Genomic DNA, 143,041 nt, shown 5'->3' on the forward strand with positions numbered 1-143,041 from the left:
CCCAGGCAGCTCTGGGTGGTGTCAGGAAGCCACTCTGCTGGCCAGGTGCCTATCTTCAACCCTACTCATCCATGGGACGCTGGAGTGGACAGGCCTCGAGGAGGGACTGAAAACGTCCCCAACTGACCACAGGGAAGGGTTTCTGATCTGAGCTACTGTACCACAGGGTCCTCGGTGGCCGGTGAAGGTGGCCACCCATCGGCTGACCCTGCCAAGCCACACAGAGCCATCTGTGTATGCTTCAAATGACCGTCTGGGCAGCGAGAACTCCTTTATGGAAGGCACCTTTACAGATCAGGAGGGAAAAGTAACAAAGATGAGAGGGAAAAAAGGACTTTTCAACTCAAGAAAAGACAGCCTCACACATAAGAAAATGCACATGAAACTGAAATAGCATGTTCAGCTCAAAGATGGGCTGGTGAAGAAGTATGAGCATAGAGAAAGGGAGAAGTAACCTGTCCTGCATTGTTGGTGGGAGGAGGCAACTTGAAAATGACAAAATTAAAAATGCCCACGTCCTTGGATGGAGAAGTCCACTTCTGCGACTTTGCTCCACTGATGTAGGCGCACATGTGCCCTGAGGCTGGTGAGCAGCAGCAAAACGTCAGAGGCGACCTCAGCGTCACCAGTAAGGCCCTGGTCACTGGGGCTGGCACACTGTGTACTGGGTGCTCAGCAGCTGTTTCAGAACTACAGGGCGGTTCCCTAGATGCTGCTCTGCAGGGGCCTTGAGAGGTTCTGTTAGAGAAAAAGGTCTGGAGCAAGAGCAAAGTGGAGGCCACATTCCCAGTTACATTAACAACAACAACAAAATACAGTGGGTGAGGAGAGGGGGAGGGGGGCACGGCTTGCACATGCGTGCTTGATGTCAGAGGGACCCAGATACCCAGGGCTTCACCTTGAGAGGATGGGTCAGAAGCGGCGGGAACTTCATCTTCCATTCTATTCCCTTGTGTTGTTTGAAGTACAGTCTAGGTTCATGTAGTCTCTCTTTAGTAAAAATTAAAATGGGGTCTCCAGCTCAGATTTCTCCTCATAGTGTAAGGGGCAGGTTAATTTTTTTAGCAGGGGATGGGATGTGGTCTCTGTCCTTCACTGCCTGGGTGGCTGCCACCCCTGTCCTTATCACAACTGACAAGACATCCTACTTCTCGCCAAACCTAAAATGGACACTTTTACGCCTTAACGTTTCTGGAACTGGGACGTTCCTTACGATCAGTAGCGTCTTGCCCTTGTGATTGGCAGCATTTTTTTTCTTGGTAGTACATAAAATAATGGTGCATCTCACAGCGGACGGCATCTCAGACTCAATGAAATGTGGGTCTGTTTCCCGGGGATCCGGCGGCAGCCCAGTGTTACTTGGCACCTTCCACCTGGGCCACAGGTAGTGCTGCCCACGCTCTGGGGACCCACTGCACGTCCCTGGGCAAAGCTTCCAGGACTGCAGGCCTCCCAGAGGTCAAAGGCCACCAAGATGACAACCCTGGGAGGACAAGATACAGCTGGTGATGGAGCCTTATGTTTGGAGGCCTCAGCTGTGACCTGCAAGCTGCGATGTACTGTTCTACATGGGAATGGAAAAAGTGTATCAGTTTGACACACTAATGTTGGGAGACTTCACATAAAAATCTGTATCAGAAAGATTACACCTAAAATTAATATATTAATAATACTGTAAGTCAACTATACTCCAATTAAAAAAAAAAAAGATCCGGCATTCACTCAGCCCACATCCCCAGCACCGAGGAGCACCTTCATCAGACATGTGCCGGAACCCCAAAGATATGGACAGTGCCTTCCTGTTCACGGTGCCAGGCAGCAGCAGCGAGGCTGGCACTAAGTGCAAAGACGTCCCCTCTTCCAAGGCCACCTGCAGCCAACGTGCCAACAGCTCTAAAACACAGCAGCCAACTTTATGTAATCGCCATGAGAAAGCCTTTGAGGTACGCCCAGGTGTCACCCCTATAGCTCAGAGCCATGTGCTGCCCACAGAGCCCACCCCAGTATCTCATTTCTCACGTGGAAAGAAGAGATGCTTTCACATGCTGCCCTTCCTTAGAATGTTCTCCTCTGCTGAAGTCCTTGACACCATGTCCCAAGTCCTTCACGGGGTTCTGTGGATCAGGCAAAGGCAAGGAAAGGGAACGTGACTGAGTGTCCACTTGCCATGGGGGGGAAGGGCAAGAGGACAGGCAGGGACTGGCTGGTAGCCAGACAGAGGAGCAGACACTCCGCAGGGCCCATGCCGTTGACTCAACACAATCCACGTTGCTACATCACAACCGGAGGCAGCGGTGGCACCTCCACTCGAAGGGCCTAAGAACTTTCTCAGCAGAGAAGCAGCTCAAGGGCACTGCCCTCACCACAAGGTCGTGGTCAGAGGTCACGTGGCAGTGGAGACCCCTTGCTGGTTTGCTGTAGGTCAATCAGAAGGGGTGTGCTTCCCCCCAGCATTGTCAGGTCACTGTGAAGACCTCTCCGCTCCGTGCAGTTCTGCACAGTGAAAAGGAACAGTGGAAGTATTTTCTCTCAAGAGCAAAGACCTGGCAGGAGCTGGGGATCGGAGGCCACCTGGCGAAAGAAGTGCTCTCTCTGCACCTCAGACGAGCGCTTCTTCTCTGTCCTAAGTTTAGGCTATAAACTTAAGACCACCTGTGAACGCACCAGCAAAGATAAGGAGCAAATCACACGACATATGTGTGGGACATAACCACACACCAAAGGTTCAAACGGTTGTCACAGAAGGTTCTGGTTGAGTTCCTGAAGCTCTAGGCCCAGTTCCCTGTAGCCCGCTAAGAGGGTAACAGGTGCAGAGTCTCGGATTTCAGATGGGACTTGTTTCCTCTCTGGAAGTCACTGCACAGAAGAGTTGCCGCCCTGACTCTGCTTTGGGGCTTTCCAGTAGAACTTTGAAATAATTCTAGAATCTCCCGTCTTCTTTCTCCCTTGAGAGAACTGACTGAGGGTGAAGAGCCCACAAATGTCTCCGGCCCGATCCCCTTTCAGGGGAGCCTGAAAGGCAGCGACTCGCTCCAGAGGACAGATTCGTAAGGACCATGTGGCAGAAATTCTGGCAGCACCTTCTGGAGGGTGGCGTGTTAGGAACAACCCGATGCCCTCCATGAAGTCAGGTCCGGCCCCAACGGCCACAAGGGATGACCCGGCTCCTGGCACAGGACACCAAGGTGGTGCCTACTGGTGGCTGGGACCACAGCAGAAGTGCAAATCCTAAGTAAAAACAGCTGCGACATGTTCCCACTCCTCACACAGGAGAGGGTAGACAGACTGTCAATCAGATCAAAACTCTTGTTTCAAACACTAGAAACACATGGGAAAATTCTATTTTCTTTTCCAACCAGAAGACAACTACCTCCAGCCAATAAGTAGGTACTAGTGGAGACTTAGCAGCTAGGGTCCCACAAAGCTACTTATAATTTTTTAAAAATTAATTAATTAATTTACTTATTTTTGGCTGTGTTGGGTCTTCATTTCCATGCAAGGGCTTTCTCTAGTTGCGGCGAGTGGGGGTCACTCTTCATCGCGGTGCGCAGGCCTCTCACTGTCGCGGCCTCTCTTGTTGCGGAGCACAAACTCCAGACGTGCAGGCTCAGTAGTTGTGGCTCACGGGCCTAGTTGCTCCGCGGCATGTGGGATCTTCCCAGACCAGGGCTCGAACCCGTGTCCCCTGCATTGGCAGGGAGATTCTCAACCACTGCGCCACCAGGGAAGCCCCCAACAAAGCTAATTAAATCAAAGGAAAGAGGGGAAACCATAACCCTTTTTTTCACTCAATCTTTTATGGCAGGGGTTGGCAAACTATGGTCTATGGGCCAAATCTGGCCCACTGCCTGGTTTCGTACGGCCCCTCAAATGAAGAAAGATTTTTATAGATGAACATTTGCAATAGATTTGGTAATAAGGAATACTTTGAATCCCAATTAAATGTTATCCCCTAAAAAAAGCATTTCATTCTTCTTAGTATACTTGTAACATTATAAAAACTGTCCTCAATTATGATGTTTTGAATTTCATCCAAAAAATTGTGGAAATTTGTTTTCTCTCTTGTTACATAAATACTCACGTAATTTCTTTGATTTTGCCTCTTGGACAATAAAGCCTAACTATTTGGGAATTCCCTGGCGGTCCAGTGGTTAGGACTCCGCGCTCTCACTGTCGAGGGCCTGGGTTCAATCCCTGGTCGGGGAACTAAGATCCCACAAGCCGTGCGGCACGGCCAAAGAAAGAAATAAAGATAAAAAGCCTAAATATTTACTGACTTGGGCCCATCATAGGAAACGTTTGCCGACCCCTGCTTTAGGAGGTCAAATTGAATCCCAAAGACATTAAATTCTATTACTGAATAAATTATATGCCAAGAGGAAGAAGAGCACAGCTTCTTAAATATTAACGCACACTTTTTATTATATTAAAATCAGGCAATGGTCTGACAATAAAAAGTCTAGCTATGGAATACTGTTATGTTAAACTTTACTTACAGGATGTTAAATCCTTAGAGCTAAGGTTTTCCCCAGAAAAAGATGAATGGAAACATCAATTGCTTTTCAGACTTGATAGCTGCTGCTTCAAAAGGTGGCTTTACACAAACACTAAGTTAAAAAAAAAAAAAAAAACCTTAGAACACAATGAATTGCTTTTATTTCGGTATGCGTCCAACATCTCAGCATTTAGTGGTCCTGAACAGAAAAGTGGAAAAACGCAGCCATTGGCCAGGAATTCCGGGGATCTGCCGTGCACACCGAGTTCTTTCTTATCCCTGCTGAGGACCGAGAGAAGCAGCAGCACCGAAACCAAAGTGTGCACTGAGTTCATGGTTCTTTTTGTTCCAGTTGTCAGATTCCAAACTAGACTCAAATGGATTGCAAGGATGACCAAATGAGAGCCCTGTTTAAAACTTCTTCAATTTTTAAAAGCTAAAGCAATTACAGGAAAAGAAAATTCATTCAGAGGGATCGTGTGTGCTTACAAGTGTCTTCTGTGGCCTTTCTCCAAGTTTAACCACCAAGGACTTTGAGAGCTGGCAGGTCTGTGACCCTGGTGACTGTTCTGTTCACCTTATCAAAACCTGAGCTAAGTAAACGTATCAGCTGATGATGACAGCAGAGGGTGGCAGGGCTGAGAACCCAATATTCATTCCCCAGGCTGGTGGAGAGTAAGTAAGTGTGGTTCCAAAACTAAATGAGGGAGGTCAGATATGCTTTCCAACCTTACCTGATGGCTTCTGGCCAAAGCAAGGAAGTGTCATGGAAAGTGTTGGGTGGTGATGGTGCAAAAAGGGACTTGAGGAGGAGGAAGGACAAAGCAGCACCCCTCGATTAAGGTGGAGGGAGAAGATATGGGGAAAGCCCTGAATTCCTCACCAAAGGCCAATTTCAGAGGGGAGCCGAGGGGGTTACAATCTATGCTTCGGCCAAGGGTGGTAATGGAGAGTGGGAAGAGGATGGTGGCTTGGAAGGGGGTCAGCATTTAAGACTTAAAGAAAGAAACCAGGGGTGCAGACGAAGCATCCCCCACACCCAGCAGGAGTCCCACAGGCTGTGACCTGAAACCCTTACATCTACTCTAAGAAGCCACCCCAAGCTGGAGGGCTGTTGCAGGGAGGGAGGAGGCAGGGGGAGGGGAAGGGGAGAAGGCAGAGACCCCAGGCCATGTAATCAGCAGCAAGGTGATTGCGTGGTGTGTCTTTTCACAGTTGAGTTAGATGTGCCCCACCGGTTATGATGGGAATCAATTTAAATATACTTTCTTGATCCCAGAAGTTCAACTATGTGGACAGTGGTTACACTTGACAGGATGATTTGTTATAGCACAACTTATATATTTCAAATGGACAAAAAATTAGTATCATTTACAGTATCTTAAGATAAACTGCCTTTGAATGGGAGCTTCCTTTCCAGTACTTTGAGGTCTACAAGACGTATCTAGAAAATTTACTACTGTGGAAAATGAAGACTGCTTAAATCGAATGGGGGGTAGGGGAGGGCCTGTGGTTTTTCTTTTTGATTAATTGCTGTAACACTGTCCTTCAGGAGGCTGAGGGAGTTTCATATTTTCTTTAGACATCATTAGGCGCCGAAGCTCTTGCAGGACAACTTTGATGCTATATGAATTCTGCCATTTTGCTAGCACTGATATGGCTCTTGGGTCCACCTACAGAAAGGCAAACAAAGAACAAAGTACTGTCAGGCTCTCAAACAAAAGAAAAGTTGTATGCTGGAGCTAAGCTACAGCAGAAACGTGAGTAAAATGCATTTTTCAAGTTGAACATGCTGGTCACACAGTGGTATCTGACATGCAGAATACCCACAGGATTCCCTCTCTCCAGTTAGTCTGTTTTTCCCTTTTTGTGTCCCAAACCCTCACTGTGTGGGAGAAGGAAATTATGAATAAGTAAAGCCACCTTTAGAGAAATGGCACTCACACTTGGTGAGACTCAACCCAACTGGCTCTGAAACAACGACCTGAGCTGCCCCTGGGCTGGCTGCTGCTACCGCTCAGGGCCTGTCCTCTCTCAACGTTACGCCCGGGTCGTGGACGATGAAGAGGTACAGGGCAGTAGGGAGAGCACAAGCAACGGGTGGCGAGGACCCAGGCTCTGATGACAAGGGCCTTCCTCAGAGTCATACCCTCTCAAGTTAGTGTAGCATTCCCCAAGAAATTTCCCAGAGTGTGAGTTGAGTCCTGGGTTCAGGACTTCAGGTGGAACTCAAAGACAACACTAAACACTGAACACAGTAACAAGGCTCATCTCTTTTCAATTTTCTTACAAGTCTTCTGAATACCTCAAAACAGAAGGCTTACTAGCTCATGCAATGCTAATATGCAGCACCCTTTAATACTTGCTGATCTCCCCTCTGAACAAGAGAGCAGGCCTCAGAGGCTCAAAAACCTTTGGCAAGCAACATACGGAGGAAGAATTTACCAACTTTGCTTTGTTTTTGTAATATTTATCATTGCTGTTACTGCCTTCTTATGACAAATGAGACTGGTTTCCATTTATGGCAATGCAAATGGTGGTAAAAATAAGTTAAAAAAGCAAGACCATTAGAGGAAAAAAATAGTATGTCGTCCCCAAATAAGGCTAATGAGGTAAAAGTGTGACCTTGGGCAAGATCTTTCACCTCGGTTTCCTCACCTCTCTACCTCTTGGGTGTATATCAGGAGGACTGAATGAGCTCTTATCTCAAAGTGACCGGCATAGTGCTGAGAAATACAGGCCAGAGTAAATGCCACGTAAGTTGTAGTTAAACACAATTGGGAAACAGGCCCTCACCCCAAATCTGCACATGTTCATACTGCAATATATTTTATCATCAAATAACCAATTAACATATGGACTCCGGCCCAAAGTGCCCCTGATAATATTAAAGTACAAAGCATTTTTCAGAGAACCCCAGAGAACAAGTAGGGGCAGGAAAAACAACTTACCACTCCATTAGAACTATTAACTCCATTCATATTAATTTTTGTTACAAATCTTACAAAGGGGGGTGCTTCTGGGTATTTAGGTCCACATTCTATTTTAAGGCTGTATATTCGGTTTTCATAAATTGTCTGGAAAAAAAAAGGGTACAGCCATGTCAGGCAATTACAAAGAATTCAAAAAGGTAGAACTTCTGAAACCTCATTTATTCCTGACTGCAGAACTGGTGCATCTGCTTCCATTACACAAAGTCTACTTGTTATTTGATAAGTTAGCAGTAATTAGTCCTTACACTGGTGTATATGAATCCTGGCCTGGGGGGGAATATAAAGAAGGTGGAACATTTAAGCTAGTTATCACTGAAGTTTCATGCTAGTATTATTAAGCCCAATCAGATGGACTTGTTTTTATGTGAATTTTTCTACGCTCTGGGAAATGGTGTGTAAGAGGCATTCTTCATTCTGGGAAGGCACACCAGATGTCTACTCATGCGGGGATCATCAGCCAGTGCATTAAATACCACCATGTACAAAGCACAGAACAGGTAACTCTTGAGAGAACTTCAAAACGAAGCACAAGTTGGGGGTGGGGGAGAGACAGGAGAGTCACTTCCCACTTCGTCACCACTTTGGGGCTGTGCTCTGTGAAAGGGATCTCAGCTGTAGGTGCGATCATCTCTCCCTGCTGTTTTTACGATAACCTGAGAGATTACTGGCATTTAGTATGTGAGGTGGGGAGCCAAGGATGCCAGACCTGCACCGGAAAAAAACAGTCCTTCTCCAAATGCCAACTGTGCCTCTGTTGAGAAACACTGGAAAGGTCCGATCCCCTAAAGCCAATGAACTTTTCTCTTTAACTTCCACCCAGTGAACAGCAGAACGTGCTGATTTTCCCAGGCTGTTCCTTCTGCCTAGAGTGCCGTGCCCCCACCTGAACTACTTCACAACCTTCAAGACCCAGTTCAAACATCATATGAAACAGAAGGCTACTTCACAAGTTTTCTGTCTTATATGAAGTTGCATTATCATCATTTGCATGTCTGAAGACCACAACAGGGGGTGACAGCTCCCCAACAGACTGGCCCCCTTGAGGGCAAGGACCACCCTTCTCTGGGTTCCCCTCTCAGGCACCAGTGCCCCTTCCTCACTGCATGCTGCATGAGAAGTTGCTCCTCTGTAAACAGTGACATCTAGCGGTCTTTGGGGGGAATAAATTAAAGAAGATGTGATTTAAATGCTTGAAAACATTATGTCTAAATAGTGGCCCGTCCCTAATTTAAAAACTGGGACATATATTAATATTTTAAAATTCAGAAGGCAGTCTTAATATACGCATAGAAACTTTTCACATCCACTTAACAGGGACCCCAGCCTATAACAAAATCAAAAATCAATTCTGGATTTCCACCCACCCTCAAGATGCCCCCCTCTCTTCTTCCCTCATAAGTAGCAGCACCATCCAGCAGTTAAAGCAAAAACCTAGCAGCCAGCCACGACTTCCCTCTTCCTCACCCCTTACCTCTCAATCGTCAAAAGGTCTCAGCTTCTACCTCCAGAAGAGATCCCACACCCACCCACTTTCCTCCACCACCGCACCTCATCTGAATCACCCCAAGTCTCTGCCTTCTCCCTCGCTCCCCTAGCATCTGCTCCCCACACAGCAGCCTGACTGACCTTTCAAAACCAGAAACCGTTCCTGTGGCTTAACCCCTCCAATGGTTTCCTGGTGACCTAAGAAAGGAAGCCCCAGTTCCTGGATCGGACCCTGTGCACCCCTGCCTTTCTCTCCGTTTATTCTTCTCCCTCCTCATCCAGCCCCAGGTCCTCTCTCCTCGGGGCCCTAATACCAGCTGCCCCACCGCACACTGCAGCTCACTCCTCTCAGCGTCCTCCTGAGCCCTCGTCTGAAGACTGACTCCTAGTCCTGTGTCTGACACCCCTCACTAAACTCATAACAAGGAGGGCAGGGGCCTCAACTGAACTGATATTCAGCTGTTTGTTGAATGAATGAATGTTGCTCTTTACGCTTTTATAAAAGGAACACCTTGTTGCAATTAAGGAGTTTCCTCAGAGAAACAAAAACTCACTCAGTAAACATAACAAGCAGGAAGCGGAGTGGCACGGTTTCTGTACAGATTTATGGAAAATATGGTAAAAGGTCCAGCCTCAGCGCCTAACACAGTCTCACACTCAATAAATATCTGTTGACTGCATGGATCCCAAATTCATCTCTGGGTGTGTCCTGCATTCCTGCTCACTGGCTTTGTCACACAATTCAAAGACAATTTCTTACATAAAAAACTCCCTGGGGGCTCACAGTAATTACCAAAATCACAAAGTCTGTTAAAATATTTGACACTACATTTTGGAGGCTCTGATGCGCCGATTTATTCACCTGCCAGCATGGTTTTTGGCTTATCAGTGTTGATAAGAGGTCACTGATCACTCTATTAACAACAGCATCAAAACGGTTAAGAAGGTAAGCAGTTTAGTAATAGGACTCTGATCATTACATAGATTAAATCTTAACGTTACTCTTGACACTATGAAAGTCTAATATAAGAACATGCATGCTATGACTAACTTAGAACAAGAGGAATATTGAATTTCTCACCACTTATGTTCAACTGGCAATTTCATTGGAACACAGTGAAAAGTGCCTCAAGCCAAGTGAGCAGAGACACTGAAGGGTCACTAAACAGCCCAAAGCAAAACCGTTATAGAAAATGAGGTTCTGGTTTTCTTCTCTTTTGTTTACGAGGGCTCCAAGGACCTGCTAAAAAGGTTTCATTGAAGAAAGGAAATGTGCCTGAAGGAGAATTGCTAGAACATTCTGTCTCCGTGAGGAACACTGCTCTCTTTAAGATTCAATATTTGATCATGGAACAACTTTGCTGTCATGGCTTGAGCTTCATGGGGCAACTTGGCAGTGCCTATCAACATGTTGAAACAGGAGTGCTCAGACCAGCAAGACCATTTCTAGGAATTTCCTACAGACGGACTCGTACAAAAAGGTGAAGCACTGTTTAGTTATTTTTGATACTGCAGACAATCTAAATGTCCACCTGCAAGAGACTGACTAAACAAATAAGGCATACTCCTGTAACTGCATACTCTGTAGCCTTTTCAAAGGCTGAGGCCCAGACACACACACACACACACACACACACACACACGCATGCACGCACGCACGCACACACCCCTGCAAAGGATGCCAAGACATAGCTCTTGGTATAGCCAGCAAGTTGCAGATTATGTACAACCTATAGAAGCAGACAGACACCTCCCACCAACTCTGGATATATTTATGTGTACATAGGCTGTTTCATCCATTGATCACTACATGCCCAGAGCCTAGAGATCACAACCTTTTCTTGGGCCTAAAATATATATGTGAGATAATCCTAGCCTGATCATGAGGAAAACATCAGACCAATTCAAACAGGGAGACAGTCTACAAAATATTTGACCAGTACTCCTCCAGACTGTCAAGGACAACAAAACCAAGAAAACCCTGAAACTGTTACAGGCACAAGGAGCCTAGGACATGACAACAAAACATAATGTGGTATATTGGATAGGATTCTAGAACAGAAAACAGACATAAGGTAAAAGCTAAGGACACCTGAATAAATTATGGACTTCAGTTAATAATGCATCAATATTGGTTCATTGGTTGTAACAAATGTACTGTACTAATATGTTAACAATAAGGGAAACTGGGGTAGGGTGGTGTATACCAGAACTTTCTTTCTATGCCACCTTTGCAACTTTTCTGTAAATCTGAAAGTATTATAAAATACAATGAATGTTTGCTTATTTATCTATTTATATTGCAGTATAGCTGACTGACAATATTAGTTTCAGGTGTACAACACAGTGACTCAATATTTTTATAGATTATACTCCATTTAAAGTTATTATAAAATATTGGGTACATTCTCTGTACATACAATACACCCTTGTAGCTTTACTTATTTTATACACAGTAGTTTGTATCTCTTAATCCCCTACCCCTATTTTGCCCATCCTCCCTTCTCTCTCCCTACTGGTAACCACTAGTTTGTTCTCTGTATCTGTGAGTCTGTTTTGGTTTTGTTATATTCATTTGTTTATTTTTTAGATTCCACATAAAAGTGTTACCATACAGTATTTGTCTTTCTCTGTCTAACTTATTTCACTAAGCATAACCCCCTCCAGGTCCATCCATGTAGTTTCAAACGGCAAAATTTCATTCTTTTAAAATGTATTTCTAAGATGTATGAGATATGAGAAAAGGAAAAAGGTATTGGCTGCAAAAATATGCAAAGCACAAAATCTAAATTAATATATAAAAGAAAGATGACACTAGGTGAACTAGTCAACCACTACTCAGTACAAATCTGATAGTTACACAAAAAGTATGTTTAATGTGCAATGTGGGCATATGCTATGCTAGAATAAAGGATGGGCCCTCTAAAAAAGGGAGACCAGGTAGAGACTGAGAAGATCTCAACAACTTAGGACATGGACAGGTAGTAAATGTACAGGAAGAGGTGTGAGAGGAGATGCATCGAACTACTGTTCACAGTTAATCTGGGGAGGAAAGTGGGGATTTGAAAGTTCGGGAAAAGCTGGGGAAAAAAGACACCACGCTAGGATTTTTTAACAGAGTATTTAATATAGGGAATCGGTTAAACAGGTATCAGTGGACTGAAAAAAGCTTTAGAAGAGGAGCCTGAACTAACACAGAGGTAGTAACCGCAGGGAGCAGGTATCACCTCTGGGTTAGCTAAGGCTTATTATTCCCTTTGTTCCCCCTTAAGGCTGGGGGTGCAAAGGAACAAAGCTGGAGTTGATCAGATCTAGAGGCTCAGAGGAAGAGGGCTCCAGAGTTGAACCCAGATCTCTAAGGAGGGGGTGCTGCGAGGCTGATGCTGGGGGTACCCCCAAAAGCTGGAGGCTGGAACCCACTGCTGATGCCAGGATGAAGGGCAATTACCAGAGTGGCACAGACAGAACAAGAGGCAAACAGGAAGGAAAAAGTCTCTTCTCTCCGCCTTACAGGCTCTCTCCTGTGTCCTGATTGGTGGAGCCTAACGGGAAGCCAGCTGACAAAGGAAAAATGTAGTTTGCAGAGTGCCAGCCCCAGGATCCAAAGCAGAGCAGGGGAAGGTGGGCTTGGAGCTTACTAACCAGCACCTGCACACACCCCTCTGAACAGTGACAAGACACAATTTTCCTCTGTACAAAAACTCTCTTCCCATCAGTCAGGGTATCCTTCTGAGTGAGCCATAGGTCCCTCTGAAGGCAATATTAATTATTCATTTCTCTAATTCAATCATAGTGCCACCTGAATATTCTACAGCCTAAAGACTAAACTGCTGAGTTGACCACACAATCCTAATAGAAAATAAAAAGGTGAAAGGAGGCATTTGCTTCTTCCCATTTGCTTTCTGTTCCCACCAATGTGAGTCTGGCACGAGGCCCTCATCCTGGCAGCAAGAGCTGTCTCTGGTCTCCAGCTTCTGGCCTTTCAGTGCTCCTCCAAGCAGCTCTCCTGGGCCCCACAGGAACTAACAGCAGAGGGTATCTGTCCTCCAAGTGTTAGGTTTCCAGGGCCCCAGCCTCTCCTGACCCATCCCCCCAGACCCAGGCGGTGTTGATTGCTTTGTGTTATCTTTGTGTTCCACCAGCGTGCTTTTTTGGCCTTTTTCAGTCCAACACCTATTTGATCAACTTCCTATATTAAATTCTCTCTGTTGAAATACCTAGTATGGTTTCTCTGCCTGACTGACATAAAGAATTAAAGGGAACAAAGTGAATTGCTTACTCTGTACTGTTTGAAAAACTTCACCAGAATATATTCATTTATCAGACATGTAACTTAAAGCTTTTAAAAAAGAGACGGATCAATATGCACTGATATGGAAAGATGTCCACCATCTGCTAAGGGGGAAAAAAAAATAAAGCTGCAAAACATTAAGCATAGCAAGGTCTCATTTTTATTAAAAAGGATATGTACTTGTTTGTGTACCCACAGCAAATGCCAGTAGAAACACACCACACACCAAATGATCAGTTTTTATTCTGTGGGGAGTATAATGAAATGGGGAAAGGATCACTTTCCTTTTACTTCACACACTCCTGGAATTCTGTTCGTCCTTAAGCATGCATACAACACTTTTAGATAAGTATGTGTATAAATACACACCTACACTCTAACCCACACATAAAAACACTATCTTGGAGAACCCCAGAGGTATTAACAGTGCTTCTCAACCAGGGTAATTTCTGTCCCTGTCCCACTCCTGAAGTGGTGGGAGTCAGGCAACACCTGGAGACACTTATGACTGTCACCACAGGGTTGGGGAGGTGCTTCTGGCATCTAGTGAGGAGACACCAGGGATGCTGCTGAACATCCTCTAATGCAAAGGACAGCTCCAAAACAAAGAATGACCCAGCCCAATATGCCAATAGTGCCAAGGCTGAGAAACTTTGCTCTATAACCTGGCTAGTGTTACCACCTCACGGTCAGAGTAGAAAGACTCCACGTCTAATGCTGTGGACAGTCACATGTTTGCCAGAATTTTGCAAGAGGCACTTGGATGGGAAGCTTTACTTTTAGGTTTGGAGGACTTGCTTTCAAAAAAAAAAAAAAAAAAGATATATATATATATTTTTTCAAATAGCTAACACACACATATGATTAAAGCATAAAGAGTACAAAAATACAGTGAAAAATAAGCCTCCTTTCCACCCTGACCCCAGCCAGCAATCCCTTTTGAAGGTAACTACTGTCATCAGCTTCTTTTATGTTTTCCAAAAGTATTCGAAGCACAAGTATATGTCTGGCCTCTTCCTCTTCCCTCACCCACCCCCACCCCAAGTGACAGCACAGCCTGTATACTGCTTTGTACCTTTTTTCACTTAAATATCATGGAGATCCTCCATTTCAGCACATATAAATCTCTCTCATTCTTTTGAAAAGCTAAACAGTATATAATATGGTCCACTGAAAGATACTGAGGTGCTTTCCAATATTTTGCTACTATTGAAAACACTGCATGAAATAATTTTGTACATACAGGCTTTTGGGCAATACATTCAAGAAAAGCTGAGTAAATTCCTAGCAGAACTGCTGGATCATATGGTATATGCCTTTTAAATACTGGTGGAGGATTTTAGGTAATACAATAACAAAAATACAACAGGGACGTGAGTTACTCAGAGCTCTATTTAGATGCTTTAATAATTAGCTTGATATTCCAGATGCACAGCATATACCCTGTATGTTAATCATAAAACAGATTGGTCACAGGAAGCACCTAGAAGCAGGTAGCTCCTTTTATGACTTTGCTTTTAACCTTGGGGAGCCAGGCCAATAGAAACTATAGGGGTAAAAAGACACAATAACAAGTATTGGTGAGGGAGCAGAGAAACTGATACCCTCACGCATTGCTGGTGGGAATGTAAAGTGGTGCAGTGCAGCCACTTTGGAAAACAGTTTGCCAGTTGTTTAAAATGTTAAACAGAGTTATCATATGATCCAACAATTCCACTCCTATGTATATACTTAAGAGAACTGAAAACATCTGTCCACATAAAAACCTGTACACAAATGTTCATAGCAGTATTATTCATAATATGCAAGAAGTGGAAAAAATCCAAATGTCCATCAATTAATTAATGGATAAACAAAATATGGTATATCCATACAAAAGAATATTATTCAGCCATAAAAAGGAATGAACTACTGATAAGTGCTATAACATGAACGAATCCTGAAAACATTATGCTAAGTAAAAGCCAGTCACAAAAGACCACATATTAATTCCAATTACATGAAATGTCCAGAACAGGCAAATGCATAGATACAGAAAGTAAACAGTGATTGTCAAGGGTGAGGAGTGAGCGGGTGGAAGGCAGAATGGGAGTGACTGCCAAAGGGTATGGGGTTTCTTTCTTGGGTAATGAAAATGCTCTGAAATTAGTGACAGTTGCACAATTCTGAATATAATAAAAACCACTGAACTGTATACTTTAAAAGTATATTCTATGGTTAAGTGAATTCTATGGTTTGTGAATTATGTCTCAATTAAAAAAAAAAAAGGATGTAAAGGACATATGGAAAGTATCTTGCATACTGTAGCTACTCATTAAAAGTTAGCCCCCTTTGGAAAGAGGTAAACTGAAACTCGGTAACCTAAGATGTTTTAGGTGGAACAGCATATTTTCAACAGAACTTAGTGTTCATTTTATTTATTCATTTGTTTGTTTAAGTATATAATTCAGTGGTATTTAGTGTATTCACAATGTTGTACGCTGGTTCATTCTTAGTTTGTTAGAACCTAAAAATCAGTCTGTTAACAAATCTGTTGAACATCTACCCCATTCTGAGTCATTTCTAGGTGCTCTGGAGAGTAAAGAGAAGGGAAGAATAGTTCTCATCTTCAAAAAACCTAAACCATTCTTAGGAAGATAAGAATGCAGTGAAGGAAGCCATCACTATACAGTGGACTTTCAGAGACAGCAAGAAATGATCTTTATGAAGAAACAAGCCTTCTAGATCAAGGTTTTTCCCAGTATTTAATAGATTCAGAAAACCCCGATTTTCCTAGATTAGAAAAAGATCAAGAAATGAGTAAAAACAGATTGAATATTTTTTTAAACCCCCCAAACAAAACTACAGGGTCACAAAAATGATTCAAAAAGTAACATTAAATATCAAAGCCAGTCATTCATCATGAGTGTTTATGACAGTCTAAGAGTCCTAACACTGAGCGAGCACCACACTCTTCCTTTTTTCAGACAGGGCCACATCCCATGTGTCTTTCTATCTCCCAGAGGCTGGTGCACGAGGTGAAAAGAATGACCGAACATCATCACCCTTAAGCACAAGCAGACACAGGAAAGGGCCTGCTACACTCAGGCAGAATCTCCTACCGCTTGTCTGAAACAAGTGTCACATTATTGGAATCTATTTCTTCACTCCTACATCAAATTGCTACTTAACACTAGATAATTCTATAGTGGGAACAGATGAAAACTCAAAATATAAATAGGAAGGAGACAATATAGCACAGTGGTTAGGAGCACAGGCTCTGGAGTGAGACGAGGTTTGGGAATTATCGGCTATGTGACTTTGTACGAGTACCCTGACTTTTCCAAGTCGGCTTCCTCATCTGTAAGATGGAACGCAGCTACGCAACAGGAGCACCTTACAACAGGCTCTTGTGAGAATTAAAGGGCATTTCTGGGGGGTTTACTATGTGCCACAAAAAAAGGTTAGCGGGCATTATAAGACTGGGAATGCTCGAAAATCACAGAGCTCTAAAAGAGGGGTCCTGTTCCCCATCCCCACTGTCTTTGTCTTCTTCGCAAAGGTCTCTGGGCCCAACAGAGCCTGGAACAGACCAGAGCAGACCAGGCAGGCAATAACCCTTTGTTGAATGGCCCAATGAATTAGGATACAGACGCATGGCAGGACTGGGAAACAATGAATAAAAACCACAACCATAAAGGTTTTCCGAAGTTCAGTTGGACACTGTCTTCAGGAATGCTGGCTGTACCTGGAGCCTTGTTATTTGATAAGCCCAGGAGTTTGTTCTAAACTACGTGAGGGTACAATTACCTCTAACCTCACTGTCTACATTGTCATGTAAATTCACACTATGAGACTAAACAGGTTTTTGCTTACCATTTAGAGGGATTAAACAGCATCAGAGGAGGTTCAAATATATAAACTGAAACTGGTCAAAAAAGAATAGCCACATTTCAGAAAATATACCATTGGTGAGCTTTTTCCATGATAAGGCTAATATTTTTTAAAAGGAGGCACAGTGAATTTAAGACATTGACATTTATAGCGGTAGCTCGACGCTTACTCTTGGAGGCCCAATTATCATCCCTGTCCATCTTGTAAGTGTCATGTCTTCGTCATCTTCTAGACCCCAGCTAACTGTGCCATCTCCTACTCCTTTCTGGCCTTCTTCGAGTTCTTCCAACAGTCGGAAATTGCGAGGGACTTTTACTCCTAAAATAAATGGAAAGAAATTCAAGATACTAGCAACTCCAGGGGAACTTGTAAGCCTAGAGCTAGCTGCTCATTATCACTAGGTTAGAATAAAGATGCTTATGTGCTAAAAACTTCTGTAAGTTGTCGTACCTCAAGCTTGCTGCTTACGAAGCTATCTGTATTGACCAGCACAACCAGAAGGAAGGGGCACGTGGTTTGTTACAGGTGAAGTGTCGACTACACCAGGGCTGGATGACCAAACCTAGAAAGACACCCCACCCCCATCCCTGGAGCTTTGACGAACTTCATAAAGGGTTTACAAGCCGAAATGTTGATTAATTTGGGCCCAATAGTTTGAGATGAAAACTAAAGTGCTAACAAAAGTGCCTTGGAAGAAAAGAGGCTATTTCTTTTGTTTTGTTCTTATTCTACATTTCTGAGTCTAAGGGCATGCTCATTTGTTGGTACGACTCTCAAACTACCTTAGGAGGAACAGACGCCCTGGCCCTATCATGTAACAACAGTGTCCTCTTGATCAACTCAGAGTCAACAGAAGGCAGCAAGGATGAAAAATTGCAAATATTTAAGTCATAGTTTCTCTCTTGTGAAAAAGCTAAGAGGGCAGCCATTTCTCTGCTTTACCTGTTTCCAAAAATCCCAAAGCCTGGAAAGTAGCTCATGGAAGCAAACACACGAACACATCTCACAGGTTCATGCCACTGCACCCAAGTTCAGGCTGAGGCTTGCACCGCTTCTGGGTGTCTTCCAGAACAGAGTCTAGGTACTGGGCCCAGATGGGGATGTTATTCTCCCAACCAGTCCTGCCTACCTCTCCCCGCACTCACCTCTTCCCCTGGCATTTAGACTATTCCTCAGGAAAAAACTCAGGATCCAGGCAAGTTACAAGCTTTCTTTACCGAGCCTCCAACTGGCCAGACTCTCAGAGCCAAGCAGCACTTAACATAGGATTATGAAGAAAGACCCACTGGAGGGACTCAAGACTGTGGGAGGTGTTCGCTGTATATCTCAGTATTTCCCAAAGTGTGGAACACATGTTACTATTAATTCAACTGGAATAAATACCTGAGGAAATCAGGCACTTTTCTAGGCACCAAGAAATAAGCTGTGAACAAAACAAAAATGCCTGCCCTCATGGAGCTTACATTCTAGAAGGAAACAAATACAAATTATGCAAGTTATGTAGTATGACAGATGGTGGTGTTCTGGAGCAGAGAGTACTGGTTGGGGGAGTTACAATTTTAAATAGGGAACATTACTTATTGGCAGCTGAGGGGAGAGTCTTCCAGTCAGAGGAAAGAGCAGGTGCAAAGGTCCTGAAGTACGACCTTGCCCAGAGTGTCAAAGAACAGCAAAGATGCCAAGTGAGCTAAAACCAAGTCAGTGAGATGGAAGTAGGAAATTAGGGACTCCAACTGTTAAAAAGCCACTGGAGTTTTGAATAGAGGAATGACAGGATTTTGACTTGTTTTTAACAGGATCCCTCTGGCTGCTGTATGAAGAGTACAGTGAAGGGAGCTAGGGCAGAAACAGCTAGAAGGCTATTGCAATAATCCCAGCAAAAGATCACAGGTGTTAACAGTGAAGGAACAGGGTGATAGCAGTGAAGGTGGTGAGAAGTAGCACAGTTTTAGATATTTCAGGGGTGTGAGCTGGTAAGATTTGCTGTCAGATTGCCCATGAAGTGTGACAGAAAGAGAAGTCAACTATTGCTCCCAGGCTTTTTTTCAGGTGGTACATAAGTGAACACTTCATTTTACAGTCATGTATTTATTAGGGCAAGTAATGTTAAACTAATTTCCCCTTTATGATTATGTTAAAATTTTCCTTCTAAAATAAACATAAGCAAAAGAGTCAGTCGACTGAAGAAAAATATTAAATAGCACAGATGGTACTTGAAAGGAAACAGGAAAAATCTGAAAGCATTCTTGAATGGTCCGTTTGGAAAACACTGGCATTTTTTATCCACAGAAGAGCCAACTGGATTATTCACTTACACTGGATTAAGTCTCCTCCAGCAAACGCGAAACTGAAGGCTGTTTGTGACATTATAAGCAAAAAACCAGACAATTCAATGCCTTTTGTTTAGAAAGAGTTAAATCTTTAATAATCCTAATTTGGCTTAGGAGAAAAAAAATCACTGTGCATTACTACTGCTGTTACTATTGGTTACTTTATAAGCCTGCACTAATAAAAATGAATATCCAAATAGCACAGAATTGTACTGATAGGAAGACTGATAGATATCTGACGTACTTGTTCACAGGTGGTGTAATGGGCTGAACTGTGTCTCCTCAAGTTCATATGTTGAAGACCTAAGTCCCAGCATCTCAGAATGTGACTATATTCGGAAACAGAGCCTTTAAAGAGGTGATTAAGTTAAAATGAGGCCATTAGGGTGGGCCCTAATCCAATATGACTGGTGTCCTTACTGGAAGAGGAAACTTAGATGCACAAGGAAACAACAGGTATGCACATCTGTATGGAGTAAAGACCATGTGAGGACCCAGTGAGAAGGCAACCACCTGCAAGCCAAAAGAAATCAAACCTGCTGATACCCTGATCTTGGACTTCTAGCCTCCAGAATGCTGAATGTCCATTGTTTAAGCTATCCAGTCTGTGGTATTCTGTTATGGCAGCCCTAGTAAACTAATATAGATGTTAAGTGACATCTTAAGAAACCTGGATAGATTATCTCTAGGTGCAACCTGGTTATCTCTAGGTGCAAGGATTATGGGTGGTTCCAACCCCCCCTTTCCATATTTTCTGATTTTTTTAAAAAACCACGATTGTGACTTACTTCACTCTGTATAACAGACTCTAGGTCCATCCACCTCACTACAAATAACTCAACTTCATTTCTTTTTATGGCTGAGTAATATTCCATTGTATACATGTGCCACATCTTTATCCATTCATCTGTTGATGGACACTTCGGTTGCTTCCATGTCCTGGCTATTTATAGAGCTGCAATGAACATCGTGGTACATGACTCTGTTTGAATTATGGTTTTCTCTGACTATATGCCCAGTAGTGGAATTGCTGGGTGGTATGGTAGTTTTTTTAGTTTTTTAAAGAACCTCCATACTGTTCTCCATAGTGGCTGTATCAATTTACATTCCCACCAACAGTGCAGGAGGGTTCCCTTATCTCCACACCCTCTCCAGCATTTATTGTTTGTAGATTTTTTGATGATGGCCTTTCTGACCAGTGTGAGATAATAGCTCATTGTAGTTTTGATTTGCATTTCTCTAATGATTAGTGATGTTGAGCATTTTTTCATGTGTTTGTTGGCAGTCTGTATATCTTCTTTGGATAAATGTCTATTTAGGTCTTCTGCCCATTTTTGGATTGGGTTGTTAGAGTCTGTCATACAGAGTGAAGTTAAGTCAGAAAGAGAAAAACAAATACCGTATGCCAACACATATATATGGAATCTAAGGGGAAAAAAAAAAGGTCATGAAGAACCTAGGGGCAAGACGGGAATAAAGAGCAGACCTACTAGAGAATGGACTTGAGGATATGCGGAGGGGGAGGGGGAAGGGTAAGCTGGGACAAAGTGAGAGAGTGGCATGGACATATATACACTACCAAATGTAAAACAGATAGCTAGTGGGAAGCAGCAGCATAGCACAGGGAGATCAGCTCTCGGTGCTTTGTGACCACCTGGAGGGGTGGGATAGGGAGGGTGGGAGGGAGGGAGACCCAAGAGGGAAGAGATATGGGGATATATGTATAACTGATTCACTTTGTTATAAAGCAGAAACTAACACACCATTGTAAAGCAATTATACTCCAATAAAGATGTTAAAAAAAACCAAACAACCATGATTGTGTCATTTGATCAACACAACACTTAGGAACCATGTCAACCAAACTGCACTTGCTATTCGCTTTGCCCGGAACACTCTTCCCCAGATAAGTTACATCAGTCATGCTTCCTCACCTTCTCTAGGGCTTCAGTTATGTGACACCTGATTGAAATAAGGATCAAGGATTCTCTGAGAGTGGGAATCTCACTTCATAGTATTCCCTAAGTGACTAACTTTAAGTGGTCTGTGTTCTTTAGTGTTACCAAAACTTGTTCAAGTCAAATGATCAACAGCGAAGTACAATAGCTCCCATGGCTAAGCCCTTCACTTTTTTTTTTTAAGAAGATGTTGGGGGTAGGAGTTTATTAATTAATTTATTTTTGTTGTGTTGGGTCTTCGTTTCTGTGCGAGGGCTTTCTCTAGTTGTGGCAAGCGGGGGCCACTCTTCATCGCGGTGTGCGGGCCTCTCACTGTCGCGGCCTCTCTTTTTGCGGAGCGCAGGCTCAGTAGTTGTGGCTCACGGGCCTAGTTGCTCCGCGGCATGTGGGATTCTCCCAGACCAGGACTCGAACCAGTGCCCCCTGCATTAGCAGGCAGAGTCTCAACCACTGCGCCACCAGGGAAGCCCAGCCCTTCACTGCTTTTTTTTTTTGCGGTACGCGGGCCTCTCACTGCTGTGGCCTCTCCCGTTGCGGAGCACAGGCTCCGGACGCGCAGGCTCAGCGGCCATGGCCCACGGGCCCAGCCGCTCCGTGGCACGTGGGATCCTCCCGGACCGGGGCATGAACCTGTGTCCCCCGCATCGGCAGGTGGACTCTCAACCACTGCGCCACCAGGGAAGCCCTGTGTCAGATCTTTAAATCAGGTTGGATTAATTATTTCAGGTGTAACTGTTCCTCTTGTAAACTTTAGCAAAGAACATCCTTATAGGTGGAAATGTTCCCTCTTCATCTAACAACCAGGTCTGATTAGGAAATCTTTTTTTTTTAATTTAATTTTTTGGCCACACTTCGTGGCAAGTGGGATCATAGTTTCCCGACCAGGCAACGAACCCGCGCCCCCTGCACTGGAAGCAGAGTCTTAACTGCTGGACCACCAGGGAAGTCCCCCTTAATCCAAATATCACAAGCTCATTGCTATTAGTTTCAAAACAGGTAGTGAATTCAACATATCTTTCTGACGCTTGATTTTTTTACTTCTGAAGTAGGGGAAAATATTATATTAGTAATGAATCTTGCACTTCCAACAGGTATTTCCATTGGATTAGAGACATTTAATTACTTAAAAACAAAGCATGCAGAGCTCATATACACAACTGCACAACAACAAATGAGTCACTTAAACTTATTTTAGGTTAGTATTTGGAACAGTAAATGAGCACCACAGAGGACAAAGTCAGCTTTTCATTGTTACTTCTGTACTGACATTACAGGATGATTCAATTTGATTCAATTATAAAACAGGCATCAAAACAGCTTAATAAATGAAAAACTCTGGATTGGCCAGCATCTATTACGCAGTCTAGAAATATTCCAAGCAGGAGTTGGAATATACATATGAATATCAGAATAATTGTACTATATACTGATTATGATAAGCATTTATTCCATTTGAATAGCAGTTCTCAGCTTTTTTGGTCTCAAGACCCTTTTACACTCTTAAAAATTATTGAAGACTTCAAAGAGCCTTTGTTTATGTGGGTTATAGCTATTGATATTGACCAAATTAGAAAATTAAAACTGAGAAATTATAAAAATACTTAATTCATTTACAACTAACCACAATCAACCATTATGTGCTAAGATAAATAACATATAACTATATTTTCCAAAGAACAGAATTAAACTAGTGAGAAGAGTGGTATGGCTTTGCAGATTTCTTTAATGTCTGGCTCAAAACAACAGGAAGTGTTAAGAACTGAGGTGAGCTGGAGAATACACATCCTCTCTAAAGGGGACAGTCACGCCTTTGCCCTGGCCAAATGTCTATGGGTCAGATTCTGCTTATGGGACACCACTCTGCAACATCCGAGGTCACCTAATTGTTCTCAAAAATCCCTTTAAGCCCTAATATCCTAGGTTTAGCTCAGAGGATATTTTAAACCCTCTGAGGGTAAGGGTAAGTAAAGGTTGCTAAACGTTGTAATCTGGCATTGGGCAGTTAAGTACTCAGTTAACCTTTATTTAGCAAAATCTCGAAGAATTTAAGTCCACAAAGTGGATAGCTTTTATTTTTTTCATTTTATTTTTAAAAATTATTTATTTGTTTATTTATTATTATTTTTGGCTTCATTGGGTCTTTGTTGCTGCACGCGGGCTTTCTCTAGTTGCGGTGAGCGGGGGCTACTCTTCGTTGCGGTGCGCGAGTTTCTCATTGCGGTGGCTTCTCTTGTTGCGGAGCACAGGCTCTAGGCACACAGGCTTCAGTAGTTGCAGCACACAGGTTCAGTAGTTGTGGCGCACGGGCTTAGTTGCTCCATGGCATGTGGGATCTTCCTGGACCAGGGATCGAACCCATGTCCCCTGCACTGGCAGGCAGCTTCTTAACCACTGCGCCACCAGGGAAGTCCCTGGATAGCTTTTAAAGAGGACTGTTACTTTTTTAATTCATTTTTCCTAAGCCATAAACTTTTATTTTCACTCAAAAATTGATTAAAAGTGAAGTCTGGGGAATAACTACAGCTAGCAGAAATCAGGAACTGCAAAAATTTACAAATTATGCAGTGATTCATTTAGCTTTTTTTGATATTTAAATAGAAGTGGTTGATTAGCACCTGGTTAGCTGGTATACTGAACTCTATCTAGTAAGGAACCATCTGGTTAGCTGGTATACTGAACTCTATCTAGTAAGGAACCATCTAGGGTTCACCATGTTTAATGTGTGTAAAACTGAGCTCATTCCACCTTTACAAGCAAAATCCACACATTTCAGGACTGCAATTTTTTAAAATGTTAGCTACGCTTGTTACCTGTTTGTCAAAATTTCCCTACCTATAAATTTGTTAGTAATATATATGTACACACACTTTCTTTCAGTACAATAATTATCAAACACTTATCCAACACCATGCTAGACCTTATTGGGGCTATGAAAGAAATAAAAACAGGAGCTTCCCAATCAGAGTATAAAGTCTCACTATGGAAACAAGATACACATACAAAGTTCAAGAAAACAAAACAGTATTAGAACGTATGAGAGAAATATAATCATAGGGCAACGTTTCTTAATCTTTGAGGGGGTCATAGACCCCTCTGAATGTGATGAAAGCTAAAGAGGTGGGGCCATGTTACTAAGAGGACTTTATCCTGAGGGTAATTAGTGGGGAGCTGCAAAAGGCTCTGAGCAGGGCAAGAGATAAGGCAAATCTCCCAGGTAATGTTCAGGATGGGCTGAAGGATTAGAGGCCAGGTTAGAGATGTGTTACTACTAACATCTCAGGATACAAAGCCAGAAGCATTTGCTTAGAGCAAATACTTGTGACAACGGAACAAGTTATCGAACTTCTTATAAGCTGAGGTAGGTGGGATGTTAAAGAGATTTAAGGCAGCACATATTAATTTGCATGACTGTTGTGATAGTTCCCATTTTTATAAAAAAAACATTAAAACAACTGGCCTTTACATGGTAGTCTGTAGATAAATATTCGTTGAAAAATAAAAAAACTGAGCAAAGTATAAAAAGGTATGTACACTCCATTTTATAAAAGATAAACACAAAGTCAACCCATGCTTCCCCGTATGTGTATACTCACATAAACGATCTTTAGATGCCACGGAAGTAGAATCACAAATGTAAGGATACCTGGTTGACCTATTTTTATTATTTTTTTTTAAGATTTTTTTTTTTTGATGTGGACCATTCTAAAAGTCTTTATTGAATTTGTTACTATACTGCTTCTGTTTTTTTTGGCCGCAAGCCATGTGGGATCTTAGCTCCCCAACCAGGGACCGAACCCGCACTCTCTGCACTGGAAGGTGAAGTCTTAACCACTGGACCGCCAAGGAAGTCCCGACTACTCTATTTTAAAAAGGTTGGTCAGAGGAATGGCGAAGTTACCTCCCACAAATAAGAGTCAGAATATAATTTAGAGAAAATTCTATAATCTCTCAGCAGAGGGTTAAGACCAGGAACCTAGGCTCAAATCCATGCTCTGCAACTTTCCAGCAATCTAGCTGGGTGACTACACCAAGTTATCCTTGACCCTCAGCGTAACAGGGATCCCGATACTCTTTGCCTCTACAAGTGGTGAGGAAGAACCAATGAGGTAAAACCTATAAAAGCACTTTGTGTAATACCTGGGACAGAGATTGAATCACCTTCATCGGCACTGTGCTATCCATCGTAGTATAAAATACAAAAACCCTCACTTGATCCCATATCCCCTTCTAGCTACCAACTCATTTCTTCGTTCATTTTTAGCAAAAAATCTCAAAAGGGCTGTCTAGACCCCTTGTTTGCAATTCTTCACTCTACTTGCACCTACTCCAATAAGGCTTTTCTAGCTAGTCACTCACCCAAACTGCTCTTGTCAGGGGCACCAAGCAGCACCCTCTAGCCAAATCCTGTGGTCAATTCTCAGCCCCTACCTCAAGTTCCTGGAGCTCTCAGCAGCACCCATAACTCCCTCCTGTAACTCTCTTCCCTTAGCCTCAGGCTCTCTTCCTACCTCACTAGTTGATTGGCCTCACCTCCTTGACTGCAAACACTGGCTGCCAGGCCTCAGGGCACAGCCCACTGACCGCTGCTTTCCTGCCCCCTCCCCAAGTGATTTTACCCAGACCAAGGAAGCTTAATAACTCTCCAGTTTATATTTCCAACTAACTGCCTTCTACACATCTCCGTTTATATGCCTCACAGGCCTCTCCAACTTAAAACAATTCCAAACAAAACTCCCTTGCACTCCTCAAAAAACAAAAAGTACCCACTCTTCGATCTCAGTATATAGCACAAACAGATTTCTCTGGCTAGAAATCTTGGAGTTATGATAAGAGATCTTTCTCTTATATCCCATACCTAACCCATTTCCAAATATATCCCAAATACAATCATCTTCACCATTCCCACTGCAACCACTGTTAAGTTAGATCCCATCACTCCCCTTCTCAAAGCCCTCCACTGGCTTTCCCTTACAACTAGCATCCAAACTCCTTACCTCACCTACAGAGCCCTACCTGTTTCTCCAACATCATTTCCTGCCACCCTTTCCCTTGCTCCTCACCCTCCTTCAGCCATACCATCCTTTTTGAAGTTCCTGAAGAGGCAACCTGACTTTGCTTTTGCACCTGATGTTGCCTCACCCCAGAATTCTCTGTCCCCGAGCTGGGAATGGCTGGCTGGCTGGCTGGCTCCCTTATTCTTCATCTAAGCTCCAACTTCCCATTCCCTTATCTTGCTTTATTTTTCTTCACAGCATCATTACCACTTGACATTTTAAGTGTATTCTCTTCCACTTCATTAGTTGTTTACTGTCTGTCTCTCCCATGTGAACATAAACTCCCTGAGAATAAAACTTCATCTGTTTTGTTCACTGCTGAATTTCCAATACGTCAAAGAGTGCTTTGCCAAAGCATGTACTCAAACGCTTGCTGAATAAATGAATGGTGGCCGGGTGTTAGCTAGGGATGTTATTTCAGAATGAATAATGCTCAACGTCACAAAATTCTAACTCTGGTTTATTTCTGGAAATACAGCAGGGAAACATTCATAGCACTATTAAAAGGGAGTCTAATATTAAAAAGATTATCAAAGGGGCTTAGTATGGATTTCAAATAGCCCAAGAAAAGTTATACATTAAATTTTAAATATGATGATCTTAAGAAGAAACACAAATCTTCAACTCGGAGCTGGGCAGTCTGTGGAGGTCCTCTAAGAGCCCCCTTACCCCCAACCCCATGCTCCTTTACCTTCACACAATGTCTGTGCTGTACCTTTTCTTTTTCTTTAAATTTCATTTTCTTTCTTTTTTTGTTGTCTGACTCACTCTTGGAGCTTCTCAAGTTAGAGTTGTGACTCATTCAATCCTACCTCCCCAGAATCTGGTATGCTACCTGGCATGTAATGGTACTCAATAAATGTTTCCTGATTGAAGAAAAGGCAGTACCTCTTCCTTTCCTACTGTAACCTCTCATATGGTCTACTGTGGCCAAAATACTGGACACTGATACCATATAACTGAGATACCTTAACAAAGATAAGGTTCTTTGTTTTGAGATAATTAAAATTTGATAAGTAGTTTTATTTTTTAATGAAGTGTGATCAAGACTTTTAGAGAAACTTTTTTTTTAATGAGGGAAAACTGGTTTTTTTCCCCCCACCACACAAGTCAAGGATTCTTCATTACAAATTGAACTTTGTTTCATAAAATATATATGAAAGCATGTTACTGATATTTCAAACCATTTAGAAACTGCATACAAAGTTAATACATCAATATTTTCTACAAAGCAAGAGCATTTAACACCAAATGGCCTAACTCCAATATTTTCTACAAAGCAAGAACATTTGACTCCAAATAACCCTTGTTCTAGAACCTCAGGGGCTACCCCAGGGACATAAATCCAAATATTGGTGGAGTTCAGAGCTCCTGCAGACCTTGTGAGTGTATCAGTCACAGGGAGGACTTCATTCCATCCCAAGTGGAGAGAATAAGCTCAAAATCATGACACGTTAAACAAAAGACTTCAGTGAATATATTAAAAATTAAATCCAGATATGTCAAAAACCAGAAGCATAACAGATCAGAAAAACGCAGTGATATCCTAACATATTTTCTTCCTATGGCACTTGAAGCCATTGAATCAAGCTAAATTTTAAGGTTCCTAAAACTTGTGTGTTAATCTGACACCTAAAAGGCAGCTGAAGGAACAGCTTCAAGAGGCAATAGAGGATGTAAAAATGGACTCTTGTTAATCTTAATAAACTATAACTATTAAAAGGTTAGCTATGAAAATGTTAAGATAACTCTACCAAGGTGCTAAAATAACGCAGTAACCCAAGATTTTTAAAAAGAAAACATTTGTTCCTGTTACTTCAGAATTCTTCTCTCCAGAAGGATTTTTCCTGGATTTGTGTCAGTATCAAAAGTCAGCCAGTTTTTCTCCTGGCTAAATATAAACTGAAAAGTCAGCAGCTGCAGGATATTACAAAGAAAATATGACAACCAGGTTAAAAAAGTATGAATATTTGATAGGGTTTTACACCATGTCCTAGTAAAACATTTAATGCAGTAATTTGAAACACAGCAACATATTAGAATATTTGTGGTACAAAAAGGATTTTGAAGCCCTTTAAAACATCCTTTTGGGAAAAGCACTGCCACAAAGCAGCAGCTATTACAGCATGCCAATCTTGGAAAACCCTGGCCTGGCCTGGGTCTTGATTTAAAATGGCAGAGCCTCACAGGTTTCTCCGGGAAAGAAAGCTGCTAGTTGAAACTGGTCTGGTTGCCCATTCAGGGAAGACAGTGAACTGAGCTAGGAGTCTGGTGCTGCTACCATTCTGAAAATAAGGAGGCCTGGAAGGTGATGCACCTGGATTAAACGTTCTCGAAAAGTGGGCATAAAGTCAGGGGCAGGTAACTTTTGTTTCTGAGCAACTGGCAAGTGCAGTGCAGTCTGGGTGCCTGGTTAGGGCCTGTCCAGAGGAGCATATTTCTGCTCTCCTTCTACACAACAATGATTCTCCAAGTATGGTCCCCAGACCTGCAGCCTACACATCACCTGGGAACCCGCTAGAAATGTAAATTCTCAGGCCACACACCAGAACACTACACTACATTACACCACAGAACTATCGAATCTGAAACTGAGGGTGGAGCCCAGCAATCTAACAAGCCCCCCAGGTGATACTAATATATACTAGTTTGAGAATCACTGATCTGGGGGAAGAAACAGCGGCAATCTATCATTCTTTACAGTCTAGACAATGTGACAACAAACAGCTGGTGACAAGATGCAAGACCCTGTGTTTCTCTGCTGCTAGGGTGACCAAGGCCAAAGATCAAATTTTCTCTGAAAGGGGTGGAGACAAAGAATAAGGTGTGGTAAGTGCCTCAGGACAGTCAGGGAAGGAGAGAAAGAGTTAATTGTATGCTGAAGTCCGTCTATAAATGCCAACTTATCAGGACAAGAGCTTTCCTTTTTGAAAAGCTGAACAGGCACTTTTGCTTCTGCCCTATCAGATACAATGTTTCTCCAAATATGTAAATTTATATATTTGGCTACATCAAGATGAGACCCTGGATTAATTCACTGCAACATTCAATATTTATTGAGCACCTACTCTATGTCAGGGACTATGTGGGTGCTAGGGACATAGCAGAGAACAAGGATTATTCCTGCCCTACTGCAAAGGCACAGAAATGTGGAAAAACAAACAAGAAACCTTCAGATAAGGTTATGCACTTTAGAACAGAACAGAGATGTGATAATGAGTGAGAAGACTATGTTGAAAGGGGTGGGCAGGGATGGACTTTCTGGAGAGCTGAGACCTGAAGAAGGAGAAGCAGGCAGTCACAGGCAGGCAGAGCATTCCTAAAAGGGGAAGAGCAAGGGCACAGGTGTGCACATCACGCGAGCTCAGGGGTAGGCAAGGCCAAGGCCATGGAAGCCCTTGTGGGCCATGGAAAAGAGATGGATTTTATTCTAAGTGCAGCAGGAAGGGCTTTCTGCAGAGAGTGGCAGTTTCTGTTTTCTTGTCTGTAGAAAACCATTCTGCCTCCTCTACAGAGAATGGATTAGAAAAGGGCAAGACTGGAAGCAGGAGGCTTTTGTAGTCTTTTAGGCAAGAGAAGGGTGGTACTGGTAGGACAAGAACGACAATAATGCCAATGGCGAGAAGGAGGATTTGCCATCTATTTTGGGGTTACACCTACTGAACTTGTATGGGGTGAACGTGACAATGAAGAAAGAATCATACTTGGTGTCATTACTATCCACCCATGAAAGAACTAATCCGCCAAGGCAGGAATGTCAACAGACCTGCCAATGGCTGAAGGAACTTGAGATGCCTAGCTGGAGAACAGGCAATGGGGGGCTGGAAAAATGCTAATATGGACAAGGGCATATGTCCTGGAGCAGAGCTGTCCCAGTTCTGTACCCTGGTTTGCAAGTCACTGGCTCTGAGCTTCAGGCAAATCATTTCTCCTCTCTGGGCCTCAGTTTCCTCACCTTCACAATAGATACCTGCTTTAAAGCGTTGCTGTCAGAAACGAGATGATGTATTTAATACAGTGTCTACCCATAGTTAGCCTTAGAAGTGCAGCTTAAAAAGAAGTCTGAAGGGCTTGCATGTCAATGAAGACAAGGACTGACTTTGTACATGACATGAGGGGGCCCTAAGCCCAACGAGTGTTGAGTTATTGAGTGTAAAGTATAAGCAAGAGCAAGAAGTGGCCTTCACTCTCATCAGACAGCACATTACCCAGAATGGGTAAAATGTGGCCAGGGATGCTGTAAAAAGAGTTCCTGCTACAGGTGGCAGACACTTCTCATTAAAGCCTGTTCTCTCATCAAGATTAAATACGCCAAGACTGAGGAAGAGCACATGCCTGAATCCATGCCTTTCCATTTCCTTCCTAAGGCACTGGAGCAGGTTGGGGAAGGAACTGGAGTCAAAACCCCCTGGGCTCTAATCTGAGTGTCACCACTCCTCAGGCAGCCGTCAGTCTCCTTCAGGAATATTGGGGGGCCAATACTTCCCCTGGTGAGCTCACTAGGTTGTGGAGAGTTGGATGAGATGACATAGCAGGTTAAGTCGAAGTACTAGGAAACCTCTAAACCACTTTACGTAATATAAAAGTAACAGTGTTAACATCTCTACTTCACCAAATGTGCTGCTCTATACTTCCCTGGGGCCTTTCAGAATTAAAGAGAGGATTCCTGGGACTTCCCTGGTGGCGCAGTGGTTAAGAATCCGCCTGCCAATGCAGGGGACACGGGTTCGATCCCTAGTCCGGGAAGATCCCACATGCTGCAGAGTAACTAAGCCTGTGAGCCACAACTACTGAGCCTGCGCTCTAGAGCCCGTGAGCTGCAACTACTGAGCCCGCATGCTGCAACCACTGAGCCCACATGCTGCAACTACTGAAGCCCGTGCGCCTAGAGCCCGTGCTCCGCAACGAGAGAAGCCACTGCAATGAGAAGCCCGAGCACTGCAACTAGAGAAAGCCCGTGCGCAGCAACAAAGACCCAATGCAGCCCAAAATAAATAAATAAAGGTGTCTACTCTTTAAAAAAAAAAAGAAAGAAAGAAAGGATTTCTGACTTTATATCCTCTATTCTACATTTATCAAACTACTGTAGAGCTACACTTCAGCTGAGAGAGAGGGAGGGAGGAAGAGAATATGGTGGGGGGAAGAGGGTGGTTTTAAAGTTATTGTGAAGGGAAAATCATGATCATCAAATTGACCCTGGCAATCCATAAGAGGAACAATAGATTGTAGTGGCCCAACAAAGCGTTTCCCCTCCATCACTAGAGCAGACTGCTGTTTCTTCAGCTGCGTACAACATGAAGAAGTTCTCATGAAAGCAGGGCCCATGTTGTACAAAAGGCACTTAGCTACAACTGGCACAAGAAGATGCTCACAGTGAGACACACGTGAACGAGACCAGCTAAGAGACTACCGGTTCTCATCTGCCAGCTCCAGCTCTTTCTAGGCAACTCCCTTGAATGGAATGGAAGACTACTAACCTCCACTGCCCATCTGGTTAAATGTTCATAAGAGAAGTGAGTGTATGCAGCCACTCCAACGTATGCAAATTTAAAATGTAAAGGGCTTACTTTGCTGGCACTCCATTTCTGGTTTACTGTCAGGGCAGCCTGTGGGATGCTGGGTGAGAGGAAAGATCTGGCAGCCAAGGGCTACTCTTTGAGGCCCTGCAATCCTGGCCAAGGCAGGAGGAAGTCACCTGTCACAACACAAGCATCCTGAGGATTCCAGTGGGTTTTCCACAGTTCCACCCCTCTAAGATCTATGAGGAGATCACACACTGCAGAAGCAAAGGAGGTGGGAAGCTGCTGTCACCAAGTGTTGAAAGCAGTGACCACAAAAAACTAAGTTCAGCCCTTACAGGAACTCAAAGGCTTCACAGCTGTTTCCTGGCAACCAGGGGCACAGATTAATCAAGAGGTTTGTTCTAAACCTAAGGAAGGCCTCAGGGCCCCTGACCACACCTGAAAGACTTCTCAGGGTTAGAAAGCAGAGAGGCCTGTACACTCATTTTAGTTTAACCCAAATATGATCTTTCTGCTCCCTCCCTTAGCACTCTGCACTCCTCTTACTGCCTGGGAGCAATGGTCAGATCTTGTCATTCCTCTCTTTTTAAGACTCTCATTCATTCATTCAACAAACATTTACTGAACGTTTACTTCAGACCAGGTACTTGTTCAATGGCTTTCTTCCACACTGAATAAAATCCAAACTCATCTCTCTCTCCAACTCATCTCTTTAACAAGCCTCCCTTGCACACGGAGGCCTTTAGCTTGTTCTTTCAACATGCCAAGCTCAGTCCTGCCACAGGGCCTTTCCACTCAGCCTCCCCGTCCCCTGCCTGTGACGCACACTGTTGGCTCCTTCCATCATTTGTCTCAGTTCAAATACCCCCCCTTGGAGGAGCCTTCCTTGACCACCTCTCCAGATACTACATCACACAATTTCCTTCATAGCGTTTACTGTTATCTGAAATCTTAATTATTTACTCCTTTAATGGGCTTCTGACTTGAATAGAAGCTCCTCAAGGACAGGGGCTATGTCCATCTTGTTCACTATTCACAATGGGACACAGCAAATTCTTAATAAATACCTGCTGAATAAACAGACAAAGGAGTTCTGGGAAGCCCCTTTTTTATTTATTTATTTATTTGCAGTACGCGGGCCTCTCACTGTTGTGGCGTCTCCCGTTGCGGAGCACAGGCTCCGGACGCGCAGGCCCAGTGGCCATGGCTCACGGGCCCAGCCGCTCCGCGGCATGTGGGATCTTCCCGGACCAGGGCACGAGCCCGTGTCCCCTGCATTGGTAGGTGGACTCTCAACCACTGCGCCACCAGGGAAGCCCCTGGGAAGCCCATTTTAAGGCACCTCAAAACCTCTTCCATGTTATCTAAACCATGCCAAGTGCTCTTGTATGCCACTAGACAGCAGCTGACGATGGTTTATCTGACCACCACAGCATTTATGAAGCACTCTTCAACTGGCAGGGCTTCAAGAAGTTAGAATTAAGGAGCTGTTAAACCGGATTACAGGTAGCCAATCTCAAGTGATTGCCAAGGGGCTGAGCTGCAAAGCCATCACAACGCTGGCTGCTGCAGGCACAGTGTACCCCCAGTTCAGAGCAACCTGGCAGGGGTGTTAGTCTCATGAGACGTTTCCCACAGCAGTCTGGCCTGACTCAGCCTCTCTCTTCTGAGAATGTCTGTAGCAGTCTCTTTGTAAATGAACTGACTCAGCACTGTTCCAACTGAAACCAAACCTAGGAAAAAGATGTGTGGTTTCCTCATCCTCCAGGAAGACCCCACTGCTTTAAGTGTAAAAGGCAGCTTGGGGTAGGTGACTTCAGTCAGATCCCCTACTTCCAATTCCTTCTATTCCCACTCTAACAATCAAACAAAGATGGCCCCTTGGGATACTAGAGGAGTAACATCCTGGAAAGACAGACTCCCCTCACCCTGCTCGCTTTGGGTCACCAACCCTCTCCTAACAGTGCTGCTGCGGCCTTAAACAGCTGGAGGATTTCAGTACCCAGGCAGGTGGGCCTGTTCATTTCCTCCATCAGCCGTCACCCACTGTCACCTCTTCTGGGAGGACTTCACTGGCCAATTTCACTGCCAGGCACCTCAGGGGACACCCTCCTCACCAAAAGGGGGACACTCTGTTACTCCCAAATTCTGCACTTCCAGAATCCGACTCTCTTGCCTCATCAGCCCCTCTGCGGGACCTTCCCCACGCAATCATCACCCTGCCTCTTCCAGAAGGCCACCTGAGTCCATCCCCTGATGCCCAGCTGTGAGTGTTAGCTCTGAAACAGACCCTTCAGGATTTGATCCTCTGGTGCATCTCAGGAACACTGAGCAGTGAATCCAGTCTCAAAATCAATGCTCCTTCCCTTTACCTACCAGGGCCTGGAAGAACTCCCCCTGGCCCACAGCGCAGCCCCCTCCTTCCCTCTTGTACCTCAGCTTTCTTCTCCAGTCACCCAAAACTTCCCATTTTATTTGTTCCTCTCCCCATAACCCATCCAGCCACTGGGGAACTGCTGAGCTGCACTCCCATATGTTACCAACACCCGAAAGAGTGGGAGAGAGACAGTCTCCATAAAACAGACACTCCTAGGGTACGCTTTCCTCACCCAACAAAGGAGATTTTTCTTCTCTAAAGAGAACATCTCTGAAACCTGACCTTTTCCCACTCTCACCCACTGCATGGGGCTCCCTTCCCCAGACAGACACCTCCAGGGCTCCCAACTCATCTGTTCTTCACCCAATATCGCAAGCTTCCACTAACCGCCCTGCTCGGAGCTTGCCTCCTAAAACCTAACATCTACCTCCAAAACTAGGGGCCTGGTAACGATGGGGTCATTTCACTTCCAGCTGCTCCAACCAAATCCCTCTGGAATCTGAAAAATCCCTTTCCTCTTCTCATGTATCCTATGGAGATGCCCTTCATCCCCCCCAAAGTAGCCACCCCAAGACTCCCCCTTTCTAATCAACATAAAAATTTCCTCAGCTAACCCAATCCCCCAAACGAACACTGGAGCCCTGCCCTTTACCAATGGGGGATCCTCTCAGTCACCCCTCAGGATGCTGTTTTCTTCCCTCATCCATCCTGAGGGGCTTCTCCGAAGTCCCCGCCAAAAGGACATCCCAAGGCTCCTCCCCCCACCCAGACACCCAGCACCCAAATAAAGAACTTCCATCCATTTTGGGGCGCCTCCTCGTTCTCAAGGGGACCCCTCGATCTCCCCTAAAGAGCCGCCAGCCCCGATCTCCTCGGCAGTGCCTCTGGGCTCGCCCGTCACCCGCTCTGGCCGCTCCGCTGCGCCGCGAGACCCGGCCCTTCCTCTCAGCAGGGCCCTCACGCCGCCCGGGGGAGCCTCTGGGCCTCGCCGCGCCGCCCACAGGCCCCACAGGCCCCTCAGGCCCCCGCCCGTGCTTCCGGCCACCGCCTGCTCCTCCTCCCCACTCAGGCCGCCTGGGTCGCCGCCACGGTGCCCAGGGGACAGAGGCATCGCAGAGGCCCTGGCCCCGCAGCAAGGGCCTTCGCGGGTCCCCGGCCCCCGGCCCGAGCCCATGCCCCCTCGGCCGGCCGGGTCCGGCGCCCCCGCTCACCCGAGCCCGTGGTGGCTGCCATCTTGCGTCGCTGTCGCTCAAAGGCCGGCCCCTTCTTCACCCCCCACCCGTTCTCCGGGCTCTTCTGCGCATGCGTGTGCGCACACGCAGACGCCTCCGCTGACGCCCGCTCCGCGGACTGCGCGACCAGTTGCCGGGAAGGTATTTTTTCCTGCCCTTTTAGAGAGAGGAAATGTTTGCGTGCGTGAGGGCCCAGCAACCTGCAAGGCCCTCCAGGCTCTGGTGCGAGGGAGGTATTGAGGTGCTTGGTGGGGAGGGCAAGGGGGATCAGACTTGGAAGGGTGTGACTGTGAAAGAAAAAGAAAAGAAAGCTTTTAAAAAGCGCCTATTGTCACAACCTATAATGGAATATAATCTGCAAAAAAACCCCCACCAAAACCCAAAAACCTGAATCACTATGCTGTACACCTGAAACTAACACAATATTGTAAGTCAACTATACTTCAATAAATATAAATAAATAAATAGATGCAAGTTTATAATATTTCTAAAAAGCACCTATTTTGGGCTTCCGTGGTGGCGCAGTGGTTGAGAATCCGCCTGCCGATGCAGGGGACACGGGTTCCTGCCCGGGTCCGGGAAGATCCCACATGCCGCGGAGCGGCTGGGCCCGTGAGCCATGGCCGCTGAGCCTGCGCGTCCGGAGCCTGTGCTCCGCAACAGGAGAGGCCACAATAGTAGGAGGCCCGCGTACTGCAAAAATAAATAAATAAAAAGAATAAAAAGCACCATTTTGCCTGGGGCATTTTCCTATCTAGTTGGATCCTCACAACAACATCTCTACCAGGTCGGGCTTAAAGTGAAACATGAAGGCGAGAGGGGTTAAGCCATTTATCTAAACTCAGCTGTAAAATGACTGAGTCAGAATTTGAACCCAAGCCAGATGTCTTGCTTCCAAGATCGATGCTCCCAGGCCAGAAGGGGCTTGTAGAAGGGCAGCTAAATGATTTGGGGCATTAAGGTGGCAGGGAAAGCATTCACTCATTCATTCATTCGTTCACTCTTTCACTCAATCCATTCATTCCATCGAACAAATATTTACTAAGCATCTACTATGTGCCAGATGCTGTCATAGGTGCTGGGGATGGATATACATCCCTGAAGAAGCAAGCTCCTGCTCTCATGGGCTTAGATTTTAGTCGGAGATAGGAAGCAAATAAACAAATAGGGAAAAACATAACTATAATAGGATAGAGAGTAAACCAGGGAAGTGGTCAGGGAGGGCCTCCTATGCAAGTCACATTTCAACAGAGACCTGAATGATGAGAAGGAGGTAGAGGGAATGGCATGTGCAAAGGCCCTGGAAACATATACTTGCAAATGTTAAATCCAAGAAGTGAGTCCTCTATGACAAATGGTCTGAGAAGCTCTTATATGGATATGGAAACAGGCTGAGAGAGGTGAAAGGATTGCCTCAAGGCAACACAGCTGAACACTGGCTGAGAAATGACCAGGACTTTCAATACAGAGGAACAAGGAAGCTGGAAGCCTTCACCCAGTGCATCCAATTCATCACCTTGTTCTGACAGAATGCCTCCTAAGCATCTCTCTACTCCATCCACTTGTCTCCCACTTGGATGATCCCAGCAGCCTCCATTCTTGCCCCCATGTTCCATTCACGTAAACCTTTCAGTAGCTCCCCATTCCCATGGGATAAAATACAGACTCTACAAATTGAGTGACCAAAGAATTATCATCCAACAATGACAATCAGCAGATTGAAAGGGGGCCTAGTATGACCTTACTGGGACAACAACCAGGAATCTCCAGGGCAAACCAGGATGGTTAACCACCCTACCCACAATGCCCTGCACCTAGGCCAGGACTAGGATGGAGTCAGTGAGGGGTCTAGGGCGCCAAATTTAAGGAGGCTTTCACTCTCCGATCCAGGCTCTGCACTTGCACCACCCTTCAAATGCGAGCCTCCCTAAAATCTGCACCCTGGGTGCCTCACTTTCCCCCTTCCCTGGCACTGCCTGCACCTCTGAGACTTGCTGGAGAGGTCAGAGGTCAGAGGTCAGACTTGCTGGAGAGGTCAGAGAGGTCTCCAGTTACACTGGCCCTTTTCAAGGCCTCTGGAACACATGTCCTCTCCCTCCTCACGGCCATTGCCTGTGCTGTTCCCAGTCATTGCCCGCTCAGGGAAACTTTCCTTGATTTCTTCCACCAGGTCAAATTCAGCCATAATTGATGCTCCAAGTGCCACGTGCATCTTCTTCCCAGCACTGGCCACATGGAATCATCTTGACATTATTCCGTGTATCACGTGATTCAAGTTTACCTTGAAGAGCACAGAAGATATTTGCCCTGGACTTTGGGTCACTGTAAAAAGTCATACAGCAAGTGGGAAGCATTTGGGCTCCTAAGGTGGACTCACCTCTGGCGTGAAATTTTCTGGGTTCGAGTCCTCCTTCAGCACTCACTTTGCTGTGTGACTTGAGGCAAGGGACTTGAGCCTCTCCTGGCATCAATTTCCCCTTCTGAAAAGGGGGATGACGGTATCAACCTCATAGGGTTGCTGTGGGGATAAAATGCGTTGATAAACGCTTTGGCACCGAGAGAGAAGGGGACACTAGAAGAGCTGACATTTACCAAGCTGTCATATCCACCTTTTAATCCTCACAACTCTGTGCCACAACTCCTAGGAATATCCCCAATTTAGAGGTGAGAAAACAGACTCAGAGATAACAGGTGGAGAAGTGACGATTAAAACACAAGCCTCTTATCCATGATGCTCATAAATGTTTACTTGCGTAGATTCCGTGGTTCCCGTGGGGAATTTCTGTCAAGCAAATTGACGATAAAGCGAATTTCTACACACAGCGCCTCGCAGGAAGACTAGATTAAGCACGGCAGCCCGAGGCATGCTGGTAATTATAGTCCAGCGGGGTCGCGGAGCCTGCTGGGAGTTGTAGTCCTCCCCGTACTAAAGCGCTCTCGGAGAGGCTCCGCCCCCTCCCCGGCGGTCGCCGCCAGTCCCCAGAGCGGGATTCTTCTGGCCCCTGCGCCCCATTCCCTCTCTGCCCTTGAGCTGGTAGCTTCAGCTGCTGCGGATGTGAGTCCTGTTTTATCGGATTCGTGGGAAGATTAAAATGGCTAATAGAACTAAAGAATTTAGAAAATGGCTTGACACAGAGCGAGTGCTAATATAAGTATTAGCTGCTGCCATTATTACTACAATATTATTATTATTATTTCCTCAATGACCCTTGCAAAGTAGCTGTTGTTATCTCCACATTTGTCAGATGTGGAAACTGAGACTCGGTGGAGTAAGATGGCCTTCCTAGGGTCACACAAGAAAGGAGTAAATTCAGGTTTGTAATCCAGTTCTTTTAAGTCTGGGGCACTTGATGTTTCCTGTGTGGTGAGGGAGCTGAAGACTGGAAAGTTTGAAGCAAAACGTAGGCGGGTTTGCATTTTTACAAAGTGCAGCCTGGCTGCCTCAAGGAAATTGAATTGGGCGGAGCAAGACTGGAGGTGAGGGGTCCAGAGAGGAGGTGTGTTGGACACTGCTGACTGCCAGTCCAGTCATGACCTTCCGTGCTCACAGAAGCCTGATTTTGCTTAGGAGGCTGAACGTCCAGGTGTGAATCCAAGCCAATCACAGGCACTGCCATTTCCTTTTGCCAGTGGTTGGTCCAGGGGTGTGCCTGTGATCTAGTTCTTTCTGGCCAGTGGAGTTGGGGAGGAGGTGTTTGGAAAGTTTCTCTCTTATGAAAATAGCTGGGGAGAAAGCCTTTTTTGTCCCCTTTCCTCCTTCCTATATATGAGGTTATGATGGTTGGAGCTGTGGCAATCATATAGATACCATGAGGCACAAGCCTGAGGCTGAAAAGCCAACACAACAAAGATGACAGCACAGAAAGATGGCAAGAGCTAGATAGGACCTGGATGATGTAGTTGAGCAGTTGAACAAATCCCAGGGCTGCCTACCTATAAGCTTCTTAAGACGTGATAATAAATGTCATTACTGCTTAAACTGCTCTTAAAAGTAAGTTGTTATCTACAGCCAAGGAAGCTGGCACAGTGTTCCAGGAAAGAGATATATGGACTTGGACTGTTCCACAGCATTCACTCAAGAACACTGTTCTCAACAAGGTGGGAAAACATCCGGGGAGTTCTGGAATCTCTGAGATGTGAAAGGCATGAATAGCTTGAAAAAGTATATTGAAAATGTAAAAAATGCAATATACTTTACAAGACCTACAATATCATTTTTTAGAGCAATACTTCTCAAACTCTAATGTGCAGGTAAATCACTAGCAGTTTTGTTTAAATGCAGATTCTGATTCTGTAGGGGTGAGGGGTGCTTGAGATCCTGCATTTCCCACAGCCTCCTAGGGGATGCCGATGCCGAGGCACAGACCACACTTTGAGTAGCGAGGTTGTGGATAACATTATAAAGTTTTATGTTTATATTTCCAATTCATAGTTAAGAAAAAACCCCAAATTCATGCTATAGTTTTTATAATACAAACTACAGAAAGTAAAGCTGAGGAACCGTTGACGGGAAGGGTCATGGGACCCAGAAGACAGAGAATCCCTGGGGAGGGGTCTGTGGTGGATGGGATGTGCGACACATTTGTTCGTGGCATTTCATGGCACATACATGGAGTTATGCCCCCCTGGGGTGTGTCTGAAGTATAGCATTAAGATATTTAATGTTCGATGTAGTTGCTAAAATACACAACCAAAAAGGGATAGGACTGGGTAGGTAGGGGGTAATGGTACAATTAATTTATTCCTATATTGGTGGACATCTGGGTCATTTCCATTGGCTTCTTCGTATACAATTTATTTCTATAATGTCTGAACTTTGTATCATCTGTTTTGTGGTCAATGAAAAAGGAGTAAAAACCAGGGGTCTGGGATGGGGGGAAAACCAAAAGGATGTTTCCTTAATTTATAAAGAGCCCTTGCAACTCATTAAGAAAAAGAGATCCCAAAGGAAAGATGATAATCATAGCAAACGTGTATGGAGCATTTAGTATGTTCCAGGAACATAGTGTTTTGCATATATTAATTCATTTAATCTTCACAATGACCCTATGAGTTAGGTTCCCATCTCACGGATGAGGGAACTGAGACACAGAAAGATTAAGTAACTTGCCCAAAGTCACATGCTTGTAAGTGGCAGAGCTGGGATTTGAACCCTAAACTCTTAACCATTACTGTCCTGCCTCCCCCCCAAAATCAGAAAAGAACATGTGCAGAGAAAGGAAATGTGATAAGATACCCAATCTCACTCAACATATTGTATTTCAGTGATTCTAAGATGCAAATTTTTATATTCAAACATCTCTGGAATCAGGATGGATGGTACAATCAATGATATCTTAGATTCAATGAAATACAGTAAGAGAAATGCAAATTAAAACCACCTATCAGATTGGCAAAGAACAAAACACTCGATAACACTCTTTGTTGGCAAGGGTGTGAGGCAACTGGCACTCTCAAAAGTTCTGAGAGTTTAAATGGGCATGGCCTTGGTGGAAGGCAATTTTGGCATGAGCTATCAAAATGCAGCACACAGACACCCCTGACCTAGCAATTCGATCCCCAGAAATTGACCCCTCAGGTCTACTGGCCCTTATGAGCAAAGACTTAAGTTCTCTGATGCACACAACAGCAGTTTGTATTACCCCAAAATTAAAATTATCTCAAAATTCAACGAGCGATGAGTTAAAAAAGAAATGTCCATCCTGAAGTTGGAATGTTATACAGCTGTATAAAGGAATAAGAAGCATTGATATATACTATCCCCAAAACATATTAAATGAAAAAAGGCAAGGTGCAGAACTGTGTATATAATATTCTACCTATTGTGTGAAAAGAGGGGGGACAGACATGACTCTGTGCCTGTGTAAGCGACTTGCAAGGGTCTTATCAAAATGATGGGCTCTGGGGAAGAGAAATGAGGGCTTGGGGGAACATGAATGGGGAGCACTCTAGACCTGGAGTTGGTAAATTTTTTTCTGTAAAGGGCCAGATAGTAAATATTTTAGGTTTTGTGGGTCGTTTGGTCTCTTGACTCTGCTGCTGTATTGAAAAAGCAGCCATAGACAATATGCAAATGAATGGCTGTGTGTAAGTAAAACTTTACGATTGACACTGAATTTGAATGTCGTGTGTTAGGAAATATTCTTTATTCCCCCCACTATTAAAAACAAAATGCTAATGGGGGACAGCAGAAAAACAGGTGGGACAGATCTGGTCTACTGGCCAGTCAGCTGACCCCTGTATTGTTTATTATTCCTTACCTTATGCATGCATTACCTATTACAAAATCATGTTTAAAAGGTTAGCTTGAAATTTTTAGATTTATCAGAAGGGGGTGGGGTTAATTTTGGGAGCAGGCGCCCTGCCCAGACCCCCTCTAAGGACAAGTCAGCAAAGGGGGGGCGATGCGTGACGTTTCCCAGTGGAGCTGGAAACCCATGTATTTGCTCTGCACTGCCACCTGCCCCACTCCACCACCAGATAGCAGCACAAATCCACCGAAAATCAGGCCGTCCCTGCACGAGCTGGTAAGTTACGGGCAGAAATTGGCCTATATACCTGTTCTATTTTGCCCACCGTATGTATAAAGAATGGAGTCAGCATTTAAAAAATACGGATTTTCTGGCTCCTCTTTACTCAACTGATAGGAGTAGCAGCTGCCCTCTGGGGCCTGATGTCTCCAGGGCATCTCAGTCCTCAGTGTTAGCTGCTGTTTCTCATCCTGATGTGTTGCTGCTTTCTCATAGGAGACACGTTTCTCACTGGCCACCTGCCTCCTCACCTCCCTCCCTCCACGGGGGCTCCGGGTGCGTGTGAAAGCTGCTAGAGCTCAGCGTTAGATCAGGGCTCAGATTCCAGCCCTGCTACCTACCATCTGTGTGACGTTTGGTATGTTATTTGACCTCTGTGCCTGTTCCCTCATTTGGAAAAAATGGGGCTAAGTGTACTCACCTCTCAGAGCTGCAGGGACTGCTTGAGGGGACCCACGCACGGAGCTCTCCGCATCTGGCCTGTAGTAAGTGTTCAGTAGGTGTTCGCATTTCCTGCTCCCCGGCCCTCAATAGGGACTTTTTGGAATCTTCCCATCTCACAAATGACCCCAACTTTCCCAGACCTGACCCAAAACATATGTCCCTCTGGTTTTGAAAAGTATTTCTCCAGTCCTTGGGATTCAGGAGCAGCAAGATGGTCTGAGTGTGAGGGCTGGCTCTGCCTCACTAGCTGTGTGGTCTTGGACAAGTCACTTCACCTCTCTGGACTCACGCTGTTTGTTCTTGCTGGCTTCTGGGGGAACTAAAACATTGGTAGGGCCTAGAAGTATACCCCCAGCAGAGCCTGGGAATAGGAAAGCAACCCCTGCAGCCCCAAGGCTGCTTACCTGGTGCTGATTTTGGCTGTCTGCCCCACCCACTGCACCTTAAGTTTTCTTTTGGGAACCATCCCTCCCTCCTCTCATCCTGTGACTTGGGAAGTGTTGATCCCACTTCTGCAACTCCAGGTGGATATTTCAGCCCTGGCCAATCAGAACACTTCACTACCACCACAAAGAGTTGGTTCAGGGACAGGCACCTGACCCAATCCAGGCCAATAAGAGCCTGCCCTGGGGCTTTTGCTGCAGCTGCTGGGAAGGGAGACTTTTTCTACTGAGGAGCTGAGCTGGTCCAATGTCAAGTCTCAACTCAGAGAAAAACAGAGCTAGACAGAGAGACTAAGTTCTGATGAATCATGTGAGCCCCTGAGTCCTGCCAAACCTTGTCAGAAACACCTCTGACCTTTTCAGTTATATGAGTTAAAAAAATTACTTTAGCTATTAATTGTTGCTTAAGTTATGGTTTCTGTCACTTAGAGTTGAAGAATTCTAATACCCCTTCCTTTTGTGGTCCCCTCAGACAGTTAAAAATCAAGTCTAGTGGCGAGCAAACTTTAAAATGAAGTTATGGGTCACATTAAAAAAACTTTATCTGTGACTGCTCTAAAGAGTCTTTTATCATTTCTCTGTCCCCAACAAGATTTTGTTTTTCCTGGTTACTATTACAGCAACTATCTGGCCCAGACTAGATATTGATTGTAAATCTGTTGTGTTCACTACTGAATCCCAGTGCCTGGCACATAGGAAATGCCTCATATTTGTTCAATGAATAAATGAACGAGATACTTGTTTAAAATGTCCAGTCTCCCGACTTGCCTGTGAGGTTCCATACAACTAGTTCCTATTTTTCAAACCTCATCTTCCACTTTCCCCTTGCTCACTCCCATCCAGCCACACTCTCTTAAAAACCCCAGGTTTGTTCCTGCCTCAGGGCCTTTGCACTTCTCCAGCCAGGAAGGCTTTCCCTCCAGTTCTTTCCCCATTTGGTTCTATCTCCTCCTCCAGGTCTCAGCTCAGATGTCATCTCCTCAGAGAGGCCCTCCCTGACCACCCTGCCAAAGCAGCCTCACCCTGCCTTTCTGATGTAATCCCGAGATGTTTGATTTTCTTTACAAATCACCCTCTGAATGTCCATGTGCATTTATTTAAGTTTATTGTCTCTCTCCCCAGGAGGTCAGCTCCATCGGGGTAAATCCTTGTTTGTTTGTTCACTTCCATGCCCCGGTGTCCAGGCCAGAGCCTGGCACACATTAGGTGCCGACAAACATTTGCCAAAGGAATTCACCCATAAGGATCAGCCTTTGTTACTCTATCACCATGATTTTCTGCATGAAGACCATTCCTCACCAAATCACGGGTCCCTTCCAAAAGTGTTTGGAGCAGATGTCGACATTGATTCACTGTCTTAGATGACAAAGACCTCATCCTTAGCCCAGCGTTGCGAGGGAAGCTGGGAATAGGGTAGGGGTGGGGCCTCACCCTCCAGGCTCCTTACTTCCCTTCCCCCAGGCAACCAGGAAATACGAGGCAGCGAGGTTAAGTAGACTCTTGCTGCTTTGTTATAAATATATTATGTACATCCAAAACATGACATTAAAATATTACTCCGTGTTACAGAAAAGATATTAAGGCTTTCTATTATTTACATTAAACAAGCAAGCACCGTTAAAAAAAAAATAACCGAAACAAAAAAGCCCCACTCTTCCTTCTCTGACATACCCCCGGCCAGAGGGGACACTGTGTCCCCTTCCAAATGACAAAGACCCTTTGCAGGGGCTGTGCCCTTTGAAGACATCCTCCGATTAGACACATCAGCTCTGGCTGAAATCACATTGGCAGATGGGGGAGGGGTGGGGAAGAAGGGGGATCCAGACTTGATCAGGAAATTCCAGCCTCGTCTGGCCAGCTGCCCCCAGACCCTTGCTGCACTTTGCCATCCTTGGGTGGACAAGCTAGGCTGAAAGTCGTGACTGGGGCTGTCTATCCACCCAGGCCTTGGGGGTCAGTCTGCAGGTCCATGGCAGGGTAATGCTCCAGGGACAGTTAGGTGTGCCTGGGGGCTCCTAGACCACTGAGGGCAAAGAGGAACAGACGACTCAGTGCCCCAATACCAGCCACACTGAAGGGCTACCCAGTGGGGCAAGGGGTGGTGGGAGTGTGGGGAGTTGGTGAACTTCTCCTCAACCCAAGGGATGGCTGGCAGGGTGGGGCTCTTTTTTTTTTTTTTTTTTGCAGAGTCAGGTTTGGCAGACAGAGCAGTTCAGGTGGCTGGGGAGGGGGTCAAGGAAAGAAAACGAAAAAAAGGAAATGAAAAAAATCAGTGGCTCAAGTATTCAGTGTCACAAGGGGTGGGCTGGGGGTGCCCAGGCCCAGCCCAGGAGGTGTCCTCTCCACCTGGATGGGCCAGCGCAAGGAGGCTGGAATTTGGCAGATGGCTTCGGTTTGGGGGAGCTGGGTAAGGTTGGCAACGAGGTGGTGGCCCGGAGGAGTTATTTGACCTTCTGTGCCCATTTCATGTCGTCTGCCCGAGGCTTCTCGCCTGTCAGGCCCTGGATAATGTCCTCTAGGCGTCTCCAGAAGCCCATCTTCTCGAGAGGGTAGTTGAGCCAGCCTGCAGTGGAAACAGGGCAGGGGGGTGTGCGGAGGGGTTGAATGGGAGAGCAGCAGTGAGAGGACGTAGAGAGAGAGCTGGCCCTGCCTCGGGCAGGGGAGGAACAGAGTTAAGTCTGCAGGGGGCAGGGGACAAGGACTGACTGAGGAATTTTGGGACAGGGGCTTCCCACCAATGGGTTTAGAGGATGCTCAGATATGCCTTCATCCCCTCATTCACCTTCTTATTGAGTGCTTACTATATGCCAGGCATGGAGGCAACGTTTCTTATCATTTGGCTCTAATGCTACCTCTTCCAGGAAGCCTTCCCTGACTACCACTTAGCAGTGCTCCTGTCCTGTCATGTCACCGTTTCTTATTTCTTTACAGCTTTTATGATAACCTGTAACCAATCTCATTAATTCGACACCTCCCTGTTTTGTGTTGGTTTTTATCCCCAACTCCCAACTAGAATGTCAGCTCCAAACAGTAGAACCCCATGTTGTTTCACTGTTGATCCCACTGCCTAGGATGATGCCTGGCATATGGTAGGTGCTCAATGAACAGTGCTCATAATCTTATTTAATCTGTATTACAGTCTACCACCTGAACCTTGAAGTACATACTATTATTAGTCCCATTTTCCACACGAGAAGACTGAGTCTTGGGGACTTCCCTGGTGGCGCAGTGGTTAGGAATCCGCCTGCCAATGCACGGGACACAGGTTTGAGCCCTGGTCTGGGAAGATGAACATGCCGTGGAGCAACTAAGCCCGTGCGCCACAACTACTGAGCCTGCACTCTAGAGCCCACGAGCCACAACTACTGAAGCCCGCGCACCTACAGCCTGTGCTCCGCAACAAGAGAAGCGTGCGCACCACAACAGAGTAACCCCCGCTTGCCCGCAACTAGAGAAAGCCCACACGAAGCAACGAAGACCCAACACGGCCAAAATTAAAATTAATTAATTAATTAATTTAAAAAAAAAAAAAAAAAGAAGACTGAGCCTTGGAGGAGAGTTTCCCAATTAGTATATGGCCAAGCCAAGACTGATCCCAGTTCTGGTTGAGCAGTTACATGATCTCCACAACAGCCTAAATTCTAACCCCTCCAACTGCTCCTAGAAAGCATGACTTTAGGGTGTACAAAAAATGTTTTTTTGTGGCTCTCAGTTCTGCTTCCAGAAAGGCAAAAATCCCCAAGAAACAAAAACAAAACAAACCCCCCACAAAACCAAACCAAACACCCCAACCCCTGCCCCCAAACCAGTAGCTGTAGCTTACTGAGTACCTACTATGTGCCAAGCACTTTGCATCTGCCACCTTACCACTCACACCCCAGCCCTGGGAGCTGGTATGCGAAGGAGGTAGCTGTAGCCCCATCTTGTGAATGAGAAAAACGATAACCAGGGAGGCTTGTGAGCCTCCGCAAGTCACATATGGAGGAGCTGAAGGCTACGCCCAAGTTGGTCTGACTTAACAGCACGTGTGGTATACTTAACCTTAAAAAGATACCCAGCTGCCCCTGGAAAACCTGGTCGCCTCACCTCATCTCACCTCTTTGGCACTGGCCCATTAACTACCAACAGCATGTGGGCCTCCTTACTACTCCTGGGTCACCTGTTCCTGCCGCAGGGCCTCTGTGTACTTGCTGTTCCCTCTGCCTGGACTGATCTGTCCCTATTTATCTGCAGGGAACCCCCCTTTTTCCAGATTTCCGATCTCCTTTATCAACAGCTACGCCCCCTTCCCCCATGACTCTCTGCCCTTCATCCTGCTTTGTTTGCCCTCACAGCATTTCTCACACCTGGACTCTGCCATCTCTCCGACCCTTCTACCCCTCACGCCTCTCACTGAAGCCACACTAGCCGCCTTGCTGCTCCTCAAACAAACCAGGCATGTGGTTCCTGCCTCCAAGGCCCTTCACCTACTGCTCCTGCTGCCTGGAGAGCTCTTCCTCCAGAGCTGCATGACTCTCTTCCTCAGTTCAAATGTCACCTTCTCAGCGAGGCCTTCCCTGACCACCCTATTTAAAGGGTGAAGCTCCCCATTTCCCTCTCCTACCCTCTGCATTATTTTCCTCCATAGCAGTTAGAACAATCAGATATAGTACTTGTTTTTTAGTGCTTGGAATGTCCCCTCTTAGAATGTGAATGCTATAAAGGTAGGGATTTTTGCCTGTTTTGTTCAGTGCTGTGGCACATAGTAGGTGCTCAATAAATATCAGCTGGATGGATGGGTGGTTGGAATCACAACTCCATGAAGGGGGTATGTGTGTGTGTGTGTCTGTCTTGTTTACTGCTGTGTCCTTGGCACCTAGAAGAGTGCCTGGCACGTAGTAGATGCTCAAGAAACGTGTGTTCTGAGAGAATGTTCCTGCAGGACTGCACCACCTCCCACTGTGACCTGTGCCCCTTGATCCTAAGGATGGAGCTGCAGTCAGAGTGGGGGCAGCCCATTCCACGCTACCCTATAGCCGCACCTGTGGTGATGCAGAAGTAGGTCTCGTGGGGTGAGACGTGGTGGATGCGATGGTGTTTACGAGGCAGGATGACATGCCAGTCCTGCAGGAGGACGACCCAGCGCGGCAGCCCAAAGTACGTGTGTGACCACTTGTGGATCTGGTTGGTGAAGGTACCGAAGATGATCAGGCAGAAGACGAAGCACTCCCAGGGGTACAGCTGCTCCAGGACTTCTGCAGCGTGGGTAGAGGGGGGGTGGTGACCATAGGCCCCATACAGCTGTCCACAGGGTGGGGGCCCACTGCCAGCCTGGCCCAGCTCCCTTCCCAGGATAGCACCCAGGCCTCTTTCCAACCTCCCAAGTGGACTTGGGCAAGCTCAGACTCCCCTCTGGGCCTCAGTCTCCTCTTCTGCTCAGTGGGCAGAATGGAATAAGCATAGGTAATAGTTAAGAATGTGGGCTCTGGAATGAGGCAGAGCTGGGTGCAGATCCCTACTCTGACATTTCTTTTTCTTTTCGGTCATGCCACGCAGCTTGTGGGATCTTAGTTCCCCGACCAGGGATTGAACCTGGGCCCTCGGCAGTGAAAGCGCGGAGTCCTAACCCCTGGACCACCAGGGAATTCCCCCCTGCTCTGACATTTCTTAACTGTATGAACTTGGGTCAACGACTCTACCTCTTTGAGTCTCAAGCTCCTCAACAACGAAATGAGAGCAAGTCTTTGTCCAGATTCCCTAGAAGCAGAGCCTGAGACAAGGATTCATGTGCACATGAGTTATCTGACTGGTAGGGGTGGGGGGGGGCGGGAAATCCTCTCTTCTGGAAAAACATCTGAGCGAGTGAGGAAAGCAGGACAGGGCAGGGGAAGAGTTAAGCAAAGATGGGGTGGGGGGAGTCTTGTCTCAGCCTGATCCTGGTGGGGTGGGGGTGGGGGTCTGAAATGTTAATGACTCCATAGAGTTGGTCCCACTCAGAGGCCGGGGGGCTCGCTTTTGCAGGCTTTTTTTTTTGTCACTGGCTTCAGGCTTATCCCAAGGGAAGAGGCGGGACCTGCCCTGGCAGTTCTCAGAAGGGGCAGCTGGATGCTCACAGCAGCTGGGGGACGGGTGTCCCCTTTGGGGAAGAGGAGGTGGGCGGGGCAGCACCCCCAACACCACAGACATTCATCACATCTCCCCGCAGCGGGGCTGCTCTAAAGATCAGCACCGTGTCACACTGTTAGGACAGGATCTGGCACAGGGGAAGGACTCATCCCCCACCTGACAGACGAGGTCGCTGAGGTTCAGAGAGGTGAAGTGACTTGCTTTGGCACAAGCTTCCTCCCCCAGATAGTAGTCAGGGCAGAGGTCTGAACTCAGGACTGCGTTGGCAGGCTGCATAGACTCTTTCCACTAAGCCCAGACAGCAAAACCAGAAGCCCTCAGGGCCAGGGAGGTAATTCAAATGAGCAAGGCAGGCCAGGCATTGGACAGCAGGGAGTAGTGGGGACTGTGGCAAAGTGGAAAGCGTGCATCTCTGTCTAAGGGGGTGCCCCTGCGGCTCAGCTCTGGCCCAGTACAGCCAAGTGGGAACAAAGACCCAGGGTGGCCAGATCGGATTGTTCAAGAGAAGCTGGAAACACAGATCTTTATGTCAAATATCCCAATTTTACATGAGGGAAACTAAAAATTTTTCTAACACAGTAAGCGGCAAACACACACACAAGCTACAGGAGACTCATGGGAGGGGTGCGTGTGTGCCTGTCCCCAATGGCTCCCTGAAGGCCCACCAGGGGGCACTCTTACCTGGGCTCTGGGTGCGGAACTTGTAGGCCATGTTTAACAGCGGTAGCAGCGTCACCAGGCAGTTGTCCCCATTGGTCTCGATGAAGTCGTGCCGCGTAATGGCTGTCGGGTCAATGTGATGCTCCCGGAATGGCCGGATGAAAGCCTGGGTGGGGTAGGGGGGCGGGAGAGGGGATCCATCCGACCAGTCAGCCTATGGTGGTCAGCCACTCTCCCCGACTTCCTGCACACACTCCGCGCGGGGTCACCTCCTTGCCTTTGAGATGCTGTCCCACCACGTCACTGCTGCAGATCCCACCCAGCCTTCAGGGTCTGGGTCTAACAGCTTTAGTGCAAGATGGGTCGAAATGACCTGGTGGGGACCTTGGGCTGGTACTGCCCCCCTGTGGGCCTCAGTCTCCTGACCTGGGCTATGGGGGGGTTTGGAGACAATCTCCACCCTCCTTTCCTACCCTAAGACAATGGAGGAGGCCCCTCCCAGTGACAGGCAGGACCCTTTCTTTCTTTCCGACATCCAGGCCCCTCCTTCTGGTAACAGCCTCCCCTTCTTTTAGTACCAGTTGTTCCAATGGGCTGACTCCTCCGCCCCCTAGTTAAGAGTAAGCACGGGACCCTGGCCTGGCCAATCAGAGGACCCCATCCCTCTGGCCACCGTGACTGGATGAAGGATGGGTGTGTGATCCAAGCTGGGCCAATGGGAATGAGCCATGGGACTCTGGCCGAAACTATGGGAAAGGGGCACTGAGCTGGGAGGATGGAAGTCTAGGCAGCTGTGAGCCATCCTGGCCACCTTTCCCCACCTTCTCGTGTAGGGGAAAGCCTACACGAGAGTGGAGCCAGCAGAGACAGACATGGAGAGGGACTGAGTCCAAAGAATATGGTCTGTCCGTCTCACTGGACCCAGCCATGCCCTAATTTGGCTCTACTCCTAAAATTTTCATTACATGAGTCAGTACCTTTCTTTGGTTAAGTTTGTACCAGATTTCCTACCACAATAAAAGTCAGACTGACTCAAGATAAAGTTCAATGGAAACAGTGAGGTGTGGCAGGGAAGGCAAAGGAGAATAAGATGTGGCGTGGTCCCCAAACTCAAGGGGTTCCGGTGAGGTGGACATGTATCAAAGCTCTCTGTCCCACGCCTGATGCTTCCAGAAAACCCCAGGGGATTCTTGTTCTCGTCTTGGAGGAGGGGCATGGGGGTCAGGCTGGAACCACAGTTCCCATCTTTCAGATAGGGAAACAGGCTCAGAGAGGAAAGGGGACTCACCCAAGGTCAGACAGCCCGACCTCCTCCTGGAGGACATGGGCTGGGCTTCGGGGCTGGGTCAACATACGCACCTTCCCCACGATGGGCAGCTCCACGGAGCCCCAGGTGTCGGCTCCCCAGTGCACCACGCCAGACAAGAAGTCAGCAATGAGAGCCCCTGCAACTGTGGACAAGAAGAGCATGAGCTGGGGGGGTGGGGGGGCGGTGGACAAGAGGGAGATCCCTGCCCACTCCCCACCCCAAATCAGGAAGTCACTCACTTGCTCGCTCACTCATTCACTCATTTGTTGGGGCAGAAGGTGTCCCTTCTCTACTTGGGACACTTTGTTCCCTGTGAATGGAGTCTCAGGAATAACATTCCTGGCCTCAATCTGTCCCTTTACTTGCTCTTCCCCAGGGAGATGTGGGGCCTCATTTGCTCGGTGAGTCTGGAGAGAGTAAACCGGGCATGCTCAGATCAGCCCAACCTTTCCCTATTAGGAGCCAACTGTCCCTTTCTCTCTGACCCCCAATCGCCCCATGTAGGGAAGCCCACTCTGCCCCAGTGCTGCTGGTAACCAGATGAAAATGTCCTTCTGGGGTTTGGTGTCGGGAAGTACCTTAGGTCCACATGGAAGCCACGTTCCCCGCAACCTAATTTTTATCAACAGTAAGTGTGATAATTTGGCCTCCAGCAGCCTTTTCCTTGTCTTTGTTCTGAATTTGTTCAGAACTGGAGTGGAGTCCCCTCAGAGACCCCCAAACCATTTGCTCACTTGAGGGTTCAGTATAATACAGAGGTTACGTGCTGTTACATCTGGACTCACATTCCAGCTGTCACTCACTAGCTGTGTGACACTGGGCATGTTACTCAACCTCTCTGTGCCCCAGTTTCCTCTAGATGGATACGAATGATGATGATTAAAAAAACCACAGCAGCTACCATTTATCGAGCACTTTCTCAGTGCCAGACACAAGTGCTTTACATGCTTGATCTTAACGAATTCTCACAATCTGTTAGAAGTTGGTACCATTTTTACTCTTACTTTATAGGGGCGGAAACTGAGGCTTGGAGAACAGAAATAACTAGACTGAGGTCGCATAGATGGCAAGTGGCAGAGCTGGGCTCTTAACCTGCCTTGGGGTCCAAATATAACACAGAAGGATGCACCACGATACTGTCCACATGCGGAAACCGAGGTGGAGTGGCCAGCAAGCTGCCCAAGGTAACACACCAGTGCCACCCCCATCACGCTCCCCTCCCTCTGTGTCTCAGCCCTACTGGCATATTCCCCTTCCCTTACACCTCCCTACATGCCTCTGGGTCTCTGCATTTGCTCTTCACTCTGCTGGAACATTCTTTCCCAAGAGGTAACACAGCTCACTCCCTCACTTCCTTCAGATCTTTGCCTCAAAGGTCCTCCGGGGACACCTGATCTAAAATCGTAACCATTCCCATCTTCCAGCATTTCCTAGCACCTATCTTCTTTTCCGAGCACCTATCACCTTGGACTTCATTTCTGTTTGTTTACTGTCTCCCCTACCAGAATATCAGCTCCACAAAGACAGGGATTTTAGTCTTGCGTTTACATTGGCTACATTCCAATTCCTCGCACATAATATGGTTCAGTAAATAAACATTTGTTGAATGAATCAATGTAAAGCATTAAGTACAGTGTGGGGCACATAGTGAGCCCTCAATACATATTATTATTGTTGTTATTCAGTCATTCAGTCTATCAAGCGACATTCTGTGAGGACCTACTGTGTGCCAAGCTCTAGAGCCAGAGGTGCATCAGACATTGAGCTCATGTCGTTGGGACAGAGATATGGGGGTGGGGGTGGGGGGAGGAAGTTGTAAACAAATACACAAAACAAATGCAGTTTTAAGCGCTGGTAAATGCAGCCCACTGGGTCACGTGACTTCAGGCAACCCCTCCTCCCCTCCCAGACTGTTTCTCGGTGTGAACTGGTTGTCCAAGGGCCAGCTGGGCCATTTAAAGGTTATTCGAATTCTGCTAGGTCCCATAGCCCCTTGGTGACAGGGGACCAGGGCCCTGAGGTACTGTGAAGGCTGAGAAAATCCCCTAGATGCCTCCCTGGAGAGCAGGACTCATGAGCGAGGGAGCAAGAGTGAATGTGTGGGTCACTGTGGACGTGCAGCTCTGGTGTGTGGGCCCGAGTCATGGGTGGCTGTGAATGAAGGCTTTCCAGAGGCCCTGGAACATCCACCCCACATATGCCAAACATGGGAGGGATGGCGGGGGGCAGGGGAGATACAGCTGCATACATTGCAAGTTCCTGGTGACAAGTGGGCCGCCAGGTGGAGACATACAGCACCTCCTCGCATGCAGAAGCCAAAGGACAGGGCGGGGAAGGGGGTGACACTGCATGGGTGGCTGGGCTGGGGAGAGGGGAGGGCTTGGCAGGGCTCAAAGGCCAGTGCACACAAGGCCCCGCCCAGGGCTAGGGCGTCATGCTTCTTAGTGACGGTGCTGGGAGGGTGGACCTGGGCTGGGGAAGGGGCTGGGGAATCTGGCGAAGCCTAGGGCGTTTGCACTTGCTGTTCCTCTACCTGGCACCCCACCCTCTCCCTGAAGATCCCCGAGTGGCTGGCTCCGCTTCAGCCTTCTAGCTCAGAGCAAACATCACCAACCCCCTGGCGAAGCCCTCCTCCCAGGCAGGTGCTCTCGGTCATATCTCCCTGCTTTACTTCTTTCACAGCACTTGTCACCATCTGAGGTGACAGCCTCATTTATTTTCCCCACTTCTCTGATGAGGAAAGGGGCTCAGGGAGGTTGAAGCATCACCCCTGGTCCCATGGCTTGGAAGTGGCAGCCATGGGATGGGAAGAGGTGAGTCTACCAGCCTCCAAAACCAGCATGCTTTCACGCCCTTAATCTGTACCTCAGTAGGTCCAGGGGCATTAATAGAGCTCCTACTGCAAGCTACACAGGATGCTGTGGACACACTGCCTTGCGTCTACCAGGAGGGACTAGAGGCACTGTGGCCAAGAGCTAAGGGGGAGCTAGATCAAGGGTCGGGGGCCTCATCTCTTGCTACCATATTGCTGTGTGACCCTGGGCAAGCCCTTTGCCCCCTCTGGGCCTCAGCATCTTCACTTGCACAGCGAAGGGTCAGCTAAGGTGCCTCTTGAGCCCCTGTCCCAACAGCTTGGACTAATCCTGCCCCTAAATGCTGCCTTCAGGAGAACGCAGCCCCCCAGCAGTCCCCCTAGTGCCTCCCCACCGCTGTTCCATGCAACCACCGATCTGCTTCCCATAATTATACTTTCGTTTGGCCAATTCTAGAACTTTATACAAATCGATTCTTATGGTATGTGCTTTTTTGGGTCTAGCTTCCTTCACTAGCATAATGCTTCCAGAGTCATCCATGTGGTTGTGTGTATCAGGAGTTCATCCTTTTTATTGCTGAGTAGCATTCCACCATCTGGATGTACCACAGTACATTTATCTGTTTTGCTCTTGGACGACTAGGTTGTTTCCAGGTTGGGGCTGGTATGACTCAGGCTCCTGTGAACATGCATTCACAAGCCTGTGTGAAGATCTATGCCCTCATCTTCTTAGGGTAAAGACGTCAGCTATCTATCTATCCATCCATCCATCCATCCATTTATTTATTTATTTACTTTTACTGGACATTTATTGAGCATTTATAGTTACCAGGCTCTGTGCCAGAACCTTAAACGTTTTATCTCTCTTAATCCCTAAACTGTACCAAGGCCAGTCCTAAGCTGGTTATACATCTTATCTCCTTAATCGTCCTAAGCATTTAATCCTTACACATGATAACAATGATAATAAAAACAATATTAGAAAAACGTTTTGTGATCACCGTTAACATTGGGGTGCTTCCTGTGTGCTGGGTGCTTTGTCAAAGGTGTTAAAAAGTGCATCATCAAAAAAAAAAAAAAAAAAAACGTGCATCATCAGGTGTACAACTCCCCACAGATTAAATATGGGCTGTACACAGTGACTTCTCTCCAAGGGGAATACAGTACAGAAGCGGGGTTGGGGGGTGGGAAGAGAGTAACTTTACAGTGGAGAAACCTGACAAATACCACTTGGGCCAGGTGGTCAAGGTCAACATCATGGGGATAAGTCATGCTGACGGTACATACCCTTGCTACGAGGTGATGAAAATGGCACTTGACCTCTGAGCGCTTCCTCCCCAAGACACATAACCCACTAAGAAAAACACCAGACGAGTTCCAGCAGATGGGCATCCTACGAGCACTCCTCCAAACTGTTCAGATCACTGAAAACAGGGAAAACCTGAGAAACTCTCACAGCTAAGGAGCCTCAAGGGACGTGACAACTAAACGTGATGTGGAATCCTGCATGGGATCCTGGAACAGAAAAAGGACATTAGCTAAAAACTAAGGACATCTGAATAAACTATGGACTTTAGTTCATAATAACGTATCCATATTGGTGTATCAATTGTAACAAACGTATGATAGTAAGATAAGATGTTAATAATAAGGGAAATTGGGGGCAGGGCATATATGGGAACTCGATGTACTATCTGCTCATCTTCCGTAAATCTAAAGCTGTCCTAAAAAATAAAGTCCATTTAAAAAAACATGTATTGGGACTTCCCCGGCGGTCCAGTTGTTAGGACTGCGTGCCCCCGCTGCAGGGGGCACGTGTTTGATCCCTGGTCGGGGAACTAGGATCCCGCGTGCCACTAGATGTGGCAAAAAAAAAAAAAAAAAAAGAAGTGTATTATCTCACATCACGTCCATTGTGATAGGCCCCACCACACCCCACGTGCCAGAGGAGGAAAGGAGACCTGAAGGGTGAGGGCTGCCCCGAGGTGGTCAGGGCTGCTGGCGAGTGGCCAGAGACCAAGGCGAGGGCCATTCATGATGATGCTGAGCCTTCACGTCCACGTCTGGGAAATGGGGACATTAATGGTACTTACTTAACTACAGTCAGTTAATAACAGTGGGCTAATCCTTGGGACATAGCAAGTGCTCCCCGAATGTAGCTACAGTTAGTAGTTAAATATTATTCCTCTCTCTGAGCCTCAAGCCCCTGGCCTTGTCAGGCTGCTGAGCAGGGAGGGATGTGGGCTTTAGGCAGACGTCAGGAATTTTTTTTGGAGGGACAGAGCCCCCCCACCCAAGGGAGGAAACGGCTCTGTGATCTATGGGCGGTGGCTGTTTCTAGAGGAGCAACTCCAGGCCTTCAGGCCTGCTGCCCAAGTCCTCTTTAATGGGGGTAGAGGTGGCGGAGGCGGGCACACAGAAGCTTCTTTGTCCCAATGCTGGTGTCAGCGCCTGGTGGCTGGTTCACTCTGGGGGCAGCTTGGGCCTAGTTACCACCCTGCCTGTAGGACACTGGGACAGCATAGGAGATGATGATTCACTCCAGGCTACCCTGACTCACCAGGTGACCTTGAGATAGTCCCTGGGCCCCTTGGGGCCTCCATCTCCCCACAGGTCACCTGGCTGGGACTTCTTCGTGCCCTGCCCACCTCAAGGCCTGGTGTGGAGGCAGAGGGGCTGAGACAGAGGCAGACACTGCTGAAGGCTGGTCCCTACAGTCCTGGGGCCAAAGCCTGTCTTTACCACCTTTCAGCTCGGATCCCGTGGAGACTTCGCACCTGACCTACAAGGCTGGCCGTGACCTGGGGCCCTGCGAGTGCTGACCTTTGCATTCACTGTGCCCCCTGCCTGGAACCCCTGCCCCCCACCACCCATTTGTCTGCCAGAAACTCCCACTCACTCCTTCAGGCACTGGCTCAGAGCCCTCACACTTTCCCTCCAGTTTCCCCAAGTGCGGCAAATAGCTCGGGGCTCCCGGGGCCACTCATTTATTACTCATTCACACTGTCCTTGTCAAGGTCACTAATGACCTCCACGGGGCCAAATCCGGTGGTCCCCTCGCTGCCCCATCTTGCTGCTCTGCTCAGCTGGCTGCTCCCAGTTGATCCCCGAGTCTTCTGGAAACACATTCTCCTCTCAGTCTGTGCAAGCCTGCCCAGTTCCCCTTTCTCCCCCTTGGCTGGCTCTTCCTCCTCTCCCCGTCCCAAGCACGGGAGGCCTCGGGGGCCTCTCCTGTGCTCGCACACAGTCCCTCCGCCCCAGCCCGGGGCCCTCTGCCAGCATCTGGGCTTCAAACACCATCTCTACTCTCAGGACACCCAGATTTCCGGATTTCCAATTTCCTGCTCAACACCTTCCCTTGGCCCTCAGGCAGGTATCCCAAGCATCTCCCCTCACGCGGGTCCTCTAACCTCCTCCCGGTCCCTTCTTCCATAGTTCAGGCCACTGACCCCTCCCCCCTCCCCTCCACAGCCAACCTGACAGCACATTCTGGTGCCCATCTTTCACAGCTCACCCAGAATCTGACGACTTTTCACCACCTCCACTGCCCTACAGGGTTCCGGGCCACCACCTTCACCTCCTCTCTGGCCCTCCCTGCCCCCATCCATCCTCCCTGCAGCATGAGATGATGTCAGCTCCCTGTGGGAAAATCGCCAGTGGCTTCTCACGGCCTGTAGAATAAAACCCCCAATCCAGACCATGGCCTTCAAGGCCCTACACGACCTGCCCCCACTGCCCCCAGCTGTGCCTCAGCTGCCACCAACTACTTTTCCTTTGGTTAGTTTTCTCAGGCCACACGGGCCTCCTCTCTATCCTCCAAATGCTCAGGGCTCACCCCAGCCTCAAGGCCTTTGCAGCACTTGCTGTTCCCTCTGCCTGGGACACCCCAGGGACAACTGTTTGCCTCCCCTCCCTCACCTCCTTCAGGTCTCTGTGCAAATGTCACTTTTCCAGAGAGCCTTCCCTGACCTCTTACCTCTCCTCTTCGCCGCCAGCTCCCCTATCTTGACTCTGCTACCCAGGATTGCGTCATCTGTCTGTATTTATTAACTGGGCACCTTTTCAGGGCTTCTGGCTCCCTTGGTTTCAGGGGCACCAGAACCTCTTGGGAGACAGCAGCAGGTGGGCTGTGTAGGCTGGCACGGTGCCCTTACTTCCGGCATGTCAACACACAAATCAGGGCAGCTACTTAAATCCATTAGGAACTGTGCAAACACTACTATCAGGGGATTGTCTGCCCTTATCAGCCCAGAGGCAAAGGTGCTGGGTGGAAGGGCTGCTATCACAGGCAGGAGCAAAGTCTCTTGGGTCTGGTCCCAACCGACCAGGGAGGCAGCGACCTGCCTGGGATGCCCACCCTCCCGGTTCACACAACATACACCTGGGGGCTCTGGTGCTACTGATCCTCTGCCCAGACTGGGCCCACTGCCTAGAACACCCTTTCCTCCTAGTGCCAACTGGAGGCTGCGTAGTCCCCGGCCAGGTCTGGATATGAAATCCCAGACTCTGCTGCTGCCCGGGTTACGGTCGATGGGCAAGTCACCTGGCCTCTCAGAGCACAGGGATCAGACCCTCCTCACTCAGTTGCCACCAAGAGTTAAAAGAGCCCAGCATGGGTCTTGCACACGGTAGGCTTGGGAAATATCCACTGTTAAACTGACCGTTGAGGCAGAAGGTCTGAGCCCCGGGGAGTGAATGTTGGGCAGTGTCCCCTCCTCACCTCTACTCAGTTGCTGCCCTCTCAGCAGTTATGCACACCTGCATTTTGCCCTCACAAAGGCCCTAGGAGGCAGGGGCTGAGAGCAGTCTCACTTTCCAGATGTGGAAGACAAGGCTCAGAGGTGCACTGACACTTGCCCAAGGCCACACAGCCAGGAAGTGGCAGAGCTGGGACTTGAACCCAGGACTGTAGGGGCCTGCTCGTGACCACCCCCAGATGGGGCGTCGGGGCTCACACTGTCTACATCCCTGCCCTTGAATGTGCTGTTCCAAGGCAGAGAGGCTGGAGGTGCAGGTCCTTCTCACCCCTGGGCAGAGAGGACATGTCTGGCTCCTGTGGGCGGGGCCCAGGCTCCCTGGCACTAGATGGCTTAACCTCCTTCCCCTTCAGCTGGTCCGCCCCCAGCACATGCTTATCCCCACCCCAGACCCAGATGGCTCAATTAGCTGGCCTGAGCGCTACTGGCTTAGGTGACCAGAATGCTTTTAATGTGACTGTGGAAGCTGAACACTTGGGGCTGGCTAGGCGGACCAAGGGCACAGCCGCTGCCCTGTCAGCCTGGGAGCCCAGGGTGGGGGAAGGGATGAACACCTGAATTAGAGGGAAGAGGGGAGGGGCGGTGTGCGGAGAGGAAGGAACTGAGTCACTCCAGGACCTGGGAGTGGAGACAGTGAATTAAGAACTACGTCGTACTCTCTGTTTTGAGGTGTGACTCTGGCCGGTCCCTTCTCTGAGGTTCGGTCTCCTCGTCTGGAAAATGATAACTGCAGCCTCCACCCCCCCCCCCCAGGTCTGTGGATGGGTGAGGACTGACCGATGGAAAACACTCAACAGGTACTAATACACTGCAGCTCATTCATTCACTGATTCAATAAATATTTACCGAGCACCTACTGTGTAAGGCTTCGTGCTTGGGGCTGGGGACACAGCAGCAGACAAAAATCCCTACTCTCAGGGAGCTGATATTTGAGTGGGGGAGACAGGTAATAAACAAAGAAACAGACTGTATAACAGAGTGGGGTGAGGGATGGTGTATGGCAGGGCTGCTATTGTTGAGGGAGAGCCTCCCCGAGGAGGTGACCTAGACGAGGCAGGGAACCACACAGGTACCTGCTGGAAGAGAGTTCCAGGCACAGGAACAGCATGTGCAAACGCCCTGAGCTGGGGTGTGCCTGACAGCACCTGGTGGAGGCACAGCGAGAGGCCACTGTGGCGGCAGCAGGGTGAGCCAGAGGAGAGGAAGGAAATGATGTGAGGCGGGGCTGGGGCCAGGCCGTGCTGAGGAGTTGGTGTTTTATTCTAAGTATACAGGGGACAACAGGCCAGTGGCGTGACCTCACGGAGGATCCAACGGGATTCTCCCAGCTGCCTGTGGAGAATGGACAGTGCGGGGCAGAGGTGGAGGCGGGGAGACCAGGGAGGAGGCTTCCACCATAGTCCAGGCTGGAGGGTGGTGCTGGACCAGGGAGGGGATGTAGAGGTGGACAGTAATGGATGCTGGATGCATCTCGAAAGGACAGCCAAGAGCATTTGCTGATGCTCTGGAGTGGAATGTGAGAGAAAGGAACTGAGGATGACACCCAGGTTTTTGGCCCAAGTGACAGGAAGGATGCAGGTGCCACCGACTGAGATGGGAGCCAGGGTTCCCACAACCTGTACCCCATTCGTGTGCACACAAGCGTGCGCACACCCACCCCCACACACACACGTGTAAGTCGCCATCAGAGTGGCCCAGACACTGGGTAGGTCCCTGGCCCCTGGGGAAACCGAGGCGGGCAGCAGGGCTGCGGGCACTCACCGACTCCCAGCATTACAAGAGGTGTGTGCTCCCAGTGAGCCAGCAGCAGGAGGTGGACCGTGTTGTGGGCGATGAGGCTGAAGCACAGCACCACACAGCACCACTCCTGGAAGCGCTTGCCTGCAGGGAGAGGAGGCGAGAGGTGAGTGCAGGGCGGGTGGCAAAGGCCCAGGGAGCAAGGATCAAAGCCAGGCAGAGCTGGGCCCATGGGGGCTCTTTGACTGTGTTCTGAGAGTCTGCAGTGCTGACTACAGGCTGAACGCAGGGACTGCCTGCCCATTTCACAGATGATGTCACCGAGGCCTGGAGAAGGGGCGGGGCCTGCTGAAGGTCAGACACTCAGGGCCGGGTGTGTTAAACCAAGCCCTTCTGGTGGGGCCCTTCTGAGCGCAGGCCCCCTGTGCACAGGTCTGATGCCCATGAAGCTGGCCTTGCCCATGCTGATTCTGTGGCAGACAGGACCAGAATACTGGTCTCTTGGGCCCCTTTGGGCTCTCTCTGGAGACCTGTGAAGGAATTTTAATGAGCTTCTTTTTTTAACTGTCATCATCCCATCACCTGTCCCCTTTTGTAGGTAATTATTTGGAGGCAGAGGCTACAAACGGCTTTTAATCATGGAGGTTCAGACCCCGCCCAACCTCCATCAAGCAGGGCTCCAGGCAATGAGTCAGGAATTCAGGAGAAATAAGGCCTTGGTTATCCCCTCTAGGGCTCCAGCCACAGGGAGAAGAGGCAGTGCCGATGAAGGGTCTCAAACTCCAGGGGCCAGGCAGGTGATTTGAAGGAGTGAGGTGGGCTGGGTGGGGACAGTGGAACACCACAGCACATGTGCCCTTTCTAAAGCAGTAGCCACTAACTGGCTGACTACTGCCAAGGGGGAGTGTGGGTCCAGGGAGGCCAGACCTTCTAATTCTCAAGAGAAGCCAGCAATCAGGATGTGGGTGTGAAATCGCCTCTTTAAATCTTGGCACCTGTTTTAATAGCATGTGAGCTCAGACAAGCTGATTCACTCACTGCAGCTTTGTTGCAGGTATAGAAATTTTGAAAATAACCTTTGTGTCCATTGCCGGGGGACTCAGACAAATTAATTTGGTTTATGGCATCTCTGTAGCTAGGAAAAAAGCCTGGGTGACTGTTAATGTGTGGCTATGGAGGGACATCCAGGACAAACTGGTAAGTGCAAACAGCAAAGTGCTAAACAGCCATTTATGTGAAAAAAGGGAAAAAAACCTACACGGTTGAGACTTTTTCACGTACTCCCTTTTGAACTTAAAATTTGTGAATGCAGGACTTCCCTGGTGGCGCGGTGGTTAAGAATCCGCCTGCCAATGCAGGGGACACAGGTTCGATCCCTGGTCCAGGAAGATCCCACATGCCACGGAGCAACTAAGCCCGTGAGCCATAACTGCTGAGCCCGTGTGCCACAACTACTAAAGCCTGCGTGCCTAGAGCCTGTGTTCTGCAGCAAGAGAATCCACCGCAATGAGAAGCCCACGCACCGCAATGAAGAGTAGCCCTCGCTCGCCGTAACTAGAGAAAGCCCGCGTGCAGCAACGAAGACTCAACACAGCCAAAAATAAATAAATAAATAAGTAAATAAAAGACTATTAAAGCAAAAGGAAATAAAAAGACCACGTGGGTGATACCACGTGTGACAGGGCCCCTGGGAATACTGTTTTCTCAGGCAGCTGGTCCCAAGGACAAATCTGCTCTTACATATCTCTACCTGGAACCTCCACCTCCAGGAAGCCATCCATGATGCCTCCTTTAACCCCCAGGCTCTCCCAACATGGGACCCATATCATGAGGGACTGTCACTGCCTGTCTAACATCTGTCTTCCCCTCCCTAAATGTGAACTCAGGAGGCCTAGGGCCATGCCTGGCTTGCTCACCAGGGTCCTGGCACACAGTTGTTGCTTAATAAATGCTTGTGGAATGAACAAATTCCCAACCACGACCCTAGAGAAAGACTGCCAGGCTTTGTCTCTGGGCACCCCTCACTGAAGCACTGTGAGAAGGAAGTATGAGGCGTCCCACTGTTCCTGACAGGAAACAGGCTCAGAGAGAGAAAGGGCCTTGTCCGGGCTGTAGAGCAGCAGACTGTGCCCTGAGCCAGAATCCGAACAGCGGCCCTGTGAAAAGACCAAGGCTCAGAGAGGGAAAGGACATGCCCAGGGTCACATCCCTCAGCCCCTCTCATACAGATGAGGACCCCGAGGCCCAGAAAGGGCTAGGATCCCAACAGCATCACACAGCAGCAGATGCAGAAGCCCCTTGCTGCTTTCTTCGTAGTCAGGGGCTGTTTCCCTTGGGCCACGGGGCTATGCTACCCCAGGGGCCCCCACCTGGGGTCACCATGACCAGGCCCAGAAGGGCCTTCCCTTTTGCAGCTCCTGTTTGTGGCCAGGACCTGGGGCTCAGAAGCAGGAAGCCAGGAGGGGTGGTGGTAAGGGACAGGTGATTCTTCAGTACCGATCTGCTGCCACCCAGCCTGTAGGGACAGCAACAACAACAATGGCTAACACCCACTGAGGCCTATTATGGGCTGGGGTACAGGGTGCAGCCCGCATCAGAGATGCTGCAGACCCACTCCCTCTGTCATATTTTGCTCTTAGTTTTGAAAAAATCAGCTACACTTAAAAAAAAAAAAAAATCACATGAAACTACCTCCTTTGAGAACATAGGGCTCTGGCCAGCCCAAGCCTGCCTCCATCAGATGGAGCAAGAGCTCCTTGTGGACCCCAGTCCGCTCCCCTCCCTGCAGCCTCATACTGGGTGGCTTCCCTGGGTGGCGGTCCTGGCCAAGTCCCTGCAGTCACCTGAGGTTTCAAGCCCAAGGCATAGTCTCTCAGTCTCTCATTCAAGTCTCAGTCCCTCCAGGGAGCTACTGTGCGATCCCAATTTCCTAGATGAGGAAACTGAGGCTCTGCGGGTAAAAATGAAAACTGGGTTTGGATCCTGAGCTCGTTAGCCTGGATGTTCGGGGCTGTCCTGATTCCAAAGATAGCCCAGCTCTCTCCCCTTGCCACAAAGAATGTCCCCAAATCTGAATATTTTCCCATCTAAACTCTCTCTCTGGCCTCGGTATCCTTCTGCAGAACAAGTGCCTCAACTATGACCCATAAAAACTACATCTATTATAACAAGCGACCTTCATGGAGCACCTGTTACATACCAGGGCCAGTGTCAAGGACGATCCCAACAAGCCCTTGCCTGCCGCACGCCATGGGCTGGGGGCTATTTGCCCCATCCTTCAGAAGGAGAAAGTAGGCCCGGAGAGATGAAGTGTGCTGTCCAAAGTCCCTCGAGAATCCCCAGAGTCACAGCATGGACAGTCTGCTTGGCAGGGACCGCGTGGTCAGGTGGTCTAAATGGTGTCGCTTCACAGACGTGCAGACTGAGGCCCAGGGAGGGGAAGGACTTTCCTCAGGACAGAAGGGCTCAGGCCACCTCTGGCAGAGTGCTGAGCCTTGTTTCCCTGAGCCAGCCCCTGGCCTGGCCAGGGTCCACGATCTGGGCTGAGTGACAGTAGTGACTGCCTGTTGGCCTGGGGAGGGGGCCAGGCTTGTGTGTGGAGGGCTGGGAGGGCTGGGAGGTGCAGGGCAGGCCATGTCTGCTTGCCTGGGGACAGGCCACAGCCAAAGGCTTGGTATCAGGCCCGACTCTTCTGGTTTCAGTCAGACAAGCCCTGGAACCTGCACTTCTGATGGTCCTTGGCCACCACTAGGAGACACTCGGCCTCAGGGAGGTGGGGGGACAGGAGGTAGAGAGACCAGAGAGACACAGAGGAAGAGAGAGAGAGATGGGACAGAACAGGAATCAGAGACACAGAAAGATGAGAAACAGCGGGGTGGTGGTGGTGGGAGGAATTGGGCGATTGGGATTGACATATATACACTAATATGTATAAAATAGATCACTAAAAAGAACCTGCTGTATAAAAAATAAATAAAATAAAAATTTAAAAAAAAATCGATGAGAAACAGAGAGAAGAGGAAGACAGAGACAGGGAGTGATTATAAGGTGACAAAGAGAACATGAGTATGGCCAGAGAGAAGGAGAGACAAAGAAATGGAAAATGAACAAGACTTACTGAGGGAGACAGAGGGAAAGCTGGGCCAGGAGCATGACAGGGACCAGGCCTGGACAGGGAAGGGGCCTCAGGGAGGCCTGTCTTGGGGGACAGAATCCAGGCTCAGCTCTGGGACTATAGGCCAGGACCCCCACCCAGCACTCCTGACACCCTCCACCTTCCCCCCACCACACGCTAAGAGTCCCTGTGTCCCACAGGGCAGGGGCATCCGTAGTTAGCCAGGGTGGGTGAACAGGGGCTCTGGTGACCCCCCAAGATCCACCCCTGGAGCCTAGGTACCTGAGAAGTGGGACCCACATATCCAGAGGTCAGTTGGCGCCTGCCGGGAAGCTGGACACCTGCCTTGCCTCCAGGCTTGCCCGTGAGACTGGGGTAGACCTGCCAAGTCCACCCACCCTTCACAAACGTCGGCACCTGGCAGAGGGTGGGGTGGTGCTGCAAACCCCTAACCTGGACCCTCTGTGGCTCCCTGGACCTGGGGGAGTGCTTGGGTCAGACAATCCTTGGCCAGACACTCAGGGCCCATGGGATCAGGCTGAGGCTGCCCTGACCAGACAACTCACAGCTCTCGGCCGACGCTAGGCCCACTGTCTCTGCCGCCAGCCCTGCATGCGTGCTGCTCTGCTGACCTGGAACACTGGTGCCCCTCCTGCACACGCACTTGGGCTGGCTCACTTCCACAGCAAAGATTCGGAACACAGAACCTAGAACGCCCCGACCAGTGTTCTCATTCTGGTCCTGCTAACTGTCTGTGTGACTGTGGGCAGGTCACCACTCTTTGCTAAGCCCCAGGGAAAGTCTTAAAGATGGACAGGGTGCAGGCACTTCAGGCAAGCCAAAGAGATGCCGCCCCTGGCCTTGCTCACCTTCCCCTCTGGTGGGGGCAGACACAAGCCTAATCCCAGGCACGACAAACGTTAGGAAGAACACATGTCGGGGGTGGGCTACGAGGAGGCTACGGGGGTCTCGGTTTCCTCCCCTGTAAAATGGAGTTAATACCAGGATGCCCCTGAGACAACTGTAGTGAGGATGAAATGAGAGCACATAAGGGAAGTGCCCAGCACATAGTCAGTGCTCAATAAATGTCAACTCTGTTAACTGCCGTATTATTGCTGCCAGTTGTCATGGTGCCAACCCATCACTGGCCCCAGGAATCTCAAGAATTCAGTCCTGGAACCCAGAAACTTTCCCTACTCTCCCCCAGCTCACTCTGTTCCAGCCCACAGGCCTCTTTGGTGTCCTGCAAATACTTCAGGCTTGCTCCCACCGTAGGGCCTTTGCACTTGCTGTGTCCCTGGTCTGGACCAATCCTTCCTCAAATATCTTCAGGAGTCCCTCCCTTCTGGTCTCTGTTCAATTGTCACCTGCTCAGTGAGGCCTTAACTGCCCCCTCTCTAAAATGTCACTGTCCCCAACATTTCACTTCTCCCTTTTCTGCTGTATGTCTGTTCCACAGCACTTGCCACCACTGGGCAAGTAAGATATTTCCCTTATTTACTGGGTTTACTAAAAAGGCCAGCTCCATTTTTCCTGTTTTGTTCACCTAGAACAGGGCATGGGACGAGGGTGTTCAATATGTATTCAGCCTGGCCCCTTATTTTATAGGTCAGGCCCAGAGACTGAGGTTCTTCCTCAAGGCCAAGCGACACAGACGGGCAGAGGGAGGTCTGTGGAATTTGGAGAAACTAGTCTCTTCCTCCTTCACTCCCCCTCTCCAGGCACTCCCCCTGCCCTGCCCCAGCTCTAGGGTAAGAGGAGATAAGGCCTCTGATTGCAGGCTTGGGGCACCAGGAGACTGTCTGCAGCCTTAAATCCCTGCAGTGGCTGCTCTTCAGAGAGTGAGGGGCACTTGGGGATACCAGAATTGGGCAAAGATGCAATCATGGTGGAATGAGAAGATGGCAGTCCATTGAGGAAGCTCAGAATGCCCAGGTATGATTTGGTTGAAGGTGGGTAGGGTTCACTTGAGTGGGCATAGCTGGACACCAAAGGAGGCAGGCTTTGAATCCTTACCCTTGATTCCCAGGTGGTGAGTCTGAGAAGCAGAGAGGTGAGAGAGCTTACCCCAAGACTCACAGGGAGGGTCAGACTATTGGATTAATAATAGGGATTGCCTACTGTATGACAGGCACTGCACCAAGGTAGACGATCTCATTTCCTCCTCCCAGCGACACTAAGGAACTGATAAACTTTATCTTGTATCCATTTTAGAGGTGAGGAAACTGAGGCTCAGAAAGGGAAAGTGCCTTGGCCCAGGTTACACAGCTAAGAAGAAGAGTCAGGATGCCAAGTCCAGCCTGCCCCAGGGAGCACAGGAGGTTTTAAGTCCACAAGCTGGGTGTTGGGGGAACAGGCTGAAGAAACCATGGTATCCTGGGCCAGGTGCCCAAGTCAGGTATGAAAAAAGTCACACCCAGAACATGGCATCGCAAGTCCAGAAAGGCCTCTGGTGATCTAGGACTCAACAAGAAAGCAAATGGCCCAAGGTCACACAGATAGTTATGGCAGAGATGGTATGCAAACCCAGGCCAGTTAGGGAAAAAAGCCAAAGGTGGTCGTGGACCCATGCCCACCCCAGGCAAAGGCTGTGCATGGTGGTTGCCTCCTAGCAAAAGGAAAGATGTCAGAATGTTTGACAAACAAAGCTTGATGTGATGGCAACACCCAGGCAGAGGGGCCTCCCAGTCACTCGACTCTGGAGTTCTCAAAGGCACTTCCCTTAACCCCTGGGGACACTCTGCCCTGCTGGGGTCTGGCAATGAGATTCTTGAGGCTCAAGTGGAAGTCAGAGAAGGGGGTGGAGGCTGGTGCTTGCTGAAAAAGACATGGTAGGCCCAGCAGGAAGAAACCAGAGACCTTGTCCTGGGGCAGAACCAGAGCAAGGGTCTCTGAGTTGTGGTCCAGTCTGGGGACTCCCAAGTCCCAATGGAGGGGGCTAATATATCTACATGGGGGAAGGAAATGGCTGGAATTGGGGCTTGTATATGAGAGGAGCTTAAACTGGAAGATTTGCAGTGCCCTCACCACCGGGGATTCCAAAATATAGGATGAGAGTTAATGCAGTGGGGGAATGGTGGTCTGTAGACTGAAACTATAAATCTAAGATGGGGCTTTGGAGGAAGTGCCTCTGGGGCACTCTAGCTGGGGGCCCCTGAGTTGGGGTTCCCAGAGCAGGGGGCCTGACACGCCCAGATCTGAGGTCACTACCTCTGGGTCCTGGCTGGGGTGCAGATGGGGCCCTAGAGTGCTAATTTTGGATCTGGGGAACCCGGGATAGGGTGTGACTTTTAGGGGTCAGTGCATGTGGCTGAGGGGCTGCCTTCGGCTTGGACAGGGTCCTGGGGTGGGGGGTCCCTAAGGCTAGGGGCGCTCTTTGCAGCCGCAGGTACCCTGAGCTAGGATCCGGACCTGGCTGTGTGATGTGAGCTGTCCAGAAAGCCCCGGGGCTGGGATTCTGCCTTGGGCTTGGAAGGGGCGCTGGGGTGGGGTCCCCGGACTTAGGGGAGCTATTTGCAAGTTAGAAGCCGCAGATGGAGTTCTGCATCGGGGCCGGAGGCTGGGGCTCCGATATTGGGGACCCGGGGTTGCTGTCCGCAGCCCAGGCTGATGACTGCAGGCCCGGAGGGGAGCCCGGAGGTCCTACCTGGTGAGTAGAGCGCGGCCAGCTCGCGGGCCCCGGCATGCTGCGCGCCCCAGCGCCGGCTATACGCCGCCTCGTCCTCGTCGACCTCCGGCTGCTGGCCCGGCCCGTCTTCGGCGCCCGCCATAGCCACTCGCCCGGCCAGCCCGGTGCGCTCTGCTGGCGGCGGCGGCGGCGGCGGCGGCGGCGGCGGCAGCTGCGGGGCCGCGGAATCGCGGCGATATCACGCCGCCCAATGACCGCCCAGTCCAGGCGCGGCTGCGGCGGCGGCGGGGGCGTCGCCCGGCCGCGCGTCACAGCCAATCGGGGCCCGCGCCGGGGCCACGTCAGCCAATCAGCGACTTCCGAGCCGCAACCAACCGCGGCGCGCGGGGGTCAGGTCCGCAGCTGGCGCAGCTGGGTGCGGAAGTTGTGGGGTGGCGACGCCTCAGTGCCAGTCACGCTCTGCCTCCGCCTCCGCCTCCGGCCTGGTCGTCAGCCGCACGGAAACTCGGGCAGCGTCGTCGCCCACCTCGGGCTCGGTTTACTCACCGGTGCAAAGGGCCGAGGTCTTGCGCCGGCGGACCCAGAAGCGGGCGTCTCTTCAGCACGCACAGCCAAGCGCCTATTGTGTGCAAGGAACTCGAGTAGAGGGCGCCTGGGCGGGGCGGGGGAGCCAGGGCTTGGTGGGCCCTTTGAACAGTGTCCCTGGCTGGGGCCGATTCACAGTGGACCGACTTCTGAGCCCTACCGCGTGCAGAGGTTACGAGGACCGAGCGTACCCCTACTGTGTGACAGCTCGTGCTGTGTGCCCGGGAGCGCCTGTTCTCTTGAGGGAGAGGACAGTAGACTGATGAGAGTCACTGTAAGATTTGGTGAGCGCTTAATATGTTAGGCGCCCTGCCAAGCTAGACCGCAGCATATTTTTACTCATGATAACGAGTGGTGTTGCCTCCTCAGAGGCCCCCCCCTCTCACCACGTCGCCGAGAGGTGCCCACTCCTCCAGTCACTGCGACATCACCCCGTCTTCTCAGTGCTTGTCGTAGGCAGTGAACTTACTGTTCGTGTCTCCGCCACCGGAAAGCAAGCTCCTGAGGGCTGGGACTTGCTTGCTTCACAGCTGAACCTCCATGTCTGGATCAGCGTAGGGCTCAGTAAATGCCTGATGAATGAATTAAGTCTCAGCCAAATGACTTTACTTCCTCAGCAGGTAAATGACCGGTCAAGCTGACTACAAAGTACACAGTAACTGCTCACATAAATTCCGTCTGGTGTCACCAAATGGGAGCTGTTTTAGAGGCCGTGGAAGGACCCAAGAGGTGCCCAGGGGAGCAGGGTGGGGAGGTGAGAACCCTTCTGGAATGTCTTTCGGAGGCTCCACCCTTGTTCTGGTTCTCTGAGGTTTTCAGCCCTGGATTCTTCTGCTGCTAGGAAAAGCCGGTCATCCCAGGTGTGTTTCCTGGGTGTTCATGCCCTGGGAGGCCACCATCCCCAGCCAGGCCCATGCTCCTTCCCTGTTTCCTTCTATACCTTCAGGAAAGAAAAGTGTGCTTCCATGGCAGGGACAGGTTGCAGCCCAAATCCTGGTGAATTCTGGCAAAACTGGCTGGCCTTGCCTTATTTTTAGCTTAGTTCAATTTTTCAATCCAGGAGATTAAGGTGGCTTGCCTTGGTGAGGGCTGGATTTCAGATTTCAGGGAGACACCTTTCTAAGCTCTCTGCATGTGTCCCAGACCTCCAAGCAGGCTGAGATGGGCTGGTTACTGCTGGTGTCTGAAGATCCCCTAGTGGCCAGCAGAAGATGGGTGATGGACAAACAGGTCATTCATTCAATGAACACATTTATTAAGCACCAATCTGGCCCAGGTTGTTCTAGGGAAACAGCAGGGAACATGACAGAGTCTCCTGGGAGGTGACGGTGTGAGTCAGGGGAGGCCTGTTCAAGAAAGTGACATTTGAGCCAAGACCTAAAGGAGATGGAGCCAGCTATGCAAATATCTGGGGGCAAATTGTTCCAAGCCAAGGGAACAGCAAGTGCAAAGGTCCTGAGGCAGGAACATGCTTGCCATGTCCAGGAACAGCACGTTGGCCAGTGAGACATGAAGTAGGTGAGAGAGGGGGAGGTGAGAGGTGAGATCAGAGAGGAAGGGAGCGGGGCAGATAGGGTAGAGTCTTGAACGGATATAGAGGGTTTTGGTTTTTACTTAAAATGAACTGAGAAATCTCTTCTCTCTAAGGTTTGTTTGTGGTTTTTTTCGGCCATGCTGCACAGCATGCGGGATCTTAGTTCCCCGACCAGGGATCGAACCCATGCCCTTTGCAGTGGAAGCACAGAGCCCTAACCACTGGACCGCCAGGGAATTCCCTTTTAATTTTTGTTTTTGGCCGCACTGAGCAGCTTGCAGGATGCTAGTTCCCCGACCAAGGATCAAACCCGCGCCCTCAGTAGTGAAAGCATGGAGTCCTAACCACTGGACTGCTGGGGAATTCTAAGGTTTTGAATAGAGGAATTACATAACCTGATTTATATTTAAGAAAATAATTTTATTTTTAATATGTAGGACATTCACATGCTTTGAAAGTAAAAAAATATATATATTCATATAATATAATGGAATCATATAATATAATGGAATCATACAATATGTGGCCTTTTTTGGTCTTCTTTCACTGCATAATTTTTTCAAGGTTCATTCATTTTGTAGGACTTCATTCCTTTTTATGGCCATCAACATTCCATTGGATGAATAGTCTTCGTTTTGTTTACACATTCAGTTGATGAACATTTGGGTTGTTTCCACCTTTGGCTGTTATAATAAATAGTGCTGCCGTGAACATTCATGTACAGATTTTTGTGTGGACATATGTTTTTATTTCTCTTGGGTATATGCCTAGAAGTGGAATTGCTGGGTCAAATGGTAACTAACTTTTTGAGGAATGCCAAACTGTTCTCCATGGCAGGTGTACTAGTCTACATCCCCACCAGCAATGTGTGAGTGGTCCAGTTGTTCTACCTCCTCGCCAACATTTGTTATTTTCTGTTTTTGGTTGTAACCATCCTAATGGATATGAACTGGTATCTCACTGTGGTTTTGATTTACATTTCCCTAATGACTAGTGATGTTGAGCATCTTTTCATGTGCTTATTGGCCATTTGTATATATCTTCGGAGAAATAAATCCAAATTTATTCAAATCCTTTGCCCATTTAACAATTGGGTTGTCTTTTTATTGTTGAATTGTAAAAGTTCTTGATATATTCTGGACACTAGACCCTTATCAGAGACATAGTTTGCAAATATTTTCTCTCATTCTGTTGGTGGTCTTCACTTTCTTGATAGTGTCCTTTGATGCACAAAAATGTTTTTACTTTTGATGAAGTCTAATTTATTTTTTTCTTTGTGCTTTAGGGGGTCATTATTTCCTCATTCATTTTTTATAACTTCATTGTATTCCACTGTGTGGCTGGACCATAATTCATTTAACTAGCTGTTTATTGATGGACACTTGGGTCATTTCCTATCTTTGGATGTTATAGATGGTTTACTTAATGTCATTTTTGCATGTGAAGGTAGATGTGTTGGACTCCTGAAGTGGGGTTGTTTTGACAAATGTTAACTGATTTGTCATTTTGCTAGATATAGATAAACCTATCGGTCGGTAGGTAGCCATTAGAATCATATTCTAATTTATACTCCCACCATCATCTGTGTTCAAGAGTGCCTGTTTCCCACAGTCTTGCCAACAGAGTGTAGCTAATAAAGTAAGTAAAATTAACATTTCGGTCTTTTAGTTATACTCTGCACATTTCAAGTGCTCAATAGTCACATGTGGCTGGTGGGTAATGAATTAGTGCAGATTTAGAACATTTCCACCTTCGCAGAAAGTTCTATTGGGCAATTCTGGTAAAGAATTGTACAGTGACCTTGACTTTATATCTTAATAGGATCCTCGGGCTGCATGTGAGAGGTGGACTCAGAGACCGTCCAGAAGCAGGAGACCAGAGAGGAGGTGACTGCAATAGTCCAGGTAGGAGGGGATGGAGGGTCAGACCAGGGTGATTGTGGAGGTGGGAGAAGTGGTGGATTCTGGTTGCATTTTGAGGGTGGCGTGGCCAGGACTTGCTGGTTGATGGCATGTGGGGTGAGGGAGAGAGAAGTCGAGGATGACTCTCAGGTTTCTAGCCTGAACCACTGGAAGGATGGAGGCGCCATTGACTGAGCTGGTGAAGAAGGTGGGAGCAGGTTTGGGGAGCGGGGGAGACCAAGAGTTCTGTTTTGGGCATGCTGCGTGTAAGGTGCAGGTTGGACGTCCCAAGCTGAGATGTCCAATGGCTTCAAGTAGTTTTTCTGGCCTAGAGAATGACATATAATTTTGGTCATCAAGTTAGAGCAAAGTCAGAAGGGAGGGAAGAGGCAGAATTACACACCTAAGATGGGGGCAAAGGCCAAGGGCAGCAATGGGCAGTGAAAGGAGCCCGGCCTTTGAAGCTTAGAGTCTCACAGCTGTGTTTCTGAGCCTCTGTGGGTCTATTTTCCTTCCGTGAAATGGAAAGAACAGCACTGCATAGGCTTGTTGTAAGGTTCACAGTGAGCACAGTGAGAGGTGGGGTACCTGCCAGGCAGGATACCCTGCAGAAACATTTGTTACACTTGACTATGGGGGCGGTGGGGTGAGATCCACACCCTCACCTGACAGTCGAGGCCTTGCTGACTCTCCAGCCTTGTCTCCTGACATCTCGCGCTGTCATCCACAGCTGGGCCTTTGCCATCACTGTACCTGCTTCCTGGTGCATGAGCTCCCCAGAGAGTCAGGTGGCTGGCCCTGGACTCTCCTTCAGGTCTCTGTTCTCCACTTCCTGCTAGCTCTGAGACGCAGGCTGCAAAGCTGCCCGACCTGGACACCCCAAGGTGTCACAGTGTTGGGGGATGGAGCCCCCCATGACTTGCCTCAAATCATGTTGATCAGGATTGCTCCATTCACTTATTCACCAAATCTTTACTGAGACCTGCTGTGGGCCGGATGCTGTGTAAGATGCTGGCCATACAGCAGTGGTCCCTACCCTCCCAGTTGCAAGAGAGACAGACAATAAACAGGTAAAAAGATAATCTAATGTCAGGTAGGGACAGGTGATGTGGAGAAATGAAGCAGGGTAAGAGATGGGTGGAGGATGATAGGGAGAGCTTCATTAGGTGGAGGAAAACAGAGGGGGTGATCGGCATGGGGATGAGAACAGTAATACGTGGTCAGCAATAATGACCAGCATCTGTTTGAACACTTTCTGTGTCATGTCATAACCTCACCGAATCTTCACATCATCCCCAAACAGTTGCTTAAAACCATGTTGATTATTACTCCTTACAACTCTGTGGATTGGCTAGTGGTTCCACTGCTGGTTTCACCTGGTCTCACTCTTGCAGCTTCATTCAGCTTCCAGCTGTGCTCATTCATACATCCAGCAGTGTGTGCTGGTTGTTGGCTGGGGCATCTCAGTTCTGTTTGTGGCTTCTCATCTTTCAGAAGGCTAGATGGGCTTCTTCACATGGTGTTATCAGGGCAGCATCCAAGAGTGCTAGGGTCAGATGTCTCATAAGTCACTTCGTTCATTTTATTCATCAAAACAAGTAAAAAAGCAGCCTGGAGGCTCCTTGTTCCTCATTGGCTCCCTTGCATCACATGCCCGTTCCTGGACCAGTCACTAGCAGGGGGAAAAGATTCCCTTTCGACCCCTCAGGCCCATCTAAGTATCTGGGGATGGGGTCACTTTCCTGAGCTAACTGGGCTCCTGGGGGAGGCGTGGACATTTGAACAAAACTGGGGCTAGGTAGGGGCCATTACTAACCACTGTTAATGCTGGGTGGAACTTCTTTCTGGGCATTTTACAGACCCAAATAAAAGCAAAGAGAACCCTTTCTGGGAGATTCTTGGGACTATGACCTGAATGGGTCCCAGCTCCTGGGCACAATCATGCACTTTTTTCTTGGGAGCAGGGGGAATAACAGATTAAAACCATGTTTTAAAAACTAGATGGTGATTTCTAAAAACCCTTTTAAAATAATAATTTCTAATAGTACAGCAACTTTCCATATATCTCCTTCATTCAGATCCCCCAGTTGTCAATATTTTGCTACATTTGATTTATCATTCTTTTTCTCTGTGTGTGTAATTTTTCGGAACCATTTGAGAGTCAGTTACACAAAAAAAGATACAATGTCCTTTGACTCCTAATTACTTTAGTGTGCATCTCCTAAAAACAAGGACATTCTCTTACATGACCACTGTATAGTTTTCAAAACCAGGAAATTCAATGCTGATACAATGTTATAATATCATTCTTATTCCCCATATTCAAATCCCACTAATTATCCCAATAATAACCTGAAATCCTTATTCTTTTTTTAATAATCTTTTTTTAACTTAATTATTTTTGTTATTAATTAATTTATTTTTGGCTGCGTTGGGTCTTCGTTGCTGTGCGTGGGCTTTCTCTAGTTGCGGCGAGCGGGGGCTACTCTTCATTGTGGTGCACAGGCTTCTCATTGCTGTGGCTTTTCTTGTTGTAGAGCATGGGCTCTAGGCATGCGGGCTCAGTAGTTGTGGCTCGCAGGCTCAGTAGTTGTGGCTTGTGGGCTCTAGAGTGCAGGCTAAGTAGTTGTGGCACACAGCTTAGTTGCTCCGCGGCATGTGGGGTCTTACTGGACCAGGGCTTGAACCCACGTCCCCTGCATTGGCAGGAGGATTCTTAACCACTGTGCCACCAGGGAAGTCCCTGAAATCTTTATTCTTAAACCAGTGACTACCAAAGTCATGGACCCCTTCCAAAGAGATAAAACGCATGCACCTGTCCGAAGAGAAGAAAATCAATAACATCTATAAATCTGCTTAAAGAATCTGTGCTTATAAACCCTGCCACGGGCTCTGTGCATTGAGAGCAGTGATTCTCAGCTGGGAATGATTTTGCCCCCCAGGGGACATTTGGCAATGTCTAGAGGCATTTGTGGTTGTCACAACTGGGGGTGGTGATATGCTACTGGCATCTTGTGGGTGGATGCCAGGAATGCTGCCAAACATCCTACCAGGCACAGAACAGCCCCCGCCAGCAGAGAATTCTCTGCCCCAAAATGTCAGTATGCTGAGGCTGTGACCTATAAGTAAATTGGGGAGAGACGCCTCCCTCTGTTGCAGTTGGAGCACTCCCTGGATCCACAATTCACCCCAGCGATTCTTTTTCCCCAGCTACCCCGGAAAACCCTGCTCCTATAGGCATAGGGAGGCCCAGCCAAGTCTGTTTACGATGGCTCCAAAGTGGAACCGACCCCCATGCCCAATTAGGAGGAGACTGATAAAATAAAACAGTGTAGTCATGCTGTGCTCGCAGCGCTTCCTTTGGCTCTGTTTGCTCCTCTGTAAAATGGGGTTGGGGAGATGGGCTTGGAAGGATGCCAAGAATCCTGGGCCCAGCTGCTGCTTTATGACTTATGGGCATAACTGCTCTGACTCATGCATGATTGATGCATTGGGATTATGCACAGACACGTCTCTGAGCTTTTATCGACAGAAGGCTGCCCTGGAATGTCTTTCCACTGGAATCGAGGGCAGGGCCTCTGCTGAGTCACCTCTGGCCCTTGGGAGTGTGGCTCAGGGTATGGCTCATTTTAAAAGCAGCTGCCATTTCTTTTCTTTTTTTAAAATTATTTATTTGTTTATTTATTTATTTTTGCCTGTGTTGGGTCTTCATTGCTGCGCATGGGCCTTCTCTAGTTGCAGCGAGCGGGGGCTACTCTTCATTGCGGCACACGGGTTTCTCGTTGTGGTGGCTTCTCTTGTTGTGGAGCACGGGCTCTAGGCATGCGGGCTTCAGTAGTTGTGGCATGCGGGCTCAGTAGTTGTGGCTCATGGGCTCTAGAGCACAGGCTCAGTAGTTGTGGCACATGGGCTTAGTTGCTCCGCGGCATGTGGGATCTTCCTGGACCAGGGCTCGAACCCGTGTCCCCTGCATTGGCAGGCAGATTCTTAACCACTGGACCACCAGGGAAGTCCCTTTTGTCTCCATTTTTTAAATGAGGAAACTGAGGCTCAGAGAGATCATGACACACAGCTGGGAAAGGCAAAATTGGGATTCAAACCCAAGATGAGTCAAATTCCAAAGTTTGTGCTATTTCCGGTCTGCTGCACCTTCTCCCACACATAGTAGGTGCCCAGAAAATGTATGAGCGTCAGAAACTGGACAGTATATTCATTGGTAATAGATCACCGAGTTTTAGAAGAAAATATGATGGCTGCCCAGCTATGTTACCTAATGACTACTGTTCCCAGCCTCCCTTGCAGCAATATAGGACATATGACTAATTCCAGCCAATAGGATGAGAGTGGAAGTGGCACAAAACATCTGGTTTGTGCCCTTAAAGAAGTTGACTTCTACTTCCTTTTCTCTACTACCCACTGGCAGGAATGTAGATGTGATGGCAATGCTAGAGCAGCCATCTTGGACCATGAGATGGAAACTGCTGGTTGAAGATGGAAGAGCTATAAGACAGAAAAGAGTCTGGGTCCCTGATACCATAAAGCCACCATCCAAGTCTGCTTTCATTCAGATTGATGTGAGAGAGGAAAGTAAACTATTTTCTTGTCTTGTAGACATTTGTTATTTGAGCCATTCTTACAGCATTGAGCCTGTATCTCACCAATGCATTTGTTAAATGAACAAGTAGGTGATTGAATGACAGAAGGAGTAATCAGATCCAGCCCCACAAACATGTAAAAAATGCACAAAGACGCCACTTCAGCCTAGGTGGAAGTATCTTCCAAGTGCATGGAAAAATTCATGGCCAGTGGAGCCAGTTTCAAACCTGGCCTTGTACTAGCTTGCTGTATGCCCCTGGGTAAGCCACATGCCCTCTCTGGGCCCCACACTCCTGGGTTGTAAACCAGGCTAGCAAGTTCATGGAATCTATGCAATTTAAAGATGTTCATTGCTCTCTGGAATTCCATTTCTAGGAATCCATTCCCAGAGAAATTCGTACCCCATAGCCCGTGAACACAGGTGCAAGGATGTAGCTTCAGACTGGTTTGTGGAGCAAAAACTTGGAAATATCCTTAAAGGTGATTGAATAAACTCTGGCAGGTTCATGCTCTGGAGTGCTGGACAGCTGATTGTGCCATGAGGAATTCTCTGGTGACACCTGCTGGCACAAAATGATACTGCAGCCCAGCTCAGTGAGGAATTGGAATTTCCAGAACAAGAGGTTCAGGGTAGCTGTGAGGGTCATTTGGGAAGTCACAGCGCAGGGAGAGATTTAGAAGGAAGGCCAAGGCAAGGAGATGGGCCTGGGTGTGGAGGTTGAGAATACAGACCTGGGTTCAAATTCCAGCTTCACTATCTACTAGCTGGGTGAGCTTGGGACTTTCTCTGAGGCTTAGTTTCTTTAATAAAATGATGATCCCAGGGCCCTCATCATACAGATGTCTGGTGAGGATTTGACGAGAGCATTCATTTGTTTAATTGTTTTTTTTCATTTGATTATTTATTGAACTAACATTAAGCACCTATAATGAATCTCATCGCGGCACTAGGGATACACCAAGACCTGAGTCCTGCCCTCATAGAGTCTCGTTGGGGGAAGACTAAAAAAATAAACACACATATAAGATATTTTCAGGTACTGATAACTCTGTAAAGGGAAATAAAGCAGGAGATGGATCTGTGTGGGTGGAGGCACTGTTACAAATAAGGGGCTCGGGGAGGGGGGGCGTCCCTGAGGAGGTTTGAGCAGAGGCTTGAAGAAGAGGCATCTTGTGTATTTAGAAAACATACCAAATGCCAATGGAAGAGCCTGGTCCATAGTACATGCTCAGTACATGGTGGATCACTGTCTTATGACACAAAGGAAAAGAATTAAAGGGAAGACTGGAATCCATTTCCCAGGGTCTGAGGAAATCACAGAGAGTGAGAGAAGATTTTTTGGGGCCTGACAGGTGAAGAGCCTGGACCTGAGTTGACCCAGCTCTTGGTGGCCTTGGGCAAATCACTGTCTGGGCCTCCATTTCCTCATTTGGAAAACAGGGCTGATAATGTCCACGTTGTGAGATTGGGGGTTATCATAGGCTGAATTGTGCTCACCCCCTCCAGTCATATGTTGAAGTCTTGGCCCCCAGCATCTCAAAGTGTGACTGTATTTGGAGATGAGTCTTCAAAGCGATGATTAAATTAAAACAAGGTCACCAGGGTGGGTCCTAATCCAATATGACTCGTGTCCTTATAAGAAGAGGGGATTAGGACACACGGATGCACAGAGCAAAGAGGGTATGAGGACACAGGGAGAAGACGGCCATCTCTGAGCTGAGAGAGAGGCCTCGGAAGAAAACAACCCTGCGGACACCTTGATCTCAGACTTCCAGCCTCCAGAACTGTGAGAAAATAAATGTCTGTGGTTTAAGCCACGCAGTCTGTGGTACTTAGTTATGGCAGCCCTAGAAACTAACATGGGGTGATATATGAATACAGACAGGCACACAGGAGGCCCTTAATAGAAGCTGACTTCCTTGGCCAGAACCACATGGAGCCTCTCAGCTGTGCCTGGGTCCTGGTTTGGGAATCCCCAGCATCTGTGTAGACCCAGAGTCAGCCTTGGGATTGCTGTGGTTCCTCTGCAGCTTGGTCCACACTGTGCCTGGGATCGGCCCTGCCTTGGGGACTCAGCACACCTAATCTCTGCCCTCCCCCCCGGTTCTTTACTCAGTCAGTCCACAGACTTAGCGTGTAGCACTGTGGCCATTCTCTGAATTACGGCATGGCTGTATTAGCGAGGATCCAGTCTGGAAAATGGAGACCACTCTAGGCATTTCAAACAGAAGATGAAATACAAGGAATTGCTTATACAGATGATGGAAGAGCTGAGATGCCAAAAGGGCAGGAGGAGGCACCCCAGGATGAGCTTCAGCGGGAGGTCAGAGGGACAGGAGGATGTGGTATCACTAGATCCAAGAAGCCAGGGCTGGAACCATGGTGGGGACTGCCTGGTGGGAACTGGGACCAGGAAGGGAGGTCCTCTTGGGGAGGGACTGGTCCTCCTTGCCCTCAGATGCTTGTTCTGCCCTTCCCTAGTTCTGTTCTGAGTTGCAGAGGGGCTGGCCTCTGCAGGCTGCATTTCCTAGGCTCCAGGTCAGCTGACTTCCATCGGCCAGTGAGAGATCCTGGTGGGAGACTGGAGGTTTGAGGAAGGGAGAAGTATTTTTCCCTGTCTCCTTACACCTTGGGCTGCATCTCCATCAGCAAATGAGTCTTCTCCACGGCCCCAACTCCCACAGGACAGTCCACTGTGTTTGCCGCTTTGCTGAGTGACCACAGGCCCCGGGCTACTGTAGTGTCGCTTCCTCCCTCAGGCCCTCCAGCTTAGCAGTGGCAGTGACTCTGCTGCTGCGGATTCTGAGATTCTTCACAATTGCTTGGTTGGCTTCTGGGCTCCTGCATCATCTTTGTAACTAATTCCCTGTTGGAAAGTCTCTCTGTTTAAATGCTCAGTGGTTTCCTTTCCTGATATGAGTGCTTTCCCTTCCTGATATGCAAGCAAACTGGCCAGTGGCCAGCCCAGCAGGCCTTTCCAGCCCTTTCCCCCTTCTTACAGATAAGAGCCTGGCAGACTGCAAATGGGTGCTGGGGATCAAAGGGCAGCCCTAGAGTCAGATACGCCTTGCTTCGTCCTAGTTCTGCCATTTGTCAGCTCTGTAAACTTCATCAAGTCACTTTCCCTCCCTGAGGCCTCGGTTTCCTCACCTGTCCTGTGAGGATAAGGATTGTACCCCTTGACACAGGGCTGTTTTGAGGATTTGATGAGAATGTGGCGTGGAAAGGACTTAGCCACAACCTTAGAAAAGAAGAGTAAAGAGGGGGCTTCCCCATCAGCAGTTGAAAGACGTATGCCATTATAGTAGAAGCTGTGTGGGTGCTGGTGCAAGGACAGACAGACCAGCGAGGCAGAGCAGTGACGGTGGAGTAGTCCGTGGATACCTGAGAAGTAACAACACAAGAACGGCAGCCCCGCCGCCCTGGAGAGACTGTTCAGAAGATGGTGTTGGGAAAGTGGCCCCAAATAAACTGGATCTTTAATTCATAATGAATTTTTGGGAGGGACTGGTCCTCCTTGCCCTCAGATGCTTGTTCTGCCCTTCCCTGGTTCTGTTCTGAGTTACAGAGGGGCTGGCCTCTGCAGGCTGCATTTCCCAGGCTCCAGGTCAGCTGACTTCCATCGGCCAGTGAGAGATCCACAAAGGCGGATTCTAGATGGATTAAAGGCTTCACATGAGGTGCAAAATTATAAAAATTAGTAGAAGTTATATATACACGATGGAATGCTATTCAGCCATGAAAAGAAATGAAATTTTGGACTTCCCTGGTGGCGCAGTGGTTAAGAATCCGCCTGCCAATTGCAGGGGACACGGGTTTGAGCCCTGGTCCAGGAAGATCCCACATGCTGTGGAGCAACTAAGCCCGTGCGCCACAGCTACTGAGCCTGCGCTCTAGAGCCCGCGAGCCACAACTACTGAGCCCGCACACCACAACTACTGAGGCTGTGCATCTAGAGCCCGTGCTTCACAACAAGAGAAGCCACCTCAGTGGGAAGCTCGCGCACCGCAACAGAGTAGCCCCCGCTCGCCACAACTAGAGAAAGCCTGTGCGCAGCAACGAAGACCCAATGCAGCCCAAAATAAATAAATTTAGAAAAAAAGAAATGAAATTTTGACATGTGCTACAATATGGATGGACCTTGAAAATATTATGCTAAGGGGAATAAGCCAGTCACAAAAGGAAAAATATTCTATGATTTCACTTATACCTGAGCAAATTCATAGAGATAGAAAGCAAATTAGAGGTTTCCAGAGGCTGTGGGGAAGAGGATGGAAGGAGGATTACTGTTTAATGGGAACAGGGTTTCTGTTTGGGATGATGAAAAATTTCTGGATGTGGACAGTGGTGATGGTTGCACAACATGGTGAATGTATTTAACGCCACTGAATTGTACCCTTAAAGTAACTAAAATGGTAAATTTTATGTTATCTATTTTTTACCACAATAAAAAAGCACAAATGTATAAAAAGCAAAAAAAAAAAAAAAACCATTTTGATTATATCAAAATGAAGGAATTCTGACCAAAGGACCCTATAGACAAAGTTAATAGGCAGATGTTAAGTGTGAAGACATTGCAGTGTCTAAGACTGCAGTGCTTAGAATATATGAGAAACTCCTGCAAACAACAGAAAAGACAGCAGCCCCAATGGAAAAAGGGCAATGGACGTGAAGAGCAATTTACAGAAGAGGAAACCACAAGCATGGGAGGAAGGCTCAGACTCACTAGTAATAGGAAATGCGAATGCAAACAACCAGGGGCTATCACTTTACACCTATTAGATTGGTAACGATTAATGTTGGACAGCACCCAGATTTTCGCCACTGAAAGGAATGAGGGCTGGGGTAAGAAAAGTAGAAGTTGAGCCTGGAACATCTTGTTGTGTCAGAAAATAAGGACATGCTCCAAGAATGATGGGGACGTGATAAAAGGACACAGGAGCCAGCTGAAAGGGGCTGACACTAGCCAAATCAGGGCCAATCTGAGCATCAGAACAAATAATGGTAATGATGGATTTATAACCCCTGGAATAAAGTAAAATCCATGAGTCCATACTGATATAAGTGATCTTTTGTGTCTGGTGCTTTTCACTTGGCACAAGATTTTAGAGGTAACCAGGTCGCTGCACCTATGAATGGTTGTCACACCTATGATTAAAGTCAATTGCTTGAGGGGGAAGCAAATTTTGAAGTTGAGGAGGAGGGGGTTGGGCAATAAGAATGGGAAATTCTCTTCAAAGCTGGGCCTGGAGCTTCCTGCCCTGGGGTGTCTGACCTCTCAAGTTCACCACCTACACCTGCTTTCTCTACTCATAGCAGCTGCAGAGGTTGGAGGTTGGGCTCTGTCATCACCTGTCGGTGACTCTAGACAAATGCAACCAGAGATGCCAGCATTGCGCCCAGCCGGGTGGGGAGATTGTGGGTCAGGCTAGTGTGTATTTTCCTGGGTTGTGCCCCCAAATCACTGAGCACCTCCTCAGCACCTGCATGAGTCCTCTGTGTGTGTGTGTGTGTGTGTGTAAAGAGATGACCTATATTGGGCTGACCTTGAGGGGCTCCAAGGAGAGGGAGATTACACAAAACTAACTCCAGCCGGGGCAGAATAAGATCCTAGGGTCACCAGGTGTAGGGAGCACAGAGGAAGTGGAGAGTAATTTGACTTGGGCATTCAGGGAAAGTTTCTCAGGGCGTTTCTCAGCTGGAGGTGGGAGGGAAGGGTGTAGAGGCAGAGGGGACAGCAGGAGCAAAGGCGTGGAGGCAGGACCATGCCATGCATGGCTTTCTAAGCTCCAACAAATGGTAATAAGGTAATACATACCCATGGTGAACATTTTAAAGTTAGAAAAGGAGGTGGGTCTCCTCCTGCAGTGGACTTCTTCTAGGGGCTCCCAGTGAACCAGCCTCCTGGTAGGCATGCCCTTGTGCAGTCCCCAGCCCTTGCATCTGGCCTTTCCAGTAGAACGTGACAGAAATGGTGGCGAGCCAGTTTGGGGCTTCAGCCTAAGAAGGCCTAGCAGCTTTCACTTCTGTGCCATGGGGGAAGCCGGCTGCTGTGTAAGGAGTGCAGCTACTGTGATGGGGAGACCATGAGGAGAGGCCGCCTGGAGGGGCCACAGGAGAGAACTCCAGCAGAGACAGCTTGGACCACATGCAGGGGCCTCATGACAATAACACACACGCAGAGGCCACACGTGAAGGGAGAAACTACATAATGGAGAACTGGGGAACGAAGAACTCACTGGCAGACGTGCTCCAGCAACTATCAGCTCTTCAGGCCAGCCTAGCTGAGGTGCCGCACATGGGAATGGAGAAGTCACCTTGGATGTTCCAGCCTGCAGCCAGCCCTGGAGCAGAGACAAGCTGTCCCCTCGTGCCCTGTCCCAATTCCTGACTCGCAGGATCATGAGCAAACAAAATGGGGGTTGTTGTTAGCCGCTAAGTTTTGGGGTGTGTTATTACACAACGTTCCGAGCACCCTGAACTCTACGCTGCCAGTGCTGCCAGTTTCTTATGGCTCTTGCAGTAGGAGACTACATCCTCATAAAACACACGAGGACATTTCCGTATCTCCCCTCATTTATGTGGGGTTTGCACACCACACATCCTGGCCTGCACTTGGCCTTTTCCTCTTAACGATAGACCTTGGAGATGGTCCCAGATGTGTGCGGTTCAATACAGTCATCACTAGCCACAGGAGGCTACTTAAATTTAATTGAAATTGAATGAAGTAAACAATTCAGTTCCTGAGTCACATGAGCCACATCTCAAGTGCTCAGTGGCCTCATGTGGCTGGCAGCTCCCACATGGCACAGCACAGATGTGGAATATGCTGGTCATCCCAGAAAGTCCTGCGGGACAGTGCTGGTCTGGATCCTCTCCCGTAGAGCTGCCCCATTCTTTTTAAATATTTATATATTTATTTGGCTGACCTGGGTCTTAGTTGCGGCATGTGGGATTTTTAGTTGCAGGCACGCGGGCTCTTAGTTGCGGCATGCGGGCTCTAGTTCCCTGACCAGGGATCGAACCCGGGTCCCCTGCATCGGGAGTGTGGAGTCTTAACTGCTGGACCACCAGGGAAGCCCCTGCCCCATTCTTTTTGGCAGCTGGAGAGTAGTTCCTGGAAACAACAGCCCCTGATGTTATGTCACAAGATTTGCTATTGCAGTGTTCATTGTGCTTGTGCAGGTGTGAGTGTCTTTGTAGTATAAGTGCCCAGCATTTCTGGCCCAATGATGTTTCCCATTTTGATAGCTGTGGTCAAAGTACGAGAGGTTGAACCACTTTGCAAAGCCACTAAAAGTGTGTAAGTGTGCTAGCTTCCCCGAACCTTCATCAACACTGTGTGAATTCACAATTAAAACTTTTTTTAGCTAATGGCGAAGGTTTTCAAGACAAACATGATTCTATCAGGATACTGCTCTGCCATGCCTTTCTTTGACCTCACAATGCCACTGGGCATCTCTCCATGCTGACATATGAAGATCTACCTTGTCCTTTAAAAAAAATTGTGGTAAAATTCACATAGCATAAAATTTACCAGTGAAAAAAATTGAAGTGTATATATATATTTTTAAGATGACGTTATTCTTTTTAAAAATTAATTTATTATTATTATTTTTTGGCTGTGTTGGTCTTCGTTGCTGCGCGCGGGCTTTCTCTAGTTGTGGTGAGCGGGGGCTACTCTTCTCATTGTGGCGGCTTCTCTTATTGCAGAGCATGGGCTCTAGGTGCACAGGCTTCAGTAGATGTGACGTGTGGGCTCAGTAGATGTGACGTGTGGGCTCAGTAGTTTTGGCTTGTGGGCTCTAGGGTGCGTGGGCTTCAGTAGTTGTGGCGCATGGGTTCTAGAGCGCAGGCTCAGTAGTTGTGGCGCACCAGCTTAGTTGCTCCGGACCAGTTCCTGGACCAGGGATTGAACCTGTGTCCCCTGCATTGGCAGGTGGATTCTTAACCACTGCACTACCAGGGACGTCCCTGAAGTATAGTTGATTTACTATATTGTGTTAGTTTCAGGTATACAGTGAAGAAAGTGATTCAGTTTTATATATACATATATATATTTTTTCAGGTTATTTTCCATTATAGGTTATTACAAGATGTTTAATATAGTTCCCTGTGCTGTACAGTAAATCCTGTTGCTTATCTATTTTATGTATAGTAGTTTGTATCTGTCAATCCCATACTCCTAACTTATCCTTCTCCCCCTCTCTTTCCCCTTTGGTAACCATAAGTTTGTTTTCTATGTCTGTGAGTCTGTTTCTGTTTTGTATATAGATTTATTTATATTATTTTTTAGATTCCACATATAAGTGATATCATATAGTATTTGTCTTTCTCTGTCTGACTTACTTCACTAAGTATAATATTCTCTAGGTCCATCCATGTTGCTGCAAATGGCATTATTTCATTCTTTTGTTTTCTGACTAATATTCATATATATATATATATGCCACATCTTCTTTATCCATTCATCTATCGATAGATATTTAGGTTGCTTCCATATCTTGGCTATTGTAAATAGTGCTGCTGTGAACATTGGGGTGCATGTATCTTTTTGAATTGAGTTTTTGTCTTTTCCAGATACAAGTCCAGGAGTGAGATTGCTGGATCATATAGTAGCTCTGTAAAACTTACCATCTTATAATCCAATAGTTTTCATAAATGTATCATGTTTATGTAAGATGCTATTATTAGAGGAGGCTGCACAAAGACTTTATGGGAATGCTGTATTGTCTTTACAACTCTTCTGTAACCTAAAAATGTTACTAAGTAAACAGGTAAAATCAATCGGCAATTAAAAAAAGTTCAAAAAAATTTACCATCTTAACTACAGTTCACTGACATTAAGTATTATGTATTCACACCGTTGTGCAACCATCACCACCATCCATCTCTAGGACTTTTCATCTTCCCAAATTGAAACTCTGTACCCATTAAACAACTGCCCTTTCCCCTCTCCCCAGCCCCTGGAAACCACCATTCTACTTTCCATCTCTGTGAGTTTAACTGCTCTAGGTACCTCGTATAAGTAGAATCAGACAATATTTGTCCTTTTGTGTCTGGTTTATTTCACTTAGCATAATGTCCTCAAGGTTCATCCATGTTGTAGCCTGTGTCAGAACTTCTTTCCTTTTAAAGGCTGAATAACATTCCCTTGTATGTATAGACCACATTTTGTTTATCCATTCATACATCAGTGGACACGTGTTGTTTCCACCTTTTAGCTATTGTGAATAATTGCTGCTATGAACATAGTTGTACAAATGTATTTTCAAAACTCTGCTTTCAGTTCTTTTGGGTATATGCCTAGAAGTGGAATTGCTGGATTGTATGGTAATTCTATTTTTAATTTTTTGAGGAACCGCCTTACTGTTTCTCACAGTGGTTGTACCATTTGACATTCCCAGCAACAATGCAAAAGGGTTCCAATTTCTCCATGTCATCACCAACACTTGTTATTTTGTTTCTGTTTTTCTTTTTTTTGACGGTAGCCATCCTTGTGGGTATGAGGTAGTCTATCATTGTGGTTTTGTGCATTTCCGTAATAATTAGTGATTGTGAACATCTTTTCGTGTGCTTATTGGCCATTCATGTATCTTCTTTGGAGAAATGTCTACTTCTAAGCCTTTGCCCAATTTTAATTGAGTTGTTTTTCTGTTGTTTTTTTTTCCTAATAAACTTATTTATTTATTTTTGGCAGTGTTGTGTCTTTGTTGCTGCGCGCAGGCTTTCTTTAGTTGCGGTGAGCAGGGGCTACTCTTCATTGCAGTGTGCAGGCTTCTCACTGAGGTGGCTTCTCTTGTTGTGGAGCACGGGCTCTATGCACGCGGGCTTCAGTAGTTGTGGCTCATGGGCTCTAGAGCACAGGCTCAGTAGCTGTGGCACACGGCTTAGTTGCTCTGCGGCATGTGGGATCTTCCCAGACCAGGGATCGAACCCGTGTCCCCTGCATTGGCAGGCGGATTCTTAACCACTGCGCCACTACGGAAGCCCTTTCTGTTGTTGAGTTGTAGGAGTTCTTTATATTTTCTGGATATTAACCTCTTATTAGATATGTGACTTGCAAATATTTTCCCCTATCTTGTAGGCTGTCTTTCCACTTTGTTGATTTTGTCCTTTACTGCCCAGAAGTTTTTAATTTTGAATGTATCAAATATATATCCTTTTTTCCTGTTGGTTGCTAGTACTTTTTGTGTCATATACCTTGTCACTTTAAATGGCTATAGAGTGGTCCATTGTGTGGTTGTTCTGTAACTGGATCTATCAGCAAATCCTGAAGGTTCTACTTTTAAAATTTTAAAAATATTTATTTAATTTGGCTGTTGGCTGCGCCGGGTCTTAGTTGCAGTACGTGGGATCTTCGTTGCCACGTGCAGTATCTTCGTTGCAACATGCGGGATCCTTAGTTGTGGCATACGGGATCTAGTTCCCTGATCAGGAATCAAACCCCGGCCCCCTGCATTGGGAGCGTGTTGTCTTAACCACTGGACCACCAGGAAAGTCCCAGGTTCTACTTTTAAGATAGATTCAGACTATTTCTCACCACGTCCATGGCTTGGTGGAGTCCCCTGTCATCTGCTTTCATGACTCCAGTTACCTTCTCACTGGGATCCCTGCTTCTGCCCTTGCCTCCAGGACAGTCCATCCGTCATAGGCAGCCAGAGGGATTCCATTAGAACCGAAGTCAGATACTGTCCCTCCTCTGCTCAGAACTCTCCATGGCTCCCACTAACCCAAAGTAAAAGCCCCAGTCTTTACAGTGGCTACTATTTCTGTGAGATAAATTCCCGCTACTTCCCCTGTACTCCACCCACAGCGACTACATGGGCCAGGCATGCTTCTACCTCAGGGCTCCTGCACTTGCTCTTCTTGCTGCTGCTATCTGCATGGCCCACTCCCTCACTGCATTCATGTTTTTGCTCGCCTGTCACTTCAATGAGGCCTCCCTGGACCAGTCTAAAGTTAAAATAAAATCCCCCAGCACTCCCCATGCTCCTCCTCTGCTGTGTTTCTCTCCATGGTGCTTACCAGAATACAACACTTTTTATAGTTGACTCATTTATCTTGGTTATTGTTTGTCTTCCCCAAGAGGAATATCAACTTCATGAGAACAGGAATCACTTCTGTCTTGTTCATGAATATGTGTCTAGGGCATGAGCCACAGTAAGTGCCAAAAATGTTTTTTACACACATTTATGAATGTTTATTTAGGCAAATTTTCCAGAAATGGAATTGTGAGTCAAAGAGAATGCATCTTTTAAATATTTTTAACCACGTTGCTCAGGTGCCAAAAAATATTTGATGAATGACTAAATTAAAGTGAGTACCTTTCGTCTGTTTGTTGGACATTTTTATTTCTTTCAGCGATGGCTTGCTCTTATCCTGTGAGCATCTATTATATCCATAGTGCTGACCTCTATATCCCATAAGCAAAGTACCCAGTAGGTCCTCCATCAAAAAAATTCATTTAAATCACTCCTGCATTCCCAGAGCTTGCCACGTGGTGGCAGCATATGCTCAGGCAAGTTTCACTAGCCAGCACCAAGGGTATCCCAGGATTCCAAAATTCCGGATCCCAGGACACTGGACCTGGCAGCCCTCGGGGATCTAACCTAGGTACCATTCGGCAGACGGGGAAAGTGAGGTCTCAAAGAGGAGGCATGGTGGGAAAAATCTCGGACATAGCAATCAGGGGAAATCTGGCTTTTAAGTTTGGCTCTTCTACCAGTTCACTGTGATCCTGGGTGGGGGAAGTCCTAACCCACTCTGGGCCTGTTTCCCACCTGCCTGATTTGTGAGGTTATCATGACTTGCGAGGTCAGGCCCTCTGTGGGGCTAAGGGGAGGTAATTCACTCTCATGTGTTGAGGTGGGTCAGTGTGAGGGGGAACAGTAGGCCCAGACGCCCAAGAGAGAGGGGATATAATTACCCGCATTTAATAGACCAGGGATTGAGGTCTAGAGGGTGCCACAGCCAGGAGGGTACAGAGCAGAAACAAAAGTCCTTCCTTGCAACCCCCAACTCCAAATCCACTAGAGACAATCTCCATGGACCATCTCTGCTGGTTCCCCCTTCAGCCTTATTTTTCGACCTGCTGGCTGATTTCTAAGCCCTTTCACCTCTCTCTGTCAAGGAAGCAACAATGGCACTCCCTTTGGGCAAGGTGCCTTGGTTTCCTCCTGCAAATGGGGCTAAAGAAAAGCTGCAGAGACTGGGAGAAGGAATTCTTAAAGCAGTTTGGGGGCAGAGGAGGGGCATGTATCTGGGTAGGAAGTGCCTGTTCTTCCACAGTCCCCGCCAGGCTCCTGCCCACCACTCCTAGCCATGTGGTCCCGGCCCACGGCTTCCGGTCTTACAAGAGAAGCTGGAAGTTTGAATTTTGATGTGAAGTGTCTTGCTTTTTAAATGTTGGCAATACATTCATTAAAGAACAAAACAAACAAAAAATCTGGAGCAAAACACTATGGGGTCAAGCTGAACACGTCTCTGGGTTGGATAGGGCTGCTGGCTGCCATTTTGAGACCCTTCCCTGCCCCAGGTTCCTACAGACACCTATGCCAGACGGTAACTGGGAGAAGTCACTGTGGGTGGTGTCAGGTGGATCCTGGTTTCTCGGCCCTTGCTGCCTGCAGGCCCGCTGGGGCGTGTTCCAGGCCTCTGGGCCATAGTGGTTCAGCTCACATCACCGCCCTCCTCGGGGAAAGGCTGGGCATTAATGGTGGGGCAGCAGGCAGGGCCTGTTGAGCAATGAGCCTTGTGAAAACAAGGGCTTACGTCACCCGTGCACGCAGCCTCCCCGCAGGACACCTAGGGTGGCACTGGGGTGGGAACGGCCACTGATTTCACTGTCAGGTCAGAGCAGAGTGGGAAGCAAAAGGCTCAGTATTTGTTAGGTGAGGTCAGAAGGGCAAGACCCCAATGGGACTGAGTCGGGTCCTTGGGGGCTAGTTCCCAGGGTCTGGGTTGCCCCTTGACTTGCTGTGTGACCCCAACTGCCCTTATCTGAGCCTCAGCTTTTCCATTTAGAAAATGGGGCTCCTGCGGCCAGACCCGTTATGATTTGTTACAAACCCAAAGCGGGAGGTCGGGCTGGAAAGACTTTAATCCTTCCCACCCCTTGAATGTGACCTGGGACACACTTAGCTCTGCTGGGCCTCAGTTTCCTCATTCGTAAAGCGGAGATAATAATAGTACCTGCTTCCTACCAATTATCGGGAGGATTAAATGAGTTAATATATGTAAAGAGCTTAAAATATGGCTCAGAGAGGGTGAAAGATTGTGTGAGGACACACACAAATTAGCTGCAGACTCCCCAGGTCTCACAGCATCTCCCCAGAGTCCTGAGAGGTGGGGGTGGGTGCTGAAGCTCAGAGAGGGGAGCCATCTTGTCTGAGGTCACACAGCCCAGCTAATGGTGGGGGGAACCTCACCTTCTTCTCAGCCTCCTCCATTTATTGAGCACCTCTTGTGTACCAGGCACTGTTCTAGGCACTGGGGGAACCGCAGTGAATAAAACAAACAAAAATCCTGGCCCTGTTGGAGCTGACAATGGGAGAGGGCAGTGGGAACAGAAATCAAGATGCGTAGGTGAGATAATGTTGATTGTAATTGAGAATGGTGAAGGAGATGAAGCAGGGGGATGCGAAAGGAGTGATCAAGGGCCTAGGACTTTCGATGGGGAGGTCAGGGAGGCCTTCTCAGAGGAGGTAACCTTTGGGCTGAGCCCTGAGGAGCTGCCTTGGGCAGAGCTGGGGAAACAGCGGTCTTGGTCCAGAGGTAACAGCAAATGCATTCGTCCCCTGGTACATTTTGAGCATGCCTGATCCAGGAGTTCCCATATTTGAGGGCTGGCACTCATGGAGGGGTTAGTCTGGAGTGGGACTGAGGCAGACAAAACAACTAGGATAACGGTGGCTGGAGATAAGGGCTGGGAAGGAAGTTCACCAGCAGGTGGGGCAGGGAGGGCCTCCTGGAGGCAGTGGCCCTCAAGCTCAGCCCTGAGTGTCCCATTTTGCAGCTAGGGAGGCCTGGCTGGGTGGCCCTGGGGCCTTGGATCCCTCCCTGGCCCAGAGGCTGCTGGGAAGGCCTAGAAAGCCAGCAGGCTGGGCCAGTGTTTCATCCTGTTCCTCCCTGCCCCCCACCCCCCAAGGGCACTCAAGAGATGTCATTTCTCCAGCTCTCCAGGGCGGAGGTCACCCCAGCTCAGCAGATAATGCTGAAGGTTGAGCAATGTCCACCTGCCCGCCAGGGCCAGGGCTGGGGTCAGTGGGCTGGGGGTCAGCAACCAGGCAGGCTGGGAGCTTCTGCCTGGGCGGCCTGGGCCGGGGGTGGCAGAGGGGTAGGCCCAGGAGCTGCCCAAATGGCCTCGGAATGGCTCAGGAGAGGGTAAGGGGCCGCTGGAGCCCACTCTGCAGGGAGGGCCTCAGGCCTAAATTCAGATCCAGGTGGGCCATCTTGTTTCCCCATCTGTGAACCAGGGGGGCAGCAAGGGCATGCTTCTGGCAGGGTGAAAAAGCAAACTCTGGGTCCAGGCCCACCCTCACCGCCCAGTAGGGACCTGGTCTCTCCTGCATGGCCCCTCCTGAGCCTGGCTGGTCCCCCACCCCACCAGCCTCAGAAACAGGTATTTTGGCCTCGGGTGCAAATAGGTCTGAGGGTGCCTGGACAAGGGCTTTCCTTCTGAGAACAGTGGGGGACATGAGGCCATGTGATCTTGGGTGTGCTGTGGGCCTCTGGGCCTCTTTGTACCCTGGGAGAAGGCCCTTCTTTACGATGTGCGTCCCAGAGCCGTAAGCCTTATGTTTGGAAGTCTGTGGTGGAGACAGTAATACAACTAATAATAATAACAGTAACGACACCTTCACGGACTGAAGCTTGGAGAAGTGAAGTGACTTGCCCAAGGTCACACAGTGTGTTGAAGACAAGCACCCCCGTCCCCTTCCACCCTCCCGGGACCCATGTCGGGCTGTGGTGGGGCTGGAGATGACCCGGGTGTGGTCTGAGGGGCGGGCAGGTGCGGTGGGCGGGGCTAGGGGAGGGGCGCGGTCGACCTTGGCACAGGCCCAAGTGGAGCTCGCCCCTGACCTGCAGGCCCCCAAACCCAGGTCTTCGTATTTAAGACAGGAAGTCGCCACAGGTGTGAAATTCCCGCCTTCCAAGATCTGGGGATGGGGGCAAGTTTAGGGGCGAGGCTGGACCCAGGGAAGGGCCGTGGAGATGGGTCACCTCTCCGGGAGCCAGAGCTGGGGTCTCCAGCATCCCGCCTGGAGCGCGTCCCTTCGGTGGAGAGTCGGGACTGGTTGCAGCCGATCCTGAAGCCAGCGCCTCCTCCAGCAGGGGGCGGGCCGCGGCCGTGTTTGGGGTGGGAGAAGAAGATCACGTTGCCCCCTCCCCGGATTCTCCCCTCCCTTCTAGTATAGCCTCCAGCCCAGAGGGGGCGGTCCGGGGGCGGGTTAGCGCCTTCTCTCGCTCCCAATCCCGGGGCCGCCGGGTGGGAATGGGCAGGGGGCGATGCCGCCCCCCACCAGGCCGAGGGACCCCCGAGGGCGCGCTCTGGGTCTCCAGTCTGGCCGCTACGCCCCACCACCGCCCTCCCGGGGGTCTCGGGCGGCCACAGCGTGTCCTCTGCGTGCCTGGGGAGGGGCTGGGGCGGCCTCCAGTTGTGACGCAGCCGTTGCCATGGCCCGCCTTATAAATAACCGGGCTCAGGAGAAACTTTAGCGAGTCACAGCCGCGCACGGGACCGGGAAGGGGACCCACCCGAGGGTCCAGCCGCCAGCCGCCAGCCCCCGCACTAATAGCGGCCACGCCGGAGGGAGCGGCAACAGCATCAGGGACACAGCAGCGACAGTTCGGAGCTGGGAGGCCGCGCCACCTGCGGGCCGGCCGGAGCGGGCAGCCCCAGGCCCCCTCCCCGGGCACCCGCGTTCATGCAACGCCTGGTGGCCTGGGACCCAGCATGTCTCCCCCTGCCGCCGCCGCCTGCCTTTAAATCCATGGAAGTGGCCAACTTCTACTACGAGGCGGACTGCTTGGCTGCTGCGTACGGCGGCAAGGCGGCCCCCGCGGCGCCCCCCGCGGCCAGACCCGGGCCGCGCCCCCCCGCCGGCGAGCTGGGTAGCATCGGTGACCACGAGCGCGCCATCGACTTCAGTCCATACCTGGAGCCGCTGGGCGCGCCGCAGGCCCCGGCGCCGGCCACGGACACCTTTGAGGCGGCTCCGCCCGCGCCCGCCCCCGCTCCCGCCTCCTCCGGGCAGCACCACGACTTCCTCTCCGATCTCTTCTCTGACGACTACGGGGGCAAGAACTGCAAGAAGGCGGCCGAATACGGCTACGTGAGCCTGGGTCGTCTGGGGGCCGCCAAGGGCGCGCTGCCCCCGGGCTGCTTCGCGCCCTTACACCCGCCGCCCCCGCCGCCGCCACCGCAGCCGGCCGAGCTCAAGGCGGAGCCGGGCTTCGAGCCCGCGGACTGCAAGCGGAAGGAGGAGGCCGGAGCGCCGGGCGGCGGCGCCGCAGGCATGGCGGCTGGTTTCCCGTACGCGCTGCGCGCCTACCTCGGCTACCAGGCGGTGCCGAGCGGCAGCAGCGGGAGCCTCTCCACGTCCTCGTCGTCCAGCCCGCCCGGCACGCCAAGCCCAGCAGACGCCAAGGCGCCCCCGGCCGCCTGCTATGTGGGGGCGGCGCCGGCGCCCTCGCAGGTCAAGAGCAAGGCCAAGAAGACCGTGGACAAGCACAGCGACGAGTACAAGATCCGGCGTGAGCGCAACAACATCGCGGTGCGCAAGAGCCGCGACAAGGCCAAGATGCGCAACCTGGAGACGCAGCACAAGGTCCTGGAGCTCACGGCCGAGAACGAGCGGCTCCAGAAGAAGGTGGAACAGCTGTCGCGCGAGCTCAGCACCCTGCGGAACTTGTTCAAGCAGCTGCCAGAACCCCTGCTCACCTCCTCCGGCCACTGCTAGCGCGGCCCCCGCGCGCGTCCCCCTGCCGGCCGGCCTCCGCGCTGCCGGGCGCGCCGCGGCCACCGAGACTCCGGGAAGCGCCCGCGCTCCCGCCCCCGCCCCTGGTGGCGCCGGCAAAACTTTGGCACTGGGGCACTTGGCAGCGCGGGGAGCTCGTCGGTAATTTTAATATTTTATTAAATATATATATCTATATTTTTGTCCACACCAACCGCACATGCAGATGGGCCGCCCGCCCGTGGTGTTATTTAAAGAAGAGATGTCTATGTGTACAGATGAATGATAAACTCTGCCTCTCCTTCTGACCCCTCTCCAGGCGCCGGCGGGCGGGCCGGTTTCGAAGTTGATGCAATCGGTTTAAACATGGCTGAACGCGTGTGTACACGGGACTGACGCAACCCACGTGTAACTGTCAGCCGGGCCCTGAGTAATCGCTTAAAGATGTTCCTACGGGGTTGTTGCTGTTGCTGTTGTTTTTGTTTTTGTTGTTGTTTTTTTGGTCTTTTTTTTTGTATTATAAAAAAATAATCTATTTCTATGAGAAAAGAGGCATCTGTATATTTGGGAATCTTTTCCGTTCAAGCATTAAGAACACTTTTAATAAACTTTTTTTTTTTGTTTTTTGAGAATGGTTAAAGAGCCTTTTGGGGGCAGTAGTTGGCTTTGATTTTTTTTTCCCCTTTATTTTGGATTTATGATTTTATATTTGCTTTTCTGGCGTGTGTGGGGTTGTTGTGTGTGTGTGAGCTGCTATTATTTTTGGCTCTTTAGGTGGTTGGGTGGGGGGGGTTGCAGCTGCTTTTTCTCCTCTGCTACTCCCCCAGGGCCTGTGCTTGGAGATGGGGGTACCAGGCTGGGGCGGGGGAGGGGCAGAGGAGTGCTGGGCCAGGCTTTCAGGGTGACTCAGTGCCGCTGGGTGCTGGGGAGGAGTGACTCGGAACCTTGCTTGGGGAGGGCCTTCAGGGACTCCGGCTGGTCCTGAGTGCTAGGCTTGGGTCTAGACGGGCCTGGAGGGCTCTGACCTCTGCGCAGTGCTTGGGGACCCAGCCAGCAGAACTGTGACTCTGGAAGGGGAGGGGATACAGGTCTTGGTCCTGCTGAGCCCAAAATGGGGCAGATTCTTTTGGAAAGTGAAGTGGGGCCGGCTGTTTAGAAAATAGCGTGTGTGTGTATGTGTATTTTTAAGAGAGTGGCCTGGGTGGCAAGCTTGGGTTTGTGTCCCTGGCCAGCGGGAGGGGAGAATCCGGGCCAGGTAGGGGAAGTGGGGGGAAGGGTTCCTGTACTTCCACTCCTCTTCCTAGGAGTGGGAGATGTGCCATTTGTCCTCTTTGCCCAGTTGTGGACACTGAGGCCCAACCTCACCTGCTCAAGGCGGCTGAGCCCAGGTGTGAACCCAGGGCTGCAGTCCCTGATTCCCTGGGACAGAAATGGCCCCAGGCGAGGCTTCTTCCCCACCCCTTGATACCCTCCCACCCACCCGTTCGCACTGCACCTCCACCCCTATTCCAGCCCTGGACAGCATTCCTGAGAGTTGAGGATGTAGACGGAGGGGTTGGTGGATACACGTACAGTGTCCCACGGTGCCTGGCACGCAGGAGGTGTTATATAAGCATTTGCTCTTGTTATTATTTTTCTCTGGGAGGCTCCTGGCATTTGGCACTTGAGTCTAAAGCGCAGCGCGAGCATGGCCAGCGCTTGCCAGGGGCCAGTGTCCAGTAAACCCTGGACCTGCCCCATCTCATTTAAACCTCACAGCAACCTTTGGAGAGGTTGCTACCATTACAAGGCCTGCTTTTAGAGCTGTGGAACAGCCTTTTGGCTGTCAAATCCAAAAGGGTGAGAAACTGGTTTGGGGGCCCCCTGCTCTAGGAATTTGGGGGTGGAGGGAGAGTGGAGTGGGGGGCTTCATAGCTTAGTTTGCTGAGGGCCTGGGGCAGCCTGGGATCTTGGGAGCAGCTGCTGATTTTGTGGTTTGAGAAGGGGAAATGCTTTTGCCCTCCCTTTCCCTTTGGAGGCCTGGATGTTCCTTCCCTGTGGGAGGCCAGGATATGGGAAACAGAGACACTCAGCCCCCACCATTATGGAGCTGAGGATCAAGGCAAACACCATCCCTCTAACCCTAGTGTCTCCTGCTCGTGGCCTGAGGGCTGTACAGAGCGCTGGGCACAAATAACCTCACTTTGGTCCTGGGCCTCCAGTGTGGCCCCGGACAGGTCTTATCCTGGGCTGCCTGATGACTGATGGGAACCTGGAACCTCCAAGTCAGTCCAGTGTCAGCACGAGCACATCGGCTCAACTGCCTCTAGGATTTACCTGCTGAAGGGCAGAGCCTGGGGGCTGGACCTAGGGAAGGAGGTAGCTCAGTCTTTTGGTGGGGAGTGAGTTGCCATTTAGGAACGAACCTCTCTAATCCCTACTCCTTTGGTCATGGAGAGCTGGCTGATGCGTGCTGCTCACCCATTTTTGTCACCAGAGGACGCAGAGGTGGTGAGAGGGGAGCAGCCTGGTCAAAGAGTGACCCCCAGGCTCCCCCTTCCTGAGTGCTGCCTGAGAACGAGTGTTGAGTGCAGCTCTTTACACACTCACACCCTCCCTATAATCTGAATAAGCACCCAGGGAAGGTGCTACACTGGTTTTACAAAAGTAAACTGAGGCCCACAGTAGCGGGGTTAGTGCTCAGTGGGGTTAGAGCAAGGGTGGAGCCAGTTAGGAAGCTAAGTCCGACTCCCAAGTCTCTGGGGAAAGCTTAGGGCTGAGAGCCTGGTTGGTCATCCCAGCCCCCACCCCAAATCTTGGGCCCTTCCTGGAGGGCTTCTTGCCCCACCCCGGGCTTAGGCACCCCAAGTGCCAGAGTTAAGTGACTTGCTTATGGTTTCACAGTTTGGAAGCAACATTAAGGGAGTTTGAACCCAATCCCATCTGACTACCCCTGAGGAGGGCTTGGAGAAATAGTTAACAGGTTGAGGGCTCTGATGGTGGTCCTGGTGGCCTGTGGGAGCACTGTGGCCAGAGCTGTGCCCAAAGGACTTGAGGAAATATCATAAATGGGGGGACACCTACCCTATGGATCACTAGGCTAGGAGAGCTACAGGCTTGCAGGGAGGAGGGGCCAGTCCGTTCAAAAGCTGGGAAACAAGAAAGAGAGCTGGATGGGGTGAAGCACGAGGAGGCCAGGGACGTGCCTTGAGGAACAGGAATAATAGTGGATGCAAGTTCAGTGTTTATGATGTGCAAAATAGCACGCCTGGACCTTGGCGTAGATGGATTTGCTGGTTTCTTCCAACTGCCCGGGAAGGCTGGTCATGTTAACCGCAGACCCATTTAGTGGGGTTGACCACTGAGGCTAGCCGGGAAGCCCAACCAATGTTTGCTCAGGACAGGAGAGTTGACAGCACATTTACACCTCATAATCTTGTGTAGTTGCCCCACAGCCTGGTGATCTTACCAAGGATAGAAGTGGGTGTCAGAAATGAAAGCTGGAGACACTGCCGGGTACCGGGCCGTGTGCTCTTGGAGGCCATGGCTTTTGTTGCTGGCATTTTCCTGCCAAGCCAGCAGGCTCAGAGAGGGGAAGTGACCTATCTAAGGTTGCACAGCTAAGAATGGTGGAATTTGTGGGTAGGAAAGAGAAGCGGGACTTCCCCGTCTAAATACCTAAAGAGTGTGTCCTCCTCCACCCAAACCATGTCTAGACCTCCCTGGGACTGTTTTGTCCTTGTTTCTGAGATATTTATTTGTCCAGTTTTTTTTTTTTTTTTTTACTTATTCAGTAAACATTTATTGAGCACCTGCTCTGTGTCAGGCCCTATGCTGGGTGCTAGGGACATGTGGTGACCAAGGTGGAGGTGACAATTTATGGGGAGAGACAAGACAGTATCTAGTAAGTAGAACAAGGTAATGACAGGTGGGGACGAGCGCTCTGAGGGAAGGAAAGTAGGGCAGGGAGGGGTGGGGAGGTCCAAGAAGGCCTCTCCTAGTGGGTGGCGTCTGAGCAGAGGCCTGAGCCAGGTGAGGTGTGAGGGGGGAAGAGCCTCGGTTTCCTGAGCACACACTCTATGCCAGGTGTTACCGTGTGTGCCTTACGTGCCTTTTATCTTTGTGATAATCCAATGACTTGGGCGCTGTTTATCATCCCCCTTCCCTAGTTGGGGAAACTGAGGCACAGAGAGATGAAGGCACTGGCCCAACGACTGGTGAGTGACTAGCACGAGGCCTTCTCCTCCTGCCTCCCCCTCCATGGCCCCAAACCTCTCATCTGCTCTGCTTTCCTCTCCTGCCCCCGACCCCCTTAGTCCTTTCTCGGCCTGGCTGACCACCTGGGTGACTAGTGATGGAGCCCCAGAGGCCCCAGCTGGCTGGCCGGCTGGCCGCCCCTCCTTGGGGGTTTTCAACCTTGTATTGGCCGTAGCCATGTGCAGGGGGTGAGGCAGGCCAGGGTGGGCTGGGGAATTGGGGGTTGGAGTTTGAGCCCCTCCCAGGTGCCCTCTGAGAACAAGAAGTAGGAGTCCCGTTTCAAAGAGTGGAGACCTGAGGCTCTGAGAAGGGACATCACTTTCCCAGAAAGCAGAAAAGTTGGGATTTGAATCCATGTCTGTCTGAGACCCAGGCGAAGCCACTTTCCTGTCGGCTAGTTACTGCATGTGGGGGAACAGGTGGGCAAACCTCAATTTTGCACTCTTTGGCCCATCTTTGAGTAAGAGGCAGGGGAAAAAAACACCTCTGAGTTTTGCCCCTTATTTGCTGGGTGACCTCCAGCAAGATTCTTGACAAATTTGGGCCTGGGCTTCCTCACCCATGAACAAAGAGCAGTACCAGCTTCCATTTACATATTCAGCTAGCGTCACGTGAGCCCAAGACAGTCCCTGTATCCCTGGGGCTGACATCCTGCTGGGGGAGATGGATGATGGATTAGCAGGCTAATTTCAGACTGTATTAAGGCCTTGGAGAAAGTGGTAGAGGGTGACTGGGGAGAGTGTTTAGAGAGCATTCCAGGCAGAAGGAGCAGCAGGTGCAAAGGCCCTGAGACAGGACCAAGCTCAGTGTGTCAGGGAAAGAGTGAGGAGCCAGTATGGCTAGAGTAGAGGCAGCCAGGGGTCGAGTGGGGAAAGGAGGACAGAGGGGTGCAGGGTCTTTCTTGCAGGGCCATGGAGGCCAGGGTGAGGCTCAGAGAGGTTGTTATGAGGATGAATGAGCAGGTGTCCCTGCCAGGGCTTGGCACCCAGAAAGCCCTTGACAAGTTTATCGATGGGATGAAACATGTCCTTCGGCCTCTGGATTAGGCAAAGTGCAGTGGGTGAAGAGCGGAAGGAGCCTGCCTGCCTGGGCCCAGGAGACCTTGTGGGTGAGGATCCTCTGACCCAGGGCCTGGAGCCATAGGGAGCTGTTCACCAGGCAGGAATGAGGGGAAGGGCATGCCAGGATACGGGTAAGGGAGGAGCAAAGGCTGGGAGCCAAGAGAGGGAGAGTTCTTTGGGAAGCAGGGACTGCAGGGGAGAGGGCACTGAGGAGGGGAGAGGGGAGGCTGGGGAGGGAGGCGGGGCCAGGCCTCCCTGAGGCCTCTGGGTGGGGTAGTAGGTGGCTAGGGGGAAGGCAGGAGGCTGGACTCCAGGAGGGGTGTTTTCTTTTTATTTGATTTCCTAAGTAGTGTACGATCATGGTGGGATGGTTAGATAATACAGAGTATCAATAAAAGAAGGGAATAAAAAGCACCCATAATTCTACTACCCAGAAATAAACCCTGTTAACACTTGCTGTGTGGCCTTGGGCAAGTCAGTTCACCTTTCTGTGCCTTAATGTCCTTGTTTCTAAAATGGAATAATGATCGTACCTGCCTCATAAAGTTGTTGTGAGGATTAAATGAGTTAATCCATGCAACATATTTCGAGCAGTGCCAGCACACAGTAAGAATTAGCCATCATCATTGTTATTAATAACATCATTAGCATCTTGGTGGGTTGAGAGCCCAGATGCTAGAAGAATTGGCTGCCTGTATTCTAGTTCTGAAGTTACCATTTCCTGGCTGTGTGGTTCGGGGCAAGTGACTGTATCTCGCTGTGTCTCAGTTTCCCCATCTGTAACAAGAAGAGAGTAAAATTCTTCATAGTGTTTGGTAGAGTTTTGACAGGTTAATTCATGCAGGGTGATTGTAGAGAGAGAGGGACCTCTGTATGCAGCAGTTATTTCCTTCCAGAATTTTTGTTCTATGTGTACTTTTTCTTCAGGGTAGCTAACGTCTGTTTGATACTCACACACCATCCCCCTTTCCTCCTTAACAATGGGACCTCTCTACTGTTGGGGGCAAGTGCCCTACTAAGACTACATTTCCCAGCTTCTCTTGCAGCTAGGGGTGACCAATAAGGTATAAATAGAGGTTGTAGGTGAGGTTTCCAGGAACGTTCCTTAAAATGGGCTGACTCAGCTGTGAGATACGTTCCCTTTTGCCTCCTTCCTCTGCAATCCCCCCAGTCCCCACTCTTTCTGCTTCCTGCCTGGAATGTGATGGCTGGAGCTTCAAGGACCATTTTGAACATTAGGCAGACATTGAAACATGGAGAGAGTGGTGAAACCAAAAGGTAAGAGGCATTTGGGTTCTTGATGGTGATGGAACAGCAATACCATTCCTTGTCTTCCTTGCTCTGGACCTGTTTACATGATAGGAAAATAAATCTGTGCTTATTGAGGTCTCTGACATTTTGGCTTCCTGTTACTGGCAGCTGAATCTATTTCTAACTGATATATTTGCCAAAACAGAATCAACCTATGTGAGCTATTTTGTGACCTGCGTTTCTTAGTGATGCCCCAGTGCTTCCTTGTCTGAGAATGTTCTACTGATACTATTGCACATGAGCTCAAAACGAGGGGCTTGCTCTTTGCTTAGGAAGAATAATTCCCATCAGATGTGGTGGAAGGATTTCTTTCAATTCATTTTAATTACAGAAGTAATGCATGAAGATATCTGTCATGAAAGTTTTTTGCCTGTCCTCAGGTGTCTCCTCTGAGACTGAATCTCAGTGCCTATTAGGGCAGGCTTGAATCAGGCGCCTGGAATGGACAGAATCTCTTCTGCTAACCCCAGTGAGCTCAAATCCTGTTCCGCACTTTCCATATGTGATCCACCAAGGAGGCCCTCAGTTTGAAAACAGAGAGGGTCAGCCCCTGCTGCAGCTCACAGAGCGTATTGGCAGCTGTGCTGGGACCAGATACCCCACACCACCCCAGATAACCCTTCTGCTCTGCTGAGCCCTTGGCCTACCGGTGCTTGGGAGGCACTTGGCCAGCCTGCCTGGGGCCTGCCCAGCTGGGATCTCTGCGAGGTGAGTCTGTAGGCCAGAGACTCCTACAGACTCCCACACACCTGTGGGCAGGTGAGTTTTTATTTTTACAGCTGTCACCAGGTTCCTGCCTCACAGGCCCCAGCCCTTGGAGCCCTGGAGGTTGGAGGTGGCCAGGGAGGAAGATGGCTCCTCAGAGAAACTGGTGGGTGGGGGGTCAGTAGGCTGTGAAGGAGAGAGAACTGGGGTAGGAGTTGGGGCTGCCTGGGCTGCTTTACCCAAGCCAGGCCTCAGTCCTCTCATGCCGAATGGGGCTGGGCATCAAGCTCAGCTTGCTGAAGCTCTCGTGGGCTGGTGAGGGACATACAGATGATGGGGACCCGTTTCTTCCTTGCGTCTTGAAACTCAGGTGTAGAGCAGTAACTATTCACGCTTCCCGGTTCTTAGGACGAGATTGCTGTCAGTGCTTTCAAGGTCTGCATTGCGTTTTATTCTCTGCCTTCATCCTGGCTCCCCACATCCATTCCACCCACTTCTCATAGCTCTCACCCCAATGTGGTTAATGTCTATCCTTATTTATGCATCTCATCGTTTTATGTCTTTTCTTCCCAGTGAAATATCCACATACAGGAAAGTGCACACAGCATAGGTATACAGCTCAATGGATTTTCCCCGTGTGGACCCATGCGTGTACCCAGCTTCCAGATCCAAACACAGACCATTTCAGAGCCCCAGAGGCCCCTTCGAGTCACCCCCCCACCTAAGGGTGATCATTATCCTGATTTCTAACCGCAAACACTAATTTTGCCTATTTCTGCACTTTACACAAATGGAATCACACAGTAGGCATCCTCTTGTATCTGACTTCTTTTATTCAATATTGTAACTGCAGCATTGATCCAAGTTTCTGTGTGTATCAGTGTTGTTCCTTTTTGTTACTGAACAGAATTCCACTGTATGGATGTACCACAATACATTTACCCATTTTATTGCTGAGGGACATTTAGGTTGTTCCCAGCTTTTAGGTCTTAAAATTGGGGCTGCAATGAACGTTCTAGAATACATGTCTTTGGTGAACATATGTACATATTTCAGTGGGGCATATACCTAGGAGTGCCTTACTGAGTCATAGGAAATGCTATGAGTATGTGTTTAATTCCTGTTAATCATATTCAATCCTAGATCTTATTCCGTTTCTTACTTTTTTTCTGTTTGAAAAAAGCTTTCTTTCTTGGTCAGTTTGGTTGACATAACAGAATACCATAGACTGAGTGACTTATAAACAACATAAATTTATCTCTCACAGTTGTGGATGCTGAGAAGTTCAAGATCAAATTGCCATCAGATTTGGTGTCTGGTGAGGTCCTGCTTCCTGATTCACAGATGCCGTGTCCTCACATGGCAGAAAGGGCAAGGGAGCTCTCTGCGGTCTCTTTATAAGGGAACTAAGCCCATTCCTAATGGGACCTAATCACTTCCCAAAGACCCTACCTCCAAATACCCTCACATTGAGTTATTTCCACACATGAATTTTGGAGGACATAAACATTCAGTCTCTAGCAGTTTTTTTTGTTTTTTTTTTATTATTTTTTATTTTGTTTTTGCGGTATGCGGGCCTCTCACTGTTGTGGCCTCTCCCGTTGTGGAGCACAGGCTCCAGACATGCAGGCTCAGCGGCCATGGCTCACGGGCCCAGCTGCTCCGCGGCATGTGGGATCCTCCCGGACGGGGGCACGAACCCGTGTCCCCTGCATCGGTAGGTGGACTCTCAACCACTGCGCCACCAGGGAAGCCCCTAGCAGTTTTTATTTTGAAAAAGATCTCAAATTTATAGAAAAGTTACCAATATGGTACAAAGAACATTTTTTTCCTGAATTATTTGAGAATCAATTGTTGACCCTCCCTGTTGCCTGATCACCCCCTGATACTTTGGTATATAATTCCTACAAACAGGATATTTTCTATATAACCACAATATAACCATCAAAATCAGGAAATTAACATTCTACATTACTGCCGTGTACTCAGACCCATTCAAGTTTCACCAGTTGCCCTAATAATGTCCAGTGAAAGGGTCCAGTTCAGAATCACATGCTGTAGTTAGTTGCCATGTCTCTTTAGTCTCCTTTAATCTAGAACAGCTCCTCAGTCTTTCCTTGATTTTCATGACCTTGACACTTCTGAGGATGACAGGCCAGCTATTTTGTAGCATGTCCCTCACCTGGTTTGCCTGTTGTTTCCTTGTGGTTAGATTCAGGTCATGCGTGTTCAGGTCAGGCATATAAATCACAGAAGTGATGCTGTGTTCTTCTCTTTGTCCTAGTGTTGATGGTGTTTACTCCCCCTTCCCCAGTTTTACTGAGAAATAATTGATGTATAACATCATATAAGTTTAAGATGTACAACAGAATGATTTGATACATGTATATATAATGAAATGATTACCACAATAAGTTTAGTGAACATCCATCACCTCACATGGTTACAAAATTTTTTTTCCTTGTGGTGAGGATGGTGATGTTCACTCTGATCACTTGATTGAAGAGATATCTGGGGGAATTCACATCTATAAAGTTACTTTTTTCCCCTTTGCAATTAATAACTGTTTGAGGGGAGGTACTTTGAAACCATGTAAATATCCCATTCCTCATCAAACTTTCAATGATTAATTTATTTTTTTGAGCTTCTTTGCCCTTCTGACATGTCACCACCGTTCTTTGAGCACTTCTCTTACCTTCTGGCAGGAGGTGTTCCAGGTTCAGCTAGTGCTTTCCCTGCTCCAGCCCTGGAATTAGCCATTTCTCCTAGGAGCCCGGGCTCCTTTTAGTAGAGAACAGTATTTAGAAGCCAACGTCTTGGCAGGAAGTGTGCTCATTGCTGCTGAGGTGTCCCTATTCCCAGGCTCTCTTAGGGCTGTGTGTGTGTGTGTGTGTGTGTGTGTGTGTGTGTGTATGTATATAGACATATATTTACATCCATATTATTTCTGCATCTATCTGTCTATCTATCTTCATCATTATCATCTATTTAGAAGACTATGAGTTTACAGCTGATAACTCTAGTTCCAGTCCATCACCACAACATTTATCCTGATTTTCTCTCTTTCCATATTAGGAACTCTCTTTTCAACAGTGAGAAAATTGGCTCGCATTATCCTCAATATATTTACTTATTTGACAGTCCCCTGCGTGTAACCAATTTTCTGTCTCTGCACACACACCCTTGGCCCCCCTCCCCAGTTGGACGCCCTCCTTACCCTCCTGTGATCCCCACACTATGTCACCTCTCTTGTGGATGATTTCAGTTGAACTCCCCCATGGCCTCTCTGCATTTTTCTTTTAAATTTATCTAATTCAAATATATAATATATGCTCATTGTTCAAAATTCCAAAAGGTATGAAAGGGTTTGCAGTGAAAAGTTGTTCTCCCTCTCACTTCAGCCCTCACACTCTCAGTTCCCTTCCCCAGAGGTCAGTGCAGTTCCCAGCAGTTTTTCTTGTTTCAGATTGTCTGTGTGAGGTGGAGCACACGCACACGATATTTACACACGTCACATTGTGGCGCTTTCCATCATGGTCTGTACTTTGCTTTCTTCATTGAACAGTGTATCTTGGAGGTTGTTCATATCAGTGCTACTGTAGAGCTGCCTCAGTCTTTTCAATGATCACACAATATTCCATTGCACGGATGTACCATAATCATTGAACCAGTCCCCTTTTGATGGACATTTAAGTTGTTTCCCACCTTTTTCTAGCTCAGGCAATACTATAAGGGACAACCACATCAGATCCATTCCTGGAAGACTATGTTTTAGAGATGTCTCCATGCTGCTCTTCATTGCTTTTTACTCTGATGCATAACATTCCTCTGATGTATCTGCCCCATTTTAATGTACTTTTCCCCTTATGATGGACACTGATGTGGCCTCCAAGTTTCCTCAGCCACAAACACTGTAATGATGTCATTGAATGTGTCTCTGTGTAGGTTAGGTTGTCCGGATACTGAGATGGAGTTTGGGGGAGACTGTGATCGAGGGATGAGCTTGATTGTTCATGATCCCCCTGCCAATGTCAGTTTTTCCTCATCGCCCTTTGTTCCTTCTGTCTCCCTGTGGGGCTCACGAGTCAGATGGGTGTGGGTCACTAGGTGTTTGTCACTTAGATGTTTGACCTGGAATAAATGACCTCCCCTTCTAAGCCTCAGTTTCCTCGTCTGTGCAATGGGTCTCTCACATTCCTGACTGTTGTGTAGCATGGAGCTTGGTGGAAAATAAGCCCTTGATAAACAAAAGGGTCCCATTAAAATAGGGTCCCTAGGCCTTTGTGGCGTAAGTCTCTACCTCAGGCTCAGGTTTGGGGACACAGTCCCTTAAGGCAGTGAGAGGGAGAGGGGCTGACCTCTCCCTCTGGAGAGGACCGGGGAGTCGGGGGGTTGGACTGGGGTTGTTACGCCCCAAGAAGAGTTGTAACCAGACTTTTGATTCAGTAATGTTTGAAGGAAAAACGCTAATATAGATGGGGACTGGTATTCATTTCATTTCATTTCATTCATTCATTCATCCATTCATGTTCCTCTTAACAGCTTGTGACTTTGGGCAAGTGTCTTAACTTCTCTGTACCTCGGTTTTTTCTTCTGCAAAATGGGGATGGCAGTAATAGTACCTACCTCATAGGTGTGGTGAGATTAAGTAAGATGATACAAGTGAAATGCTTAGAGCAGTGCCTGGCACATAGTAAATATTCAATAAATATCAATTATTATCACAATTCATTTTGCCTACAAATTGTTTACTGAGAATCTGCTACATGTCAGTGTTAGTTGTCTCTCTCTGCCCAGAACTAGAACCACCTGGAGCCTCAGTTCTATAAAATCAGAGCCCAGGGCTTCCCTGGTGGTGCAGTGGTTAAGAATCTGCCTGCCAACGCAGGGGACACAGGTTTGAGCCCTGGTCCGGGAAGATCCCACATGCCGTAGAGCAACGAAGCCCGTGCGCCACAACTACTGAGCCTGAGCTCTAGAGCCCGCAAGCCACAACTACTGAGCCCGCGTGCCTAGAGCCTGTGCTCCACAGCAAGAGAAGCCACCGCGATGAGAAGCCTGCGCACCGCAACGAAGAGTAGCCCCTGCTCACTGCAACTAGAGAAAGCCCGCGTGCAGCAATGAAGACCCAACGCAGCCAAAAATAAAAAAAATAAAAAAATAAAAAATCAGAGGCCAGAAATGAAGACATAATCTCAGGGTGTAACCACCCCTACCCAGCAATCCCAGCTGCCACAGGTGGTTTAAGATTCCCCGCCCCCTGCATTTCCAGGCCAGGGCTCCTGATGCCCCTGTAAGCTCCTACCACCCAGCTCCCCAGAGGTTGTACATCCTCAAACCCTCTCCAACAGCACTGATCTGAACCCTTGTGGACTCAGGAAAAAAGAGACTGAGGCAGCAAACCCCCATTTGTGCAATGGGGACTCCTCTTTTTAAGCCCTAGACGTTGCTGAAGGTCCAAACTGCCTTTTCTTTGCAGCCAGTTGGGTCCTGGGAGAAAGTAGGCAACATAAGTTGGCCAGGGCTCATCTGGTGCCTGCTGTCATTAGTTCAGTGTGGACCAGGGTTTCTCAACCTTGGCACTATTGGCGTGTGGGGCAGGATCATTCTTTGTTGTGGGGCTCTTGGGCATTGCAGCATCCCTGGCCTCTACTCACTAGATGCCAGTAGCATCACTGCCCCCAGCTGTGACAACCAAAAATGTCTCCAGACACTGCCAAGTGTCCTTTGGGGGGAAAAATCCCCCTGGGTTGAAAACCCCTGGTGTGGAGGATGCAGTGGCTGGGCTGAGTCCCCACTGGCTCGCTGGGTGACACTGGGGACTGTACTCTGTACTCTCCGGGCCTCAGGTCCCCATCCCTCATGGGATCAAGCTGAGACAGCACGAAGGGGCCTCCAGTCTGGTCTGACTAGAATTCTGGGCTTCTGCCTACCCCTGTCTCTCTGTGCATCTTGGTTGCAAGTTCTAGGAGGCAGGGTGAGGGTTAGGGCCCAGGAGACAGGTCTGGGTGGGGACAGCCGTGTGTTTGTTCTTTGGCCCCATGCCTGGCCCTCCCTCCAAATGCAGGAGAGATAATAATTACAAAAGCAGGCCTTAGGTTGTGTCATTTAATCCTTGTAACAGCTCTAGGAGGTGGGAGCTTTTATTATCCCTATTTTCCAGCAATAGGACAAATCACAATTGTGTGCCACTTGACAGGACACGCAGGAAGAATACAGCATCACTTGTATCATATCCCTGCAAAGATGCATAACCTGAATCTAACTAGGAGGAAGCATCAGACAAATCCAGAGTGAAGAACATATTGCAAAATAGCTAGCGTGTCATCCTCAAAAGCAGGACAAGAAAATCCAGGAGAGGCCGAGGAACTGTTGAAGGAGTCTACATACAACTGAGGGAAGCTAAGAGTGATCCTGGACCAGAAAAAAATCATAAAGACCTTTATGGGGACGATTATGGAATATCGAATTGGTGTATGGATTCGATAGTAGTGCTGCATCGATGCTAAGTGTCCTGAATTTGATAATAGTACCAGGTGTGTAATGGGGGGTCAGGAGATACAGGCTGGAGGGTTTAGGAATAAAAGGACATCAGGTCTACAACTGACTCTCAAATAATTCAGGATAAGCGAGAAATATAAATAGAGGGGAAGCGATGAAGTAAGTGGGAAAAAATATAAACAATCTGGGTGAAGGATATTCTGTATCCTGGGTGAACAGTTCCTGTAACTCTTGTAATTTTTTCTGTAAGTTCAAAAGTTACACCAAAATAAATTAGAAAAACAAATAAAAAGTCTGACCTTCAATGTACCTAAGAGAAATGAAAATACGTGTCCACAAAAAGACCTGTAAGCATGTTCTCAGCAGTTTTATTTACAATAGCCCCAAACTGGAAACAACTCAAATGTCTTTCAGCAAGTGAGAAGATCAACAAATTGTAGTCCATCTATAAATGGAATACTGTTCAGCAATAACATGGAGTAAGCGACTGATTCACGTTGTGGATGAATCTTAAAAGCATTATGCGGAGGGAAAGAAGCTAGACCCAAAAGACCACGTACTGTGTGATTCCTCTGATATGAAGTTTGAGAACAGGTCAGACAAATCTAGAAGTCACAGTAGCGGTTCCTTTTGGGTGTAGAGTTATTGCCTGGGAAGGGACATAGGGGAGCCTTATGGGCTGCTGCAAAAGTTCTATGTCTTGATCTGGGTGGTTGTCACATGGATTTATACATATATAAATAGGCAATGGGGTAAAAATTCATTGAGGTAAAAATTCATTGAGATAAGTTCCTTTCCTGAACTTTGTCCTACATAAGTGAATAAAAGTAAAATAATTACAAAAACTTAAAGATACACATTGAACATATGAGAATGAGGTGGGCAGGGAGTGGAGAGTGGGGTTAAGGGGAATAAATAAAACCAGACTGGAGCCTTGCATGGGCAATGATGACAACACTGTGAATTGAGGAATCAGCTTGGATAACTTGGCCTTTTGTACCTCAGGTTCAAAAGGAAAAACCAAAAAGACACAAGAGCTCAGAGAGGGGGATTACCTTGCCTGAGGTCCCACAGCTGGTGGGTGGCAGAGGCAGGATTTGAACCTGGGTCTGGGTGACCCCAGAGTGTGCTCCTTACCCAGTGCTCTGGCCTGGACTCAGTGGGCTGGACAGCCATGCCAGGCTCCCAGAGGTTCCCCAGGGCCTGGCAGGGGATGATGAAACTACTGCCTGGCAAAGGCCATTCCAGCCCAGAGCTCAGGGCTCCAAGTGGGGAGGGGAGGCAGTGGGATAGAGGGCAGCCCCGCCTGCAACTCCCATCCCTGGAGCCTCGTTCCCTGGCCTGGTGCAGCTCTGCCAATCTCCGCCCGCCTCCCACCGGCCTTTGCCTTCCTTCCTGAGCCAGCATGTGAGCTCTGTAGCCCCACAGGCTTGGGTACGAATCCCAGCACTGCCCCCATCTGATTAGGTAACCTGGGCTGAGCGGCTCCTCACTTTATGACTCAGGTTCCACTTCCAGAGCCTGTCCATGAGAGCATCTAGCTAACAGCACTGTTGAGCAGACTCGAGGAGTTAAATGTGTGCACATCTCGACACAATACCTGCACATACTAAGCACCCAATAATAGCAGCTGCTCTTGGTGGTGGTGTTATTGCTATTTGTGGGAAAGGGGGAGCCCATGTTGCCCTTAGGCCATACGAATACCAGCATGTTAAGATGGCTGGCATGGAATGGAAAGCTCTGGAGAAAGGAGCTTTCAGACTGCCTGAAGGTTACTCAGAAAACTCGCTTAATTCCCACTCTGAGTTTTGAAAAAGTTTTTGGTAAGCTAAGGCAAGACCAGCACGGGCTTCACGGGCCCGCAGCCTGGGCAGGTGCACAGGGCCCTGTGCTCAGAAGGGCCCCGGGCTAGGTTTAATGCTCTGCTATTGCGTCTTGAGATTCCTAGTGATTTCAGAACGAGGGTCTCCACATTTGCACGTAGCTGGTGCTGTGGCATGCAGCGAGGTCAGCAAGCACTGAGTTTCTCCTTAGACGTTCAGGAACATTCTTTGAGTGTAGTTGTCCCCATCACTGACCTTGCTGACCCCAGTTTCCTCACCTGGGAAGTGGGAAGAAAGACTTTGTGCAAGGCCACAGGGAGACAAGAGGAACCCAGTCTTCTGGTTCCCAGCTTCCATCACTGGCTGATCTAAGGCGAAACTTGGGAAGATTAGGACTTGGTGGGCCTAACCGGGTGCCCCTGGAGCACACAGTAGGTGTTCAATAGATACAAGTTGCTCTTTGATTCCCTGGCCGACCTTTTTGCCTTTTTCACGATTAAATTGTGATTTCCAATGATGCTAGTAATACTGTACATGCATTAATTCTCTTAAAATGTGAAAACATTTCTGATGAGGCTGAAGTCCATCTTGGACCACCTGCCTGAGGGCCAGCCCCTTCCTCACCCTCCCAGGACAGTTTTATGATTTTGGGGTGCAAACTTCCAGACCTTTGTCTGTGCATTACTTCAACCTGTGTGCCAATGTGTCTTTTCCCTCCTTCTTTTTTTCTGTTATACTTTTTAAAAGGTAAACCTTTTATGGAAGTATAACCTGGGTCCAGAAGAGATGATACATTTTCACCAACCTCATCACGTGCTTGGTGCCCAATAAGTAAATGGCTGGTAAATGAACTAATGGAAACGAAAGGAAAAAACAAACAACAAAACCCAGTTCTGGGTCATTAAGGGTCCCGTTGAGGTGGGTTTTGTTTAATTGGTGCCTCTTGTGAAACCTGTGAAAGCACAGACCATATAGTATCAACAATAACTGAGCCCAGCATTTTCCAGAGAAGAATAATGGCACTGTGGATGTCACAGGGTCCTTGGAAGGAGCTGATGGGGTGGCACTGGGGGAGTGGGGCTGTGGTGCTACTCTGTGGGATCAGCTATGCCTCAGGCCTCTGGTATTTTTCTGAGGTCCCGCAACTGGGAAGTGACTGCATGAGGTCCTGGACCCAGAGCCTCTGATGCCACTTTCCACAATGTTTCCTTATTGTTCTCTGCTGTATCTGCGATTGTAAGTCTGGCACACAGAAGACTCAAAGATGTGCTCCAGGAATGAGCACCTGCCATGTGCCAGGCATTGGACTAAGCCCAAGAATACAGCAGAAAACAAGACAGCACCAAACCCTGTCTTCATGGAGTTTACATCCTCATGATGGGGGATATAGCCGGTCAGGTAGTGAGTGCTGTGAAGAAAACTGAAGAAGAGGGAGGAGAGGGAATTCCCTGGCAGTCCAGGGGTTAAGACTGTGTGCTTTCACAGCCAAGGACCTGGGTTTGATCCCTGGTTGGGGAACTAAGATCCCACAAGCCATTCGGTGCGGCCAAATAAATAAATAAATAAATACAAATGTTTAAAAAAGACTTTATTGACATATATACACTAATATGTATAAAATAGATAACTAATAAGAACCTACTGTATAAAAATAAATAAATAAGATTAAATTTAAAAAAGACAGCAATAAAAAAATAAAGACTTTGATATTAAAAAAAAGAAGAGGAAGGAGAGAAGGAATGCTGGTGTGTGGGTGTGTGTGTGTGTGTGTGTGTGTGTGTGTGTGTGTGTGTGTGATGTTGCATTTAACTACAGAGGTCAGGAAGGGCCTCAGTGAGAGAAGACTGTATTTAAGCAAAGACCTGAAGGAGGTGGGAGAGAGCCATGGTGATATCTGGGGAACAGGAAACAGCAAGTGCAAAGGCCCTGAGGTGGGATCATGCTTCCTCTGTCCAAGGAGCAGCAGGGAGGCCAATATGGGGGGACTGCTGTGAGTGAGGGGAGAGAAGTAGGAGAGGTGTTGGAAGGTGTGTGGATGTGGTTGTGGAGAGGTAGGATTCTGAGCAGAGGGGGGATATGATTTAATTGCTTCCTCCCAGGGTGATGGGATGGTGGAAGCCAGGAAGAGGAGAGACCAGAATGAATGAACTGGTGGAAAGTGCTAAGCCCAGGGTTCGGTACACAGTAGGCACTCAATAAATAGCATCACGTTACTGTAGAGGCTATGTGGAGGATTTGAACGGAGTGAACTGCTAAGCTTTAATGGGTTTCTTGCAGGCTAGGTAATGCGTAAGGGGACCCCTACTGGAAGGCTTGGTGCCCCCTGATGAGGTGGGGAGGCGGGGGCCCAGGGAAGACCCTTCGGTGGGGCAGGAGTGGCAAGTGAGAGGGAGGAGGTGGCCAGGCCAGGGCTGGCAGGGAGCTGGAAACTGGTGGCGGCACCAGGGAGAATGTTCTAACTCCCCGGTGGACAGGCCGGGGCTGGTTCTCCTGGGGGGAGAGGCAGGAAGCACACCTTGTCCTGAGAGGAGCTGCCCAGCTTCCCAGTGCCTCTCCTATGTGGGCTTCCCAGGAGTCTGATTCCTGGCTTGGTGGTCTCTGCTATCCCAGGCCCTCTGATCCTCTCCACACCCCTCTTCCCCACCCCCCATAGCTGGGGCTCCAATCAGACTTGTCCTCACTGTGGCCAGTGTGTCCCTGCTCAACCCCCTCCTCACCTCCCACCCTCCCTCCTCTCTGATTGTCCCCCATTCCTCCAACTTGCTATTCCTCTTTCTACATGCTTTGCCCATGCTGTTCCCTCTTCAGCAAATGCCTTTCCCTTCCATTTCTCCCAAGTTCATGCCTACTTATTACTTGATTCTCAGAGGACAGGGTCCTCACCCAAAGAGGACTTCCCTGACCCTCTACTCGCTCCCCTCCATTCCTGTGCATGGTATTCACAGCTAGGACCCCATTTGGGGTCTGTATTGGTGTGATTATCTGTCTATGGTCAGTCTCTTCCATAGGCGCTGAGATCTTGGGGCAGTAACAGGTCTATCATGTTGATCTTGTGCTCCCAGAGCTTAGAATGGCACCTGGCACTTAGTACGTGCTCTGAATCCTGGATGGAGGCCACAGGAGGGGTGGTTGGATGAGTGTCTATGCACAGAGAGATGGAGGGACAGATGGATGGATGGACCTGGATGAATAGGGTGGGCTGGGTGATAGTATGAACAGTGAACAGGTGGAGGCAGATTATTGGGTGGGTGGATGGATAAGCAATGTCTGGCTGACAGGAGACCGGACAAGGGTGGTGTGGAATGCAACAGAAAACTCACGGCCTAAGAGTTAGGAGACCTGGGTTCAAGTTCGGCCTGGCTGCATATCAACACCAGGGCCTGTGGAGTCTTTGGCTTGTCCTATTGCCTTCTTTGCCTCTGTTTCCCCATTTATTGGTTTTTCAGCTTCATTATTGCTTATGTTTCACTGTGTAGAGCCCTTTTTATTCCCCCAAATTTTTCTGGAGCCTCACATGAACGGAACAAAAAGGAGACGCTGAGATGGGGGGCAGGGCATCCCCCAGGGCCTTGTGAGCTGGGAACACAGCTGGAAAACACAGCTGGACAGTCCACTTTGCCATGGCCTCTGGCTCTATGAGTCCTTCCTCTCTGGGGGTGTTTGCTGAAAATACAGATTCTAGGGTCCTTCCACCCAAGCTTCCACTTCAGGTGCTTTGGAACATCCAGCAGTCTGCAGTTTTAATGAGTTCTACTCCAGGATTCTGAGCTCATTCCTGGGTAAGACTCACTGCCACGTTCCTGGACAACTGGATCCTACAGGTCAGCAGCCTGGTGTGTGTGTGAGCGTGTGTGCACACACACGTGTGTGTTGGGAGGATGGGGGTCGCTGTGACATTTTCTATGTATATATAAAAAAAGGCCTGGAAACAACCAGGACGTCCATTAGTGGGGCTGGGTGAGTCCGTTGGGGCTAGTCCACTCCCTGGAGGACCCAACAGGTGTTAGAAATAAGGAAGAAGGCTTTGATAAGACGAGATCTCCAAGATATGGTTAAGTGAAAAGGCAGGTGCAGAACAGTGTCTGTTGTTTTACCACTTGTGTTAAACCATTCATAAAAGAAGAGAAATATGGATATGCATGGATGATTCTGGAAGGACACACAAGAAACTGGGACCAGGGTGGCCTCCGGGGAAGGAAACTGCTGGACCAGAAGCTAGAGGGGGACCACTGGTTATGTCCGAATCCCTTCCTGAGTCCTGGGTTCAAATTCTGACCCTAATTAGCTTTGTGGCCCTAAGCCCTCTCTGAGCCTCAGTTTCCCCATGTGTTAAGAGGGCTGTAAATTTCTAGCTTTGGCCTGGGCTGGCTGGAGGGCCCGGGCAATTTGATCCTGCTTCCCCTTCTGTTTTCCAGGACGCTCCTGGTCAGGCCTCACCTTCTAGCAGCCCCACTTGGCCCAGAGAGGGTGGGTCCCCTCCCTGGGGGTGGCCCAGTCCAAGGTGGGGCTGAACTGGAAAAACCGGCAGGGTTGGAGCAGTTTGTGCAGGCACCAGCTTCCCTCCTCTGCCTGCAGGCTCTCAGGGACACTCACTTCCACCCACGCCCCTGAGGGGCTGGGACCGGAAGAGCATCCCCCAACCCACGCTTCAGGCTGGAGACCAGGGGGAAGGGGAGAATGACTGGGCTTTGAGCCAGAGTTAGGGGGCAAGGAGACAGGGAGAGACAAAGAGGGGGAGAGAGACAGCCAGGGAGAGACAGAGACAGAGAGACACTGAGAGACAAAAGAGAAAGAGACAGGCACACACACAGGGCCAGGTGCAAGCTGAGAGAGGCGAAGAACCAGAGTGAGGAGGGAAGAGACGGTGGAACTCCCTGGGTAGGCATGGGGGCTGGCCAAGGCAGGGAGTACTTGGGGGAGGGAGGCGGGGGCAGGGGCAGAGGGTGCTGGAGGCATCCCCAGCAGGGCGTTTTCCGCACCTCTGGGTTGCAGCTGCAGTTCTGCGTATTTCTAGGAACCAGCTCAGGGGCCCCTTCCTTCTTGCCCCTCCAGCCCTCCCTTGGGACCTTGTACCTGGAGGCTGTCTCCCCAGGGGGCCCTCTCAGAGCAGAGCTGGGAAGGTCTGAAGTGAAACTGGGCTAATTAGTGCTCAAAACTGAGATAATCGCTGCCTGGAATGTCCCGTAGGAGGTCCAGGTGGGGGCAGGCAGCCAGGGGCCATGGGTACCTGGGATTGGCCCAGCTGGGCCTCTGCCTGCTGGCCGCCAGAGCCCTGAATATTGGAAGGGGGAAGACCCAGGAGGCCTGGAGCCTCAGGTCCTAGAACCTGAAGTGACTCAGGCCCCTTCAGGCCATCCTGTAGAGCAGATGCACTGGACTCCAGTCTGATCACCTCTACCCTAACCCCTGCCTAAAACCTTCCATGGCTCCCGATGGCCCATAAGCTAAAATCCCAGCTCCTCACCTTGGCCTAGAAGCACCTGCTGATCTGTTTCTGTTCCTGCCTCATCACTCTGGCCCTCCCTTTCCACCCTCTTAGCCGTGAACCGTCCACACTAGGCCCACCTCAGGACCTTTGCATATGCTGTATCCCCACCCAGCATGCTCTTCCTCTTCCTCTTCCCAGAGCTCTCCCCTATGTATCTTTCAGACCTCAGCTCAAAGTCACCTCACTGGGGAGGCATCCCCTGCACCTCTCCTTCCCTTCTTTTAATGGGACTCCTGATTTGATGCCTGCTTCCTCCATGCAAGTGTCAGCTTCCTGAGGACAGGCACCAGGTCTGCTTTGTCACCAGTGTGTCCCACAGGACCTGACACAAGGCAGGCACTCCAGTGCCAGCCAGTGACCATCAAGAAGTGACCTGGACATCTTTGCTGTGTGGATTCCTTCTAGGAAGGGACCTGGGAGGAACTCCTGGGTCTCCCTGCACTGTCCCCACCCCTCCTCCAGTCCCAGCCTCAGAAGATCCTGCCTCTGAGTCTTCAGAGCCATGGGGCGGCCCTGGTCGTGATGTTGTAATGAATCACTGGTCAGAATCCGGTCTCGATTATCTCTGGGCTGTGTATGGCCTGCCTGACACCATGGGGGCTGGGACCTCAGGCCACCCTGTCAGGGGCCCCAGGTGTCCCACTGGGCCTCTTGCCTCTGGCCACAGATAACAGCACAGGCCCTGGTGTCCTCATCTCAGCTGTGGGCACCTGCACCAAGGACATGCTAGGTGGCCTTGGGCAAGTCCCTGCCTTTCTCTGGGTTGCCAAGTCACACAGGGTGGAGTCCTGCCCTGTAGGAGAGAGTGAGGAATTGGGTGGAAATGGGATCTGTGGCTGGGAGACCTTGGCTGTAGTAATAACAGTCATTTCTCAAGGAGAGTGAAATGAGAAAGTGATTGGTGACACAGGATGGGATTCCCATGTGTTCCCGACTGGGGGTGGGGAGAATCCAGGGTGACTGATCAGCCCAGAGGTACCCTGGGTGCCTGAGGTTTACAAGTGTCCTGAGGCCCATTGAGGTGGGGCAGAAAGTGTTGGCAAGTGAGCCATTTCTTGGGCGTTGATCTCACCATGCCTCAGTTTCCTCATTGTGAGGCAGGCATCATAAGAGTTTCTACTTCACAGGGATGTCCTTAAATGAGATCCTCTCTGTGAAGTGCTTGGAACAGCGCCTGACTGTGGGAAGCGATCCATAACTACCATTATTATCACCTCCTGAAGTCTGGCCTTACTCCTTCCTCACCTTTCCGTGTTTCCTGCCCCAGCACCATTCAGGCTTGGGTGACTCGCCTGAATGATTACAACAGCCTCTGAATGGTCTCCTGCCCCCAGTGTCACCCCTACATTTGTTCTCCACATGCTGCCAGTCGGAGCCTTAAGAAGCGGGAGGGAGGTCCAAGAGGGAGGGGATATATGTATACATACGGCTGATTCAGTTTGTTGTACAGCAGAAACTAACACAACACTGTAAAACAACTATACCCCAATTAAAAAAAAAAAAAGTAAGCTGGATCACCATCCAGCTCCTTTGCTCAACAATCTCCCATGATTCCCACTGCCCTCAGAATAAGGATTAACCTCCTAATGATAACCTGCAGGTGCTGCTCGATGGCTGACCCTTCTCTCCCAGTCTCCTGCCACTCTCCCTCTCATTCACTCTGCTAGAGTGCCCTCCTTGATCCCCCTTTCTGGTCTCATCTCCATGGATCTCTCCTTGCAGCCCTCATTATGGCCATATTGTTACACTTGCTCAGATGATTATTTAATTGAGGTCTGTTTCCTACTCCAGAATGCAAGGAAGGAATCATGTCAGCTCTGTTTCCCGCTGTATTCCCAGTGCTCATCACAGGGCTTGACACACAGTAGGTGTGCGATAAATATTTGATGAATGAGTGAATGAATAATGGCTTGGTGAGCTGGAGGTTGGGGTGGGTTGGACATCATTGAGGCCTCAGGTTCTTCCCACCTTGTGGTTCTGCCATCTCTTCTCAGCCCAGTTCCTTATAGCTCCATGGTGGCTGCCAAAGCTCCTGCCATCTCTTCCTCACATAACTATGGCCCAGGCAGGAAAAGGCCTTCCTGTGTCCTCTTAAGAATGAAGAAACTCTTCCCAGAAGTCCCTTGGCAGAATTCCCCATCTAATTGGCCACAGATGCATTCCATGTCTAGCCTCAGCCAATTACTGCAAAGGGAGGGAGAGGGCCATGTTTGACTTGGGCCAATCAGCATTTGCCCCCGACACAGAGTCTGCCCTTGCCCAGTAAGAGGGAATCCAGCTGGGGCAGGTCTGGCCTTGAGCTGTGGGCCCCTGAACTGGTGGCCTTTCGAGCATCCTTGAGGCTGTGGATCCCCTACCTGCCTTCCCTCTCTAGGGAGCCCTTGAGTGGTGGCTGTGAGAGGAAAGGTAGGGCTGGGTGAGGGTCTCCAGCAAATTAGGCCGCCAGACACCTTCACCTCAGTAAATATTTATAGAGCCAGGAATGGAGAGGAGATGGGCGGGCCCAGAGGGTATGTAGGGAAGAGGCAGCCTGGGCCAGAGGTACCAAGGGAGGGACAGAGAGAGAGGACGGAGAGACAGAGACACTGAGCGAGATACAGAGAGACACAGGGGAAAGACAAAGACACAGAGGGAAAGAGAGAGGCAGGGAGATACAGAAGGGGAGAGAAACAGAGAGAGGCTTTGCCAGGAGGGCTTTTGCATTAGTGCCTTGAGCAGTCAGAGGTCCTGTAATGGTGGGAGCAACGTCCCCGTCCCTTTCTCTTTGGCTTGATATCCTGGGCAAGTCACATGCCAGCCTGAGCCTTGGTGTCCTCCTCTGCTAGATGGGGTAAATGACCCTCTTTCACAGGACTGTCCCGAGGGCCCAACACACCAGGATTATCATTGACCCAGTGGCCTCCTTTGGCCTGTAAATGGCCGGGAGTGGTTGGGAATTGTTGCCCCGGTGGACAGGGGAGACGTGCCCAGGGTCACAGCAGGAGGGCAGGAGGGATCTGGGCCCTGATTCTAAAGTCTGTGTTCTGTCTGTGCCCCACAGGGCTGGATGGGGCAGGGAGGGGGTGTATCCTAGATGCTGGGCACCCCTGGGTGGTGCTGGCTGGTGACAACAATTCTGGTAATAATAACAATGGCGACTGTGTTCTCAGGGCTCCCCAAGTACCAGGCACCAACCCCAGGAGGGAGGCACTGCTTAATTCTATTCATTTTGTAATTCCCATTGTACAGATGAGGAAACCGCCTCAGAGAACTGCAGTGACTTCCTAAAACAGAGTTGGAGTTTGGAGTTGGATAGGCCTGGGTCTGAGTCCGTGCTCCATACCTGACAGGCTGGCTGACCTGGGGACAGTCACCGCCTCTCGCTCAGTTTCCCCATTTGTAAAGTAGGAAAATAGCAGTTGAAAGGGTTTAAAGGACACGAGGATTAAATGAGATGATGTATAGAAAGCACCTAGCATGGGTCCAGCTACACAGTAAGTGTTCAGTAAATGTTAAATGGTAAGGTTGGGTAACAGTTTTAAAGTAATTTAAAAATAATCCCTTTAATTGCTCCCCTTTTTTCAGAGGAAGAGCTGAGGTCCAGAGAGGGGAAGTGACTTGCCCAAGGTCCCCAGCCAAGTGGAGGAGCTGAGATTTGAACCCAATGGGCTCTGAGGCCAGGGCTCACTGCTGGCCCTCTATGCCACCATGATGGCTCAGCCCCGGATGGCCTGTTGGAGGACCAATCCTTGTGGGTCAAGGAGATGCCTGTGGCTTGGTCCAATATCCCTCTGGCCTGGCATTAGCCACTCTCACCCATTGAGGGTGGTTGCAGAATCCCACTCCCGTTACCGGTCGATAAAGAGTGCCCATTGCAAAACTCAGCGGCAAAACTATTGAGTTGTGTCATCCTGCGGACAGGCCCTGGGTGCCCCTTTCCTGCCTGGATGCCTGGGTGGGGCCGACTCCTCCCTCCCTCCCTCCATGGCCCTGACCCAGCAGAGGCTGGGGTTGTGGTCAGCAGGGGTCTTTCAGGGAGTGGGCAGAGGACAGACCTGGGCACTGGGTCCACCCATAGCTCTCCACTCTCAGGAAATTGCAGCGCCATCCTTCCAGGTGCTCAAGCTCAAACCTTGGGGTCACTCAATTCATCTCTTGTCCCACATCCAATAGTTGGTAGAAAATTCTGTCAGCTGTACCTTTAAAATACAGCCAGAACCCAACCAGGTTTTCCCCCTCCACTTCCACACCTGGATTCAAAGCACCTCCCTGCTGGTCTCACCATTCTCCACGCAGCCAAAGGGGTCCTGTTAAATCCAGGTGGATCCTAAGTCAGAGCTTGTCCCTCTGCTTAGAACCCTCCACGGCTCATGTCCAGAACATAAGCCAAAGTCTTTGCAAGGCCCACAGAGCCCTGCTGCATCTGGCCTCCTTGTCTTTCTGACCTCATCTCCACCATTCTCTCTTCCTTGCTCACTTTGCTCCAGTCCAGTGGCTTCTTTGCTATCTCTCCAACACATCAGGCATGATCTAACCCCAGGGCCTTTGCACTTGCTGTTCCATCTGCCTGGAATGCTCTTCCCCCAGCTCTGTCACACAGCTGGATCCCTCACTTCATTCAGATCTCATCTCAATGTCACCACCTCAGGGAAGCCTTCCCTGGCTACCCTGCTGAAGTGTCACTTCCACTGTCACCCCAAGCCCTTTCTTTTTTCTTCCTGACTTGCCATCATATTATATATATGTTTAATATCTGTCTCCTTCCTTAGATTATCACCTTCCTCAGGGCAGGGACTATTGTCTGTTTTGTTCACAGTGCTTCCCTGGTACTCAGCCCAGGCCTGGCACATAGTAGGTGCTCCACAAAGGTTTGCTGAATCAGGGAATGGGTGGGCAGGAGGGGCCTCAGCAAACCTCACCAGCTCCCCTTTCTCTGGCCAATGAGCATGCTTTGCCCTCCTTCAGCTTGCATTTGGAGGGGGCTTCCCTGGCCACCCTGTCAAATGGCCCCTCGACTGTCCAACTCCCACCCAGGCCCTCTGCCTAGCTCCCTGACAGCACTCACCATGCACTTGACTCATTTTGTCTGTGTCCATATCTACTATCAGGCCTCCTCCCGCCAGACTCTGAGCTCTGTGAGAACAGAACCTCATCTGCCTTGGTTCCACTGCTGTCCCTCAGTGCCCAGCATGGAGTCTGGCACCCTGTGGGATGCGTCAGTGCCTGCCTGATCAAGATTTGCCTTACAAACCCCGTTGGCAGGGCCAGTTGTGGCCAGGAAGGAGTTAAGAGGAGACGCTGTGCCTGGACCTGCAAAGTCAGGGAGAGAAGGGGGCCCGCTGGGGCCTTAATTATAACACATCCCATAATGACATGGTGTTATAATAGGCACACAAAGTTTACTAATCTGATATTATATCTGGGCTTTTGACAATAGATACAATCAACCAGCTGTAGTTTGCTAGCTCATTCTCGACCTACCTCCACGCTCCACCTAGATTATTATCGGCTTCCTTAATTCAGTGGAAGGCAGAGCTCTGCGGGCAATGCCCACAGTCCCAGCACCAGCGAGTCTGGCCCGGCCCTCCCATAAGCTGGGGTAATAGCTACTCCCACATGGCGTGAGGCTTGTGCCGCCTTCTCCATCCCAACCCTGTGTCCCAGGCTTGGGCGTGACAGGCCTGTTCAAGGCCTAGGGAGCCATAGTTGCTAACCACCAAGGACTCAAACTGGCGGCCTGTGGGCCGGGTCGGCCTCGAGGCGCGTTGGGTTTGGCCTGTGTGGTGCTTTTGCTGAAAGTCAAAATGAGTTGCCAACACTGAAAATTTAGGATGTTGCACACAAACATCCAGATTTCTGGCTTTCCTTGAGAAATGAAAAGATCCAGGAACCCTGGGCTCATAAGTGCTGTGTGTTGGACCCGAGGATTGGCTGTCCCCACAGACCTTAGGTGGCCAAGCTGCCTCCCGACCTGTTTCACTTTTGTGTCCCTGCCTGGGTCTTATAGGCAGCTGAGTTTGCAACCCCTGCTGTAGGGTTAGAGGTCAGTTACCCATTTGCAAATGGGACACTGAGGCTCAGAAAAAGCAAATGGCTTAACTGATATTGCACAGTGAGCCTGGAACTCAGGTCACAATCATTTAGTAAGGCTTTACTGAGCACCCACTGTATGCCAGGCCCTGGGGACACAGAGAGACCATGATAGATATCATCTCACCTTCTGGAGGTGACAGTCTTTGCTCCACAGCCATAATGTCACCTTTATTGCTGGGTAACAGTATCTGTTGGAGACAGGTCCTTTCTTATTCCCTTGAGGTAGCTGGAAGTAGATTTTTCGTAGCTGCTGGGATCCATCCCGGGACAGGAACGGGAAGCAGCCATCTTGGAAGGAAGAGTTCCCACAAGGAGGCTGCCCCTACTTCCCAACTTGGGCCCTCAGAGAGCAGGAAGGGTGACCAGGGTTGGCTGACAGGGGTGGAGGGTGGGAGTTGAGGGCAGGGGATGGGGAAGTGAGCAGAGAAGGCACAATAGTATCAGCTAGACCGAATAGGAGGGCTTTTCCATCCTGACTGAACCAAAGGTGAATCAATTAGGCATCTCCCACTCCCCTTCAAAAGACAAGAAGTGGAGGGACAAGTCTCTAGAATACCCAAGTTACCCACTTGCTAGTCCAGGAAAAAGGCATTTGCTCAGCCTGCTTGGGAGAAATTGCTCCTCCTATCCCCTCAACACAGCGCCATCCCTGGTCAGGAGGAGAAACTGCAGCCTGGAACCTCTATCCCCAGTCCCTCAGCCTTGGACCTACCTTGGGTCCCACTGACCCCAATGTCACCAAGGCTACTGCAGACCTGCTGGCCTCCCAGGAGCCACGTGTGAAGAGCATTAAGCAGCCCGCATACTCTGTGGACGGCTCCCCACTGACGCGGGGGGATGAATAACAGTCCCAGCCATCATGTGCGTTTGCTAAAAATAAACTTGACATACTTCTGCGTTGGGAAACAATGTGGATTCCAAACATTCTCAAAGCGCAGAGAGGGGAAAAAAAGGAAGAATGGAAATCAAGTTTTTGAGCTTAGTAATTAATTAGCCTGTAAACAAATGACTCACGCTCTTTCCTGGCTACTTTTCTCTCCGTTTTGCGTGGATTTTCACAGGACGAGGGGAAGGAGGCCAAGTGAGCCAAAATTACAGGCAAGACTGGACCCAGTTGTGTCTCCCTGGGGTGCGGGATGGCAACTGTCTTAAGGAGGAGTTGGCCAGGTGGAGAGTGGGAGGAAGAGCTTCAGGTGGAGGGAACCGCCTGTGTGGCAGTCCTGAGAAGTGGAAGAACTCGGCATGTTCGAGGAGCAGTGAGGAGGCCAGTGTGGCTTGAGTGGAGTGGGCAAGCGGGAGAGATCAGAGCGGTCCACAGGGGCCGGATCACATGGAGCCCTGTCGGTTGTCTTATGGCATCTAGATGTGATCCTGAATCCAGTGGGAGCCACAGCAAGGTTGTGAGCCAAGAAGGAATATCATCTGATACATACAATGATGTCATTTAAAAATTGGGTGATCAGAAAAATAAATTCTAAATGTTCTCTGTTGTTTGGGTGCTTCTGGTATTTAGATTTCCCCAATAAGTAATTATCTAGTGGTTATATTTCTTAAGGGTTCATATGGTTAATATCTGTCTCCTCCCCATAGAACATCAGCCCCATGATATCAGAGGCTTTCTTGGTCTTGTTTACTTCTGTGTCCCCAGTGCCAAGACCAATGCTTGGCACACAGTAGGAGCCCAGTAAATGTTTGTCAAGTGACTGAGCTCTCTCTGCAAGGTCAGCGGTCTCATTTCATTTGTCAGAGGAGTGGAGGGCAGGGAGGGCTCCACAGCCAGCCTGGGATGGTCCTGGGAAAGGCAGGTTTTTTTGTTTTTTTGTTTCTTTAAAATAAATTTATTTATTTATTTTTGGCTGCCTTGGGTCTTTGTTGCTGCGTGTGGGCTTTCTCTAGTTGCAGCGAGAGGGGGCTACTCTTCATTGTGGTGCACGGGCTTCTCATTGCGGTGGCTTCTCTTGTTGCGGAGCACAGGCTCTAGGCGCACAGGCTTCAGTAGTTGTGGCTCACGGGATCTAGAGCGCAGGCTTAGTAGTTGTGGCGCACGGGCTTAGTTGCTCCGAGACATGTGGGATCTTCGTGGACCAGAGCTCGAACCTACATCCCCTGCATTGGCAGGCAGATTGTTAACCACTGCGCCACCAGGGAAGCCCGAGGCAGGTTTTATTTAGTTCAAAATAAGGAGAAGTTTTATGACTGGAAAATCAATTCTGTGAGGGGCTGAGCTCCCCTGCAATGGGGGCATTCAAATAGGGCGCACACCACCAGCCCCACAATACCCCTCTCTGATTTGAGAGAAACTCTATGCTTGCTCATAGATGTCACCTGACAGTCTATGAGGTTGGCGTATTGCCATGTCCATTGTGCAGATAGAGAAGCCGAGACCTAAAGAAGAGCTGTAACCAAGGCCACATAGTTACAAGCAGGGGAGCCCACACTGGAATCCAGGTCTGACTATAAAGGCTTTTGTTTTAACCCTTTTTCTGAGCCATAGACACTGGTTTGAATCCCAGCTGCACTACTTAGGTGCTGTGTGACCTGGGACAAGTCACTTTATGTTTTTGATCTTCCATGTCTTGCTACATTAAATGGGGACGTGGGTACCTGCCTTGCAGGGCTGCTGGGTGGAGTCAGGGAGGTCTGAGTGGATAACAGCTGAACACTGGTGCTCAAACATGTGTCGTCTCTCCTCTCTCTGCTGAGGTCCTTATGCCTTTGGGGATGTTGACCCCTCCTCGGCCAGCAGCTCCACGGAGTCCACTCTCCAGGCCCCCACCCACCCGCTGGGTGTTGATTCATCCATGCTTCTTGCCTTCTGCCCGCGTTTTCTTCCTCCTTTTCTTGGTAAACCCACTGCTTTCTCTGATTGCCAAAGGTCCTCTCAGGGAGTGGCGGGTGAAGCGGGGAGACCCCATCATCCCACGGAATGTCTCCACTGTTTCCCCATCCCTCCCACCCTCACCACGCCTGGCTGAGGTCACTAGGCACGAAGCTTGGACCAAGAATGTAGGTCACAGTTCGGGGTTTAATTAATCATTATGGAGCAGGTGGGGCTCTGGCTGGTCCAGGGTCCCCTGTGGTCGGCCAAGCCGGTGGAGAGCCGGGGTGGGGGAGGAATGTCAAAGGAAAAATTCTAGGAAAGATGACGCTCACAGCTCATGGCAAACAACTACGTGGGAAAGCCAAACTGAGTGCTAGGGGGTGTGCAGTGGTGGAATCTGGGCTTGGAGACGCTTCGTGGAGGAGGTGTGTCTTGAGCCAGGTGTGCAGAGGGGAAATGAAGGGCTGGGCATTGGGGCTGAGATTCACTGGGGCTTGAATCTCAGCTCTGCCCCTGTCCTGTTGTGTGAACATGGCCAAGTTCACATCTCTCTCTGAGCCTCCATTTCCTCATTTGGAAAATGAGATAATAATCATAGCATTCCCCTCACAGAGTGTGGTGAGGACTAAGTGGGATGATTCAGGTAAAGCGTCTAGAGCAGGGCCAGGCATACAGCTAGTGCTCAATACATGATAGCAGGGATGGAGCGTCAGGCAGCCCTGGGTCTGAGTCCCGGCCCTGCCTCTGTGGCTTGCTGTGGGGGTTAAGGCTGTAGGTGTAAGTTGTCCAGTCTGACACTTGGCACTTAGTAGGTGCATGGTCATTGGGAATGTAATCGGGGTCTTTGTGTCTCTGATGACCTGTGTGAGACCACCCTGATATCCTGGGTGGGAGGTGACTTCCTTCCCTTGTGAGGTGGGGATATTTCTACCACTTGCACAGTGAGAAAGCAGGCTCAGGGAGGTGAAGTCATTAGCCAGAGGTTGGACCCTCAATCTGCTCGACTCTAGAGCCTGTCTTTTTGTAAGGGTAGGGGGGTCTCTCTGGGTGCGTGCATTGCTGGATGTATGTCCTACTGGGCCCCTTAGGGCCACCATGGGTACAGATGGGATAGCCTTTTTTTAAAAAATTAATTTATTTATTATTTTATTTTATTTTTGGCTGTGTTGGGTCTTCGTTGCTGTACGTGGGCTTTCTCTAGTTGCGACGATCGGGGGCTACTCTTCGTTGTGGTGCGTGGGCTTCTCATTGCAGTGGCTTCTCTTGTTGCAGAGCATGGGCTCTAGGCTTGCGGGCTTCAGTAGTTGCAGCACGCGGACTCAGTAGTTGTGGCTCGCGAGCTCTAGAGCACAGGCTCAGTCGTTGTGGTGCACAGGCTTAGTTGCTCTGCGGCATGTGGGATCTTCTGGGACCAGGGCTCGAACCCGTGTCCCCTGCATTGGCAGGCGGGTTCTCAACCACTGCGCCACCAGGGAAGCCCGGAATAGCCTTTTAATGGTTAAAGAAAGCAGTGAAACTGGCAACTCTTGGCCCAAGCTTCCGGGATCCAGTGGTGAGTTTCCAGGGTCCGTGTCCCAGGCTGGGGACCAGGGAGTGGCTTTGCATATATGAGGGCTGGCTTGGGGTCTTGGGAAAGGGGCAGCCACTACCAGGCTTAGCCTGGGCCTTTTTCCTCCCACCCAACCAGCCCCATAGCACTTTACTTATTTTTGTTACTATTGGACACTTCGGGCCATTATTTTTCAACTGTCCAGGATCTGGATCTCCTTCTAATGTTTGGAGAATTCCCTGCTCTATGGGCAAATTCTGCCTTCCACAAAGGATGCTGGGAATATGAGGCTAGGTTTCCAGTCTCCCTTGCAGCTAGAGCATAGATATGTGACTTGGCTCGGCCAATCAGACACACCATCCTGGACCAGTGGGGAGTTCATTCTGTCTGCATCCAGAGGCTCTCGTTACATGCAGGTCATGTCCCCCTGCTCAGAATCCTCCATGGCTCCCTACTGCCCTTAGGATAAAACCCAAACTCCTCCCCCTGTCCCACAAGGACCTCACCTCCTCCTATCCATGTCCTCCTCACTTCTCCAGCCACATGGGCCTCCCTCAGTGAAACTCAACACACTGAGCACATACCTGCTTCAGGGCCTGTGTGCTTATTTTTCCTTCTTTTACATACATGAGGGAATGGGCTGAATGGAACTGGGCAGGGTGGAAGGGGAGTTGGGACTGAGATCGGCCTGGCCTCTGCCTCAGTCTTCTCCTGGGGTCTCAGCCCTTGTCAGTGACTCCTGCCTCCAGGAAGACAAGACAGATCCCCTTTGAAGAGCTGAAACTGTCCACCTCAGCTCAGCCTAACTTACACATCCTCAAGGGCAGGGGGGTGGGTGTGGGTGGGGATGGTACTGCCCCTAAGAGGGCGTAGATCGATTCTTGTGGGGTGAAAAACTCTTAATGTTTTTATGTATAAAGCATAGATATACATACAAAAAAAAATAAACAGTTATATAATAGTACATTAAAAACAGGCATCAAAACTTCATAGGGAGGCAATCAGGAAAAAACTGTCCAAAAATGCTCCTTAGGAGGCAGCAATTAAAAAAAAAAAGAGTTTATTAACTTTGGTTTAACTCAATTCAGTTTAAAATGCACCTAAACTTGATTTGGCTCAACTCCTCAACTCAACTCAACAAAACTCAACTCACTTCAATTCAGTTAAACTCACTCAGTTTAATGCCTCATCTCAGCTCATTTTAACTCACTGTACATCAGCTCTATGCACCTCAGTTCAATATAACTCAATTCAGTTTAAAACCCACTTCAATTTAACTCAACTCATCCTAACTTAGCTCACCTAACCTCAACTCGGTTCAGCTTATCTCTGTCCAACTCAGTCAAGTCACCTCAGTTTCACTCACTTCGATTCACTCAAGTCAATCCAGCTCAATTTAATGCTCAACTCAGCTCCACTTCACCTCATCTCCTCCACTCACCTCATCTAAGATTGATTTAACTGCACTCAGCTCAACTTGGCTCAAGTCACCCACCTCAGCTCACCTTAAACACTTACCCCATTTGTCACTCCCTCCTCCCCGACATGCTCCGGGCCTTGCAGAAGAGAGGTACCTCAGACCTGGTTCCTGCTGCTGGCGTCTTCCCAGTCTAGCTGGGAGCTCTGACATGTCCATCAACAGGTGCTGTGTGGGGGGAGCACAGGGTACTAAGTGAGCAGCATGCGGCAGCGCTAGGGAGCCCCGATGACTTCCCACAGGAGGAAGAGTTAACTCCGGCAGAATATTGGGAGGAAGGACATTCCAGGAAAAAGGGACAGCATGTGCAAAGGACCGGAGGCAGGACATTCAGAGAACTGGAAGTCGCTCGTGCTGGGGGCAAGGTGGGAGGATGAGGGTGGTACAAGAGGTGGCGGGGGACATGCAGTCAGTCTCCTTGTGGGGACTCTGGCCTGGGAACAGTGGGGAGCCACTGCAGCATTGAGCAGAGGAGAAATGTGATTTACAGGATCCCTCCTGTTGCTGGGAGGAAACAGTCCAGAGGTGAGACTGGACTTGTTGGGTAGTGATTGAGCCGAGAGATCCAACATTGGGATGTTGGTGGGGGGCAAACAGGTGGGGAGCTTAAAGAAAGAATTTAGGAAATGGATAATGAAAAACGAACCGGAAATGAGCACTTTGCACCAGGCCTTGTCTATCTGTCTTATATATATTAACTAATTTAATCCTTCCGACAAGCTCACGAGGTAGGTATTACTATTAACCTTATTTTATAGATGAGGAAACTGAGGCTCAGAGAGGCCAAGACATTTGGCCAAGGCACACAGCTTCTAAGGGGCAGAGCTGGGATCTGAACTCAGGCATTGATGCTCCAGAGCTCTCAGGAGCAGTTGGGTGTCCCCTTCAAGCTTCTCATGGCAGGTCCACCCTGCAGGTTTTCACTCCACATAATAGGTGCTCAGGAAGTTCTTGCTCTGTGAGTTTATGGGGATTTAAATCATTATCTCCATTTGAGTTGGGAGTGCCTGTCCCCATTTCAAAGGAAGAATCTGTTATCTGGGTTTCACAGGAGAGGAAACAGAGGCCCAAGATCACACAGCCAGGAAGCAATAGGGCCAAGCTTTGAATCCCAAGTAGGAAAGTACTCTACAAACAGGCAAGGTAGTCATCATTAGGGTCTTCAGCCATTTGGATTTTAAGTTCACCTGCACGTGTGCACTGACCAGGCCCTGCACACTGCACCGGGAGAGGATCCCACCCTGGTCCCTCCCCTGCTTAAAATTCTCCCATAGCTGCCCACTGTCCTGGGATGCAATACACGCTCATCTGTGCAGCAGGTGCGGCCTGATCTGCTCCCCACCCTGCCCCTGTCTCTGACCTCACCCCCCACAACTCTCCCCTTCTTGCTTCCTGCTCCAGCCTCCTCCAACACACCAGTTCCTCACCCCAGGGGCTTTGCACATGCACTTCCCTGTGCTTGGAACACTCTTCCCATGGTGGCTCCATTTCACCCTTCAGTTCTCAGATCTAATGTCACCTCTTCAGAGAAGCCCACCCTGAGCCCTTGAACTCAAGTCTCTGCCCATTGTTCCCTATCACACCACCTTAAAAAAATATCCTGCTCCTTTGATGGATTCTTATTTTTTTATCATTTACTTCCTCTAGTAGACTGAGCTCTCATGGGCATGACCATGTCTATTTTGTTTGCTGCTGTACTGACTGGCATACAGTAGGTGCTTAATAAACACTTGTGGAATGAATGAATGAGTGAAAGAATGGATGGACATAGTTTAGTAATCTCGGTGCTGAGAAGAGGAACAGAAGGCTCAGGGCCCAGGCTGGGGTCCGTCTCCCTGGGTCCCCTTGTCCTGAGCAGGAGCCCTGCTGGGGCAGGAGGGCGGACGTTGGGGGCAGCGAGCAGGCCTGGGCGAGGCCTTCTCCTTCCTTACTGTTTTCATCCTCTTGGTTAATTACGGGCTCAGACACCCTTCGATGCCTTCCCAGAATAATAGCCGGGCCTGTTGTCAGCAGCATCTCTGGGACCTTTTCACAAACAGTCATTAATCAAGTCTCGCCGCCACCCTGCCCTTCTTCCCAGTGGAAACCGAGGCCCAGAGAGGTGAGGCCACTTTCCCAGCATCAGACAGCTGACGTGGGGAGGATGGCCTGTTTTGCCCCCAACTCTCTAGTGTGGGATGGGGGCTTCTTCTCTGTTCCACTTAGTGAGGAGCCTCTGAGCCTGCCATGGCTGGGGGGCCCTGCCCCCAGTTCCCAACCCCCAGCCTTCCCTGAAGCCCCGGGGGCCTTCCAAGGTGGCCTCGTAAACACTGCCGGTTAATTAAGGAGGTTAAACAACTCTGCGGGACCCACACAGGCCTGCGCGGGGAGAAGGTGGCTTGGCCGTTCGGCAGCGAGGCCCCTGTTCCCCAGGCCCAGCCTGGCAGGGCACTGTACTGCCTCTGCCCTCCTGCCCGGGGGTCTCTGGGGAGTGTGCCATAGGGCTCCATTGTTGGTTGGTGCCCCCTCGCCTTCTTCAGGTGGTGGCTGGGAAGCACTGACATCACTTAACGAGGCCTCCACAGCTGCCAAGCAGAGCTGGAGGAGTTGAAACAGGTTCTGGGTGAGGTGAGTTTCGTGGGCTGGGCAGAATCCGTGGCTCTTTGCCATGTGGGCGCTCCCTGGGGTGGTGGGGGGCAGGCGTGGGACCCCTGACTCCTCCCTGTCCTCCCTTGGCCACTGTGGGGTGGGGGCAGAGAAAGCTTGGGAGGGGACAGCAAGGGTGACAGAGGATGGTGGCCAGGACTGGAGGCTCACACCCCACCTCCCATAACCCCCCATGAGAAGCCTGTGGGAACCACACCAAATAGGGCCACAGCAACAGCGTCTGGGGTTCCCAAGGCATTGCTAATCTGTGCTCTGACACAGTCCTGGGCCTCGGTCTTTCAGTCTGAGAAATGGGCGTGGTTAGATGCGACGACTTCAGGCTCAAAGATTTAGTTTAGGAATGATCCATCCCAGACAGAGGTACCTGACTTGCTGTGTGACTTTGGGCAAGTTGCTTCCCTCCTCTGGGCCCCTGTACCCAGTGGTGGCGTGGCGGGGTGGGTCAAGTGATGATGAGTGGTCACTCCTGCTGACCCTCTGTTTCCACTGAGAACACCTCATGAGGGGCGCTCAGACCTGCTTTCTCCAGGACACACAAGGGAGTTATTCGGTATTTCTCTGCTGGCCCCGGGGAGACTGAGGCCCTGCACTCAGGCCGAAGAGGCTTGGGAGGAAGCTCCTAATGGGTGCCTAGATGCTCCCCGAGGCCAGGCTCTGGGTCCCAGGACCTGGAGGGCCAGCCCCTACGCATTGCTGAACGCCTGGGTCCACAGTGGGACAGGCTCAGGCAAGGCTGGCTCACGGCAGGACCCACTGTGTTCCCAGAGCCTGTGTGGGTTGGGGCCCTGCTGGCTCTTTGTCTTCTCCAATTTCTCTTTTTTAAATTCACCTTTTGGGAAGTATAATTTACATACAGTAAAGTTCACTCTTTTTTGGTGTACAGTTCTATGCATTTTGACAAGCTTATACAGTTGCATAACCACCACCATGATCAAGATATAGAATATTTCCATCACTCCAGAAGGTTCCCTGGTGTTCCTTTGTAGTCAGTCTCTTTTGGTATCACCAGCTGCTGACAAACACCGATCTCCCCCAACTTCTTATTTTGAAAATTTTCAAACTTTCTAGAAAAGTGCAAAATCCTTGCAATGAACCGCTGTAGTGCCTTCACCCAGATTCCCCAACTGACGACACTTGGCTCCATGGGCCTTCTTCTCTCTCTCTCTCTCTCCATGATTTTTGCTGAAGTGTTTGTAAGTTGCAGACATCCTGACCCTTCACCCTAAATACTTCAGCAAGCACCTCTGAAGAACAAGGGCATTCTCAGACACAACCCCGGTGCCATTATCACATCCAAGGAATTTAGCATTGATCCAGTCATCTTACCTAACATCCGGTCTGTGTCCAAATTACTGAGGTTGCTCCAAAGTGTCCTCGATAGCTCTGTGTGTGTGTGTGTGTGTGTGTGTGTGTGTGTGTGTGTGTGTGTGTGTGTGTGTACTTTTCTTGTCTGGACTTTAATCAAGGATCAGGCCCTGCATTTGATAGGGTCTCTTTGGTGTCCTTTTATCTAGAACATTTCCCCTGCCCTGGCTTTATGCACACTGTACTCTTTTTAAAAAGTGCCCTCATGATTCTCCATACCTGGGGCTCAAGGGCAAGTCCCTGGGGGACATGAGTGCCAGGGGAGGGGCTGCTGATGTGGTGACATGGGTGTCCTGAGGGTCTTTTCTTAAAAGCTTTGTTTAAAAGGAGAGGGATGTAGGAAGAGAGAGACGGGGAGAGACAGACAGACAGATAAGTACGTTCATTGTTTCAATTTCCAGCAGTGCAGAAAAATTCAAAGCAGAAAGTAAAAATCACCCAATTTGAACTGAGAGGGCCCTGCAGGCCGATGGTTGTTGCTCTAATCCCACTCTGCCCTGGCTGTGAGACCTTGGCCAGGAGACCTCACCTCTTGGGCCTTGATCTCTCCATCTGTGAAATGAGGACAATATCAGTCTGTCCATCTCCTGCCATTGTTGTGAGGATTAATGAATTAACGCAGGTAGTGCATAAATAACAGTGACTCGAGTTGTTAACAGTTTAGTGACAGTCTTTCCAGATATTTCTCTCTATACCTACATGCATGGATATATGTGAATATTATATTATATAAATTGGGTTGTCTCCTTTTTCTCCTCGATAATTTATCATAAGCATTCTCCCGCATCCCTAAATGTAGCACTCTTCTATCATTTAAACTTTTTTTTAACATTTATTAATCTTTGTCGATAGATAATGGATTCATATGGTACCAAATACCAAAGGTACAAGAAGTGTATGGTAAAAAGGCTGTCTCCCTCCCACCCCTGTTCTCTCAGTTCCTCGTTGAGATGTTTTCTTGTTTTGCTTTCCAGAGGGTTCTATGCATAGACAAATAAAAGCATATATTTTCTTTCTTCTTGTTCTCCTTACAGACAGTAGAAAACTTTACACACTGTTTCTATGCCTTGTTACTTTCACTGAACAGTAAATCTTGGAGAGGGTCCACATAGGTGCATAAGGACCATCCTTTTTTTTAAAATTTTAAGCCCGTGTGGTAATCCCTTGGAGAAATGGACCGTTTAGTGAACCAGTTCCTTATTCATGGATATTGAGGTGCTTGTAGGCTTTCGCCACTACAAATTGCAACAGATAGCCTTGTGCAAACGTCTTTGTGCCCATGTGCAAGTCTGTAGGATGTATTCCTAGAAGTGAAATTGTGGGTCAGATGTCATGCATATTTTGAGGTTTGCTCTGCCACCATTTTCAATGGCTGCATGAATCCCAGTGTATTTAACAGTCCCCAACTGGTGGACATTTAGGTGGTTCCAATTTGTCTTTCCCATAAACAATGCCGCAATGAACATCTTTGTGCAGCTGTCTTTGTGTGCTTGAGCAGTCAGCTTATGGGGAATTCCCAGGAATCTGAGAGCAGAGCAACAGGAAGTGCTGAGAAGAGATTGACCCAAAGGGGCTTACAGAGCCCCAGGGCCTGTGGGATGGATGGTGATCAGAGTGGCTGCCAATCAGATCCTCAGAGTAACAGACTCCTCTAAACTTTTGCTGCGAGAATGTGGTCTGGGACCCACAGCATTGGGCCCACCTGAGGGGCTGTTAGAAATGCAGAGTTTTGGGCCCCACCCCAGCCCTGTTGCATCAGGGCTTGCATTTTGCTGGTATAGCCGATTTTGAGAAGAGCTGCCCTAAAACAAATCCAGAAACCCCAAGACCCATTACTGGAGGAAGTGGTTAAGCCTTGGGTCTGGGGCAGACCTGAGGCTAAACCTGGCTTCACCACCGCTGGCTGTGTGACTGGGAGTGAGCTGGGTGACCTTTCTGTGCCTCAATGTCCTATCTTTAAAATAGGAATGAGAGTAACACTCACCTCATAGGGTGGTTGTGAGAATCCAACACAATTATTCACATAAAAGTGTGTAGCATGTACTTGCATGTAGTAAGTGCTCAATAAATATCGTCATTGTTACTGAGGTGCATATTATGTTAAGGAGATGTGGAGTCAGGTCCTTTTGTCTGCCTTGTGGTCTCTCCTCTCTCTCTCTGTCATCATCATGCTCTCTGTCTCTCTCTGTCTGCATCTGTCTCTCCGTGTCCACCTGTTTCTCTCTGTTCTGCCTCAGTGTCCCTCCTTAAGTTTCTGTTTCTTTCTCCCCATATCTCAGCATCTCTCTCTTACTCTGTTTTTATCTCTAACCTATGGGGCCATACAGGCTTTATAAGCATCTATGAAAATGCTAAAAACCTGGGAAAATGGGGCTAAAATACAAAGAGGAAACTAAAAATTAACAATAACATAAAGGCAAAATCATACTATTACACAAAATCAGAAATATCAACAGCAAAAAATGTATGCTTTCAATGGGATGTGAGGCTCTTTCAACCTGCTTGGTGGGTTCTGAGGGGGCCTGCCAGGCCACACAGACTGGCCCATTGTCACCTTCCTTTCCTCCTTCTTTGGATACAATGCAGCCTTGGCCCTTCACAGAGCTGAATGATGAAGAGCAAAGATTCTGGCCCCAGATGGTCACCGAAGCCCTTCTCTTGTTGTATCCTCGCTGAGTGATCCCGGGTAGGCACAATCAGTCAGTGATTTGTGTTCTTCTAGCTCATTCACTGAGCACCTACTGTGTCAGACCCTGGTACACAACACTGAATGACAAAACCTCTGCCTGTGGTGCTTATATCTTAGGGGGTGTGCATGTGGCAGATAAAAGAGAAGTGAATGAATAAATATACAGAACAATTTTAGGCAGTGCTAAGTTACGTGACTAGAATAAAGCATGGTTGTGTGATAGATAAAAATAGGGGTGGGACTACCTTACACTGAGGGTGGGAGTGGGGATCTGGGAATGCTGCTCTGACCTGAATTCAGAAACCAGAATGATGAAAAGGAGCTGGGCATTGGAAGATCAAGGAAAAGGGCATTCCAGGAGAGGGGACAGCAAGTGCAAAGGCCCTGAGGCAGGAACAAGCTTGGGGCCAATCATGACTGCAAGCTTTCAGGGGACGAAAAGATCTCAGGAACAAGACAGTATTAGCTGAGCGTTTTGAACAAGTCACTTGCCACTTTGAGCCTTAGTTTCCCCCAATGTAAAACGAGAATGATAAAAGACCCAACCCTTAGGGATGAGTGAAGATTAATCCAGTGGTGGGCCAGAATTTCTCTACTGGAGGGGCTCAGGAAATGGGGTGTGGGAACATATGTCTTGAAACTGTGGCACAGCAGGACCACTCTTTGTGCTTGGATGATTTGGGGTAGCTTTTGGGGGGGCGGGGGCCCAATGGAGATTATTTTGGGCTGAAACCAATGCTCCAATCTCCCCATGGCTCAGCCCCTGATTTCAGGAGTTAATAGCTTAAAGCATGGCATAACGCCTGGCACAGAGCAAGTAGAGAGGAATGGGGAGGGCATTCCAGGTGGGAGGAAAGGCGTGTAGCTGGGAATGTTTAAGGCGTGTTAGGAGAAGAGTGAGGAGACCAGCTTGGCTGGTGGGGAGGGGTGAGAGAGGAGGCTGGAAAGACAAGTTGAGGCCCAGGATGAGACCTTGAATGGCATGCAAAAGGAGGGTGGGCCTCAGCTTGTAGGCAGCAGGGGCTGTTGTGCCTTCTGGAGCAGGAGAAGCTGTGGAAATTGTCTTTGGTTTGGGTTTGTTTTTTCAATGAATATTTTAGACATTCAAAAAAGTTTAAAGGAAAATATAATAAGCTTTCATTGAGCCATCACTCAGCTTAAGAAGAAAACCCTCCAGTATAGATGACACCTGCCCCCAGCCCCCCATACCCCTTCCCAATTATATTTCTCCTAGAAGTTACTGCAGACCTGGATTTGGTGTTCATGGTTCCACCGGTGTCTTTGTCCTTCTGTTGTTTGTTTGATGGAGGTACAAAGTACACACAGTACAATACACAAATCTTAACTGTACAGTTTGATGGCCCATGGGATCACCACCCAGATCGAGTCACAGGCCATTCCTAGCCTTTGGTTTTTCTATCCTTGAACTTCATACAAATGGAATCATTCTGTGTGTGCTTTTCTGTATCTGGTGCTTTCACTCAACCTGTGCCCGTGAGATCTACCCGTGTTCGTGTCAATGGTTCACCCCTATTCACTGCTGCATAGTAGTCTACTGTTTAAATAGACCACAGTTTATTAATCACTCTACTGTCCATGGAGATGTATATTATTTCCAGTTTCCAGTATTTTGAATAGTGTTGCTATGAACATTCTTGTACATACCTTTTGGTAGACATAAGAACGTAGTTCTTTTAGTATTATGTTCAAGAGTGAGGTTGTTGGATGATGGAGTATGCACATGTTTAGTTCCCGTAGCTATGGCCAGTTTCCCAAAGTGGTTGTACAACATCTTTATGCTTTTATACACACACACACACACACACACACACACACACACGTCCCCTAGAGACTTGGGGCGCTGTTTTGGTTGTGGGTGTGAGTCTACAGATGGTGTCACTTGTACTTTTGCTTCTGCAACTTGCTTTTTTTCCACTCAACGTTCTGTTCCCAAGATCCGTCCCTGTTGGTGTAGCAGCTTGAGTGCATCTATTTATTCTTGATGTAGGATCTGTCCTGTGAACAGACCACAGCGTTCTCCTCCAAGCTTTTACGTTTAGCTTATTCCCAACTGGGATTCTCTTTCTAGATTTTCATAAGCATCTGTTAGGTGTTGAGTGAGGCCAGCGAGGATGGGGGTGGAGGGGCTGTTGCATCCAATCAGGTGGGAGATGAGGATGAGGGGCTGCTGGTGCAGATGGTTTCGAGGGACATTTTAGGGAACTTGGTTGAGGTGGAGGAGGAAGGAAACAAGACTTGGATTCTGGAGGCCAGAAACCCGGGGTTGAATCCCTCCTCTCATTTTCTGGCTATGTGACCTTAGGCATGTCACTTTGCTGCTCAGAGCCTCAGTTTCCTCATCTGTAATTTGGGATCATTCACCCTGCCTGGCAAGGGTTGAGTGAGCAGAGACATTTAGTGGTCAGGGTTTGAATCTATTTATTAGCTGATTGACTTTGGGTACGTTGCCTCATCTTAGCTTCTCAGTTTCCTCATCTGGAAAATGGGGATAAGAATAATACCCACCTCCCAGTGATTTTGGAAAAATGAAATGAGATCGCACGTGTAAAGTACTTAGTAAATGCTCAATAACTGGTAGCTACTTGTTATTATTACTGTTGTTGCTGTTGACTTCTGACTTTCCCACTAGATGGTAGGTGCTGCGCGGGCAGGGCCTGCTCTTTTGCTCCCATCTTCCTCCTGGAGGTCATTGGAAATATTTGGAGTCTAACTACACACTACTGCTGCATCCTGGGTGGGTGCCCTTGGGCGAGCCCAGCCCCCTCTCAGAGCCTCTATTTTCTCCTGTAAAATGGGGCTCATGGCAATGCCTACCTGACAAGGTAGTTTCTTGCCAGGCATATGGTAGATGGCTTCAAAGGAGAAGGAGCTCTAGAGCAGGTCAGGTGGGGCCCCAAGGGGGCAACATTTTCCTAGCAGTTCTGTGGCTCATTCAGTCCAGGGAACTTCCAGAGACGGGGCAGGGAAGGTTGTCACTTCTGGCTGAGCTGCTTTGGAAAGGGGACATGGTGGCAGTGAGAAGAGAGAGGAAGGGGGATTCTGGCTCTGCTGACCCCCCTGAGGGCAGGTTTCAGCAGCAGGGATAACCAAGCCCCTTGCTGCAGAGTGGGGACACTTAGGCCACAGTGAGTGGGAGGCTGACGTCCCAGGTGGCTGACCTGCCTCTGATGCCCATGTGCTGTGTGGCTCTGGGTACCTGGTGCACCTTCTCTGTGCTCCGATTTCCTTTGCTGTGATTGTCTTAGGGAGGCCTCGCTTCCTTGTCTGTTGGATTTCCCGGCCCCCGCAGACCCACTGGCCCGGCCCCCTTGCCCTCATGGAGGCTGAGGCCAGGGCTCAGGGCCAGGGCTGCGCACCTTGACAACCCGCCCACGCCAGGCACAAAGGCCCATTGTTTGGGCCCATGTTGGCGGGGAAGCGGGCGGGGAGCAGCCGCCTTTCACCCAACCCGCTTGTGGTTGGCAGGGACTGAGGAGCGATTCACAGTGGTCCCCACGCCCTGACCGGGCACCTGGCCAGGCCGCCTCCCGGGCAGGCACCCTCGCGAAGCTGGGCCAGCTCGTACCCTGAGCTGAGCCTCAGTTTCCCCTGAGATCCACAGGGCTCTGGCCTCCCCTGTCACAGAGAAGCCACCCTGCTGTACTTGAGGTGGCCATGGGCACCAGGGCTTTAGGGCCCGATAGGCCTGGGTTCTAGTTCTGGGTGGTTTGGGGTGTGTCTGTTCACCTCCATGAGCCTTAGTTTTGCCGTCTGTAAAAGGAGGCTTGGAATCCACGACACTCAGGGTAGAAGGAGAAAAGTGATGATATAAGGCAGCATTGATTTGGCCATTCATTTATTCAGAAGTCCATACTGGTGTCAACTATGTACGTGACTGGTTATAGAATTTTAGTTGCCGTGTACGAAATTAAATGCAGTGCCCCTCATTCAAAATTACGAATTTCAGGATGGTGCCAGCATGGGAACTTCTGACATGGGGCCCTGTGTGAGGGCCTGGGTCACACGGCCATGAAGCCCACCCTGACTGTGTGCCAGGCTCTATTCCAAGCGTGGGACACAGCCAATGAGACAGAGGAAAGCCTCTGCCCTCGTAGAACTGACAATCTGTCAGGGGACCTAGGGCTCCCTTGGGATTGCCTGGTAGATCTTTCTGAACCCGGGTGTCCCTGGAGGCAAGCTCCTTCTGGGCCTGCTCACCAGGCCATGCAGGGTGAACTGGGGGCACCCAGGCTTCCCTGTGAGGCGCCAGTGTCAGTGACCCCCACATCAGTCTGGGCACCCACAGTAGTAACGGCTGACATTTACTGAGTGCAGACTCGGTGCTGGGGCTGATCAGGGTGTGTACCCAGTGAATTCAGAGCATCTTTGTAATAGCCCTATGAGGAGGCAAGGCAGTATACCTGTCCCCTGTACAGATGGAGAAACAGAGGCTCAAGCCAGTGAATGGCAGAGGCAGGATTTAAACCCAGGTTGTCTGGTGCCAGAGCCTTAATCTCCCCATGCCACCCTCTGCCAAGGGGGCCATTGGTGAGCCAGGTGATGTGTGCCTGGGACAGAGGCCCTGCTGGGGTTTGAGGATGAGAAGGGCACGGATGTGCTGGTGGCCCACCAGCTGCCGCCTGGGTTGGCCCCGCTGTGTGACCCTGAATCACAGCCCTGTGTCCTGGGAAGCTTTCTGTGCCCCAGGCACCCGTGGGGCCTGAGTCACAGTAGAGCACACCCTGCCACCCTGCCCATCTCCCGCCTGGGCCTCGGGACAGGCAGGCCCTCAGAGCAGGTCCCTCGTCAGGAACTCACATTTCTACCCACTTTCAGGGGCAAGAGAGAGCCATCTATTCGCAGCCCCAGAAACACATTTCTGCCTTCTCTCCTTGAGCCCAAACCCACCCTTCAAAGTTACCCCAGGATGGATTGCTGGCTGGTGAGTTACTGAGCTCCTCATCGCTGGAGCATTCAAGGCAGGATAGCCTGTCAGGGGTGCTGAGGAGTGTTCCTGCATCAGGCAGGGCCTGGTGCTGGAGTATGTGTCTTCCAAAGCCCTAAACTTTATTCATGCGCTTATTTTTGAACAGCTACTCTGAGTAAGAGGTACAAAATCCAAAAAGTACAAAAGAATATGGAGTGAAAAGTAAGTCTCCACCCTTCCTGACCCCCAGTCTCCAACTTTCTCTCCTAAGAAGTAGACATTGTTTACCAATTTCTTTTCCCCAGAGCTAATTTATGTAATACAAATATATAAATTGTCCTTTCCTGTCTCCTTTCTACCCACACAAATGGTAGCCAATACATTTCATAGCTCATTCTACCCCTCATTTTATTTTTGTTTTATTTGACAGCTTATCGTGGACACTGTTCCAGATCAGCACACACAGGTCTGCTCTATTCTTCTTACCTTGCCACGTGGTATTCCTTTTTTTAAAAAAAACAGTAATCTGTAATACATACGATTAAAGGGCTTTTCAATCTTGAATTTAACTTTTTGGAATCTTTACTGTCCTTTGCTCTGGTAGTGTCCTGAGAAAATTTTTCAAAGTTTGCCTGGAAACTATAAGCTTTTCCCATATCTGTGGGGATTTTTTGAGTCTGTTTTGTTTGAAATTGTAAAACAAATGAAAGAGAGAAAGAGAGGGAGAGAGCAAGAGTGAGCGAATGAGAGAGAGAGAGAGAGAAAGAACACCTTCCACCCACATCCCTCCATGCCAGGGACCAGTGATCTAACGAAGAACCTCATAGTATCAGCTCCTCTACCTGTAGTGTGGCCAGGCTGCTGGAGGAGGCATCCACGTGTGGTGCCAGGGAGCCCAGAGGAGAGGACTTCTTGTGTGTGTGTGTGTGTGTGTGTGTGTGTGTGTGTGTGTGTGTGTGTGTGTGTGGTGTGTCTGTTTGTATGAGGTCAGGGATGGCTTCTCAGAGGAGGGACTATTTAGGTGGGGCCTTAAGGGATGCATAGGAGTTCATATGAGATGTACAGAGATGGGCCTACCAGGCAGAGGGAAAACATGAAGAGTGAAATTACTTGCTAGATGCAGTAATGACTACCAGTTTCCATTTATTGAGCACCTACTATATGCCAGGTACTGTGCTCATAAGTCATTGTTGCATATAGACTCCCACACTTCTAGGCTATTATCACCCCTATTTTACAGATGGCAACTGAAGTGCAGAGCACAGTAACTTGCTTGTGGTCACACAGATTGGAGTATGGAGGTATTGGAGTCTGGATTTGAACCTAGGCAGCTTGCGTTCTTGGCCATTCTAATATTCCATGAGAGTAACAGGGATAGCTGGTGAGGCCCCGAATGTTTGATCTCAACCTTCTGACCTTCCCAGCTCAGGTCCTGACCCTGCTGAGAGGTCTTCCGTGGTTCCCCATGGCCCCAGGACTCACTGTCCTGAGCCACCCTCCATTCTTCTGGCCAGTGTGGGTGCCTTGGGAAGCGCCAGACCTTTCTGGGTCTGGCCTTGTGTGCTGGGTGCTGCAGGCACTGCCTAACTGTCAGGAAGAGGCCACAAATGCTAATTATGGAACAAGAGAATAATCGGGGGGCTCATACCCTGACCTGTCCCCACTGGTGGATTCCAGATGTGGCTGGAGATGGTCCTGGACTGCAAGGTCTTGGTGTCCCCAGGCCTCAGGGCTCTGTCTCAGGTGTCACACTTTGGCCCAGCCTCCCTGGGCTCCCAGGATGAAAGAATGTGAGCAGACCCTGGCCACAGGAAACCAGGTAGGCACTGGGCCTGGGGCTTTTTAAATTTCACTGACCCTGCAGTGTGGGGATTCATCACCCCATTTTACAGATGAGAAAATGAAGGATCAGAGAGTGCAAGTGACTTGTCTGAGGCCACACAGCAAGTCAAGGGCAAAGCCAGGATGTGAATCCAGACCCTGAGTTTGACTTTTAACCACCCCATACTCCTGCCCCCGTTCAAGAGGGTTTTCCGGTCTGCCTCTTGGCAGGGGCTTTATCTGTCTGTCTTACCTGGTCTTCAGGAAAGGGGCAACAAGCCCATTGCCCTAGGGGGCTTGAGTGCTGTGCCCAGGGCCTCGGGATCGAGGCCTCGGGACCTGTGGATGGCCTGGGTGCTCCCCCACCCCAAGGATCAAGACACAGGTCCCATGTTTCCTCTTGCTTCTCCCAGAAGTGAGAGAATAATAGTCGGTTCAAATGTCAGGCCAGCTCTGCTGCCTGTGGGGAGACTGGTTGAGCAGGTCTGGGGGAGGGATGGAGGGAGGAAATTATTAATAATTGCAAAGCAACCAGCCCTGCTGCAGGCCTTGAGATGTGTCTGTGTATGTCTTTGCAGATGTGAGGTTGGGGGTGCTAATTCTAGGGACCCCATCCTGGGGTGGGGGGCAGCCTGGGGATCAGCTGCAGCTTCCCAGGAGCCTGTGTGTAGGGGTAAGCTGACGGGGGACACAGAGTTAGCCTCCCCGAGTTGAGACACACTGTGGCCTCCCTGCCTCCCCTCAACCCAGGTTAGGAGGGATCTGCTAATATCAAGAGGATGAAGGAGAGAGCCTGCTCTGTGTCTTCAGAAGCCATCTCACTATGTGCCAGGTTTAATTCTCACAACAACCAGATGAGGCTGATGTTGTTTTTATCTGCAGTAGATACCGCTGGAGAAACTGAGGCACAGGGGGTTTAAGTGGGATTTGAACTCGGGGTGTTTGATTGCAGTTAGACTGCCCTCACTGTCCTTTCTGCTGGGGGTGGAGGGATACCCCTTCCCTGGAAGAGGCCCCTACCCACTCCCCCAACATCAGCACAGTCTTGGTGCCATACCCCGGAAAATAGGAGTTGGTCTGAAGCTTCTCTGGACCTCAGTCTCCTCATCTGTAGAATGGGCACCACAGTAACTTCCTCCAGGGTCGGGGCAGCCAACTAGGGGAGAAGGTAAGGAGACATCCTTTCTGTTCTTGCATCTCCGGCACCCACCGCAAGGCCTGCCTGACAGCCATGACCACAGGTGGCTCTCCACTGGGTCTTCCTTGACCCCTTGGGTGCCTACCAGAGCTGGTTCCCTAGCAGGGCTTTGGAAAATTCACTCTGAAAAGTAAGTGATCGGTTTACATTTTAGCCGGAAAATGGCTTGAATGGTAGACCTTGAGGCAGAGTTTCGGGGAATGGATAGTGGAAATTCTGGCAGTCAAAAGTGAACCTCTGGACCTGGGGCTAGCTGCCCCCTATGGCAGAGGCATGCCCGGATCGTGTGCCACTGAGACCCAGGACGGGCCGCATCTCTGGGGGAACTCAGAGGCGTCCCCCTCCCTGGTTTGCCCCGAAGGGCAGATAAGGCCCAGCCTCAGAGGAGGCTAATGACAGGCCTCAGTGGTGACGGGCAGGCAAGTTATGAGGTGGGAGTGACTCAGAGGATTGCTCCATGAGCAGGGCGGGGCTGGGGGCCGCATGTCTGCCCCTGACTGGGCTGGCCTGAGGAGGGCCTGGGCACCCCAGGGAGGCCCTGCAGAGCCACTGGCTGTGGCCAGGCCAGGGTCTCACCCCTGTGACCCAGGCCCCTGTGCCACTTGGCATCCTTGGGGCTTGGCATTGTGTCTGGAGTGGGACCGGCTGGGTTTTCCCCTTGCTCAGTCCCAGGCATCATCTTCTGGGAAGTGGGAATCTGGCCTCAGAGGCAACAAACGCCTCACAGATTTCCTGAACCACAGGGCCAGGGCTCCAGGAATCCCAGATGAGCAAGAGGTAGAACCTCAAGCATGTATGGACTCCGAGAACCAGCAGATGATGGTTTCTAGATGTTTCCAGGTTCAAGGATTCATGGATTAGTAGATTTGCAGAATTACAGATATGTAAGATCAGGGAACCGGTTATAATTGGTTCCAGAGAATTCATTTTGAGTGAGAAATTAAAAAAAAAAAAATCACAGCAGCTGAAGAGTTTAGGGGTAAATTGTCTTGGCATCTTCAACTGGCTCTCATATGGGTCAGAATGAAAAAATAAGACAAGAAAAGGAAAGTATAAATATTCATCTTTCTCGTTCTATCCAGCGAGAGGGAAAGCACACGAGGCTAAAAGTCAATGACTGGTGAATTGAGGCTTTCATTGTACCGTTTTTTTGTTTTTGTTTCTACTTTCTTTGTGTTTGAAATTTGTCAAAATAAAAAGCTGGGAAAAAGTAAAATAGAGAATAAAATGTAAATATAAACCATAGCATGTTAGATTATACAGCTTGCTGATCTACAATATTACGACTTTCTAATCTATGAATCTGTAATTCTCATATTTTTTACACACTTATGCATTTATTATATATATTTTTTAAACACTTATGCAGAGCACCTACTGTGGGCCAGGATTTGTTCTAAGGGCTCCACAAATACTAACTCATTTAATTCTTACAACACCCTTGCGAGGTGTGTGTTGTTATGATGCTCATTTCACAGACGAGGAAACTGAGGCACAGAGTGGGGGCTAACTTGTTCAAATCATGCTCAATGCACGTTGTTCAGTGTCTACTGTGTGCCAGGTGCCGTGCTAGACTCTGGGACAGAGCAGCAAGCAGGAGAGACAGTGTCCCTGCCCTGGGGGA

General features: G+C 49.1%; 2 protein-coding genes across 5 annotated transcripts; one reads left to right on the forward strand and one right to left on the reverse strand.

Moving 5' to 3' along the window:
• Nucleotides 1-4,633: 4,633 nt before the first annotated feature.
• Nucleotides 4,634-68,355, reverse strand: PEDS1 (plasmanylethanolamine desaturase 1). 4 transcript variants are annotated; one of them, XM_060284226.2, is made up of 8 exons: nucleotides 68,168-68,354; nucleotides 60,432-60,551; nucleotides 51,152-51,243; nucleotides 49,814-49,958; nucleotides 48,049-48,261; nucleotides 17,307-17,455; nucleotides 7,447-7,572; nucleotides 4,634-6,168 (listed from the first exon to the last, which is right to left on the reverse strand). In XM_060284226.2, the coding sequence occupies exons 1-8, from the start codon at nucleotides 68,289-68,291 to the stop codon at nucleotides 6,022-6,024; spliced, it is 1,116 nt and encodes a 371-aa protein (XP_060140209.1). In that variant the 5' UTR covers nucleotides 68,292-68,354; the 3' UTR covers nucleotides 4,634-6,021. The 4 variants fall into 4 exon arrangements, with proteins under 4 accessions (XP_060140209.1, XP_060140210.1, XP_030694923.1 ...); XM_060284227.2 differs by lacking the exon at nucleotides 7,447-7,572 and having other exon boundaries at nucleotides 68,168-68,355; XM_030839061.2 differs by lacking the exons at nucleotides 4,634-6,168; nucleotides 7,447-7,572; nucleotides 17,307-17,455 and adding an exon at nucleotides 44,116-45,590 and having other exon boundaries at nucleotides 68,168-68,355.
• Nucleotides 68,356-92,238: 23,883 nt separating this feature from the next.
• On the forward strand, nucleotides 92,239-94,350 carry CEBPB (CCAAT enhancer binding protein beta). Its single transcript, XM_030839068.3, has one exon. It carries the CDS (start codon nucleotides 92,696-92,698, stop codon nucleotides 93,728-93,730), a length of 1,035 nt encoding a protein of 344 aa, XP_030694928.1. The 5' UTR covers nucleotides 92,239-92,695; the 3' UTR covers nucleotides 93,731-94,350.
• The last annotated feature ends 48,691 nt before the right edge of the window (nucleotides 94,351-143,041 follow it).

Source organism: Globicephala melas, chromosome 15, assembly GCF_963455315.2.
Source record: "Globicephala melas chromosome 15, mGloMel1.2, whole genome shotgun sequence".
NCBI lineage: Eukaryota > Metazoa > Chordata > Mammalia > Artiodactyla > Delphinidae > Globicephala > Globicephala melas.

Bases quoted from the DNA above. Each gene is read 5' to 3' on its own strand.
- CEBPB (XM_030839068.3), top strand. From the start codon at position 92,696: ATGCAACGCCTGGTGGCCTGGGACCCAGCATGTCTCCCCCTGCCGCCG.
- PEDS1 (XM_060284226.2), bottom strand. From the start codon at position 68,291: ATGGCGGGCGCCGAAGACGGGCCGGGCCAGCAGCCGGAGGTCGACGAG. The intron at 51,244-60,431 runs GTGAGTGCCCGC...TCTTGTCCACAG, and splicing joins TCTTGTAATGCTGGGAGTCG to TTGCAGGGGCTCTCATTGCT. The intron at 17,456-48,048 runs GTGCGGCTATAG...CATTTATTTTAG, and splicing joins CTACTTCTGCATCACCACAG to GAGTAAAAGTCCCTCGCAAT.